Raw genomic sequence first — 144,179 nt, 5'->3', positions numbered from 1 at the left:
TAGACATGCCAATAAAAAATACTGACCGTGTGAAAGGGGCCCTTACTGGATAACTTTTCTCCAGGTTTTTGCTTCTAAGACCTAATGCACACGGCCTTATGTATTTTGCGGTCCGCAAACATGCCACATTTTCATAATAGAACTGCCTATTCTTTTCTGTAAAATGTAAAAGACTGGGGCATGTTCTATAATTAGCGGAACGGCCGCATGGATGCGAACAGCACACGGATGACATGCATGTGCTGGCTGCATTTTTTTGCGGCCCCATAGAAATGAATTGGTCAAAAAATGCCGATCTGACACAGATCCAATATATGGTAGTGTCCATGAGCCTTAGGGCTCACGCACATGACTGTTGCCTGTTTTGCGGTCCCCAAAAACGGATACCGACCGTTTGGATTCTGCATTTTACGGAACGGCGGGCCCCTAATAGCACAGTCCTATTCTTGTCCGTAAGAGGTGTTTGACACAAGCATATGCAGTCTGGAAATCCCGCTCCATGTGTGGGTGTAATCCTCTGTTCTGGACTTGCAGGAGCACCCAGCATTATAGTGGTTTATAATGCTGTGTCTCTCTGTACGATCTTTTTGCTACAGAATCATAGTGACAATGCAGTGGCCGGGTTTGGGATGGACCTATGACTACGCTGGTCCCCCAGCCACTCTACAGGTTTCACCACGTGTTTCTGCTCTAAAGAAGAGATGGTAAGGTGTGGTGCACCCCAATGGGAAATAAGTCCAGAGAGTCAGGGTCTGCAGTAAACCAGTGTGCCAGTCCAGTATCTCACGGACCGTGTTCCACGGGTGTCTGCATGAGGCTTTAGGCTTGAGCGAATCAAGCTTCAGATCATAGATCTGAAGTCGATTCGTTCAAAAACCTTGTTTTAAATGCTGATGTATTGGCTCAATGGAGGAAAACTTTGTCTCGTCCGAAACATTTTAAAATAGAAATCCAACATGGACTTTGGTATCGAGGTAACTGCCAGTACTGAATCCGACTTCACATTCTTATTTTAAAATGTTTTTTAAATAAGCAGATAGGAATACCGAAGTTATTTACCAAAGTCTTGCGCAACTTTGGACGAGGCAACGTTTCCCTCCACGGAGCCAATAAATTTTAATGCTGTACGGTAACAGCATTTCAAACAAAGTTTTTGAGCAAATCGAATTCAGATCTATGATTGTGGTAGAAAACAACGGTTGCATGACCGACAGCACAGAACCGAAAAAAAAAATGCCCACAAAAACCTTTGTGAACAGGAGCTTAGGCATCTGTAGATTTTTATGAGATGCAGTGTAGTCAGAAACATTGGGTGTAACCTACATATGTTGGATCTTGTCCCTCCCTTTGAATCTGCTGCTGACGTGATGATGACCTATCTTGATAAGTTCTCATTAACTTTTCTAGGATAACCCCTTTAACTGCTTCTGGGACACTCATAAAAATCCAGGCAGTCCTGATCTCTGCAAGGATAGTTCTAAATGTACTTGCAGAATGAGCAGCGGTAGGAGCAGGAAGCCTATTGTCAGTGACAGCTGGGCTCCCCATAGAGAAGAGAAGAATGTTTTTTTTTTTTGTTTTTTTTTTACTGTCCCAGCCTTCACCAAAACTACACACAGCACTTAAAAGGGTATTCTGGTAAAGTAACTTAATTTTTGAAAAACTGCATTAACACTGCACGCTGTGACCCAACAAGAACCCAAACCTATACAAAATAACCATTTCATGTGGACTCCTGCCAGAATATATTGTGAAAATGCTAATGACTGTTTCCATTATAGAAGTGGTCATTAGCATGCGGGAAGCACAGGAAGGCGAGGACAGCACATTGCTAGCTGTACTCACCTTCCCTGGTCTCCTTCTGGCCCCAAGCTGTGTCCTGACATGTACAGTGTCAGGACGTAGTGCTCGGAGATGCGCACTATGACCTGATGCTGTGCGCTGTCAGGTCACAGTACAGTGCGACGGGGAGAAGAACCGGGAGGGTAAGTGAATCTGCCAAGTGGCAGCGCCGTCTGGAGCTGGAGAGGTAAGTTTATTTATTTATTTTAAATGTCTGATCTGAGGGTCTGATGGGAGGCTGATCTGAGGGTGGGGCCTATTGGAGGTCTGATCTGAGGCTGGGGGTCTGATAGGGGTCTGATCTGAAGCTGAGGGGCCTATTGGGGGTCTGATCTGAGGCTGGGGGTTCTGATGGGGTCTGATATGAGGCTGGGGGGATCTGAACTGAGGCTGGGGGGGTCTGATGAGGGTCTGATCTAAAGATGAGGTGTCTGATGGGGGCTGACCTGAGGCTGATGTAGGCTGGGGGGTCTGATAGCAGGCTGATGGAGGTGGGGGCAGATCAGAGGCTGAGAAAGGGACAAAGGCAGGGACAGTGGCAGGGAGAGTGAAAGCTGGGTGAAACCCTCTGGGTTTAGGTTGGCTGCCATTAATGGCAAATAAAGAAAAAATATATAACATTCTCAACTTAAAAATTAGACTGCTATATGTGGTCAAAATGGCGCCTGTACTATTTGTAATATATAGTGCAGGCGCTATTTTGTTCTTCAAAAATACAGCACTCTAGATTTTTGTAATTGAAGCACAATTTCTGTAACTTACCCCTACGTCACTTATATGTTTGACCAAATATAGCAGTCAAATTTTAAGTTGAGAATCGTGTATGGCCCCCGAACGATGTTACAAATATCCAAATGGCCCTCTGCAGCAAAAAGGTTTTCCACCCCTGGTCTAACTCCTGTGTGAGCCTGCAACACACTGAGAGTATCATGGCGCCTGATCTTCCCTCACAAAACTTCAAAGACTACAATTCCCACAATCCCTAGCTTTTCTGCTGTGAGTGTTGATGTTTATTGATTGGCTGCCTGAGTGATATACAGTCCATCTGCAAGAAAATGTAGACTAGCACATCCATAGTGCATATCCATAAAGCTAGCATGCAGACAGCAACCAAAAACATATGGCAGCACACCATTACACATACAAACAACAGAACTAAGGATTAGGATTAATGTGGTACTATACCTACTATACATAAAAAAATTGAAGCTCTTTGCGCACATTTTTGATCAAACGAGTCTCAGGCCCATTTACCAGCGTCAAGGTGGCTTATGCATATGGGTACCTAACTCTAACAGAACTGCCTCTCCTGGGCCTAACCTAGGTCTACAATGTTCAGGTTGGTGTAGGAACCAGCTTGATTTATACTCTGCTCAATCTAAAGGAGGGAGCTACCCTCCAAACATACTGCAAGAAAATATATACAGTCACACCCCCTCTACTCAGTAATCACCGGCACACTAACACTCCCTTTGTTTCACGAGACATTTAGCTACAGAATTGATAGCAACACACTGAGCATGCTCGACCTAACAAAGGATCAGAAGTACAGGTCGATACCATGGTAATTTATGAGGAAACACAGTGGGTAGCAGAGGAAGAAAAATACTTGTATAACTGCTAAACGGAAATATGTGAAATTTACATTATATTAGGTAATTATTGATGATGAATTAGTCTAAAACATAAGTTATATTTATCAGAACCCTAATACCCCTTTAACCCCTTAGTGATAAAGCCAGATTTTGGAAATCTGACGTGTGACTTTAGCAGAGAATAACTTTGTAAAGATTTTGCACATCAAAGTAATTCTGACATTGTTTTCTCATCACATATTGTACTTTACTTAGGTGGTAACATTTTACCGATATATGCGTATCTTTATTAAAAAACTTAAAAATCTATGAAAATTAGTAAAAATCAACATATTTTCCTATTTTCAACTGCAATATTTTACATACATACATAAATACTATTCAATATTTTTATCAGAAATATATTTCCACATCTTTATTTTGACTGAACTTACCGGGAAAAAAAGGGTCAAAATGGGCAATTTGCCGTTTTGTCATTGCTTCTCTTACCCCAAAAAATTCAATAAAATGTGATCAAACTGTAACGCATACTCCAAAATGGTATCAATTAAAAGTACAGATTGTTTACATTTAGTTTTACACTATTTAGACATAAAGAACCTATACATATGGGGTATCGTAATACTACTGACCCAGAGAATGAAGGGCATCGGTCAGTTTTGCTGTAAAAAAAAAAAAAAAAAAAGTGGGAACAAAACCCGTAAAATGGTGGAGGGATTGCGTTTTTTTTTTCCAATTTCACCCCATTCGGAATTTTTTTTACCGCTTCCCACAACATTTTATGCCATAATTAATGGTGGCATTAGAAATTACAACTTGTCCTGCCAAAAATAAGCCCAGCTATGTGACCAGAAAAATAAAAAAGCTATGGCTCACAGAAAATAGGGAAGAAAAATGAAAATGCAAAAACGAAAAAACTTCCGGTAGATTGAGGTAGATTTTTATACTAGGCTCTGTTTTTTCGCTTCACCATGTAGGGTTGAAGTGCCTGGTGTGAGAGGTCTACACCTCCCATACATTTATTATAATCTGTCACACAGACTGGTTTGTGTTTGTCAGCAGTAGCCCCCCTCTCCCTAACTGCTACTGTGGTGTCTGCGTACTTGGTGGCCAACATGTAGACATCCTTCCTGCCCTTCCACTTCACTGCAAGCAGCTGGTCACTTGCAAGGGCGAAGGATGTTCCTCTCTCCAAACGCTTGGACACCAGCGGTTGTGGGTATCCCACTCTATTTTTACGGACTGTCCCACAAGCCCCTGTGTTTGCAGCATTGAGGGATTTAAAAAGGGTTATGCTGGTATAAAGATTATCGGTGTACATGTGGTACCCTTTGTGCAGGAATGGCACCAATATTTTCGGGGCAGCCTGGGGAGTTAAGTTGGGAGTCTCTGCCCTCATATACAGACAGACCGCAGGTGTAGCCGGTTGTGCTCTCGCACACCTTATATAATTTTACCCCATATCTGGCACGCTTGGAGGGAATAAACTGACGGAAGGAAAGGCAGCCTTTACAACTAAAAAGGGATTCATCGATGGATAGATTTTTATCAGGGGTATATCATTTTAAAAATAAATCCTTAAGGAGGGAAATAAGGGGTCTCAATTTATTTAGGCGGTCGTAGGCTGGGTCAGTTCTGGGGGGGGACTTGGGAATTATCTGAAAAATCCATAAACCGCATTTGGGCTTTACAGCGGTTTCGGGACATAACTGCTGCAAACACAGGGGTTGAGTGGACAGTACTCGCAGCCCAATAGGATCGGACAGATGGCTTTTTTTTACAATGCCCATGTCCAGGGTAAGCCCCCCAAAAAATTTAATTTCAGGGATACTTGTGGGGGTCCACCATCTTCTATAAACAGACATGGGCTTTTGTACAGCAAATTGTGTGGCCTACAGATTAGTCTGCTGCACAATTAATTCCAGGTCTTTATCGTCCACAAATAAATGAAAAAAAATCATAAGGGGTAAAATTGGTGATGTCCACATTAATTTGGGGAGTAAATAAAAATTGGGGTACTTGAGGGGAAAATGATGAAGCAGGAACCCACGTACTAGATGGGATGGGACTGCTGGGTGGTGAATGTGAACAGGTGGCGACTTCTACCACCATAGAGCTATGGGGTCTGGGGATGGAAGTGGAACTAGAGTCCCCGCTATCGGAAAACATTTCTGCCTCTGAAGCGGTGTCACATTCAGAGTTTTCAGATCATAGAAATTTATATGCCTGCTCTGCACTGTATAATCTTTGAGCTATTTTTTATTTATTTTTTTACTAAAAAGCTCAGAAAGAATAAATATTTATATTTATTCTTATTTGGTTATTTCTTTTTTAATTATAAGGAAAGGGAGGTGATTTAAACTAATTTTTTAAAATATATTTTCTGTGATGATTTTGTGGCTCATATATGAGCCTAGAAATTATGTTCTTAAATTTTTCATTCTATACTATTAGGGATTTTTTAAATGGGGTTTGGATTGGAAATTGTTCATTTCTTATCCTGGCCGGCCATCTGGTGACCAAAATAAGAATTGCAGCATGAACACTTTCAGCCTAGGCAGCGAGGCTGAAAGTGTTCAGCACAACTACCGATGCACCAATTGGGCACACATCGGTGATCTCACTTGGTCATGGCATCTAAAGCATTTGATTACTGCGATCAGCATTATTTCCAGTCACTAATTAGCCGCAGGTCTCTGCTGTTTGAAACAGCAGAGATCTGCAGGTGCCATATTTACACATCACTCCATCCCCTGCACATGTACGGTGCTGGTAGTGAAGGGGTTAAAACATTTGGGAGCCATATTGCCCAGATCGGGGCGCTGGGGCACCCGATCGGGGCATAATTCATTACTCTCTCTCCTCTCCTGAGGAGAGAGAACTACTATAAGGCCCCTTTTACACGGGTGAGTTTTCAGCGCCGGTGCAATGTTTGAGGTGAATGCATTGCACCCGCACTGCATCCGGACCCATTCATTTCTATGGGGCTGTGCACATGAGCGGTGATTTTCACGCATCAGCTCTATATTGTGCGTTTTTCACACAACCCTGGCCCCTTAGAAGTGAATGGGGCTGCGTGAAAATCGCAAGCATCCACAAGCAAGTGCGGATGCAGTGCGATTTTCACGCACGGTTGCTAGGAGTCAATCGGGATGGGGACCCGATCTTTATTATTTTCCCTTATAACATGGTTATAAGGGAAAATAAAAGCATTCTTAACCCTTTCATGATCAAAGGTCATTGATGCCCCAGTGTCCAGGTCAAAATTTACAAATCTGACATGCGTCACTTTAAGTAGTAATAGCTTTGGAACACTTTTACTTATCCAAGCCATTCTGAGATTGTTTTCTTGTGACACATTGTACTTCATAAATTTGAGTCAATATACATCACCTTTATTTATGAAAAAATCCCAAAATTACAAAAAAAATTAAAAATGTGCAATTTTCTAAATTTCAATTTCTCTGCTTCTAAAATAGAAAGTGATACCTCATAAAATATTTATTACATAACATTCCCCATATGTCTACTTTATGTTGGCATCATTTTGGAAATGTTATTTTATTTTTTTAGGACGTTACAAGGCTTAGAGGTTTAGAAGCAATTCTTAAAATTTTTAAGAAAATTTCCAAAACACACTTTTTAAGGATTAGTTCAGGTCTGAAGTCACTTTGTGGGGCTTACATAGTGGAAACCCCCCATAAATGACCCCATTGTAGAAACGACACCCCTCAAGTTACTTAAAACCAATTTTACAAACGTTATTAACCCTTTAGGTCTTCCACAAGAATTAAAGGAAAATGGAGAGGAAATTTCTAAATTTCACTTTTTTAGTAGATTTTCTATTTTATTACATTTTTTTCTTTAACACATTAAGGTTTAACAGCCAAACAAAACTCAATATTTATTATTCTGATTCTGCGGTTTACAGAAACACCCCACACATGGTCGTAAACTGATGTAAGGGCGCACGGCAGGGCGCAGAAGGAAAGGAACACCGTATGGTTTTTGGAAGGCAGATTTTGCTGGATTGGTTTTCTGAACGCCATATGTTTTTTATTTTCTACCGATCGTCTTGTGCAGGGGCTTGTTTTTTGCAGAAAAAGTTGAGGTTTTTATTGGTACCATTTTTGGGTACATAGGATTTTTTGATCATTCATTATTACACTTTATGGGCAAGGTGGCCAAAAAATTGGCAGTTTTGGAACAGTTTTTTTTTCTTTACAGCGTTCATCTGAGGGGTTAGGTCATGTGACAGTTTTATAGAGCAGATCGTTGCGGACGTTGCAATACCCAATATGTATACTTTTTCTTATTTATTTAAGTTTTACACAATAATAGCATTTCTGAAACCAAAGAAATGATGTTTTAGTGTCTCCATAGTCTGAGAGCCATAGCTTTTTTATTTTTTGGGCGATTGTCTTAAATATGGGTTAATTTTTTGCGGGATGAGGTAACGGTTTGATTGGTACTATTTTGGGGTATATACGCCTTTGGTGATCTCTTGGTGATGCACTTTTTGTGATGTAAGGTGACAAAAATGGCTTATTTTGTTACACTGTTTTTATTTTTTATTTTTTATGATGTTTATTGGACGGGGTTGATGATGTGATATATTTATAGAGATGGTCGTTACGGACGTGGTGACACCTAATATGTGTGGTTTTTGTTTGTTTGTTTTTTTGCTTTTTTTATAGGAAAAGGAAATTTATTTTTTACATTTTTATTTATTTATTTTTACTTTTATTATTTTCACTTTTATTTTTATCAGTTCCCTCTTGGATCTTGAAGATCCAGTGGGGCTGATGGTTGTACTATACTTTGCAATGCTGTAGGTGGCCTTTGCAAAGCGTCCGGTTGCCATGGCAACCATCAGGCGCTGCGATCGCAGCAGCCCTGATGGTTGAGAGAGGAACGGAGCCGCCGCCACCATCACACACAGAAGGGGGACCGCATCGGGGGCAGGGGGCAGCGCTGGAAACGGGGGAGGCAGCATTTTACACATTACAGATCGGGGCAGGAGGGGGCGGACCGCATCGGGGGCAGGATAAGAAGGACAAGAACAAGAAGGGGGCACAGATCGGGGGCTTCAAGAAGGGGGCACAGATCGGGGGCTTCAGGACACATTACCGATTTCAGGCTCTGATCTGCAGAGCGCAGATCAGAGCCTGAAACCGGCATTTTAACACTGCCGCTATCCGATTGGTTAGTCTGCACAGACTAACCAATCGGATCGATTGCCGGCAAGGGGCCACTCTGATTGGTCCCTTGCCGGCATTACTGCACTGTATGCTGTCCGTGACAGCATACAGGGCAGGGGCAGAAGCTTTAATCCAAGCGCTTTGCAATGCTTGGATTAAAGAGCTGCCAGAATGTTTATATACGTGGTAGCTGCACGGGGCATGTGCAGCTATCACGTATATATACAAATTGCAGTCGTGAAGGGGTTAATACAGAATGCTTAGTAAAATAGGGATGGAGGGGTTAAATTTTTTTTAAAAATAATTTAACTCACCTCATCCACTTGTTCGAGCTGCCCGGCTTCTCTTCTTTCTTCTTCTTTGATGAACTGGGAGAAAAGGACCTTTGGTGATGTCGCTGCGCACATCACATGGTCCATCACCATGGTGATGGATCATGTGATGGACCATGTGATGAGCGCAGTGACATCACCACAGGTCCGTTTCTTCACAGATCATCAAAGAAAAAGACAGAAGAGAATCCGGGCTGCGTGAACAAGTAGATGAAGTGTATTTTTTAACCCCTCAAGCAACGTTTTACTAAGCATTCTGTATTAAGAATGCTATTATTTTCCTTTATAACCATGTTATAAGGGAAAATAATACAATAAATTTACTTAAATCAATTTACTAACATCATCTTCTAGCAACCATGCGTGAAAATCGCATTGTATCCGCACTTGCTTGCGGATGCTATGCGATTTTCATGCAGCCCCATTCATTTCTATGGGGCCTGTGAAAAACGCTGAATATAGAACATGCTGCGCACAAATGATGTGTGAAAATCACTGCTTATCCGCACAGCCCCATTGAAGTGAATGGGTCCGTATTCAGTGCGGGTGCAATGTGTTCACCTCACGCATTGATCACACAGAGATCAGTAAAATAGAAATTACATAAAAATAAAGACCTATGTATTGCCGAAAAAAGGCACAAAAATAATTTACATAACCGAATGGCAAAAAAAAAGTTATGGCTTAAGGAGGTATCTTGTCTTTAGTTCATCTTTAGTTTTTGTAACTGATTTTCTTTGGCAGAGTGGCAGCACACAGACCTCAGATCAGCATACACGGGGAGATTTATCAAAACTGGTGGAAAGTAAAACTGGCTTAGTTTCCCATAGCAACTAATAAGATTTAAAGTATAACTGTCATATTTTTTATTTTTTTTTGTATTGGATTGTGGTGATTAATATCACCTTGGTGGCCCTATTTAAACTTTTCACTGTGTATTCAATTACCCCTTAATTCCACAGTTTTGTTCCCTGTACTGCCTATTTTTACCTGTGCTTAAAATCAGGTTGCTATGCAGGGTCCGTCTATCTGTTGAAGGATGGAGGACGCAGAAGCATGCAGCGTGTAAGGTCACATTACTGACAGCCAGGGACTGTAAGTAAATGATTAAAGCCAGGTCCCCCCCAGCAGCTGATAACAGTGCCTGGGCTGTGTGCACTTCTCCCTGTCCCTGCGCTTGGCAGACGCTCCCTCACTCAGCAGAGCTGGAGAAGTAGAGTCGAAGCAGCACACAACAGGGAAGGGAGATCTGCCGTCTGCTCAGTGTATAAATGAAAGCAACATGTGGTAAGAGGACCCCTTTGTGCTGCAGGAGATTAACCCTTTAGGGGGAAGGCTGTGGTTACTGACACTTTTGGGGGGCTATTGTTACTAGCTAGCCATCATTACTTTAAGAAATGAAGGTCAGTCAGTCCGAAAAATTGGGAAAACTTTGAAAGTGTCCCCAAGTGCAGTCACAAAAACCATCAAGCGCTACAAAGAAACTGGCTCACATGCGGACCGCCCCAGGAAGGGAAGACAAGAGTCACCTCTGCTGCGGAGGATAAGTTCATCCGAGTCACCAGCCTCAAAAATCGCAGGTTAACAGCAGCTCAGATTAGAGACCAGGTCAATGCCACACAGAGTTCTAGCAGCAGACACATCTCTAGAACAACTGTTAAGAGGAGACTGTGTGAATCAGGCCTTTATGGTAGAATATCTGCTAGGAAACCACTGCTAAGGACAGGCAACAAGCAGAAGAGACTTGTTTGGGCTAAAGAACACAAGGAATTGACATTAGACCAGTGGAAATCTGTGCTTTGGTCTGATGAGTCCAAATTTGAGATCTTTGGTTCCAACCACCATGTCTTTGTGCGACGCAGAAAAGGTGAACGGATGGACTCTACATGCCTGGTTCCCACCGTGAAGCATGGAGGAGGAGGTGTGATGGTGTGGGGGTGCTTTGCTGGTGACACTGTTGGGGATTTATTCAAAATTGAAGGCATACTGAACCAGCATGGCTACCACAGCATCTTTCAGCGGCATGTTATTCCCTCCGGTTTGCGTTTAGTTGGACCATCATTTATTTTTCAACAGGACAATGACCCCAAACACACCTCCAGGCTGTGTAAGGGCTATTTGACCATGAAGGAGAGTGATGGGGTGCTGCGCCAGATGACCTGGCCTCCACAGTCACCGGACCTGAACCCAATCGAGATGGTTTGGGGTGAGCTGGACCGCAGAGTGAAGGCAAAAGGGCCAACAAGTGCTAAGCATCTCTGGGAACTCCTTGGACTGTTGGAAGACCATTTCAGGTGACTACCTTTTGAAGCTCATCAAGAGAATGCCAAGAGTGTGCAAAGCAGTAATCTAAGCAAAAGGTGGCTACTTTGAAGAACCTAGAATATGACATATTTTCAGTTGTTTCACACTTTTTTGTTATGTATATAATTCCACATGTGTTAATTCATAGTTTTGATGCCTTCAGTGTGAATATACAATTTTCATAGTCATGAAAATAAAGAAAACTCTTTGAATGAGAAGGTGTGTCCAAACTTTTGGTCTGTACTGTATGAAAATTGAAATTAGGGTCTAAGTGTGACAGTTATCCTTTAACCTTTCAATTTCCAAAAGAGCTCTGAAAAATGAAAGGTGGAATCTGATTGGTTGCTATGGGTAACTAAGCCAGTTCTACTGTACACCAGTTTTGATAAATCTCCCCCACAGTGCCTAGTGATAGCTGGACTGGAATAGAGGGATCAATTACCAAGGCCAAATGTTCAATTAGGGACTACAGGCCTGTCCCTCAAGGTAGCAATACCATTCTGGATCAGAATATAAAATAGTTCAAGTTGTAGGAACTTATGAGGTACTCTTCAATACTAGTACTAGATGAGCAAAATTTGGAAAAGTCCAGCTGCGTATTTCTATACATGTTTTTTGTGTTTATTTTGTCTCTGTGGTTGAAGTATAGTAGATCCAGAAGGAAGTTTCTAGCCTTTGAACTGGTATGGTATGTCAATTACAGACTCTTATATTTTGGAATCCTTTTGATTTTGGTCGTGTTGTTCAATGAGGGGATGCAGCAATCCTTCTGCAGACAATAAGAACACCTGCAGCCTGCTTTTGATGTGGTCTGGGGATCTGTGGAGACCTTATTATCATGTGTCTCTAATAGTCCTTGCATGAGAGTTAATAGTAGGGAATACTTAAAATATTATACTAGTCCCTCTCTAGGGCAAAAAAAAAGAACTCAGCATAGCAGAAGAGTTTATTTTAAGTTGAAAGGGATCCTGCCTCCGCAACCCACCCAAAATAAAGGATTAAAAAATACTTTCCCAGACCGTGGAGATTAGCAAAATAGAGTCAGACCAGCAGAATGTTTTCTCAAGGTTCCAGAAAATCCTATCAGTGCCTGCCTAGTTTCGCTGTGGCAGATGTTGGTGCTGATGGCAATGAAAAGTGACTCAATGGCCAGTGGCGTGCCTAGGGTGTTTGGCACCCGGGGCTGGTCGTTTCTCTGGCACCCCCCACCAATACTTTAAAAAAATTGTAACCCCTTACAGTAGTATTGTCCTCATTGTACAACCTTCACAGTAGTTTTGTCTAGATATGTGCCCGCTCATGGTAGTTATGCCCATATTGTGACCCTTCAAGGTAGTTATACCCACATTGTGCCCCTTTAAAGTACTTATTCCTTCATTGTGCCCCTTCACAGTTGTAATGCCCTCTTTGTGCCTCCCTCACAGTAGTTTTGCTCTCTCTGTGCCTATTTCAAAGTTGTAATGCCCTATCTGTGCCCCCTTTACAGTTGTAATTCCCTCTCTGTGCCCCTTCAGAGTTGTTATGCCCTCACTGTGCCCCATAACAGTAATAATGCCCTCTGTTCCCCTTAATAATAATGCCCACTCAGTGCCCCATAGCAGTTATGACCACCAACTTTACAAGACTAATGCTCTCTGTGCCACCTTCACAGTAGTAATGCCATCTGTGCTCCCTTCATAGTAGTAACTAATGCCCATTGTGCACCTTCATAGTAGTAATGCCCATTGTGCCCCTTTCATAGTAATAATGCCCACTGTGCCTTCTTCACAGTAGTAATGCCTATTGTGCCCACTTATAGTTATATTGCCCATTGTATCCATTTATAGTAGTAATGCCCATTGTGCCTCCTCCATAGTAGTAATGCCCATTGTGCCCCCCTATAACTAGTAATGCCCTTTGTAGTAGTATTGCCCTCTGTGCCTCCTTTGTAGTATTAATGCTATCTGTGCCCCTTTGTTGTAGTAATACCCTCTGTGCCCCCTTTGTAGTAATTTTGCCCTCTGTGCCCCCTCCATGGTAAAAATACCCTCTGTGCCCCCACCATGGTAGAAATGCCCTCTGTTAAATAAAACAAAACAAAAAAAAACACAGTACCTACTCACCTTGTCCCGTTTTGTAGCTCACAGTCCTCTCTCCCTACAGACACAGATCGCTCTGCAGCACTGTGTGGGCGGAGCTTATGAAGATTTCCCGGCTTCAGGCACCGCCCACACAGGCAGGCAGCACGATCTGTGCCTGCAGGCTGAATGGTGGCGCGGGGAGAAGTCTTCCTGCTTTACTATTCAGTGCGGGAGAGACAGAGCTCAGGGAGCTGAGTGACAGGACCAATGTGTCCTGCAATGAACGCTTCCATCTATATTGATAGAAGCACTCATTGCTTCTAGGCTCTGGCACCCCCCGAGAGGCGGCACCTGGGGCGGAATGCCCCCTGCGGGGCACGCCACCGTCAATGACATTGGTTGCTGGTGCCTGCTGTATCCCCTTTTATTTACCAGAGGTAGCTGAAAGTAACACATCCAAGGCTCATTTATCCAGAGGAATATTTCTCCAAACTGGTATGAGGTAACGGCAGCAAGGCAGGTCCGAGTCTACATAGGAAACTGGGCAAGTTCGTATTACTGCTTCAGTTTTAGAAGTCCACGGAATTACTTTTTCCTAGACAATGGCAGATTAAGTAGACCATAGGCCCTAGTCTGTTCCCCAAACGGGGCTCTCCCTTCCCCACGACAACCCTGCTTCACCATGTCAAGACTTCTAGGCTGTGCTAGCAAGTTTAACCCCTTGACACCATGTGCCATTTGAAGCCACCCTGATGCACCCCTAGAGTAGAAACTACAAAAAGTGACCCCATTTTAGAAACTACGGGATAAGGTGGCAGTTTTGTTGATTCTATTTTAGGGTACATATGATTTTTGGTTGCTCTATATTACACTTTTTGTGAGGCAAAGTAACAAAAAAAATAGCTGTTTTGCCACCGTTTTTATTTTTTGTTATTTACAACTTTTATCTGACAGGTTAGATCATGTGATATTTTCATAGAGCAGGTTGTTACGGACGTGATGATACCAAATATGACAATTTTTTGGGGGTTGTTTGTTTCAGTTTTACATAATAAAGCATAAAAAAAAAAATATAGAGCAGGTTCTTACCGACGTGGCGATACCTAATATGTCAACATTTTTTTTATTTATGTAAGTTTTACACAATGATATCATTTTTAAAAAAAAAAATACAATAATCATGTGTTAGTGTCTCTATAGTCTGAGAGCCATTTTTTTTTTTTTTTTTGGGTGATTGTCTTAGGTGGCAGCAAATTTTTCGCAGGATGAGGTGACAGATTGGTACTATTTTGGGGGGCATATGCCTTTTTGATCACTTGGTGTTGCATTTTTAGTGATGTAAGGGGATAAAAATAGTTTTTTTTTAGCACAGTTTTTATTATAAATTTTTGACGGTGTTTAACTGAGGGGTTAGCTCATGTGATATTTTTATAGAGCTTTATTTATTTATGTTTTACACAATAATATCATTTTTGAAACAAAAAAAAATCATGTTTTAGTGTCTCCATATTCTTAGAGCCATAGTTTTATTCAGTTTTTGGGTGATTGTCTTAGGTAGGGTATCATTTTTTGTGGGATGAGGTGATGGTTAGATTGGTACTATTTTGGGGTGCATATGACTTTTTGATTGCTTGCTATTACACTTTTTGTGATGTAAGGTCAACAAAAAATGGCTTTTACACATTTTTTTTTTTTTTTACGGCGTTCTCCTGAGGGGTTAGATCATGTGGTATTTTTATAGAGCAGGTTGTTACGGACGCAGAAATACCTAATATGTATACTTTTTTTTATTTTCTTAAGATTTACACAATAACAGCATTTTTAGACCCAAAAAAATGATGTTTTAGTGTCTCCATATTCTGAGAGCCAGTTTTTTAAATTTTTTGGGCGATTGTCTTAAGTAGGGGCTCATTTTTTGCGGGATGATTGGTACTATTTTGGGGGGGTATACGCTTTTTTGATCGCTTGGTGTTGCACTTTTAGTGATGTAAGGTGACAAAAAAATGGTTTATTTAGCACAGTTTTTAATTATTATTTTTTTGACGGTGTTCACCTGAGGGGTTAGGTCATGTGATATTTTTATAGAGCTGGTTGATTCGGACGTGGTGATTCCTAATATGTCTACTTTTCTTTTTTCCCCAATTTTTTTTTATTCCCCTTTATTTTGGCAAAAGGACTATTTTTTCACCTTTTTTTCACTTTATTTTTTGTCTCACTCTGGGGCTTCATCTTTTGGGGTCTGATCCCCTTTATAATGTATGAAAACACTATTTCCCTCCCTCCGCCATAGAGTCCTATATAAATACCATCACACCATCTCTCCAACCCCCTCCAATATACAGTCCAATGGAAATAGCATCCCTCTCTATCTACAGCCCCCTCCGAAATACAGTCCTATGTAAATAACATCACACCAGCTGTCCTGCACCTTCCAACATACAGTCCCATGTAATAACATCACTCCCTCCCCAGCCACCTTGAACATACAGTCCCATGTAAATAACATCACCTCCTCAATATTCATTCCCATATAAATAACATCACTCCCTCCCACAGCTGCCTTCAACATGCAGTCCCATATAAATAACATTACCCCTTAACATACAGTCCCATGTAAATAACATCACCCTATCCCAGCCACTTCTAAATTTCAGTCCCATGTAAATAACATCACTCCACCTCACTGTCCCATGTAAAAAACTTTCCTCCCTTCAGCCCTAACATACAGTCCCAGTTAAATAACTACAACTCTCAACATCGCTCTCCCTCTTACCCTGAGTAATCTTCACCAATCCTCATGTAGCAGACCTCACCTCAGCCTCTTCCCGGTGCTTCCCTTCACTGCTGAGCCTCCTCTCCTGCACTGGTCACATGATGGTGACATCATTCCAGGTCCTTTTCAGCTACTGCATTTAGAACTGATCACATGAACTGTGAGGTTATCACAGGTCCTTCAGCTCTTGCAGTGCATTAGATTAAATTGTATTGCCGTCCTAGCAGGTAGGCAGGTAGGACATTCGGGCCTGGGACAAAACATCAGGGGCCCAGGCCCCGAATGTTTTGACCTAGCAACGCCCCTGGTTTCCATCATTTAGAAATCTATCTTGTCTTACAGAGCTATTTATTTTCCTTTCTTCCATGACCGTGAGAAGCAAGTTGCTAGAAATCCAGACCTGCTGATTTCTGGAAACCTTTATCTTGCGTATTGAAAGTTGCAATGCAATCACAATTACTTTACATTTTGTTGTTTTGTAGCAATCTTTGGCTGTGCAACTTGACATATGGTCAAGATGTGAAGTGTTTCTCTCCCACTGAATAACCATCACCATCAGATAGTATTGAGTTCCATGGGTACACATTACAGATGAGTAAACCTGGCAAGATTCAGTTTGTTTGAAGTTCGCCAATGTGTGTGAGAGAGAGCCTAGTACACAAATGTGTGTTTCTCAACAATATACAGTAGGCAAAATAAGTATTTGAGATACTGACAATTTAGCAAATTTTCCCACCTACAAATATTTGAGAGGTCTGTAATTTTTATCGAGGCACACTTTAACTGTGAGAGACAGAATCTAAAACAAAAAATCCAGAAAATCACATTGTATGATTTTTAAATTATAATTTGTATTCTTTTGCATGAAATAAGTATTTGATCACCTACCAACCAGCAAGAATTCTGGCTCTTACAGACCTATTAGTTTTTCTTTAAGAAGCCCTACTACTCTGCACTCATTACTTGTATTAATTGCACCTGTTTGAATTTGTTACCTGCATAAAAGACGGGTCCACACACTCAATCAATCACACTCCAACCTCTCCACCATGGCCAAGACCAAAAAATGGTAGACCTGCATAAAGCTGGGATTAGCTACAGGACAATAGGCAAGCAGCTTGGTGAAAAGGAGAAACTGATGATGCAATTATTAGAAAATAGAAGAAACAGAAGATGACTATCAATCTTCCTTGGTCTGGGGCTCCATGCAAGATCTCACCTCGTGGGGTAATAATGATTCTGAGAAAGGTCAGGAATCAGGCCAGAACTACGTGGCAAGACCTGGTCATTATCCTGAAGAGAGCGGGGACCACAGTCTGGATTAAAATCCTGAAGGGCATGCAAGATCCCCCTGCTCACGCCAGCAGATGTCCAGGCCCATTTGAAGTTTCCCCAGGAACCACCGGGACGATCCAGAGGAGACATGGGAGAAGGTTACATGGTCAGATGAGACCAAAATATAACTTTTTGGTATCAACTCCACTCGCCGTGTTTGAAGGAAGAGGAAGGATGAGTGCAATGTCTGCCAGGCGCTACCTGGGGTCCCTTTAAGATGTTATAAGAGTTTTTGTTATGACGCCAGTTGCATTTCAGCAATGAGGACACAATGCCCCCTTTTAGTAGATATGGTGGTTCCCAGGATAGGAATGCCAGAGTGGTATAAGGGTAGCCTATAATGTCCCTCTAGGTGTGGCGGTGCACGTGTCAGGGTGCTCCTACCTGGATACACTGGAACCCCAAGTGTGGTCGTCCGTTGCAGAAAAGGGGGTAGATGGATGGGAGGGATAATGAAATAAATTGAGTCCAGACCTTGTGATGAACTTGACAACAGCTTTACTTGAATAACCTTTCATCAGGCAACAATCTTCCAACTTTATCTTGGTCACCAGCAAGCTTTGGCATAAATTCTGGCAGGCAAACACACTCTGCTCTGCTACATCAGTTACTCTCTAGCTCTGCTGTGCTGTCAAGATTAAATAGGAACCTTTCCTTTGCTGTATGCTGTAACTTAACTTTGTCATCTGGTCTGTCTCTGTCTTGGTTTATCCAGGGGAGCTTCCTCTAACATAGAAGACGGCTACCACTAGGTTCCTGGCTGAGTAGGGTGTCTTGCAACGGTTCTCTCTCTCGCAGCAAGCCAAACCAAATAAGTACTCCTTAAGTACTACTTCACTGCACTAAGCGCTCAACACTCCATGACAACCTGTCCAAAGTCATCTATGAAAGCGTGGGGGTGTTATTTACTGTAATCCCTCCACATTCTTTTAAACACCTGCAAACAGAAGGTTGGCTTCATCCTGTTATCCCTTCCAAGCACCAAGGTCTATAAATAGCTTTATGCACGGTCACCTTGATGACTAAACTGGTAGCTAAACAGACATATCCATAAGGCCGGGCCACCAAACCTTAGGGCACACTAAACAAGGAGGAGGAGCCGGTTCTCTCTCCATACATATAATAGCAGCGGATTACCCTTGACGTTGTTAGACCTGCTTGTGACTTTTACCACTTGGTTCCCCCTGTGTAGCAACAGACTATTTAACACAAGATCACATAAGAACCATTAGTATTTTGCGTCGTCAGAGGCAGTCCATAATAAACAACAGCGATGTTAGATCTGCTTTTGACGTCTGCTGACATCTGCAGGGGCAGTCCATTATAACCCAGCAATATATAAGGTGCTGACTATCTGGTTAATAGTATTAAGTGCAAAGTCCATACAAAAACACATACAATATCACATTGCGGTACCTGACAAGGAATCCACACAATGGGCAATATACTTGAACGTTGCTGAAAATTCAAAAGGTTAGCGCAGAAGTAGTGCAAACATTTAATGCAAACTATAAGGCACATTGTTAAAGGGTAACTGTCATATTTTTTTTATTTGCTAGTTTATTAGAGCTAGGCATGTATACCTGAGTTAGTCTGTCAATGATTGTCAAAAGATCTGTAATTACCTTATAATAACAGCTTTTATTAATGTCCTCTGTCCCATTCCACTGCTCCCTTAAAAGACATTAGGTATCGCCGCATCCGTATCGACCGGCTCTATAAACATATCACATGACTTAACCCCTCAGATATACACCGTATAAAATATAAACTATGCTAAATAAAAAAAAATTGTCACATCACTAAAAGTACAACAGCAAGCGATCAAAAAGGTGTATGCCCACCAAAATGGTATCAATCTAACCATCACCTCATCCCGCAAAAAATTAGCCCCTACCTAAGACAAACGCCACAAAAAAAAAATATGTCTCAGAATATGGAGACACTAAAACATCATTTTTGTTTTGTTTTAAAAAAGCTGTTATTGTGTAAAACTTAAGTAAATTTTAAAAAAAGTATACATATTAGGTATCCCCTCAATAACCCCTCAGATGAGCACCATAGAAAAAAATAAAAAAACGATGTAAAAAAAGCTATTTTTTGTCACCTTATATTACAAAAAGTGTAATAGCAAGCGATCAAAAAGTCATAAGCACCCCAGAACAGTGCCAATCAAGCCGTCATCTCATCCCGCCAAAAAATCAGACCCTACCTAAAATCACCTTACATCACTAAAAGTACAACACCAAGCGATCAAAAAAGCGTATACCCCCCAAAATAGTACCAATCATCCCGCAAAAAATGAGCCCCTACTTAAGACAATCTCCCAAAAACTGAAAAATCTATGGCTCTCAGACTATGGAGACACTAAAACAAGATTTTTTTTGTTTCAAAAATGAAATCATTGTGTAAAACTTACATAAATAAATAAAAAGTATACATATTAGGTATCTCCGCGTCCGTGACAACCTGCTCTATAAAAATACCACATGATCTAACCTGTCTGATGACTGTTGTAAATAACAAAAAATAAAAACTGTGCCAAACAGCTATTTATTGTTACAAAAAGTATAATATAGAGCAACCAAAAATCATATGTACCCTAAACTATTACCAACAAAACTGCCACCCTATCTAGTAGTTTCTAAAATGGGGTCACTTTTTTGGAGTTTCTACTCTAGGAGTGCATTAGGGGGGATTCAAATGGAACATGGTGTCAAAAAACCAGTCCAGCAAAATCTGCCTTCCAAAAACCGTATGGCATTCCTTTCCTTCTGCGCCCTGCCGTGTGCCTGTACAGCAGTTTACGACCCCATATAGGGTGTTTCTGTAAACTACAGAATCAGAGCCATAAATATTGAGTTTTGTTTGGCTGTTAACCCTTGCTTTGTAACTGGAAAAAAAATATTAAAATGGAAAATCTGCCCAAAAAGTGAAATTTTGAAATTTTATCTCTATTTTCCATTAATTCTTGTGGAACACCTAACAAAGTTTGTAAAATCTGTTTTGAATACCTTGAGGGGCATAGTTTCTAGAATGGGGTCATTTTTGGGTGGTTTCTATTATGTAAGTCTCACAAAGTGATTTCAGACCTTAACTGGTACTTAAAAAGTGGGTTTTTGAAAATTTCAGAAAAATTTCAAGATTTGATCCTAAACTTCTAAGCCTTGTAACATGCCCAAAAAATAAAATGTAATTTCCAAAATGATCTAAACATGAAGTAGACATATGGGGAATGTAAAGTAATAACTATTTTTGTAGGTATTACTATGTATTATAGAAGATGAGAAATTGAAACTTCAAAATTTGCTAATTTTTCAAAATTTTTGGTAAATTTGTTTAGTTTTTTTTACAAATAAAAATTATTTTTTTTACTACATTTTACCAGTGTCATGAAGTACAATATGTGACGAAAAACTATCTCAGAATGGCCTGGATAAGTCAAAGCGTTTTAAAGTTATCACCACATAAAGTGACACTGGTCAGATTAGCAAAAAATTGCCTGGTCCTTAAGGTGAAAATGAGCCTGGTCCCTAAGGGGTAAAAATGTGCCTTATAGTTTGCATTAACCGTTTGCACTACTTCTGCACTAACCTACAGGTATATATCTCCCTTAATAAAATCGCATGAAAGGTCCTCTTTAAGTGCAAAAGAGTCTGTTGTAATCAATAGGAAATAAGATTATGTCAGTATTTTCAATCCATACGAGGCAATGTCTGTAAGCCACAGGAAACAATATCATTTGTAATCCACACGGGTATCAATGTAATATATAGCAGCAGAGGTTATGAGAACCTTTTAGCAAAGAGGCTCCTAAATAATATGAGAAGGGGGAAAAAAGGGATTTTGCAACTGGGAGATAAATTAAGATAGGGGGAATCCTAACTCACATGGCCATCCGGGCGAGGGCTAAAAACAGGGGCAACCTGAAACATAAAAACATATATAAAATGCCAACAGGCCCTCACTCTTCAGACACAGTCCACGGGGTGGCTCCCTAAAGTCAGTAGTCTTCTGTTAAAGACAAATCAAAGAAGAGCAGCTCTTTAGAGGAACAACCTCAGCTCCTCCTGGAGCTGCTGCTGAAGGTCATCAATAAACGATCCTGCCTCTGGTAGTCTAGGCGAGTTTGAGTGGTGGAGCACCACTGCCCTCCTGTGGTGGAACTGGGTATCACCAGGGTAGTGACACTTTTAACTTGGGCCACAACTTTCTGTTTTACCGGAACGGATGCTTCTGCCATTTCAAATGGATCCAAGATCTCTGGCTGTAGGGGTGCGGGTAGGTATGCTTCCGCTTGAGCTGGAGGATCCCTTTTTAGTAGTTGTGGCTAGGCTTTCCAAGGTAATTGGTAGGCCACAATGGTCGGGCTGTAGACTAAGGCTGTCTGGGCCATGCTTCCCATCTGCCGACAGATGGTTGGGGGCAGTCCCAGTATAAGGGGTTCCAGTCCTGGTTCTGGCTTCTTCTTCCACCTCCTGTAGGCGACCAATGTGGCCCCCGGGCACCTGGGTCCTCCTGCCAGTGCTCCGGTGTGGACACCGGGACCAGCGGTTTGGCCAACAAACTCACCCCCGTGGCAAAAGGGCCTTTAGGGGACCGCATAGGGGTGTACTCCACCTGCTCTCCCTTATATAGGTTGTGTCGGGGCTGTGGTAACATAGTGACATAGTATAGAATAGCGAAAAAAGATATTTGTCCATCCAGTTCGGCATGTTATCCTGCAAGTTGATCCAGAGGAAGGCAAAAAAAACAACAACTGTGAGGTAGAAGCCAATTTTCCCCACTTTAGGGGAATAAAAAATTCCTTCCCGACTCCAATCTGGTAATCAGAATAACTCCCTGAATCAACGACCCCTCTCTAGTAGCTATAGCCTGTAATATTATTACGCTCCAGAAATACATCCAGGCCCCTCTTGAATTCCTTTATTGTACTCACCATCACCACCTCCTCAGGCAGAGAGTTCCATAGTCTCACTGCTCTTAGCGTAAAGAATCCTTTTCTATGTGTGTGTACAAACCTTCTTTCCTCCAGATGCAGAGGGTGTCCCCTCGTCACAGTCACAGTCCTGGGGATAAATAGATGATGGGAGTGATCTCTGTACTGTTCCCTGATATATTTATACATAGTAATTAGATCTCCCCTCAGTCGTCTTTTTTTTTTCAAGTAAATAACCCTAATTTTGATAATCTTTCAGGGTACTGTAGTTGCCCCATTCCAGTTATTACTTTAGTTGCCCTCCTCTGAACCCTCTCCAGCTCTGCTATGTCTTCCTTGTTCACAGGAGCCCAGAACTGTACACAGTACTCCATGTGTGGTCTGACTAGTGATTTGTAAAGTGGTAGGACTGTGTTCTCATCACGGGAATCTATGCACCTTTTAATGCAATCCATCCATTATCTTATTGGCCTTGACACTGGTTTTTACAGTAGGTACAGCCTTTTCACTGACCGCCTGTTTACAAAAAGTTCAGTCTCCGACCGGTCATCTTGAGTAAACCCTGTACCTCTTTCCACGCTGAACCAAAGGAGGGTTCCGGTCCGCCTCTCCAGCAGCAGGTCGTGGGGCAGAGGACGATTCAGTATTCGGAGGACCCAATCCTCAATGGCCTTTTGGTATTCCCAGGCGTCAGTGGCGTGGGCCGTTACTCTCCAGGGCACCATGGGGTTGAAAGCGTCAAAGTGCTTGCTCTTACTGGGTTGTTCACTCTACCTGGGCGGCTTGCTCCTGCTGGGCGACGGAGTGGGATCTCGGTGCCGCCTCCACCGTGCCAGTTGGCGAGGGGAATGCGGGCCTCTCCGTCGCCGATCCATGGAATAGTTGAGAGAGCCGGATCTCCTCCACGACTTCCTTTAGTTCAGGGAGGTCATCCCCACACACCATGGCCCCCCAGTCAGGTTTCGGAAGGGCCTTCTGGCTTGGCTGCTCACTTTCCATCTTGTGTCTCTCTCTACTTTGGCTGAGATCATTGGAGAAGAAGGAGGGGCTTGAAGGAAGGAGCTTCTGCGTCCTCTGCGAACACTGTAGGATCGCTCCCTGTAGGCAGGGCTAGAGTTTCCTGCTTTAGAGAAGGGCGGTCCTGGATTTTCCCGCTCTGTTTGCTCAAGAAGAAGCTGCGCCATTACATGTAAAAATGGCGATTTAACCCCTGGGGTGCCAGAGTGCAGTATTTTGCGCCGGTCGCTCCGCAACAAACGCATTAAAGTCATTTTCAAAGGTGTTTTTGTCAATCCAGTAGGCTAGATAGTCTATAGGCACACAGATTTAGGGAATTCAGATCCTGTTCGTGACGCCAAATGTAATGTATGACAGGCGCTACTTGGGGTGCCTTTAAGATGTTATAAGAACTTTTGTTGTGACCCCAGTTGCATTTCAGCAATGAGGGCACAAGGCCCCCTTTTAGTAGATATGGTGGTTCCCAGGATAGGAATGCCAGAGTGGTATAAGGGTAGCCTATAATGTCCCTCTAGGTGTGGGTCCTTGTCACAGTGCTCCTACCTGGATACACTGGAACCTCAGGTGTGGTTGTCCATTACAGAAAGGGGAGTAATTGGATGGTGGGGAGGATGAAATACATTGAATCCAGACCTTGTGATGAACCTGACAACAGCTTTACTTGAATAAAGTTTCATCAGGCAACACTCTTCCAACTTTATCTTGGTCACCAGCAAGCTTTGGCATATATTCTGGCAAGCAAACACACTCAGATCTGCTACATCAGTTGCTCTCTAGCTCTGCTGTGCTGTCAGGATTAAATAGGAACTTTTCCTTTGCTGTATGCTGTAACTTAACTTTGTCATCTGGTCTGTCTCTGTCTTGCTTTATCTAGGGGAGCTTCCTCTCCCTGGCTCCTGAGGCTTGTAGCTTGGGCTTCCAGGTCCAACAGAGCCAATGGTGCTCTGCTGGCTTAGGCAGGGCTCGTCCAACAGAGACAAGCTCCCTGCAGCACAACCTCCCTTGGACAAGGGGTAGGCCAGACTGACCTTCACTAACTAAACTCCTCCCAAGAGGGGAAGAAGAGAATGGAAAGAAGGTTCCATCCTCTGTCCCCGTAGCTCTGCCATGCTTGCCGCCATCTGCTGGTGAACCAGGCACATTACATTAAACATAACAGTTGCATATACATATTTTGCAGGATTTGGAAATAAATGCATAAATAATGTTATGTAAACCGCATGAGATAGTGAAGAGGTGTAAGAGGTGGTAATACCACTCTGGGACATTACATGAGTTCAACCCCAAGAATACCATCTGAACTGTGAAGCATGGGGCTGGAAACATCATAATTTAGGGGTGGTTTTCTGCAAAGGGGACACAATGAATGCATTGTATTGAAGGGAGAATGGATGGGGCCATGTATCATGAGATTTTGGCCAACAACCTCCTTCCCTCAGTAAGAGCATTGTCACGCCCGTGTGTGGGAGGGAGACACCACACCGGAAGAAGAAGGAGAGGGAACAAGGAACAAGACCTGAAAGCTAGGGAATAAAGAAGGACACCTCCTAATCAAATCCCTAGTCACAGTCCTGACTGGCTATCAGTATGAACAGACCCCAAAGGTAGGTGAATTCATACTCAGGAGTACCTAGAGTCCTAATTCGTCCTATAAGACCCTGGCGATAGTGACAGGACTGAGACTACCTGTTCCTCCAGAAATGAAGGACGAACAGGAGTCTCCCTCAGGCCTACAACACGCTTGGTGTTGCAATTTTTGTGATGTAAGGTGACCAAAAATGGCTTTTTTGCACTGCTTTTATATATATATATTTTTTGCGGTGTTCACCTGAGGGGTTAGGTCATGTGAAATTTTTATAGTGCTGGTTGTTACAGAAATGCCGATACCTTTTTTTTTTACTTATTTCACTTTAACACAATAGCATTTTTGAAACCAAAATAATGATGTTTTAGTTTCTCCATATTCTGAGAGCTATATTTTTTAAAACTTTTGGGTGATTTTCTTATGTAGGGGCTAGTTTTTTGGAGGATGAGGTGACTTTTTGGGGTCATACACCTTTTTGATCGCTGGTGTTGCACTTTTTGTGATGTAAGGTGCCAAAAATAGCTTTTTTTGACAGTTTTGACACGGAGTGGATCATGTGATATATTTATAGAGCCGGTAGTTACAGACTTTCTTTTTTCTATTTTTTATTATAAAATCAGGGGAAAGGGGCACTTTTTAATTTTTTTCATTGAAACTTTTTTTTTTAAACCATTTTTTCTTTTTAAATACTTTATTTCTGTCCCACTATGGGACTTCAAGTTTTTTGGGTCAGATTCCCTGTGCAATGCATTACAATACATCTGTATTGTAATGCATTGCCTGTTAGTGTATTATACTGAGTAATACACTAACAGGTTGCCTGGGGCTGGATCTCCTCGGCTTCTGTAGAAGGCAGGTCCCGACACCTTGCAAGGCATTGGGAAGCCTCTGCAAGGCATTGAACTGTCTTCTCACCCATCAGGTCCCCGATGGGCTCCCTCACCCGCTGCACCCGCTGCATAAAAGGGGTTAATCTGCTGGAATTGGCTTTTACAACGATGCTGGCGGATACAGCAGGGGCACGGCGGATACAGCAGGGGCACGGCGGTGCGCGCCTCTGCAGAGATCACGCGCGCACCACTCCAGTGTCCGCCCAATCACCATGACTTAATAGTATATGAAAATGTGACAAGTCACCTGTACTATTACGTAATGTGTCGAGAAGGGGTTAAATTAGCACAATAGCAACACCTGGAGGTTAGAGGTGTGGCCAGTATCAGAAACAACATAGACGCCTATTAATCCAGAAGGAAACCTGTCAGATCAAAGCACGTGTTGCCAGTCTCACAGATTTTCTGCCACCCACTGTCGCGGGTATATCCTTGACAGTACCCCCCTTTTACGGGTGACCTCCAGGCATCCAGGACCGACCGTTTTATGGGTGAGACCTGTGAAAAGCTTTCACCAAACATCTGGCATTCACGTCAGATGCCGGTACCCACATCCTTTCCTCTGGTCCATAACCCTACCAGTGAACAAGATTCTGAAGAGATCTACGAAGGACTGTAGAATTAATAATCTTGGCAATCTGGAACCCCAAACTACCATCCACCATGACAGGAGCAGGTGGCAAGGAAGATGGCTCCAAGGGTTCCTCATATCTCTTCAACAAAGATTTATTAAAAACATTTTGTATTTTCAGAGAGCGAGGAAGTTCTAAATGAAAAGCTACAGGATTAATAATGGCACTGATCTTATATGGACCAATAAATCTTGGACCCAACTTCCAAGAAGGTACCTTCAACTTAATATTTTTTGTGGACAGCCACACAAAATCACCCACTCTTAGGTCCGGACCATTTATACATTTCCTTTCAGCCACACGTTTATACTTGTTGCCCATATTCATCAAGTTATTTTGAATTCTTCGCCATATGGATGATAATGACGACGAAAAACGTTCTTCCTCAGGGATACCAAAAGTATCTCGACCAGAAAATGTGCCAAACTGCAGGTGAAACCTATTGTCACGGCTTGAAAGCTGTTTGCCGTGACACTTTCGCCACGCATGCTGGTTGCCAGTGGCGTAGGGATCGCCATAGCAGCCATAGCAGTGGCTATGGGGCCCTACGCCACTGGGGGCCCGTCCGGGCCGCCTTCTGTTGATTATTATTTTTTGTTTTTTACACACACTACACACAGTGGCGTATCTACCGGCGCCCGGCAGCGTGTGTGACAGTTTATTTTCAAGTTAGTTAAATATCATGTTCAGGGCCCCTTCACAGCAGCGGCGAAGTCTCCTGATGTGTCTGGGTACCCACAACCTCCAATGTATCAGTGTATCAGAGGCAAAGCATTAACCCACACAGCCATAAAGGCTGCATTGTAACTGATTGAAAAAGTATGAGACTTCTACTGTTTTAGCTGGCTAAGTGTACATCTATACACATGACAGCTGCCCCCAACACACCCAGCACTGCTATATCTCTATATGACAGCTGCCCCAGCACACTCAGCTCTGCTATATCTCTATATATGATAGCTGCCCCAGCACACCCAGCTCTACTACATCTATACACATGATAGCTGCCCAAACACACCCAGCTCTGCTACATCTATACACATGACAGCTGCACCAGCACACTCAGCTCTACTATATCTCTATATATGACAGCTGCCCCAGCAAACCCAGCCCTACTACATCTATACACATGACAGCTGCCCAAACACAGCCAGCTCTGCTACATCTATAAACATGACAGCTGCCCCAGCACACTCAGCTCTACTATATCTCTATATATGACAGCATGACAGCTGCCCCAGCAAACCCAGCTCTACTACATCTATACACATGACAGCTGCCCAAACACAGCCAGCTCTGCTACATCTATACACATGACAGCTGCCCCAGCACACTCAGCCATGCTATATCTCTATATATATATATGTATAGCAATACTTAGAGATATATAGATGTAGCAAACCTGGGTGTACTGGGGCAGCTATCATATATAGAGATATAGCAGAGCTGAGTGCGCTGGGACAGCTGTCATATAGAGATATAGCAGTGCTGGGTGTGTTTGGGCAGCTGTCATGTGTATAGATGTAGTAGTGCTGGGTTTGCTGGGGCAGATGTCATATATAGAGATATAGCAGAGCTAAGTGTGCTGGGACAGCTGTCATATAGAGATATAGTAGTGCTGGGTGTGTTTGGGCAGCTCTCATGTGCATAGATGTAGCAGAGCTGGGTTTGCTGGGGCAGCTGTCATATATAGAGATATATTAGAGCTGAGTGTGCTGGGACAGCTGTCATATAGAGCTATAGCAGTACTGGTTGAGTTTGGGCAGCTGTCATGTGTATAGATGTAGCAGAGCTGGGTTTGCTGGGGCAGCTGTCATATATAGAGATATAGCAGAGCTGAGTGTGCTGGGACAGCTGTCATATAGAGATATAGCAGTGCTGGGTGTGTTTGGGCAGCTGTCATGTGTATAGATGTAGCAGAGCTGGGTTTTCTGGGGCAGCTGTCATATATAGAGATATAGCAGAGCTGAGTGTGTTGGTATCTGATACTGGCACATGGGGGGAGAGAGGCATTTGATACTGCCACTTTCTTGGGGGGGGGGGGGGAGATGGCACTATGATATACTGGGACATGGGGGGGAAGAGAGAGGCACTTGATACTGGCATGTGAGGGGGGGGTTGGCACTTGATACTGGGACATGGGTGGGTTTGGCACTATGATACTGTGATACTGGCATATGGGGGGGAGGAGAGAGGCACTTGATACTGGCATGTGGGGGGGGGGGGGGTTGGCACTTGATATTGGCACATGGGGGGGAGGAGAGAGGCACTTGATACTGGCACATGATGGGGGGCATCTATGGGGACACTTACTGGCACATTATTGGGGGGCATTATGGGGGACACTAGGCCGGCAGCCTATCAGAGGCCGGACACTGAGGGGCATCTACTGGGGCACTATATATGGGGCATTTTATACTGGTACATTATGGGGGGCACTAGGAGGGAGGGGGGGGGGGGAGAGGAGCACTATGGGGGCATTTACTGGGGGCACTATATAGGGGTATTTTATACTGGCACATTATGGGGGCACTATGGGGACATTAGCTGAACTGGGGGCATTAGAAGGGGGTATTTTTTGCACTGTCACATTCTAAGGAGAATTATTTCTACTGGGGGGGCATTATGGTGGGCTTTATTACTCCCCCATGGTATGACCCCCTAGTAGCAGCACAGCCTCTCCCTGCTATCCCTCTGCCCCTTCCCCAAATCCTTATTATGAAATCTTTCTCATTAGGGTAAAACACAACATCAGCTCCACGAGCCCCCCAAAGTGTTGAAGTGGCGTCCGAGATCCCCAAGGGCCAAGCCAAGTAACTGTAAGTTTTCATATGAAATATGTTTATGTTATACACATATAGCCTACACTGTGCCACACAATATACAGTATACTGCTACACTGTGCCAAAGGTGTGGGGTTTACACAGGAGGAGGGAGGTGCGAAGCGCACTGGGGGGGCCCTTACAAATATTTTCTGTGGGGCCCAGTCACTTCTAGTTACGCCCCTGCTGGTTGCCGATGGCAATGTGTTGCTGTTTTTTCATGTGTGTGCACCTTCCCTTCTAGTGAGCACGGGGTTAAGGTGTGTGATAGGTGGAGCTGGGTGTGGCCTCTTGGCTCTTATAGTCTTGGTGTTGAGAAGCTGAGGTCAGATTCACTTCAGCCTTTTTTGGGGGCTGGATGCAATGCTCCTTTCTGGGCATTTCCAGCTGTCCTGTCCTTGAGGGCCACCTTGTGGGACATTGAGGTCCTTGCCTATGTCTACCCTTCCCTATTGTTGTTATGTGTGGTGCTGCACTTATGGGTTGATGTTTGTCTAGTTGTTTGTTCCATGTGATGTTTGTCCATGCTGTGGATGATCCCACATGGTTGCTAGACATGTCCTGTTTGTTGTACCTCCGGAAGGGGGTCCTTGGGGTTCCCCAGAGGGGGAACTACAAGACAGCAAGCTGTGGATTTCGGTAAGTGATCTTGTCGTTCTGTTGTCTGTGGTCATCTGGCCACAGGACACTTACCTGCCGTTTTGTTGTTGCTTGCTGTCTCCTCCTTCTTACTAGGCATGTGGGAGACTCCGATTCATCTGTGTCGTGGATAAATCGGCCGTCTATTATTTCTGACTTCCATATTGCAGGGACCGATAGGGTCAGCAGGACCCAGGTTCCGGTGCATGAGCCCTCCTACCATCTGGGTTCGCTCATGCGGTTAGGAGGTCAGGGATAGGATGAGGGTGGTGATAGGAGGTGACCATCTACCTTATCCTGGCTTCCAGGCCTAGTAGCTTTCCTTAATTTCAGTCATTAGACAGTGGGGAGTTTCCCCTACTGCCCATCGTGACACCCATATGCCCCAAAAAAAGGAGACTTCCCAGTGGACTCCTGTCTATGATTATTTATGGCAAACTCTACCAGAGACAAAAACGAGGACCATTCCTCCTGGTTCTCAGAGACAAAACATCTTAAGCAAATCTCCAGACTCTGATTAGTGCTCTCCGTCTGTCCGTTCGACTGAGGATGAAAAGTGGAAGAAAAAAGACAGTTGTAACCCCAGCCGAGTACAGAACACCTTTCAGAAACTGGACACAAATTAGTGTCCCGATCCAGGACCCCGTAAGAGGGAATACCATGACGTTTCACAATGTTGTCAACATACACTTGAGCAAGTGTTTTAGCATTAGGTAGGCCAGGTAATGCAATAAAATGCACCATTTTACTAAAATGATCAACTACCACCAGAATAACTGTCTTTCCTGATGAATTACGCAGATCCGTGATAAAATCCATAAATAACTGGGTCCATGGTCTGCACAGGATGGGTAACGGAAGTAGAGATCTAGAAGGCCGAGTATGTGTCACCTAAGCACATGCACAGGTACAACAAGTGAATACATAGTCCTCAACATACTTACACAACCCCGGGCACCAGAATTTACGATATATGAGGTCGGCAGCGGATCTACTCCCAGGGTGTCCCGTAAGAACCGTACAGTGATGTTCCTCAAACACCTTGTGGCGCAATTCTGCTGGCACAAACAATTTCCCAGAGGGGCAAGGATCCGGTGCGTCTCCCTGAGCCTCTAATACCTTAACCTCTAGGTCAGGGTATAGAGCGAATATCACCATCTCTTCCGCCAGTATAGGACTCAGAAAACTATGTGACAAGGCATCTGCCTTGATGTTCTTAACCCCCGGACGATAAGTGACACTGGAATTCAATCTAGTAAAAAACAACGACCATCTAGCCTACCTCGGGTTCAATCGTTTAGCCGAATCTAAGTAGGCCAGATTTTTGTGATCAGTGAACACAGTGATTGGATGAATCGCCCCTTCCAACCAATGGCGCCATTCCTCAAAAGCCTACTTAATGGCCAGCAGCTCTCTATTACCCACATCGTAAATTCTCTCTGCGGCAGAGAGCTTTTTAGAGAAAAAGGCACATGGACGCCATTTACCTGGTGACGGGCACTGCGACAAAATTGCTCCTTCCCCCACCTCGGACGTGTCCACTTTCACAATGAAAGGATGTGAAACATCAGGCTGCACCAGTATAGGGGCAGAAGCGAAGCACTCCTTAACCGCAGAAAAGGCTCGCAATGCCGAATCAGACGACACTAAGACATCCGTCCCTTTCTTAGTCATGTCAATTAGGGGTTTTACCACTGTTTTATAGATCTGAATAAATGTTCAGTAATAGTTGGTGAACCCCAAAAACCGCATAAGAGCCTTTAGATTTTTGGGACGATCACAGTCCAATACCGCACAGACTTTCTCTGGATCCATTCAAAAAACCTGAAGGTGACAACAGGTATTTTTGTACAGCAAAAACACACTTCTCTAATTTTGCGTAAAACTTATTATCACTAAGGATCTGCAACACCTGTCTAACGTGATTCTGATGTGTCTCCATGTCGGGAGAATAAATTAGTATGTCATCTAAATATACAACTACAAACCTCCCCACCAGGTGATGAAAAATGTAATTCACAAAAAGCTAGAAAACCACAGGAGCATTGGTCAACCCAAAAGGCATGACCAGGCTCTCAAAGTGACCCTCTGGAGTATTATAAGCCGTCTTCTATTTATCCCCTTCCTTGATCCTGACTAGATTTTATGCCCTCCTTAAGTCCAACGTGGAGAACACTTTGGCACCAACAATCTTGTTAAACAAATCAGGAATCAAAGGAAGGGGGTAAGGATCATGGCCAGTAATCCGATTGAGTTCACGAAAATCCAGACATGGCCGAAGACCTCCATCTTTTTTTTTTTACAAAAAAGAACCCTGTTGCCACAGGAGACTTGGAAGGTCTTATGTGTCCCTTAGCCAAACTCTCAGCAATATATTCTCTCATGGATAGTCTTTCAGGTCTAGAAAGGTTATACATCCTAGACTTGGGTAACTTAGCCCCGGGAATAAGGCTGATAGGACAATCATACTCCCTATACAGAGGTAAATCCTGACATCCACTCTCAAAAAATGCATCTGCAAAATCATAAATAAAATAGGGTAATGTCTTAGTAGTTAAAACACAAAAGATGTATTCAGACAATTGTCTACACAATAATCACCCCAATCCCGAATCTGTTTAGCTTGCCAATCAATAGTTGGATTGTGCCTGCTTAACCACGGTAAACCCAGAACTACCGGAATGGGGAGACCCTTCAACATAAAGCACGAGATAAATTCCTGATGAAAGTCACCCATTCTTAATCTGATATTATACACAACTTGAGACAAACACTTCTGAGCTAAAGGTGCAGAATCAAAAGCAAAAATGGAAATGTTTTCTCTAATGCACTCGGTGACAAACCGTGCATACAAACAAACTGAGCATCAATCAGGTTCACCCCTGCCACCTCAATCCCTACAATCTTTGACTCTAGCGCCAGTCAAATCGGGTACTACCAGTCAAAGACAAATGCACATTCTCTGACACTCCTCTCACCCCTCCAAGAGTCAGCCTCCCAGATAACCCCTGACAAAACTGTCGTTCCACTCACTATCCGTAGCCCACTGCCTAAACTCCGAGCAATAAATTTCCACAGAACGATCTCCCTGACGAAGGCCACGCAGCTTGGTTTCGGCCAGGGAGGTCCAATCCGGGTCATGATAGATCAGACCCAAGGCTTTGAAAAATTCGTCCACCGACCAGAGAGGCTGCGTTACGGTCAGCATAGATAAAGCCCATGACTGCTCATCCCCCTTAAGCAAAGAAATCACCACACCGACTCTCTGTTCCTCATCACTAGTAATGAGCGGCAGGGATCATAATCAAATTCGTGATATTTCGCAAATATTTTAAATATTCGCAAATTCATATATTCAATATATTCGTCATTCTTTTTTTTACGTGAAAATTGGCAAGGTAATGATCGTGTAATATGCGAATATTGCGCGCTCAATACAGCGATGGGTCAAAAATCAATATATAGCACTATAGAATATAGTGCTATATATTAGTTTTTAGAATATTTGAATATTTAGAATAGTTCTAGAATATTCGAACATTCAAATATTTAGAATAATGCTATATATTTGTTTTTTTTTGAATATTCATAATTTTTATCCATCTGAAGTCATGATTCCTCCCTGCTTAAGTTGCTTGTGGGCCAATGACTCATTGGCCCACAAGCAAGAAGCAGGGAGGAATCGTATTCAGATGGAAAAAAAATTACGAATATTCGTCATTACGAATATATAGCACTATATTCTAAATATTTGCAAATTCTCAAAGTGCCGGTATTCGAGATTAAAATTTGCTATTCGAATATTCGCACTCAACACTACTCATCACCAGATAAGTGTGGACATAGCCTAAAATATAGTTTACACGCCTAAAATGAAATGATCACGTCCCCCAGAACATCTGTCTGGGAGAGCAACTTTAGGCTCCAGACAGGTCTGGTAACCACCACCACAAGGACCAACAGCCTGTGGTCTCTGGATCTGAGAGCTGGTCGTGCGGAGATCAGCTACTTCCAAAGATAGACTCTGTAGCTGTCCTGCAGCAATCGGGTCCATGACTGCACTTAAATTAACAAAAAAAATTACGGTTTGGTGGTTTAAAATGACACACTCATGTGTGGAAGGGAGACACCACATCGGAAGAAGAAGGAGAGGGAACAAGGAACAAGACCTGACAGCTAGGGAAAAAAGAAGGACACCTAATCAAATCCCTAGTCACAGTCCTGATTCGCTATCAGTATGAACAGACCCCAAAGGTAGGCGAGTCCATACGCAGGAGTACCTTGAGTCCTAACTCACCCTATAAGACTCTGGCGATAGTGACAGGACTGAGACTACCTGTTCCTCCAGAAAGAAAGGACGAACAGGAGTCTCCCTCAGGCCTACAACAAAGGGCAGGGGAAAAACAACACACAGATAAACTAAAACACAATGCAAAAGGGAAAGGAAAAACTTAACTTTTCAGTAGTTATGGCAGCAACAGGAACTCAGCCGAGAACCAAACACCAGCAGACCAAGGATACCACTGAAGCTATAAACCGCACAGCATTGTGGGAGAAGCAACTATAAATAAGGAAAGTTAAATGACCACAATAGCAACACCTGGAGGTTAGAGGTGTGGCCAGTATCAGAAACAACTCAGACGCCTATTGATCCACATGGAAACCTGTCAGATCAAAGCACATGTTGCCAGTCTCATAGATTTTCTGTCACCCACTATCGCGGGAACGTCTGTATGTCTCGTCCATGACAAGCATTGATGATGGGTCATTCCTGGATATTCCAGCAGGACAATGACCCAAAACACACAGCCAGGGCAACTAAGGAGTGGTTAAGTAAGAAGAATTTCAAGTTCCTGGTGTGGCCTAGCCAGTCTCCAGAACTAAGGCCAATCGAAAATATGTGGAGGTAGCTGAAACTCAATGTAGCCCAGTAACAGCCCTGAAACCTGAAAAATATTGAGAAGATCTGTATGGAGGAATAGGCCACAATCGCTGCTCCAGTATGCGCAAACTTTGTCAAAAACTGCAGGAAACATCTGACCTCTGTAATTGCACAAAGGTTTTTGTACCAAATATTAAGTTCAGTTTTTCTATTGTATCAAATACTTATTTCATGTAATATAAAGTAAATTAATTATTTAAAAATAATATAATGTGATTTTCTGGATTTTTTTGTTTAGATTCTCACACAGTTGAAGTGTACCTACAATAAAAATGACAGACCTCTCCATTCTTTGTAGATGGGAAAGCTTGCAACATCACCAGTGTATAAAATACTTATTTTCCACACTGTATATGTATTGTCTAAGAAGTACTCTTTCTCATTATGGAGCGTCCCTAGTATCCTGAGTACGTGTGCACAGTAGTGTAGGCCAGGCAATCTCCCTATGAGTTTCTGGGAAAAATATTCAAATTAGCTTTCCTAAACCTATCTGATGCCAGCAAACATGTTAGACATGATAACTGGCATATATTTTCCTCAGAAATCAAAAGGAGCGTTGTCTAGCCTACAATTGTCATCTCATATATTAACTGGTCTCCATAGTAGAAATAGTACCCACCGAGAGGTTCCCCTTAAAGGGGTTATCCTACCTCATCATGTCCTCTTTATTATGTGTATAACTATATTCTAATTAATGTTGTAATGTATTTCCATTTTCCATTATGTCTCTGTGACCCATTAGTTGTAATTTTCAAACCCTTTAGAGCCTACTTGTAGAGGCTGGCACATGTGCATTACCTCCTGGCCCCGGCCACCTTGTATCTATAAAAGCTTCCATACCCGGACGCAACTTCTTTCTCCAATAGAACAGCAACAGGGCATGCGTTACAGCCTTGGCGCTGTTCTATACAACTGTTACAACAGAGAAAAGAACAATCTGCTGAAGGTTCCCTATGCCAAGGTTGCTAATAATTATAATAGACTAGCAGCCTCGGGAGCTCGAGAGTGCACACGTTCTGCTTGCCTGGGCCATCACTCAAAGGAAGTGGCTCCGTCCCCACCAGCAAAGAAACGGTGCTCACAGACCTGCAGGGCAGAGATTAATTCACCTGAAGATATATAATCAGTATAGCAAAGTCAGACAACACTTTCAGTGATTCTATTTTGGAGAAACTTCAGATGAACCAGAGCTACCTCCAAATTAACATTTAACTGAAAGTGAAAGAAAATTACACCACACAAAAGCTTACATTTCTCTTAAATAAATATGCAGGCTAGTCCCTTTTTTCAGAAGAACAAGAGAACCAAAATGTCTCAAGAGAAATTGCTTTACTTGGTTGACAGGCCTTGTGGTGTACTCTTTGGGGTGCTCTTTATCATTAGGGAGACCAAAAACTATGCATGCGTATTGTATGCAAAACGACACTAGTCTTGGAAGAGCACATGCAAATTTAATATCTTAATTTGGCTGGCATAAGAAAAGATTCTTCTCTGTTTTGGAAGAAAAGTTAATTTGAATATCTTTTCCAGATATCCAAAAAGATGCAAATTTCAGTGGAGGCTGCACATGGCCAATACCCGTGTTTTGTGGACCTCAAAATGGATATGGTTGACAAGTACTACTGTGAGTATTTTCCAGCCGATCCTCAGCTCTTCTGTCGGTTCCCATCATAGTCAATAGTGACGGACGGAATTCCGGCAACACATGGCAGTGATGGATAAAGCAGGTTGTTCCCGACCAGAACAGCCTGCCGGATCTGCTTAAAAGCAGATGCGAAACAGGCATAATAATCAGGAAAGTGCTGCCAATAATGAATGGAACAGAATGAGGTATGACTGGGGTAGTAATTGTTCCTCCCACATTCACTTTGTGGTGCAAATAAGTGCCAATGGATGTGTTATCATTAGTGTTGAGCGAACCCGAACTGTAAAGTTCGGGTTCATACCGAACTGTAGGATTTTTGGACCCCGGACCCGAACCCGAACATTTCCGTAAAAGTTCGGGTTCGGTGTTCGGCAATTTATTGGCACTTTTTGAAAGGCTGCAGAACAGCCAATCAACAAGCGTTTGACTCTGTGCCCTTAGAAGCCATCACAGCCATGCCTACTAATGGCATGGCTGTGATTGGCCAGTGCAGCATGTGACCCAGCCTCTATATAAGCTGGAGTCACGTAGCGCTGCATGTCACTCTGCTGTGCTTAGTGTAGGGATAGGATGCTGCTGCTGTGAGGGAGAGAATAGGAAAGAAACTTTAATCAGAACTGCAATTGAACTCAGCGATCTACATAGATTTTGTTGTGTGGGTGCAGTGCACAATCTTTTTAACCTGCCCTGAGCCCAGTGACAGAAAAAAATAACTTTTATCCGTCTGCTAGTTAGGTGGACGGCAGCGGCCATTTTATGCAAGTTCAGTGCACCAGCACTGCATATGTGCTTTTGTGACATTGAAATCCAAACTTGAAATACTGCAATAATAATCTGGGTTAAAAAAACACCAATTTTTGGCAATATCCTACATCTGGTGCCTTTGCAGCATTAGTCAGTGTGCAATTTAAGCTAGAAATATAGCTAGAAATATGCATTTGTATGTGTGAAATTCAAGCTTTATATACTGCTGTCATATTCTGTTATTAAAAAAAAACACCCATTTTGGGCAAAATACTTAATATTGCAGCCTTTGCTGTATCTGTGATTATTAAAAACAAGCTTGAAATCCAAACTTGAAATACTGCAATAATAATCTGGGTTAAAAAAAACACCTATTTTTGGCAATAACCTCCATCTTGGGCCTTTGCCGCATTAGTCAGTGTACAATTTAAGCTAAAAATACAGCTATAATTTTCTGGGTTTTAAAAAAACACCCTTTTTGGGCAAAATACTCATTTTTACAGCCCTTACGGCATCTGTACGTGTGAAATTCAAGTTTTATATACTGCTGTCATATTCTGTTATTCAAAAAACACCAATTTTGGGCAAAATACTTAATTTGTGGCCTTGTCTGTATCTGTCAGTGTGAAATTCAAGCGTTATATACCGCTGTCATATTCTGTCATAAAAAAAACACTGTTTTTGGTCAAAGTACTTAATATTGCAGCCTTTGCTGATTCTGTTATTGTTAAAACAAGCTTTAAATACTTCAATAATTTCCTGGGTTTTAAAAAACACAAAATTTTGCCAATACCCTCCATCTTGGGCATCTGCCACATTAGTCAGTGCGCAATTTAAGATAGAAATACAGCTACAATTTTCTGTGTTTTAAAAAACACCCATTTAGGGAAAAATACTTAATGTGCAGCCTTGTCTGCATCTGTCAGTGTGAGATACACTCTTTAGATACTGCTGTGCTATTATGCTATTAAAAAAACACCCATTTTGGGCAAAATACTTAATTTGCGGCCTTGTCTGCATCTGTACGTGTGAAATTCAAGCGTTATATATTGCTGTCATATTCTGGTATTAAAAAGACACACATTTAGGGCAAAATTCCTAATTTTGCAGCCTTGTCTGCATCTGTATGTGTGAGATACACCCTTTAGATACTGTTTTCTATTTTGCTATTAAAAAAACACCCATTTAGGGCAAAAATCTTAATTTTGCAGCCTTTGCTGCATATGTCATTGTGAGATACACACTTTACATACTGCTGTACTATTCTGGTATTAAATAAACACCCAGTTTGGGCAAAAATCTTAATTTGCGGCCTTGTCTGCATCTGTACGTGTGAAATTCAAGCGTTATATACTGCTGTCATATTCTGGTATTAAAACACCCCTTTTGGGCAAGATCCTAAATTTGAGAAATATGATGAGAGCTTCAAATAAGGGAAGTGGCCCCGGTCGTGGTGTTGCTGGTGGAGCTCCTGTTGCAGGGAGATGACGTGGTCGAACTGTGCCAGCTACAAGCACAAGTGAAACACCTTTCTCAGGTGCGAGTAGGCGACAAAACCTTCAGCGGTATTTGGTCGGGCCTAATGCGGCTCTACGAATGGTGAGGCCAGAACAAGTACAGGCGATAGTAGATTGGGTTGCTGACAGTGCCTCCAGTTCCTTTACATTGTCTCCCACCCAGTCTTCTGCTGAAAGATCAGAGTTAGCACCTGCAGCCGATGTCCATCAGTCTTTCATCTCACCCCCTTGCAAATCAGCCAAGCAGTCTGAGCTCCAAGTCATGCAGCAGTCTATTCTGTTTTTTGATGACTCTGCTAGCAGGGTTTCCCAGGGCCATCCACCTAGCCCTGCCCAGAAGTGGAAGATATTGAGTGCACCAATGCCCAACCACTTATGTTTCAAGATGAGTACATGGGAGGACCACTGCAGCACATCTCGGATGATGACGAAACACAGGTGCCAACTGCTGTGGCTTTCGAAAGTGTCCAGACCAACAAGGAGGCCAGGGGTGAAGACTGGGTGGTAGATGATGTGGAGGACGATGAGGTCCTCGACTCCACATGGAATCAAGGTTATGCGAGTGACCTGTGTAGTTCGGAGGAAAAGGCTGTGGTCGCACAGAGCCACCAGCACAGCAGAAGAGGGAGCAGGGTGCAAAAGCGGAGTGGCCATCCCTAGTCAGTACGCCTGCTACTGCCCAATGCAGCAAGGGACTGAGCACACCAAAGCCAGCTCCAAGGAGTTCCCTGGCGTGGCAGTTCTTCAGACAATGTGCTGACGACAAGACACGAGTGGTTTGCACGCTGTGCAATCAGAGCCTGAAGCGAGGCATAAAAGTTCTCAACCTGAGCACAACCTGCATGACCAGGCATTTAAGTGCAAAATATGAGCTGCAGTGGAGTAGACACCTCAAAAACCAAGAAAGGTCTCTGGCTACTCCTGCTTCCTCTTATGCTGCAGTCTCGGCCTCTTCAGCCACCTCTGGAGTGACAGTGCCACCTACCACCCCGCAAACAGAGGATCTTCCAGAAACACCACCATCTGGGTCACCAAGCATCTCCACAATGTCCTACGGAAGCGTTCAGCTCTCCATCTACCAAACACTGGAGAGGAAGAGGAAGTACCCCCCTACCCACCCGCGAACCCTGACCCTGAATGCCAGCATTTCAAAATTACTGGCCTTTGAAATGCTGTCATTCCATCTGGTGGAGAAGGAGAGTTTTAAAAGCCTTATGGCGGTGGCTGTCCCACAGTACGTCGTGGTCAGCTGCCACTACTTTTCCAGGTGTGCCATCCCTTCCCTGCACAGCCAAGTGGGGGACAAAATCAGGTGTGCACTGCGCAACGCCATCTGTGGCAAGGTGCACCTCACTACGGATACGTGGACCAGTAAGCACGGTCAGGGACATTATACCTCCATAACAGCACACTGGGTAAATGCAGTGGTGGCTGGGCCTGAGGCGGATAGCAGTTTGACGCATGTCCTTCCACCACCGAGGATTGAAGGGCGCTTCAGTTTGCCTCCTGTTGCTTCCTCCTCCTCTACCGGCTCCTCATCCGGTCAGCGTAACACCTTCACCACCAACTTCAGCACAGCCAGACGTAAACGACTGCAGGCAGTTTTAAAACGTATCTGTTTGGGGGAAAAACCCCACATTGCGCAGGAGCTGTGGACGGGCCTTGAACAACAGACCGATGAGTGGTTGGTGCCAGTGAGTCTCAAGCCCGGCCTGGTGGTGTGTGATAATGGTCGAAAATCTCGTAGCAGCTCTGGGACTAGCCGGTTTGACACACATCCCTTGCCTGGCGCATGTGCTGAATTTGGTAGAGCAGAGATTCCTTAAAAATTACCCCGATATGGTCAGAGCTTCTGCATAAAGTGCGGGCCGTCTATGCGCGCTTTCAGCGTTCTCACCCTGCCTCTGCTCGCCTGTCAGCACTGCAGCGTAACTTCGGCCTTCCCGCTCACCGCCTCATATGCGACGTGCCTACAAGGTGGAACTCCACCTTGCACATGCTGGCCAGATTGTGCGAGCAGCAGCAGGCGATAGTGGAGTTTCAGCTGCAGCACACACGGGTGAGTCGCTCTGCGGAACAGCACCACTTCACCACCAATAAGTGGGTCTCCATGCGAGACCTGTGTTCCTTGTGGCGCTGTTTCGAGTACTCCACCAACATGGCCAGTGCCGATAACGCCGTTCTCAGAGTTACTATCCCACTTCTATGCCTCCTTGAAAAAAACACTGCTGGCGATGATGGAAGAGGATGTGGCACAGGAGGAGAAGGAGGAGGAAGAGGGATCATTTCATAGGGTTTCCGGCCAGTCATTCGCAAGTGGCTCCAAGGGTGGGTTCCTGCACCCACAAACGCCAGGTACACAATTGTCCAGCCAGGGCACAGTTCTGGAGGATGAGGAGGTGGAGGATGAGGAGGTAGAGATGGAGGAGGAGGAACAATGTTCACAGCAGGGTGGCACCCAGACCAGCTCATGGCCATCACTGGTACGTGGCTGGGGGGATTCAGAGGACACAGACGATACACCTCCCACAGCGGACAGCTTTTCGTTGCCTCTGGGCAGCCTGGCACACATGAGGGATTACATGCTGCAGTGTCTCTGCAATGACCGCCGAGTTACCCACATTCTAACTTGTGCTGATTACTGGAGAGTGATCGTAAGATGCGCGAGTACAAGCGCACGCTGGTAGACACGCTGCTGGTGGCATTCCCACCTGACAGCTGGGGCACAGTGGAAGCACAAGGCAAAGGCAGAGGAAGAGGTCGCCAACGCAGCTGGGGCATCGCCAGCACCTCAGAAGGCAGGGTTAGATGGCTGAAATGTGGAAAAGCTTTGTCAGCACGCCACAACAACCAGCACCACCAGCTGATATGGAACATCTTAGCACGAGGCAGCATTTCAGCAACATGGTGGAGCAGTATGTGTGCACACGCATACACGTATTGAATGATGGGTCTGCCCCCTTCAACTTCTGGGTCTCCAAATTGGGCACATGGCCTGAGCTTGCCCTTTACGCCTTGCCCTGCAGCCAGTGTATTTAGCATGGCAGGGGGCGTTATCACAGACAAGCGCAGCCACCTGTCCACAGCCAATGTGGACAAGCTCACATTCATTAAAATGAACCAGGCATGTATCCCACAGGACTTGTCCGTACCTTGTGCAGAATAAACATGTATACCGGCCTTAACCAGCCATTGTTATACTACAGCGCAATAGCTCATTCTTGTATTTTGGATATTTCACACTCTTTTGGAGTGTACCCTAATAAAAAAAAAAAAAAAATTAAAACCAAAAACCAGTGTTGGCTACCTCGTGCTCCTCCACTGCCGCTTCCACCTACACCGCTACGTCCACTGCCTCCTCAAATTCACTAATTTGTCTGTTAAATTTTCGGGTTAAATTCACCAATTTTTGGGTGTGATATACCACTGCTATACCTAGTAGACAGGTAAAAAAAAAAATCACTTTTTTGTCTATTACATTTTTGGGTAAAATTCAATAATTTTTGGGTGTCATATACCCATGCTCTACCTATTAGACAGGTAAAAGAAAAAAGAACTAATTTGTCTGTTACATTTTCTGGTTAAATTCACCAATTTTTGGCTGTGATATACGCCTGCTCTACCTAGTTGACAGCTTAATAAATTTCACACATTTTTCTGTTACATTTTCGGTGACATTTAACAGTTTTTGGCTGTGATAGACCCCTGCTCTACCTAGTAGACAGATTAATAAATTTCAAAAAAAAATTCTGTTACATTCTTGGGTGACATTTTACAATTTTTGCCGTGAATAAACCCTTGCTCTGCATAGGTGACAGGGACCAACATTTTTAAAAATAATCTGTTCCATTGGTGGCTGACATTAACCCATTTCTGGCGATGAAAAACCCCTGCTCTGCATAGGTGACAGGGACTTAAATTTCTCAAATTCGTCTTTAATTGGCCCTTTCATTCGATCCTACTGCTTTAATAACTTGGCCCACATTCCCGCTCCATCCCATTGCAGCCATTGACCTCCCTTGGATTAGGTCAATGGCTCCACGCTCCCTCTCCAGCGTGGAACCCTGATCCGCCGATAACCGTGATCAACATGGTAGGCTGAGAAAAGAACATCGAAAGTTGATAGAGAAGATATCCAAATAGATTGTGGACGTCACAGGGACGTGCGATCAGGCAGAAGTTATCTAGCGTCAACAAAGCGGCAGCAGGGCCTCTCCTGGCTAACGTTTCCAAATACTAAATACCCCAGTGACATTCCCTATAATTTTCTTATTAATCATTCCATTAACAGGGCATCTTAAGAGTCCTGTATTGTTATTTATCGTCACTACCTCCCTGAGTCCGGAGTGGGTAATTGCCTCCTTAACTTGGAAGTTTATACTTATATATTTTGTCCCACATTTTCGTTCAATTACATTTACTTTCATGCATTGACCTCCCTTGAATGTGTTATCACTTTCTCAGGCTCCCTCTCGGGCCTGGAACCCTGATTCCCTGCCACCCGTTATCACCATGGTAGGTGCATAAAAGAACATTGAAGGTTAATAGAGAAGATATCCAATTGGATCGTGGACATCACGGGGACGTGCGACATGGTGGAGCACTATGTGTGCATACGCCTACACGTACTGAATGATGGGTCTGCCCCCTTCAACTTCTGGGTCTCCAAATTGGGCATATGGCCTGAGCTTGCCCTTTACGCCTTGGAGGTGCTGGCCTGCCCTGCAGCCAGTGTATTGTCAGAACGTGTGTTTAGCACGACTGGAGGGGGTTATCACAGGTTATATTTCCCAATGTTTTGGGGTGTACCCTAATTAAAAAAAAATATAAATACATTTAAAACCAAAAAGCAGTGTAGGCTACCTCCTCCTCCTCAACTGCCGCTTCCACATACACCACCACATCTACCGCCTCCTCAACCTCCCACTCCATATGGACCTCGTCCTAGATCAAGATTATTATTTTTTATTTTTACGTATTTTATGTTATTTAAAGTCATTTCCCTATCCACATTTGTTTGCAGAGCATTTGCCATGCTCTTAACCACATTTTGCTGGCATCCCTCTAGCCCTTTCTATGACATTTTTGATGCCATTTTAGTGCTCAAAAGTTCGGGTCCCTATTGACTTCAATGGGGTTCGGTTTTGGGTCAAGTTCGGGTCCCGAACTCGAACTTTTTTGTGAAGTTCGGCCGAACCGTCGAACCTGAACATCCATGTGTCCGCTTAACTCTAGTTATCATCCATCGGTGCTCACACTGCCCAAACATCGGACAATGTAATACCAACCTATATCTGGGCATTCATCTGGTTACCATCTCTATGTAAACTGGGCACAAAGCCTGTTCATGTTGGCTATTGTCTGTGAGCTAATTCAATTATCCCACAGAAGACATCTGTCCAGGCTTGTTTAACATGAACCCAAAGCTCTCCACGTTCAGCCAACAGCTATCTATCCAGTCTCCCTTTTGTCTTCCCTATACATAGACATATTGGGCTTGGCTGAACGTGTCTGTGGGTAGGGTGGAGAAAGCCACTGCCAGACACTCATTGCAGCAGTTTATCTCCCAGGAGAACAAAAGGATGGGGCGAAAAGATTAATTTCACCCAATCCTTGTCGAGTTGGAAATATTATGTGTATGGCTATCATTAACTATATATCAATACTCATAACACTTATCAATATCTATTTTGATGTATAAATTAACACCTTGCACTTTTTTTGTTCTGCTGAATAGTTTTATGTGTGTCTTCTGCGGAACTTAAAATAAAATCTAGGAATTTGCACACAATTTTTGCATAAAAACTGTTTCATGCAAAGTGTCATGAATGAGGTAGTGCAGCAGCTGTTCAGGGTGTGCTTTATATATGTATATTACATTTGCAAGAAAAGGCCAGACATTACATGCCCACTGCTTTAGTGCTTTGTGACCACACGCTCTTGTAAATTTGGACATGTGTATTTTGTATGAACTTTGCATGCACTGATCTATTTTTGATATTGTATTTTTTGTGTAAGCCTCTGTGCTTACTTGTAAATTTAAATTTACAGACCCCTTCTGTATGTGCCAGTGCATTAATTCTAGATGTGCCGAGTAGGGATGAGCGAACTCGAACTGTATAGTTCGGGTTCGTACCGAATTTTGGGGTGTCCGTGACACGGACCCGAACCCGGACATTTTCGTAAAAGTCCGGGTTCGGGTACGGTGTTCGTCGCTTTCTTGGCGCTTTTGTGACGCTTTCTTGGCGCTTTTTGAAAGGCTGCAAAGCAGCCAATCAACAAGCGTCATACTACTTGCCCCAAGAGGCCGTCACAGCCATGCCTACTATTGGCATGGCTGTGATTGGCCAGAGCACCATGTGACCCAGCCTCTATTTAAGCTGGAGTCACATAGCGCCGCCCGTCACTCTGCTCTGATTAGCGTAGGGAGAGGTTGCGGCTCCGACAGTAGGGCGAGATTAGGCTGATTAACTCCTCCAAAGCACTTGATTAATTGATCGATCTGCAGCTGTGGATCATTGAGCTGCTGATACTCAATTGCTCACTGTTTTTAGGCTGCCCAGACCGTTTGTCAGTCACTTTTTCCTGGGGTGATCGGCGGCCATTTTGTGTCTTGTGCGGTGCTGCGACCAAGTGCATCCAAGCTGCGACCAAGTGCATTTAACCCTCAATGGTGTGGTTGTTTTTTGGCTAAAGCCTACATCAGGGTGAAGCTGTCACACCAAGTGCATTTAACCAGCAATAGTCTGTTTATTTTTTGGCCATATACTACATCAGGGGCAAGCTGCACCTGTCACCAAGTGCATTTAACCCTCAATGGTGTGGTTGTTTTTTGGCTAAAGCCTACATCAGGGTGAAGCTGTCACACCAAGTGCATTTAACCAGCAATAGTCTGTTTATTTTTTGGCCATATACTACATCAGGGGCAAGCTGCGCCCGTCACCAAGTGCATTTAACCAGCAATAGTCTGTTCATTTTTTGGCCATATACTACATCAGGGGCAAGCTGCGCCCGTCACCAAGTGCATTTAACCCTCAGTAGTGTGGTTGGTCAAGCTGTCACACCAAGTGCATTTAACCAGCAATAGTCTGTTCATTTTTTGGCCATATACTAAATCAGGGGCAAGCTGCGCCCGTCACCAAGTGCATTTAACCAGCAATAGTCTGTTCATTTTTTGGCCATATACTACATCAGGGGCAAGCTGCGCCCGTCACCAAGTGCATTTAACCCTCAGTAGTGTGGTTGGTCAAGCTGTGACACCAAGTGCATTTAACCAGCAATAGTCTGTTCATTTTTTGGCCATATACTACATCAGGGGCAAGCTGCGCCCGTCACCAAGTGCATTTAACCCTCAGTAGTGTGGTTGGTCAAGCTGTCACACCAAGTGCATTTAACCAGCAATAGTCTGTTCATTTTTTGGCCATATACTACATCAGGGGCAAGCTGCGCCTGTCACCAAGTGCATTTAACCCTCAATGGTGTGGTTGTTTTTTGGCTAAAGCCTACATCAGGGTGCAGCTGTCACACCAAGTGCATTTAACCAGCAATAGTCTGTTCATTTTTTGGCCATATACTAAATCAGGGGCAAGCTGCGCCCGTCACCAAGTGCATTTAACCAGCAATAGTCTGTTCATTTTTTGGCCATATACTACATCAGGGGCAAGCTGCGCCTGTCACCAAGTGCATTTAACCCTCAATGGTGTGGTTGTTTTTTGGCTAAAGCCTACATCAGGGTGAAGCTGTCACACCAAGTGCATTTAACCAGCAATTGTCTGTTCATTTTTTGGCCATATATATACTACATCAGGGGCAAGCTGCGCCCGTCACCAAGTGCATTTAACCCTCAGTAGTGTGGTTGGTCAAGCTGTCACACCAAGTGCATTTAACCAGCAATAGTGTGGTTATTTTTTGGCCATATCCCAGTCTAATTCTGTTAGTAAATCCATACCGGTCACCCAGCGCCTAAATACTAGGCCTCAAATTTATATCCCGCTAAATCTCTCGTTACCGCTGTCCTGTTGTGGATGGGAAAGTTATTTAGTGTCCGTCAAAGCACATTTTTTGTTCTGGGTTGAAATACAATTCCCAATTTAGCAATTTCATAATTTAGTGGTTTCTGCTATATCAGAGCTATTTGAAATCTATCCCTAAAAGGGTATATAATATTCAAGGTGCACATAGGGTCATTCAGAATAACTTCACACACACGCTACTGTGCATTTCCAAGTCTAATTCTGTCACTAAATCCATACCGGTCACCCAGCGCCTAAATACTAGGCCTCAAATTTATATCCCGCTAAATCTCTCGTTACCGCTGTACTGTTGTGGCTGGGAAAGTTATTTAGTGTCCGTCAAAGCACATTTTTTGTTCTGGGTTGAAATACAATTCCCAATTTAGCAATTTCATAATTTAGTGGTTTCTGCTAGTATCAGAGCTATTTGAAATCTATCCCTAAAAGGGTATATAATATTGAAGGTGCACATAGGGTCATTCAGAATAACTTCACACACACGCTTCTGTGCATTTCCAAGTCTAATTCTGTCACTAAATCCATACCGGTCACCCAGCGCCTAAATACTAGGCCTCAAATTTATATCCCGCTAAATCTCTCGTTACCGCTGTACTGTTGTGGCTGGGAAAGTTATTTAGTGTCCGTCAAAGCACATTTTTTGTTCTGGGTTGAAATACAATTCCCAATTTAGCAATTTCATAATTTAGTGGTTTCTGCTATATCAGAGCTATTTGAAATCTATCCCTAAAAGGGTATATAATATTCAAGGTGCACATAGGGTCATTCAGAATAACTTCACACACACGCTACTGTGCATTTCCAAGTCTAATTCTGTTAGTAAATCCATACCGGTCACCCAGCGCCTAAATACTAGGCCTCAAATTTATATCCCGCTAAATCTCTCGTTACCGCTGTACTGTTGTGGCTGGGAAAGTTATTTAGTGTCCGTCAAAGCACATTTTTTGTTCTGGGTTGAAATACAATTCCCAATTTAGCAATTTCATAATTTAGTGGTTTCTGCTATATCAGAGCTATTTGAAATCTATCCCTAAAAGGGTATATAATATTCAAGGTGCACATAGGGTCATTCAGAATAACTTCACACACACGCTACTGTGCATTTCCAAGTCTAATTCTGTTAGTAAATCCATACCGGTCACCCAGCGCCTAAATACTAGGCCTCAAATTTATATCCCGCTAAATCTCTCGTTACCGCTGTCCTGTTGTGGATGGGAAAGTTATTTAGTGTCCGTCAAAGCACATTTTTTGTTCTGGGTTGAAATACAATTCCCAATTTAGCAATTTCATAATTTAGTGGTTTCTGCTATATCAGAGCTATTTGAAATCTATCCCTAAAAGGGTATATAATATTCAAGGTGCACATAGGGTCATTCAGAATAACTTCACACACACGCTACTGTGCATTTCCAAGTCTAATTCTGTCACTAAATCCATACCGGTCACCCAGCGCCTAAATACTAGGCCTCAAATTTATATCCCGCTAAATCTCTCGTTACCGCTGTACTGTTGTGGCTGGGAAAGTTATTTAGTGTCCGTCAAAGCACATTTTTTGTTCTGGGTTGAAATACAATTCCCAATTTAGCAATTTCATAATTTAGTGGTTTCTGCTATATCAGAGCTATTTGAAATCTATCCCTAAAAGGGTATATAATATTCAAGGTGCACATAGGGTCATTCAGAATAACTTCACACACACGCTACTGTGCATTTCCAAGTCTAATTCTGTTAGTAAATCCATACCGGTCACCCAGCGCCTAAATACTAGGCCTCAAATTTATATCCCGCTAAATCTCTCGTTACCGCTGTCCTGTTGTGGATGGGAAAGTTATTTAGTGTCTGTCAAAGCACATTTTTTGTTCTGGGTTGAAATACAATTCCCAATTTAGCAATTTCATAATTTAGTGGTTTCTGCTATATCAGAGCTATTTGAAATCTATCCCTAAAAGGGTATATAATATTCAAGGTGCACATAGGGTCATTCAGAATAACTTCACACACACGCTACTGTGCATTTCCAAGTCTAATTCTGTCACTAAATCCATACCGGTCACCCAGCACCTAAATACTAGGCCTCAAATTTATATCCCGCTGAATTTGAATACAATACATTGGGCCAAATAATATTTTTGTTGTTGTGGTGAACCATAACAATGAGGAAAACATCTAGTAAGGGACGCGGATGTGGACATGGTCGTGGTGGTGTTAGTGGACCCTCTGGTGCTGGGAGAGGACGTGGCCGTTCTGCCACATCCACACGTCCTAGTGTACCAACTACCTCAGGTCCCAGTAGCCGCCAGAATTTACAGCGATATATGGTGGGGCCCAATGCCGTTCTAAGGATGGTAAGGCCTGAGCAGGTACAGGCATTAGTCAATTGGGTGGCCGACAGTGGATCCAGCACGTTCACATTATCTCCCACCCAGTCTTCTGCAGAAAGCGCACAGATGGCGCCTGAAAACCAACCCCATCAGTCTGTCACATCACCCCCATGCATACCAGGGAAACTGTCTCAGCCTCAAGTTATGCAGCAGTCTCTTATGCTGTTTGAAGACTCTGCTGGCAGGGTTTCCCAAGGGCATCCACCTAGCCCTTCCCCAGCGGTGAAAGACATAGAATGCACTGACGCACAACCACTTATGTTTCCTGATGATGAGGACATGGGAATACCACCTCAGCATGTCTCTGATGATGACGAAACACAGGTGCCAACTGCTGCGTCTTTCTGCAGTGTGCAGACTGAACAGGAGGTCAGGGATCAAGACTGGGTGGAAGACGATGCAGGGGACGATGAGGTCCTAGACCCCACATGGAATGAAGGTCGTGCCACTGACTTTCACAGTTCGGAGGAAGAGGCAGTGGTGAGACCGAGCCAACAGCGTAGCAAAAGAGGGAGCAGTGGGCAAAAGCAGAACACCTGCCGCCAAGAGACTCCGCCTGCTACTGACCGCCGTCATCTGGGACCGAGCACCCCAAAGGCAGCTTCAAGGAGTTCCCTGGCATGGCACTTCTTCAAACAATGTGCTGACGACAAGACCCGAGTGGTTTGCATGCTGTGCCATCAGAGCCTGAAGCGAGGCATTAACGTTCTGAACCTGAGCACAACCTGCATGACCAGGCACCTGCATGCAAAGCATGAACTGCAGTGGAGTAAACACCTTAAAACCAAGGAAGTCACTCAGGCTCCCCCTGCTACCTCTTCTGCTGCTGCCGCCTCGGCCTCTTCTGCTGCTGCCGCCTCGGCCTCTTCCTCCGCCTCTGGAGGAACGTTGGCACCTGCCGCCCAGCAAACAGGGGATGTACCACCAACACCACCACCACCTCCGTCACCAAGCGTCTCAACCATGTCACACGGCAGCGTTCAGCTCTCCATCTCACAAACATTTGAGAGAAAGCGTAAATTCCCACCTAGCCACCCTCGATCCCTGGCCCTGAATGCCAGCATTTCTAAACTACTGGCCTATGAAATGCTGTCATTTAGGCTGGTGGACACAGACAGCTTCAAACAGCTCATGTCGCTTGCTGTCCCACAGTATGTTGTTCCCAGCCGCCACTACTTCTCCAAGAGAGCCGTGCCTTCCCTGCACAACCAAGTATCCGATAAAATCAAGTGTGCACTGCGCAACGCCATCTGTAGCAAGGTCCACCTAACCACAGATACGTGGACCAGTAAGCACGGCCAGGGACGCTATATCTCCCTAACTGCACACTGGGTAAATGTAGTGGCAGCTGTGCCCCAGGCGGAGAGCTGTTTGGCGCACGTCCTTCCGCCGCCAAGGATCGCAGGGCAACATTCTTTGCCTCCTGTTGCCACCTCCTCCTTCTCGGCTTCCTCCTCCTCTTCTTCCACCTGCTCATCCAGTCAGCCACACACCTTCACCACCAACTTCAGCACAGCCCGGGGTAAACGTCAGCAGGCCATTCTGAAACTCATATGTTTGGGGGACAGGCCCCACACCGCACAGGAGTTGTGGCGGGGTATAGAACAACAGACCGACGAGTGGTTGCTGCCGGTGAGCCTCAAGCCCGGCCTGGTGGTGCGTGATAATGGGAGAAATCTCGTTGCAGCTCTGGGACTAGCCAATTTGACGCACATCCCTTGCTTGGCGCATGTGCTGAATTTGGTGGTGCAGAAGTTCATTCACAACTACCCCGACATGTCAGAGCTGCTGCATAAAGTGCGGGCCGTCTGTTCGCGCTTCCGGCGTTCACATCCTGCTGCTGCTCGCCTGTCTGCGCTACAGCGTAACTTCGGCCTTCCCGCTCACCGCCTCATATGCGACGTGCCCACCAGGTGGAACTCCACCTTGCACATGCTGGACAGACTGTGCGAGCAGCAGCAGGCCATAGTGGAGTTTCAGCTGCAGCACGCACGGGTCAGTCGCACTACAGAACAGCACCACTTCACCACCAATGACTGGGCCTCCATGCGAGACCTGTGTGCCCTGTTGCGCTGTTTCGAGTACTCCACCAACATGGCTAGTGGCGATGACGCCATTATCAGCGTTACAATACCACTTCTATGTCTCCTTGAGAAAACACTTAGGGCGATGATGGAAGAGGAGGTGGCCCAGGAGGAGGAGGAGGAGGAGGAGGAAGAGGGGTCATTTTTAGCACTTTCAGGCCAGTCTCTTCGAAGTGACTCAGAGGGAGGTTTTTGGCAACAGCAGAGGCCAGGTACAAATGTGGCCAGCCAGGGCCCACTACTGGAGGACGAGGAGGACGAGGATGAGGAGGAGGTGGAGGAGGATGAGGATGAAGCATGGTCACAGCGGGGTGGCACCCAACGCAGCTCGGGTCCATCACTGGTGCGTGGCTGAGGGGAAAGGCAGGACAATGACGATACGCCTCCCACAGAGGACAGCTTGTCCTTACCCCTGGGCAGCCTGGCACACATGAGCGACTACATGCTGCAGTGCCTGCGCAACGACAGCAGAGTTGCCCACATTTTAACCTGTGCGGACTACTGGGTTGCCACCCTGCTGGATCCACGCTACAAAGACAATGTGCCCACCTTACTTCCTGCACTGGAGCGTGATAGGAAGATGCGCGAGTACAAGCGCACGTTGGTAGACGCGCTACTGAGAGCATTCCCAAATGTCACAGGGGAACAAGTGGAAGCCCAAGGCCAAGGCAGAGGAGGAGCAAGAGGTCGCCAAGGCAGCTGTGTCACGGCCAGCTCCTCTGAGGGCAGGGTTAGCATGGCAGAGATGTGGAAAACTTTTGTCAACACGCCACAGCTAACTGCACCACCACCTGATACGCAACGTGTTAGCAGGAGGCAACATTTCACTAACATGGTGGAACAGTACATGTGCACACCCCTCCACGTACTGACTGATGGTTCGGCCCCATTCAACTTCTGGGTCTCTAAATTGTCCACGTGGCCAGAGCTAGCCTTTTATGCCTTGGAGGTGCTGGCCTGCCCGGCGGCCAGCGTTTTGTCTGAACGTGTATTCAGCACGGCGCGTCATTACAGACAAACGCAGCCGCCTGTCTACAGCCAATGTGGACAAGCTGACGTTCATAAAAATGAACCAGGCATGGATCCCACAGGATCTGTCCGTCCCTTGTCCAGATTAGACATTAACTACCTCCCCTTAACCATATATTATTGGACTCCAGGGCACTTCCTCATTCAATCCTATTTTTATTTTCATTTTACCATTATATTGCGAGGCTACCCAAAGTTGAATGAACCTCTCCTCTGTCTGGGTGCCGGGGCCTAAATATATGCCAATGGACTGTTCCAATGTTGGGTGACGTGAAGCCTGATTCTCTGCTATGACATGCAGACTGATTCTCTGCTGACATGAAGCCAGATCCTCTGTTACGGGACCTCTCTCCTCTGCCTGGGTGCTGGGCCCAAATTTATGACAATGGACTGTTGCAGTGGTGGGTGACGTGAAGCCTGATTCTCTGCTATGACATGAAGACTGATTCTCTGCTGACATGAAGCCAGATTGTCTGTTACGGGACCTCTCTCCTCTGCCTGGGTGCTGGGCCTAAATATATGCCAATGGACTGTTGCAGTGGTGGGTGACGTGAAGCCTGATTCTCTGCTATGACATACAGACTGATTCTCTGCTGAAATGAAGCCAGATTGTCTGTTACGGGACCTCTCTCCTCTGCCTGGGTGCTGGGCCTAAATATATGCCAATGGACTGTTGCAGTGGTGGCTGACGTGAAGCCTCATTCTCTGCTATGACATGCAGACTAATTCTCTGCTGACATGAAGCCAGATCCTCTGTTACGGGACCTCTCTCCTCTGCCTGTGTGCTGGGCCTAAATATATGCCAATGGACTGTTGCACTGGTGGCTGACGTGAAGCCTGATTCTCTGCTATGATATGAAGACTGATTCTCTGCTGACATGAAGCCAGATTGTCTGTTACGGGACCTCTCTCCTCTGCCTGGGTGCTGGGCCTAAATATATGCCAATGGACTGTTGCAGTGGTGGCTGACGTGAAGCCTCATTCTCTGCTATGACATGCAGACTAATTCTCTGCTGACATGAAGCCAGATTGTCTGTTACGGGACCTCTCTCCTCTGCCTGGGTGCTGGGCCTAAATTTATGACAATGGACTGTTGCAGTGGTGGGTGACGTGAAGCCTGATTCTCTGCTATGACATGAAGACTGATTCTCTGCTGACATGAAGCCAGATTGTCTGTTACGGGACCTCTCTCCTCTGCCTGGGTGCTGGGCCTAAATTTATGAAAATGGACTCTTACAGTGGTGGGTGACGTGAAGCCTGATTCTCTGCTATGACATGAAGACTGATTCTCTGCTGACATGAAGCCAGATTGTCTGTTACGGGACCTCTCTCCTCTGCCTGGGTGCTGGGCCTAAATTTATGACAATGGACTGTTGCAGTGGTGGCTGACGTGAAGCCTGATTCTCTGCTATGACATGCAGACTAATTCTCTGCTGACATGAAGCCAGATCCTCTGTTACGGGACCTCTCTCCTCTGCCTGGGTGCTGGGCCTAAATATATGCCAATGGACTGTTGCACTGGTGGCTGACGTGAAGCCTGATTCTCTGCTATGATATGAAGACTGATTCTCTGCTGACATGAAGCCAGATTGTCTGTTACGGGACCTCTCTCCTCTGCCTGGGTGCTGGGCCTAGATTTATGACAATGGACTGTTGCAGTGGTGGCTGACGTGAAGCCTGATTCTCTGCTATGACATGCAGACTGATTCTCTGCTGACATGAAGCCAGATCCTCTGTTACGGGACCTCTCTCCTCTGCCTGGGTGCTGGGCCTAAATTTATGAAAATGGACTGTTGCAGTGGTGGGTGACGTGAAGCCTGATTCTCTGCTATGATATGAAGACTGATTCTCTGCTGACATGAAGCCAGATTCTCTGTTACGGGACCTCTCTCCTCTGCCTGGGTGCCGGGGCCTAAATATCTGAGAATGGACTGTTCCAGTGGTGGGTGACGGGAAGCCAGATTCTCTGCTATGGGACCTCTCTCCTATTGATTTTGGTTAATTTTTATTTATTTAATTTTTATTTTAATTCATTTCCCTATCCACATTTGTTTGCAGGGGATTTACCTACATGTTGCTGCCTTTTGCAGCCCTCTAGCCCTTTCCTGGGCTGTTTTACAGCCGTTTTAGTGCCGAAAAGTTCGGGTCCCCATTGACTTCAATGAGGTTCGGGTTCGGGACGAAGTTCGGATCGGGTTCGGATCCCGAACCCGAACATTTCCGGGAAGTTCGGCCGAACTTCTGGAACCCGAACATCCAGGTGTTCGCTCAACTCTAGTGCCGAGGTCAGCACTGATGTCTGTGGAGGGAGTGAGCCGCCATTCAGTCCCAGCTCTGCTGTGACGGGGACCTGATGGCTGGGAAGGCAGCCCAATTAGGAAGGCTATAAGTGTATTACACTGGTAATACACTTAAAGCCAATGCATTGTAATACAGATATATGTAATGCATTGTACAACAGGGGATCAGACCCCCAAAAGTTGAAGTCCCAAAGTGGGACAAAAAAATAAAGTAAAAGATAAAAAGTAAAAAAATTAAGGTTTTACACGATAATTATTTTTTTCAAGTAAAAAAAAGCGTCCTTTTCCCAAAAGTAATTAAAAAAATGGTGAAAAATAGGAAAAAAAAAGAAAAGTAGACATTAGGTATCTCCGCATCCGTATCGACCGGCTCTATAAAAATATCACATGATCCACCCCATCAGGTGAATGCCGTAAAAAAATAAATGTGTGCCAAAACAGCTATTTTCTGGTCACCTTGCCTCACAAAAAGTGTAACACCAAGTGATCAAAAAGTCTAATGTCCCCTAAAATGGTACCAATCAAACCGTCATCTCATCCCGCAAAAATGGACAAAAAATAATAAAATATATTGCTCTCAGAAAATGGCAACACAAAAAACAATATTTTATTCTGTTCAAAAAGACTTTCACTGTGTAAAACTTGACAAAAATAAAAATAATAGACATATTGGGTATCGCCGCATCCGTAACAACCTGCTATATAAAAATATCACATGAGATGCCCCCTCAGGTGAATGCTGTAATTTTTTTATTTATAAAACTATGCCAAAACAGGCATTTTTGGTCACCTTTCCTGTGTACATAAAAAGTGTAATGCCAAGCGATAAAAACGTCTTATGTACCCCAAAATGGTACCAATGAAAACATCACCTCATCTAGTCATCTAGCAAAAAATGAACTCCAACATTGGACAATCACTCCAAAAGTAAAAACCAATTGCACCCGTAAGCTAATCCATCAAAATCTGCTTCAAAAGCCATATGGCGCTCCTTCCGTTTTGAATCATGCGATGTGCCCACCATATGGGGTGTTGCCGTATTCAGGATAAAATGGATAACAAATTATGGGGTCCTGTCGACAGGACTTTGTTTTCGTCCTGCATAACGGAAACCAGACTGATCCGTTATGCTTACCCATAGACTTTTATTAGGACAGAGCAAAACGGAATGCCTCTTAAAGGCTTCCGTTTTGCATTCCATCTGGGCATTCCATTATATATCGTTATAAACTGAACCTATAATGGAATAGCATAACGCTAGCGTGAACCCACCATTTTAGGAATTTAAGGTTTTATTTTTGCTGACATATTATATTCTTTCTCTTCATGGAGAACCCCTTTAGGGCTCAATCACACTGCCGTGTTTGGCCATTCCGTGCATTGGGGGCTGCAATTTGCAGTCCCCAAAGCATGGTCACCATCTGTGCGGCTATCACAACGGATCCAGACCCATTCAACTTCAATGGGTCCGTGATCTATCCACACCTCAGAGGCACTGAGAGAAACCCCACGAAAGCACTCTGTAGTGCTTCTGTGGGGTTTTGTGCCTCCGTTCCGCACCACATCTTACAGATTGCGGACCCAATCAATTGATATTGCAGAACCGCTGTTTTAATGAGCTCCAAAGGAGTAAAAAGATCATTCTAGATAATCTGACTCACTATGCTAGAGTATATTCACACGACAAAAAAAAAAGCGCATAAACTGTCAGTTTTTCATGGCCATTGTATATTAGTGTTTGCATCCGTTTTCTGGCCATATATCTGTTTTTATTGGCCATTATATACCTTGCAGTGCCCTCAGGATACATAAAGAATATCCTCCATAGTGCCCCTAGTATAAATAATGGCACTCTTAGTGCCCTCCAGTATAAGTTATAGCCTCCTTTGTGCCCCCGGTATATGTAATTGCCCCCAGTGTCCTCAATATATATAATTTAGCTAAAAATGATAGTGCTGAACTCCCTGCCACCCCCCTCAACCCCCCGGTAGTGCCAACAATAAAAAAAAATATATATAATCACCTCATCCACGCGAGGGAACACTTGCTCCACGCTGGAGGCAACAGGACTAGTGATGAGCAGCATAGGCAATATTTGTTTTCACAATATTTCACAAATTTTGGGCCTAATATTTGCCATAAATTTGCAGATTGTAGAATTTGTGATCTCCAGTAATTATGCGCGTATTGCATGCACAATACAGGCATGGATCACTTTTGCTAAATTTTTCAAGCTGTTGGAAGTTTCCTGAGACTGGAGAAAATGGTTGGCAGCAACTTTTGTGACTGTGAGGAAGAACTCGTGATAACTGTAAGTAATTTTACATTACAGCACTGTCTGTGAGTAGAGAAGTGGCCCCGTTCTGGCAGAGGTCCAGCACTGGAATCAACTGCCCTACCACAACCACAGCTGCCGGCACACCCACGGCTGCTCATGATCAGCCAAAAATGTATTTACAGCCCACTAACTATTTGTATTATAGATATATGAGCTAACTATCTAATGTAATTGAGGAGAAACAGACCCAAGAACGAGTCAAAAGAACCACCCTATAAATGCACATCCAAAAGTAGTCATGGATAAAAAATATATATAAAGTTTATTAAATCGCACCAAAAGACAAACACATAAAAAAATGGTATACAATTTTTTAATGTGTTTGTCTTTTGGTGCGATTTAATAAACTTTATATATATTTTTTATCCATGACTACTTTTGGATGTGCATTTATAGGGTGGTTATTTTGACTCGTTCTTGGGTCTGTTTCTCCTTGATTATTTTAACCACCCACTTTGCACTCCTTGGATTATTTGTACCTATCGGGGTGCCCCCTCCTTTCGTTTTTCATATCTAATGTAATTCAATAAGGATCCAGATGACTCAGCAAAGCACGGAGCACAGCAATGGCACTGCCCTCTCTCTCAGAACTGAAAAAAAACCAGCAGAAATTTGCTGCTGGGGAGTTTCCTATATAGTAAGGGGTAGGCAACTTTCCAATAGGTTGCTAGGGATTTTGCTAAGCTCAGACAAAGATATTGCAGCCTTCTCATTGGCCCACAAGCAAGAAGCAGTGAGGATAGTGATGCAAAAAAATCTAGAATATTCGTGATTACGAAGATATAGCACTAGATTCTAGATCTTTGCGTATTCTTGAAGTGCCGATATTTGCGATAAAAATTCGCTATTAGAATATTTGCGATTAACACTAACCAGGACCTGATGCTCCCAGTGTCCCAGTGATAATCATTAGATGGGTGCACTCCTGTCTAAATAGATGCTAAAAACTACCACATTGATTTAAAAAGTGGTCCGTCTGGCCGTGAAAGAGGACAAAAATAGGACATGTCCTATTTTTTGATGGCTGCTATTCACTGGCCATGTGAATAGCCCCACAGAATTTAATTGGTTCTGAAAATGGACATAAGACTGTTGTGTGAATGAGCCCTTATATCTAGTGCAGGGCCTGAGAGGCTGGTGCATGATAGAGGGATTTAAAGAGCACCAAAGAGACAATACCAGTCATGCACCACTGCTTGAGGCCTGCACTAGGCTAACCACAGTGACAGTTTTCCTGGATTACTGTCACGACCATGGTCATGGTCGTGACTCCTGGACCCGCATGCAATTGCCTGTGGTTTGGTTTATTGTCAACCACATGGTGAGGGCGTCTGGTATGTTGCCTCACATGTGGTTGCTGCTGGCAACATGTTTGTACTTGGCAGTAGAGCAGCCTGAGCTGTAGCTGGGCAGCTTGCTGTCAAGTGCATGCGGTTATTCCTGGCAACCTCTGCTTGTATGTATGCACTTTGTATGTCTGGTGTGCACGAGGTTTATGTAGGTGTGCACTGTGACACTTCCCTTCACTTGTGGCTGCCCGTGGCAACGTGTTGTATTGTGTACATGTGGTGGCAGTATCTCGGCCTTCTGGCTGACTCCAACGACATGGTTCCCACGCATGTCATTGCCTGCGGTAACAGCTGCAGTGTAATTGTACACTTCCCCTTTTAGTGACACTTACCTGGTTTGGTGATGGAAGGGTTAACTCCTTTCCCAGTGTGTGTGTGTGTGTGTGTGTGGCCGCTTGGGCTATTTAGCTTCCTGCTGGATGGCAAAAGCTGGAGGGGTACTCCAGGCATGTTGCTGGAGTCGTTCTCCTGGTATCCTGTTACCATCCTTCCAGTAAGGGCCACCCTTCCGGTCATAAAACCGAATCCCTGATGTTAAGTTGATGTCTTATGCTTTTGACTAAATTTCAGCTATGGATGTCCTGGTTCCTGTGTGTTCTTATATGTGTCCTGTCTTCTTAATGTTTGTGTGGACAGCGTATCTGAGCACGGGTTCCAGTCAGCAAGGCTGTGGCAGGTTAGTGTGGAACTGTTTGGTTCACCTGTCATATTCATAGGTCTGTTTATGTTCCCCTTCTTCTTGCTGCTTGGCCAGTGAGACTCCTGTTCCTCCGTGCCTAGGAGGAATAGGTTGTCTTGCCCTGCTCCTAGTTCAGGGCCACCCTGAGGGCTTGTAGGGACTATTAGGTTCCAGAGTATGAACCCTCCTACCATCAGCGTCGGCTCATACGGCTAGGAGACAGGGTCAGTGTTAGGGATGCAATAGGAGCTGACCTGCTCCCTAATTCTGTCGTCCTGGCCGAGTAGCGACCGGACATCTTCTGACATTGCACGGCTGAGGGTTTCCCCCATCCTCAGCCGTGACAATTACTTCTTTAAATTTCCCATAACAGGTCCCCCATAACAATGTCAGCCACTTGGTGCTCCCTCATAATAACACCATCCGTACATTGCCCTCTCAAAATAGTGCAAGCCACTAAATGCACCATTAGCACTTCCCATTCTGTGCACTGCTTTTCTCCTTTGACATGGGGAAATACATGTGAGCAGTCAACAGAGGGCTCTTATATATATTTTCCAAGAGCTGCAAACATGTCTACAATGATGAAAGACAGAAGAGAGCTGCCATTTAATGACTGCAGTATCATTCTCCATAAGCCATGTCTTCCTGAGTTATAAGGACATGGATGCCAGTCTGTGCCCTGATGGTTGGCTACTGTACAAGGAGGAGGACATCACTTGGTGCAACCACGACCACAATTGTCAAAATTCATATCTCTATAAAATAATGTGTTTCGGGGTATAGATACTTCTATTTCAAATCTGTACGAGGAGGTCAGTGGTCTCGTGTAGGCGCCAACAGGATCCAAACAGTGTGCTTTTTGAGCACATAATTTGGATCACGAGACCACTGACCTCCTCTTACAGACTGAACAGCGTTGTTTTGTAAAGGTATTTATAAAAAAAGTTTCTGTTTTGACAGTTGTGGCCATGGTTATGCCAAGTGATGTCCACACACAGGTAGACAAGAAGTTGTTCTGCCCACTGTTCTTGTCCTTGCTGTTCTCATCCAGAGGTTTGGCCCCCTAATACAGAGAGGAGGACCCTTATGACATCAGTGGCACCGACCACTCTTTATTGAACACTTTCCATTAGTGTTGTGCCTAATCTAGCACAACACAAAAAGGTGAGCACAATTACTTTATTTAAAATATTTTGTGCCTGAATTTACCCTATGAGTGCCTTCCATTATCTATTCCGCCGTTTGGTGCAGCCTATCATTGCAGGATATATGCCCTTCATTGGCCACAGGTTATGCACCCCTGCAGGTTGTGCACCCCTGAATTAACAGCATTTATGTCTTGTCAATATGCTATATTTTCATTTTTAAAGATATTCATTCAGTCAATACACTATTGGCTCCTGAAACACATCTGCAAAACTGAGCTGACACTTCATCTACTAAAGTATGAATTTAATAGTTTTTTCCTCCTTATGGTAATGCTATTAGGAAAGTACTACATAAATATATGTCTACCCTACCTTTTCTTCTTCTCCAATTCTGAAAAAAATACTAACAATTTCATGATTCTCTTATTTCTTATCCATGGATCCATGGTTGAACTGGAAGGGAACCAATATCTCTCTGAACATATCCCCACTCTCTAATTTTCAACTTACTTTTCCAAAAACCAATAGTGAATTTTGAAAATCGTAACCCTGGAATATCAGCATGAATATGAAAGTTAAATGTTCAATTGACATGTCATTTTGTGTTGTGGTTAATTTATAGATACAGCTTGTATATAACGTGCTTATAGATTTATATTTGAAACATATTTTTCTAGCTAAGACGCATTAGTATGATGACCTCAGTACTTTCTGTCCTTCACATCTGCTGCATGGTTTGGAAAGATGTGTGAAATGAATAGCCACAATGTATTTTCCTCCTAACATTGCCAGAACTCCCACAGAGCAGCAGATATTCCCAGTTTAGTTTAGACAGAATTATCTGCTTCATAACTTTACTGATGAGTATACTATGTTTCATTCCTATAGATCAATGTAATTCGTGATTGTGATTTTTAGCTTCAAAATGTGGTGATGAGCTATTAGGGGTTTACAAAATTCACTTTCCAAAGATGTTACAGGTTTTTACAGCTACACATGTAGTAATAGGCCAAAGCCTTGGTTTTGAGCAATCTTCGTTACACTACTCTAGCTGACTTTTACTTAAACATCCACGCATGGGGTGCAATACTTCTTGTAAAGCAATGCAACCAATAGGGTGAACCCTAGATGGCAGGCTAAGTTCTGCACCTTTTGCACCTTTTTTTTGAACAGGTGGTAAGTCCACACTTTCACTGTGGTGCATGGGCAATATACTCACACAGGTGGCCAAACTGTCCAGGCAACAGAAGAATACTCCTAAACACAAAGAAATGCAGACTTAGTGGTCCTCTTATAACAGCAATTCTCCAATGACTATAACTCTACATTCCCTCTTTCATCTGGCCTGCTTCTCCAGTAGATAAGTCTTTTTCAGCCTTGCCCTGGCTGATACCTAGATACAGGGCAGGCTGAACTGTCAGATTTCACATTTTGCATCTGTTCTCACTGTCTCAGCAGTGACACAGGGATTGGGAACTTAAAGCCTAGAAAAAATGAAAAAGTGGGTCCATGTTGTCGGTGGGTCGAAATTGATAGAAGGTGGGGCAACATAAGTAGGCGGGTCCAGCAGAAAATACCAAGATAGAACTAAATACTGCAGAGCTGCACAAAATATTGCTGCCCCCGCCCCTGTATTCAACAGTATCGATGTCCTGAGGATGGTGATATGGTGGAATTCAGAAGGGTACCTATGGCCACCAGCAAGGTGTATAAGTACCAGATGATTCTAGCATGAATTAATGCTGAGAGTATCAGATCGTTGTGTACTTTGTCGGCAGCTGTGAGGAAGGAGACCCCCGAGGCATAAGCCCATCATGAAATTTTTCTGTAGGGTCTATAGCCAGTCTGCCCCTGTGTCTCAGACTAGAAAGACTGATCTCGAGAATGTTCCTCCTCTCTATATAGAGAGGATAAGTCCAGCTCCATCTAGTGTTGGCTGTCAATATGGCCTATAAATACTTTACACAGAAATACTTAAATCTTTTATCGTATAAATCTTTTATAGTAATCTTACCAGTAGTAATATTAGGATTATAATTGACCCTGCCCACAATGTACACAACACAAGATGCAAAATTATCCCTGCTAAATAGGAAGTATCAGAAAAATGTCCATCAATTTTAACCAGGGGAAATGAAGGAACATATATTAATAGCAATTAATGAGAAAATGTGAGATTCTAATGTATTTTAGGAATATTATTAATATTATTAATTACATTTAAAATGCTATTTTAGACAATGTTTCTTAAAATGTAATGAATTTCAATTCCCATTTTCTTATAACTGATATTTTCCATTCTGATTTAAAGATCTGGTGATCTGCAAGCCGCATGTTATGGTACAAAAGGTGCTGAGCAGATTGACATATAATTTTGTGGGAAAAGGTTCAGTATAACTTGTGTTTTAATAATTTAAATACCTGCTTTTTCTATGCTTTAGAGTCCAGTGCATGGTCCGAGTGATTGATAGCTTTCTCCATATCAGTATGCGTACAGAGATAGCTATCACTCACCAATTCGGATCGCCTACTAGACTCATAAGCATAGAAAAAGCAGAGATTTAAATTAATAAAATGCATTAAAATACAAGTTATTTTCCTACAACACCCCATATCAACCTAATCTAGTTCTTTTCACTCTATACTGTGCTTCCTGAAGACAAGACTGTATCTACAACTTGACAGGTTCCCCTTAAATTCTTCCTTGTGAATAATGTACACAGAGTGCACATTATTCTGACTGCACTTTTGAAGGACAATTTGGTAAAGAAGGGGTTGCTGAGAGTATTTACCAATTGTCTTGCATCTGGATCGAATTATCTAAGGAGTATGGAGCTTTGCTGTGTCAGAAATCCCTCCTACAATGAGAAGTAGCCAGGCATTCCAGAGTTGTGAGCTGGAAGCAGTGCAGGAGAACTCAACAGTGCCCAAAGTCTTTTCACAATCCGTAAGAGAAAGTCTGCTGGAATAAGAATCCTTTACACATCAACCAACAAGGAAGCCAAAGATGGCTGGAATTGTGGCCTATGTCCTTCTTTCTTTTGTCGCTGTAGTTAACTCCCAAGTTCAGACTGCATTTATGGAGTACATACAAACAAGGATGGGGGTTTTGGAGGTAAGTAAGATGAGACCAGACCCATTAAAATATTATTTCATGGTTACCTCAGAGTAGATGTAAATTCTATGACAATTACTACTGTATATGTAGCCTAAATGACGTTAGTATCTGTACTGCAGTAGAATGGAAGCTTTCTATATCTCATTTTTCCAAAGATTTGTTCAGTTTAGCTTTTATGAAGTTTCTGAATCACTTGTACTTTATTTGGTGCAGAGTAGTGATCTACAACCTTAGCAAAACTATAACTCCCAACATGCCTTTACAATCGAATGCTTGAAGTTGTATTTTTGCAACAGCTGGAGAATCACAGGTTGGAGACCACTGGTCTAGATAAAGGGGGCCTCTTGTAATCCAAAAACAAATAAAAAAATGAAAATAAATGATCTTTCTCCTGATTATGTGAATGGTTGATCCAGCAGATGCCCTCTGAGCAAAAATACTCAATAAGATGAGACAGGAAAAATAATATACTAACATATGGGACATATGGATCACATCTTAGGGCATGTCAGAACTGTCAAAACACATATAGTAAAGTTACTAATGACCCACTGTGAAGGAGTCTTCACACTTGTGACTTTAATACAATTCTCAAGAAAGGAGGTAGAAGGAAGGCTGCGATAAGACACCACACATAGCAAGGATGTATATATATGTCCTCCAAACAACATCGTCACATCGTACACTCCTCTTCTGTACACACCTCTAACTTATGCAAATCTCTACACATGCTTTGCTTCTTCTTTAAACAGACAAACATGCAGCTTGCTGAGGCATATACAGTAACACATGTGTAAATCCTCCACTGGGGCCAAACTATCCACTTTTTTTGGTTTCTTCTGTTAGAAAAGTAAAAATCATGCAAAAATAAATATGTGCACTTAAGGAAGGATACACTATGTTGCATATTTAAATTTATATTTGAATGCAAAATTAAATTGATCACTTATTAATTACCGTATAAACTATTCTTGAGAACTTCAAATGTAGAAATGAGTATAAGTATAAAACATTGACCATGCCTCTAGTTTAACAAACAGGATCTGATAAGTTTATGAGTTCCATCAAGAATATCATTATAGCGGGAGGAACCACAATAACCCACATTACACCCTTTACATGGTATTGTACATATATTCCTTTAAGAAAATATTTACTGCTGTTCTTGTGCCGTTATGCAATGTTTTACTGTATGAATTTGTATCCCACACAGACCACGCACCACTGTACGTGGCTGTACTGTTATACCCTACTAGAGTAGTTGGCACCAGGAATATGGTCTCTCGGATACCAGCTTGCAGGAGGAAGAGATGTCAGTCAGTGGGGCTGTTCAAGGGCGGATTGGCCATAGACCTTACAGGGAAATTTCCTGGTGGACCGATGCCCAGGGGGCCGCCTGAGCCCTCATTACGGCCGGCCAGTGGATGTTTTTGGGGATGTATTTTGTGCTGCTGGCAGTATTTTGTGATGGACTCTGGAATTTGGCTCTGTTGGGGTGGTATAATGTGCCACAATATAGTATTGCTGGCCCTGTTTTCCATCAATTTGGACCCAACTACAAAACGGGGGCCACTTTTAGTATTTTTTCCAGGGCCACTTTAAGTTCCCAGTCCGGCCTTGGGCTGTTGTACTAAGAGCTCTGTGCTGATGTGATGACAGTGTGCCACTACATTAGGAATTAGGGATAGAGGCAGATCTATAAGAGATATTTTTTAAGGCCAAGCTAGTGAGTGTGTGTGAGTTGAGCGCTTTGACATGTCAAAGTGTCCTTCTCTGAAAGTAATCAAACAGTAAGACTGAATCCAGCTGCTGAGGAGCAAGAAGGTGGGCTGAGAAATGGTTGGGGGTGACTGGAAGCCTGAGGAAATCTTTGAGCACTTCAAGTCTGGATTAGCTATCATTGGGACTAGGGTTGAGCGAATCGAAGTATCCAAAGTGGACTTTGATATGAATTTCAGGGAAAATTCGACTTTCTTCGTGGCAACTAATTAATTTTCCATGATATGGAGGGGGAAAAAACTCACCTCATCTATTTGAGTGCGAAGAGGCCACCACGGCTATCTTTATTGAACATCCCGCAGGAAATCTTGTGTGCGGTGACGTATGACGTCACCACACCAGTCAACGTGATGACATCATCAGGCACCACAAGAGATTTCATGTGGGATCTTCAATCAAGATTTCCGCTGCGGGTTCTGTGCTCAAATGGATAAGGATATATTTTTTTGTTTTTTACTGATTAGCCCCTGAAAGCCCTCATTTTGCATCTCAGATGTCGCGATCAGCGATGAACGTGGCATCTGAGAGGTTTAATGGCAGGGGACGGCGCAATCACCGTTCCCTGTCATTGTGCCCGCTAATTACAAAGAAATGCGCTTCATGACGAAGTAATTCATCACAAAGTGAATTTCTTTGTGAAATTTGGGGAAGCAGCCAAATCAAAGTTTTTATAACTTCGCTCAACTCTAATTGGGACCAACTGATTCTGTGAAATCATGGGATAGCACAAGAAGGCTTGAAGATGTCGCTTAGAGAAGCCAGAAAGCTTGTGAGTCTGAGAGAGGCTGTTGAATATGTGAGCCAAAGTGGAGTGTCCCAAAAAATATATCAGCCTAGAGTCAGAGAAAGTGTGTAATGTGGACTGGCTGCCAAAAGGACCAAAGAAAAGCCTGTAAAAAATGCTCAGAAAGTGTGTATGGGCAATGATTAAAGGACACCAGTGATGAGTTTGCAAGTGGTTAAATGGTAGTAGGCCAGTTATTTGTCAGATAATCGTCCTCCTTCCATACACTTATAGTGCTAAAGTGTTGGGCAGCTTACATTTTTGTACATGTAGTGGCTGGGTTTGGGATGGCCCCAATGCTACGCTGGGTCCCCCGGACACCGTTGAGGTGTCACCTCGTGTTACTGCTTTATGGAAGGGATGGTAGGGTGTGGTGCACCCCAATAGAAAATAAATCCATAGAGCTAGGCTCTGCAGTTAACCAGTGTGCTTCTTTATTGGAGGAATTCAGGCCTAAAACAATACAGGCAAGGGATAAGGGGTGACTTGTCCAGCCTCCTCCCTGGCAGAAGAAGGGTTTGATGCTGAGGAAAGGCCTGAGCTAGCTGTCCCCCTCTCTCTCTCTCTCTCTCTCTCTCTCTCTCTCTCTCCCTCTCTCTCTCTCAGAAGGCTGGTACCCTGGCCAAAGGCTGGAGGCCCACAGTATGTAGCTCAGTAGTCCGGGTGGCAACTTAGTCGAAGGGATGGTGACCTATGGTCTGTGGCTCAGTGTCCCCATCTCAGCGTCTTCTTCTGGTCAAGACTCATGCAGACTGGCAGAGTCTCCCCCTCCAAGGACTGGTTCCTAACTACAGAACACTAGGGCCTGTGACTGCTCTCCTTATATACAATTTCTACATAGACTTGAACCTTCTAGTGGGAGGGGTGGAGTGGAGAAACTGTGCACAAACAATTACAAAGTTACCACCCCTGTCTGTCATATACTTACATTAGAGCTTCAATGATACTCAATGCCAATAACACAGCAGTTTTTCCAGACAAAAACAAGTTTTCAGATATAACAACAGAGCTAAATGAGACTTTCAAATGGTCAGTCTGTCTGGTTTTGGTGATAAACAACCTTTGTCTTTTTCCTTCCAGAACATGCTCTTCTTTAAACCCTGTGGCAGCTGAGGAAAATTACCAGCTTCTCATTCAAAGTCCCAAAAGTCTCTCAGTATTCATTAATCCTTTCCAAAAATACAGTGCAAATGAACAGGATTTATATCACAGCATATAAAATGCAGTTACATGATAATAAACAGTACAAATCAATCCTTTCAAGTGAAATAAAGTAAGAGGTTTATAACTTTGCATAGGGGAAACAGGCAAATCTCCACAAATGTCTAAACTTCAAAGTACCCCTGCACGAGGGTGCTACATACATACACAGCAATGGATGGTCAGGAAGTAATTCCATGAAAAATAACAAAAATTGCAAAGACGCATGGGGACGCTAGGCAACGGCAAACAAGTGGCTGTTGCACCTCCATGAGAAATGATTAGCTGGGTTGGGTTTAGGCAGGGGTAGCATCCCAAAGACCAAATGCCGCAGTGTGGGTTTTTGAAAAAGCCAGAAGGCATTTTGGGTGCAACCTGTCCCTATACTAGATGAGTTATCTTGTTCACGGTCCTTTAGGCCCCTATAGATGACTACTATATCCAACCTAAAATTGATTCTCCTTTGTTACTAATTAATTGGTATGCTACTATTAATAGGCCACTGACCTCTAATAGATACCATATGAATTAAATTGAAATTAGCATTAGTTAAAACTTAGTTGTGGGTAACCTCCCAATAACCCTCTTAAAGCATTCTTGGAAGCAGACTACAATTATTCCCCCACTCGTTAGATTACAAGACTTTAACGACTTTTTCACCATTAGTGTATTTAGTAAATTACAGTTTACAGGTAAAGGTTGATCATTCAAGTTTGCCAGTTTGTTCATTATATTTATACAAGATTTAGAGATGTGTAAATGTAATTTTTAAGACAACATACAGTTTTTTATGATGCACTGTAGGTACTATTTGCATTGACCAGTATGTAGCTTGTAAGGTATTAAGGGGCACATTTATTTCCTAAAATTGGGACCAAATTCCACTTTGGTTGTATTGTTTACCTGCTCACAGTTGACATTGCAGCAGTGAGCAGATGGAATTACAAGTGTATAGGATCGAGCCGTCCCATTGAAATGAATGTGATGGCTTCTTGTAATTACACCTGCTCACCGCTGCAATGTTGACAGCAAGGAGGTAAACAACATTGGAAAGAAATTTCTCAAATAGTTGTCAAATAGGTTTAACCAATCTAAAGATAACTCTAAGAAAAAATAAGTCAGGCTCAGGCCCCAAGCCATGGTGAAGTTCTGTATTTGTTTGAATCTGTAATACGGCTCCCTTTTTTGTACATGGGGAATCTTCTGTGCTGGGGAATGTCTCCGTTTTCATACAGAGGTATGTTGGATTCCAACAAACTGGATGTAAGCCATTTGTACAGACAGACCATTACTCATTACTAGTGTTGGGCGAGCATGCTCCGCCCCGCACGTTTGTTGGCTGCTACGCAGCCAATAAACGTGCAGGTAAGTACTGCCATTTTACTGTAATGCTGTAGCCCTGTTGGCTGTTGGCATTACAGTGATTGGATGGCCGGAACGCATCATCGGGTGCTATATAGCACCCGATGACATGTGTTCGGCTCAGTATTCAGGGAGAACTTGAGAGCAAAAGGGAGAGATAGTGTAGGGATAGTTTTTATACCTGTTATAGACCCAAAAGTCCTGTTAAGGATTATTGTGTGTGGCAGAAATATATATTTTTTAGCACAACCAGCTCTAAATTGCTAAAACTTGTTAGAGACCCAAAAGTCCTTTTAAGGACTATTGTGTGTGGCAGAAATATAGATTTTTAGTGCAACCTGCACTAAATTGCTAAAACTTGCTAGAGACCCAAAAGTCCTTTTAAGGACTATAGTTGTATTTGGCAGCAATCGTTAATTTCTAACGATAATTTGTTTTCCCTTAGTCCTAACAGCAGCACAGATGGGGTTAACTGCCCCTGTGGACTGGTAGGACCGGCGGAATTTTAATGAGCCCAAGAACCAATAAACGATCTTCAGCTCCCTGAAAGGGAGGAGATCACCCCCCAGCCCACCGTGTCTTTAACAAGTATGATGTAAGTTAGGGAGGGATATTTGTGTGCTGCTGTTAGGACTAAGGGAAAACAAATTATCGTTAGAAATTAACGATTCCCTTACGTCCTACCAGCAGCACAGATGGGGAGATAGCAAGATAAAACCCCTAGGGAGGGTCCTCATGCCTGGCAGAAGTAAGAACTGTCTGCCCGAAAGCCGAAAACTCTGCCATCCTAGCATCTATCCTATAATGGGAGATGAAGGTTGACTCAGAGCTCCAGGAGGCCGCCTTACAGATCAACTCTAAGGGGAGAAGGCTTCTTTCCGCAACCGAGGTGGAGACCGCCCTAGTAGAATGGGCTCTCACAAACTCGGGAGGATCTAAGGTTTGGGAGACAAAAGCTTCCTTAATGGCCTCCTTGATCCAGCGACTAATGGTGGCTTTAGACGCTTTACGGCCTTTAGACTTACCGGCAAACAGGATAAGGAGATTCTCATCTATCCTGAACTCTCTGGATCTATCCACATAGATCTGGAGGCATCTAGAAATATCCAGCGGATCTCTAGCTGGAGTATCAGAGGAGGAGGCTGTAAACAAAACTGGTAAGGAGATTACCTGGTTGATATTTTGAAAAGTAGGCACCTTAGGTCTGAAGTATGGTAAAAACTTCAGGAGTACTCTGTCCTGTAGGAAGATGATGTATGGATGAATTGCAGAGAAAGCCTGCAATTCAGAGACTCTTTTGGCTGAGGCTATAGCCAGAAGAAAAACCATCTTTAAAGTTAAATATTTGAAATCAACCTCCTCCAAAGGCTCGAAGGGGGGAGATGCTAGACCCCTGAACACTACTGAAAGATCCCACTGGGGAATGGGTTTCAGTATAGTAGGCTTTAGTCTTTCCGCTCCCTTCAGGAAGCGTTTGATGAGTGGGTCCCGAGAGTATGGCCTGTTGAGACAGGCCGAGATGGCACACATTTGTACCTTCAAGGTAGCTGGAGATAGGCCTCTATCTAATCCGTCCTGAAGGAAATGTAGTATCGCAGGAAGGGGCGGATCTGCAGACGCCACCTGTTTGGAATCACACCATGCCACGAAGATTCTCATGATCCTGGAGTAGGCCTTGTTTGTAGACTCTGCTCGGGAATGCGACAAAGTTCTCAGGACCGACTCGGAAAGCCCTTCTATGTTGGGAAGGGGCTGATCAACCTCCAGGCTGTCAGGTTGAACCTGTGCAGATCTGGGCAGAGGTGAGTGTCCCACGACACCAGGGTCTGCTCCGGGGGGAGTCTCCAGTATTGTCCCCGACTCATCTGAATGAGCTGGGTAAACCAGGATCTTTTGGGCCAAAACGGTATGATGGCTATTACCGAGGCCTGATCCTGACGGATTTTCATCAATACCCTCGGTATCATGGAAAAAGGAGGGAAGATGTAAGCCAGCCTGAACCTCCACGGTATCGACAGAGCATCTATCGCCAGGGGGTTGTCTTCCCGGTACAGGGAACAGAACCTCAGCACCTTGGCGTTGAACCTGGTTGCCATGAGGTCCACCTCTGGCATACCCCAACTGTGAACTAGCTGCCTGAAGACCTCCGGATGCAGAGACCACTCCATGGTCGGTAATCCTCGACTTAAGCGGTCTGCTATCATATTGAGGGAACCTCGGATATGAACGGCAGATAGATGGGAAAGGTTCAGCTCTGCCCACCGAAGGATCACCCCGATCTCTGATAGAAGGGGTAATGACCTTGTGCCTCCCTGCTTGTTTATATAGAGAACCGCAGTCATATTGTCTGACTGGACTTTCACCGCTTTGCCCCGAATCTGAGGGGCGAAGTGAAGGAGGGCTAGCCGGATAGCTCGAATCTCGCGAAGATTGGAGGAAAGATGCCGCTCCAGGGGGGACCAAGATCCCTGTACTTGGGATCCGTCCAGGTGAGCGCCCCAGCCTACGAGGGACGCGTCTGTAGTCAATATGACCCAAACTGGTTGGGTCATAGACTTCCCTGCTGGCAGTCGAAACCACCATCTGAGGGAATTCCGGGTCTGACCGGACAGGGAGCACAGGGAATCTAGCCCCGCAGGGCTGCCGTTCCATAAATGTAAGACCTCCGACTGAAGAGGACGGAGGTGCCATAGCGCCCAAGGGACTGCGTCCGCAGCCGCTGACATGAGCCCCACCATCTTCATGAGAGTCCGAATAGAGACTCGACGAGGGACATGAAGGACCTTTGCCAGGTCCTGAATCCGCGCTTTCCTTTCTTGAGTCAACCGGAGGGACATCTCCACAGAGTCGACCACGAATCCTAAATATTGGATTGAAGATGATGGGCTCACATTCGACTTCTGCCAGTTGATGATCCAGCCTAGGCGGAGAAGAAAGGAGATTGCGATCTGAAGATGGTGGGTAAGGATCGGAACTGAAGAGGCTATGAAAAGCCAATCGTCCAGATAAGGAATGATAGTCAGCCCTTGGAGTCTCAATGCTGCCACCACCGATACCACCACCTTGGTGAAGATAAGGGGGGCAGAAGAGATTCCGAAGGGGAGCGCGGTGAACTGAAAGTGCCTGCGAACCCCTGAAATCTGGACCGCGATCCTGAGAAATTTCCGGAAGGCGGAATGGATCGGAATGTGAAGATAAGCATCTTTGAGGTCCAGAGTAGCCATGACATCCCCGAGGTTGAGGATATGGGTGACTGACCTTATGGTTTCCATGCGAAACCTTGTTTTCCTTATAAATCGATTGAGAAATCTCAAATCGATGATAATCCGGAGGTCTCCCGTCTTCTTGGGAACCAGGAACACTGGTGAATAAATGCCTAGGCCTCTCTCCCCTGCCGGCACCTCCTCTAGGGCTCCCTTGGAGATATAGTCCTGGATGTAAGATTCCAGGACCATTTGTTTGGCCGGCCCGAAGTTTCGTGTAGCGACGAATCTTTCTGGGGGGAGAGAGAGAAAGTCTACCCGGTACCCGACGGAGACTAAGTTCAGAACCCAAGGGTCTGCGATCAACTGACTCCAGGAGTCTTTGAAATGGGAGAGACGGCCCCCCACGGGCGTTTGGGGGAGTGGTGTGGGAAAGTCTAGAGGAGACACTGCAGGGACAGCAGGGCTTATCCAAGAGCCTCGACGAGGCCCATAGTCAGGAGGGTTTTGCCTCCTTAGCGGGTTTACGGGAGCGCCTCGAATACTTACGAGACGGTCCCCCCCAATCTCTGCGCCTAGATTGCTGCCCCGGGCGTCCTTCGCGCTTTTTTCCCTGCCTGGGGCGTCCCCGAAAGGGCTGCTGGGGGAGGCTCTTCCCCTTTTTGTCGGAGAGCCCCTCCATGATTTTATCCAATTCGGACCCAAACAGCCTGTCTGGTTCGAAGGGGAGCCCACAAAGATTAAACTTGGACGCGTTGTCCGCGACCCAAGGTTTCAGCCAGAGTGGTCTGCGGGCAGCCGAAACTAAGGCCATGGTTTTGGCGGCCAGCTTCAACTGCATCTGGGTGGAGTCGACTAAGAAATCCATAGCCAGGTTGGCTGACTTGAAAGCTGCTAAGATGTCATCCCTGGATACGCTCTGGTCCACATCTGTCTGGATCTGATTGAGCCTAGAGCGTAGATAGGTGGCCACTTCAGTGGCCGCAATTGAAGTTGATGCGGAGGCAGCGGCCGCCGCATAACTCCTTCTGAGGGTGCACTCTGCCCTCCGATCTAGAGGGTCCTGCAGGCTAGACCCATCATCTGCAGGGACTAGAGTGCGTCGGGACAACTTGGCTATCGCCATGTCCACCTTGGGAATGGAACCCCACGATTCCACCAAGGGTTTAGCCATCGGGTACATGAGCTTGAACTTTCTAGTGAGAACTGGGCCTTTCTCAGGCTTTCGCCATTCTGTGCGCATCACAGAAAGAAGGGTCTCATCCGCTCTGAAGACACGCTGTGTCCGTACGGCGGGATCGGAGGACTCCCCAATGTCAACATCATGGTCCCCCGACCTGATGGACTTAAGTAACTTCTGCGTCTTTTCTGGAGGGAAAAAGCAAGAAGTGATCTCTTCTTCCTCAGAAGAAGACCCCACCGAACAGGGGGTGGGTCTTTCGGGTGGTGCGACTGAAGCGGCCACATCCATGGGAGTCTGAGAGGGTCCTGGTAACCTCTCATTCAATAAGCGCACCACTCCCTTAATGGAATCATCCACATATGTCTTCGTCCACTGAAATATCTCCTGCATCGTGGGATCCGTGGACGCCGTGCGACAACTCTCACACCTAGAATAGGGACAGCCGTCGTCTAAGGGCGTGTTACAATCAAAGCACGCCAAATGCTTCCTCTTGGTCCCGGATTTTCGCTGATCCGGATCCTTGGGGGAAGCCATAGTCTGTAATTGGAAACAAAAAAGACAGGTCATAACACCAACAAAAAAATTGGAGGTGGAGAAACGAGACCTTAAGGGGGCCCACCAGCACTAGAGAAATATAGAGCTGCAGAAGGAACACACAAACCCACGGTCAAGTAATATATAAGGATATTACAAGGCACAGGGAACTCTGGAGCTAGCTTGTCAAAGCAATGCAACCAGAGCACTGAATGACAGGCTCTGGGCGCTTAAAAGGAAGAAGCCCCGCCCCCTGGGCGGGTCCCAAATCGTAAATATCCTAAGATATAAGAGGGCTAACAAAACCAGCTCAGCATGCTCTGGAAAGCTGCCCCGGGTCATCCTGGATCACAGGATATCTATCGGTAAATAATTCTTTAAAAAAAGGTGAGGATAGGACCTCAGCCGCGCTGCGGAAAAAACCGGAAGTGACGTAGTGCAGCTAGTGCGCGTCACTTCCGGAAGATGGCGGCGCCCATAGCGCCACGCGTGTGTGGCGATGGGGGAACGGGAGACCAGGAGAAAACTGAAAAGAAGAGGGGAGGGGGACACCCCGCTCCCCGAGGTCCCCAGGTATAGCAAATCGCCGCGATCCGCCTGAAAATAAAGGCAAAAGAGAGAGCCATGTAAAAAACCGGGGTGATCCTTTACATTAGAAAGAAAAAAAGGATCCCCTAACTCTCAGCTCCAAAGGGGAGCGATACGCCAGTCCAACCTGTCCAAAGGACAGAAAAAAACACGGTGGGCTGGGGGGTGATCTCCTCCCTTTCAGGGAGCTGAAGATCGTTTATTGGTTCTTGGGCTCATTAAAATTCCGCCGGTCCTACCAGTCCACAGGGGCAGTTAACCCCATCTGTGCTGCTGGTAGGACGTAAGGGAATATATATTTTTTGCGCAACCTGCACTAAATAGCTTGCAATTGTTTGGCCACTGCAGACAGCAACATTATCTGCGCTACATCTCCTGTATAATGTTTGCGTATCTGAAATATCAGTGACATTCAGTGTAATTTTTTTACGCCGCTGGTGACAGCGACATTATGTGCGCTACATTTCCTCTGTAACAAGTGCGCAACCTAAAAATATCTGTGACATCCAGTGTACTTTTTCTGTAGACAGTGTCCGCTGCGGACAGTTAAATCACCTGCGCTACATCTCCTGTATAATGTTTGCGTATCCAAAATATCAGTGACATTCAGTCTAATTTTTTAGCTGCTGGTGGCAGCGATGTTACCTGCGCTACATCTCCTGTATAACGTTTGGCCACCCTAAATATTAGTGACATTCATTCATTTTTTATTAGGCGGTGGTGATAGTGACATTACTTGTGCTATACCTCCTGTTTAACGTCTGCGCATCCTACATGTCAGTGACATTCATTCAGTGTAATTTTTGATTATGCGGTGGTGACAGTGACATTACTTGCGCTATTCCTCCTGTTTAAAGTGTGCACATCCTGTAAATATCTGTGACATTCTGTGTACTTTATTTGCGTACACTTACAAAACCTGCGCTACTGTACGTGTGACAAACTTGCAAGCATATATACAATTTAATATGCGCAAGGCGAGCAGTAAGGGACAGGGAAGTGGCCGTGCTGCTGATGATGCACGCAGAGGCCGTGGCCCTGGGCACAAGAAACACACTCATCCACAATACCTAGCTTCATGTCCCAGTTTGCAGGGTGGCACAGGACACCACTCTCAAAGTCAGACCAGTGCGACCAGGTGGTCGGTTGGATTGCAGCAGATAATGCTTCCAGTCGGTTAAGCATCACACTGTCTTCCACAAAGTCCAGTCTCAGTAGCCAAGAGTCTGGTCAACAGAATCCTCATCCTGATACTCCTTCCACCCACTATAGAGAGTCTTGGCAAACAAGTGATCCCACACTCGGATATTCCGAGGAGCTGTTTTCATCCCATTCCTTAATTCGGGCCTCTCGCCAAGTCCGCTTGAAGAGGGACATGAGGAGATCTTGTGCCCTGATTCCCAAACTCTGGAGCATCCACAGTCAGAAGAAGAGGACGGTGAGGAACGGCAATTAGTGTTTCACGAGGTGGATAATGATAATGAGACACAGTTGCCAATAAGTCAACCGCAATTAGTGTCTCAAGAGGTTAATAATGAGGATGAGACACAGTTGTCAATAACTGAGGTTGTTGTTAGGTCAACAAGTCAGGAGGATGACCAGAGTGAGGAAGTGGAAGAGGAGGTGCTAGACAATGAAGTCACTGACCCAACCTGGGAAGGTGGCAAGCCGAGCGAGGACAGCAGTACAGAGGAGGAGGAATCCACAGCACCGCAACAGACTGGAACAGGCAGTGGGGTGGCAAAAGGGAGAAGGCGGGCCACACCAAGCAGGCCTTGCAGCAATCTCCCTTGCAAAGGGGTAGGTATTCCACAGTCTGGCGCTATTTTGAGGAAAGTGCGGACGATAAAAAAATTGTCATTTGAAACCTGTGCAGTACCAAAATGAGCAGGGGCTTGAACACTATCAACCTCACCACCACCAGCATGATCCGCCACATGGCATCAAAGCACCCTAATAGGTGGGCCGAACGCCTGGGTCCACAACCAGTGTCTGCGGGTCACACCACTGCCTCCTCCTCCCCTGTGTTACGTGCTGGCCAATCCCCTGTCCAAGATGCAGGCCTCCCACCATGCACCTGGACCTTTGCAAGCACCATCAACTGTGCAGCGTACAGATGTCTATACCCCAGGCCTTTGAATGAAAGCCAAATACCCAGCCACCCACCCACCGACCATAGTACTTATTGCACACGTTTCCAAATTGCTGGCCCTGGAAATGTTGTCATTTAGGCTTGTAGATACTGAGGCTTTCCACAGCCTGATGGCGGCGGCTGTCCAGCGGTTCTCTGTCCCCAGCCGCCAATATTTTTCACGGTGTGAAGTCCCAGCCTTACACCAGCATGTGTCCCGTAACATCACCTATGCCCTGACCAATGCAGTTAGTAGGAAGGCTCACTTAACGACTGACACGTGGACAAATGCTTTTGGCCAGGGATGCTACATTTCTCTGACAGCACACTGGGTGAATGTTGTGGAGGTCGGTAGTGAGTCGTACCCTGGGATGGCACAGGTGCTACCAATGCCAAGGATTGTGGGCCTTACTTCCATCAGGGTTTCCGCCGCCATGTATGTTAGTGCACATCCAAAAATCGCAAGCGAATAAATGCCCGGTATAGTTGCTGTCCTAAAGTATAAACCCAAAACTAGCACTGCCATGGGGAAGCAGCAACAGACTGTGCGTAAACTGATCTGCTTAGGTGACAAACAGCACACTGCCGCAGAGCTGTGGCAGGGGATATGGGACCAGACTGAGCTGTGGCTCTTGCCACTCAACTTACAACCAGGCATGGTTGTGTCTGATAATGGCCGTAACTTGGTAACGGCTTTGGAGCTCGGCAAGCTCACACACATACCATGACTGGCCCACGTGTTCAACCTAGTGGTTCAGCGGTTTTTCGAAACCTACCCCAATTTGCCTGAGCTACTGGTGAAGGTGTGCCGCGTGTGTGCCCATTTCCGCAAGTCATTGACAGCTTCCGCCGGTCTGGCAACGCTGCAGCAGCGCTTGCAATTGCTCACCGACTGTTGTGCGATGTGAGCACGCGCTGGAACTCCACGTTCCACATGTTGGCCAGGCTTTGTGAGCAGCAGAGGGCAGTAGTGGAATACCAGCTGCAACATTGTCGTCGCCTTTCCAGTCAGCTTCCGCTCTTCACAAGCGACGAGTGGGCATTGATGTCTGACCTCTGTGGTTTTATGCAATTTTGAGGAATCAACACAGATGGTGAGCGTCGATAATGCTATTGTCAGCATAACCATCCCACTTCTGTATCTACTCAAATGCTCGCTGCTCACAATTAAGGCAGACGCTTTGCATGTGGAAGAGGTGGAAATGGGGGAAGACAGTACACCGTGTGATAGCTAGACCACCCTCAGTTCGTCTTCTCAGTGCAAATTGGATGATGATGAGGAGGAGCAGGAGACGGTTGCCTCCGCTACAGAGGGTAGTACCCATGGAACTTTTATTCCATCTGTTCAGCGTGGATGGGTAGAAGAGGAGGAAGAGGATGAAGAGATTGAGAGTCACCCTTTTAAGGAGGACAGCAAAGCCTTTTCTGTTGGGACTCTGGCACACATGGCTGACTTTATGTTAGGCTGCCTTTCCCGTGACCCTCGCGTTGTACGCATTTTGGCCAACACCGATTACTGGTTGTTCACCCTTCTCGACCCCTGCTACAAAGAGAACTTCTCATCTCTCATTCCTGTGGTGGAGAGGATGAGCAAAATGGTGCAATACCAGAAGGTCCTTGTGGAAAAATTGCTCCAAAAATTTCCAGCTGACAAGGCTGGCTGCAGAGTATGTCGTTCTTTGGCCAATCGAGGAGGGGAGACGAGGGGAACACACAGCAATTCCAACAGAGGCAGGGCAACACTCTCCAAGGCCTGGGACAGTTTTATGACACCCTGCCAGCACCCTGAACCTGATGCACCGCCTAGTGTCACAAGGAGGGAAAATTTTTGGAAGATGGTGAAGGAGTACGTAGCAGACCGTTTCAGTGTCCTCAGTGATCCCTGTGTGCCTTATAACTATTGGGTGTCCAAGCTGGACACGTGGCACAAACTGAAGCTTTGCGCCTTGGAGGTGCTGGCCTGCCCCACCGCTAGCATTTTGTCAGAGAGTGTATTTAGTGCTGCAGGGGGCATAATAACTGATAAGTGCATTCGCCTGTCAACTGAAAATGCTGACCGGTTGACTCTTATAAAAATGAACAAGGCCTGGATTGCCCCTGACTTCTCTACTCCACCAGAGGAAAGCGGCTGAACATAAAAGCACTCTAAATTTGGATTTTATGGTGTATTGAATACACTGTATTCCCATGCACCCCTTCCACCACTAAAAAGGTATATGGTCCAATCTCCCTTTTCTCCTCCTCCTCCTCCTCCTCCTCCTCCATCATATCCAACATGCTTATTAGGCTGCCCTCGCTCCTAATGTTTTAGAGGGTCAGCTTAGCAGCGGGCCCTCACCCATAATGTTTTAGAGGGTCAGCTCAGCAGCAGACCCTCACCCCTAAATTTTTACATGGCCAGCTCGGCAGCAGGCCCTCACCCCTAATGTTTTAGATGGTCAGCTCAGCAGCAGACCCTTACCCCTAATGTTTTAGATGGTCAGATCAGCAGCATGCCCTCGCCCCTAATGTTTTAGTGTCACCAGCAGGTGCTTGCTCCTAATGTTTTTGAGGGTCACCAGCATGCCATCAATCATAATTTTTCAAGGGTGTGTATGATGCCCTCCTTTATGTGTAATAAAGCATGTATTGGAGTGCCGGTTCCTTGTAATTTTTGGCAGCCCTTTCTCTTAGTGCATAGGCTTTATCAGTGTAGGAGTCCCACTCCCTGAACAATTGTACCACAATGTGAATGAGGCCCTCCTATATGCGATATACAGGTTGTATCGGAGTGCCTCTTCCTTGTAATTTTTGGCAGCACTTGCACTTTATATACAAGTAAATATACTGGAAAGAATGTTTCCTAACAATTTTTCCTCTAAAATTGATTTTATCTTCGGTTTGGTGCATATTATTGTAAGTCTGTAAAAGTGGCGTACTACTAGGACAACATCGTTCCCAGCAGCGACCTGGGAGTCCAAGATGCATCCAGATGTGCTTCCAATGCTGTTCCCGAACCATTTCAGTGGTGTTTCCATCTATTTCTGACCTTTTACCGTGAAGGTGCATGCTCTTCAGAGCAGGGGGTGCCTGGTGTAATGCTCGGGTTCTCCCGTTGACTTCCATTGTGCTTGGGTGCACTTTGGTGCTCGACCAACACTACTCATTACATGTCTGTATATATGGCACTCATTGAAGCCTGTGCGGCTTTGTACTGGAGAATCATATGGCCCCCATTCACTGCTGTAAAGCCTCTGTGCACATGGTTCTGCCAGAAGCATGAAGCCTTTTTGGAGGGAGAAAGAAACGCAGTTAAGGGCTCATTTACACGACCATAGTGTTTAGTGGTCCGCAAATTGTATACCGGCCCGTGCACATGGCTGCCACTATCATAGAAAATGCCTATTTTTTTCCGCATCTTTTGCGGCCCCATTGAAATGAATGGCTCTGCACCAATTCCACAAAATTGCGGAATGGATGCAGACTTATTCATACGGTCATGTGAATGAGACCTAACATTGATCAACAGATAGAGGCTTATATGTTTTTGTATTTATTTGTGCTATAAATAAAAAAATAATCTTACATTTTTAAGCTAATTCAGAATGTATACAGTATTTCTGTTAATGGGAATCTGTCATCACCTTTATGCTGCCTTTTCTGCCAGCATCATATAGCAGAGGATGCTTTGCATGTCTTATGTCATAGTTTTTGTGCAATTTAGGGTGTGTTCACACTAACGTTAGGGATTCTGTTATGGCTTTCCGTTATAACATGGTTATAACGGAAAATAACGGAATCCATAGGATGGAATGCAAAACGGAAACCTTTAAGAGGCATTCAGTTTTGCTCCATCCTAATAGAAGTCTATGGGAAAACGTGACAGAACTGTCTGGGTCTCGTTATGCAAGACGGAAAACAAAGTCCTGTCGACAGGACTTTGTTTTCCGTCTTGCATAACGGGACCCAGACGGATCCGTTATGCTTTCCTATAGATTTCTATTAGGATGGAGAGCAAACGGAATGCCTTTTAAAGGCTTCTGTTTTGCATTCCATCATAATGCAAGTCTATAGGCAGCAAAACGGATCCGTCCTTCCATCTTATGGATTCTGTTATTTTCCGTTATAACCATGTTATAACGGAAAGCCATAACGGACTCCATAAAGCTAGTGTGAACCTATCCTTATACTTTATTAGTTGCGGTTTATCTCTGAGGAAGTAGTCCTCTTAACACTCTGCATGAGGTCAAGATTATTTTGTGTTCATGAGCTTCAGTCACTGATTGACAGATTTCTCCCTGTGAACAGTTATAGGGAGAAAACTGTCAACCAGCAGCGTTGGGGTCTGAGCCCCACAGCTTTTAGATACTGAAGAGGTCACTGCAACTAATAACGTGTAAATTGCACAAACACTACACAGTATGCAGGCATATTAGAAACAATGCTAAAATCAGGATGTCTGCCCCTATCTTATGCTGTCCTGAGAGAGGGCAGCTATGATAAACGAAGTGACAGGTTCCCTTTAAGAGTTACTTATGAGCCGTGCTTTTGAGCATTCCATGCTGCATGCTGAGCACGTGACCTTTCTTTCCCCTTTTTTGCCCTTTAATTATTTTCAAAGAGCAAATCTGTGTGCAGCAACATCAAAGATCAGTATGTTCAGCTAAAAAAAACTTCTCAAAAAGTTAATGTCTACACAGCAGTGGTCCATCTTCAGAGAACAAAATCCTACAAGTGAGGTTTCTGAAAGATCTCTTATTTCTATAATTACATGCACATAATAATTTAAAAGAGCTCTATTTTTATAATTCATCTTGAAGCATAGAACTGTAATATGCAACTATATGAGAGCTCTCCAAATAACAGTAGTATTTAAGCTATAACAATAGATCAATAGATTTATGTTATGTTGACATCTACAAACCTTCACAGAACTTTGCACTCGTCTTCTACTCAGGAACATAAATCCCACCACAACACAGTTTACATAACCAGGATGCACAACCTACTGCCAACACCCAACACTCTCACACAGATCTATCAAAACACCTCTCCAGCAGTGAAGAAAAACATATGAAAAATATTTAGGTTTCAGTAGAGTTGCTCAAGATCAAGAAAAAATATCTGGGGGATGGGAGAAATGAAGGGGGAATTCTATAATACACATCTGAGTCACATTATTATGACCTCCAGCTAATATCCAGAGTCACCGCCTTATGTAGCACTTACAGCAGATAGACTGGCTGGGAGTGACTTAATAAGGTCCTGGAAGGTTGTCACAGGTATCTGGAGCCATGCATCCCAGAACTTCAGGAAGGTGCGTGGGTGAGAATCCATAGAGCAAACATGATGATTGAGGTGGTCCCACAGATGCTCAATTGGGTTCAAGTCTGGGGAATTAGGAGACCAGTAGTACTTGGAAGTTTCTTCATGCTCTTCCAACCAATGTTGGACATTTCTAGCCTGTAACAGTGTCTTGCTCCCATTGCTCCCAGACGACAATCAGCATCTGCAAGGAAGGATTCATACCCAAATTACCTTCCATATGTATGCGTGGGACCAGAGAATGCCACAAAATCATTCAGACCAAAATGTTGCCACCACCAGGTTGTGTTCTTCGAGCAATGGTTGCTGGGGGTTTGTTCTCTGATGTTTCTTGCCTGGCACACCAAGGTCTATCCGTTCAATGAAGCAAAAAACTCATGGGAGAAGGCAACCCTTTGCCAATTAGAGCGGGTCCAATGCCTTTTCTGCTGATGCAACTTCATTTGCAGAAGTGCAATGACCATCCATCTGCTTTGGAGCCCCATACGCAGTACATCTGCTAGCCCCCTAGTTCATTTTGGCACAGAGCTGCTTCACTATAGCATGTCGGTCTGCCCTATGCACCTTCAAAGCTGACATTCACTTCTCACATCAATGGCATGTGGTGCTCCGCAGTTTGCATGTTGCTTATTTACAATGGTGCCATTTGTCCACTGATGATACACTTTTCCCACAGCAGCATGGGAACAGTTCACAAACTGCGCAGTTTCACAAATACTGCCACCCTTGGCCCGAAAGCCAATAATTATTTTTGCAACTCTGATAAATCTCTCCATTTACCCATGACAGAAAAGAGGTAACTGTGTGCCGACAGCCTGTCACACACTTAATATACCCACCAAGCCAGCTAACTACATGTCGCTTCCTTCATGAGCTACACGCTGCCGACGTTGAAAGTAAGAAGTGATCATAATAATGTGACGACTGTGTAAAAGAAGCAATACTTACCTGTTAAATCCCCCACTGATGTCATATCAGCACATGTGGACAGCTAGAGATGACCTTGCGGTTCGCCCGGTGGTCATTTCGCGGAGAACTTTGCACGTTCGCGATTCGCCGAACATGCGAACATATGGCGATATTCGCTTTTGCCATATTCTTTTGCATTGCACTGAACTTTGATCCATGATACATCCATCAGGTGGGACGGGACAGCCAATTGAGACGTTTCAGCACATGGACACACCCCCAACCCTATAACAGAACCCGACCTGGCAGCCATTTTACATTATGTGCTTTGCCAGTGTAGGGAGAGGTTGCATTTTGGAGCAGGGACAGGCTGTTAGGAACTTAGGGACACCAAATGCTAGCTAATAGGGCCACAAAAGTCCTTTTAAGGACTGGTGATGTTGTGCTATCGATAGGTGCGATATACAGAGGGGTCTGATATACTTATAATATATTTTCTAACATAGAAAATATATTATAGTGCATTTGCATGCTTCCAGAAAACACTGATTGAGGGCTGCGATCTTTCAGCTTCCACAAAATAGTGGTAGAGGTTTTACATATACCTGCATTGACAAAATTACTGCTTGAGGGTGATATACCAGCTTCAACTAACAACTGATTGAGGCCTTCCATACATCAGCTTCCACAAAATAGTGGTAGAGGTTTTCCATATACCTGCATCCAAAAAATTACTGCTTGAAGGTGATATACCAGCTTCAACTAACAACTGATTGAGGCCTTCCATACATCAGCTTCCACAAAATAGTGATAGTGGTTTTTCACATACCTGTGTCCACAAAATTACTGCTTGAGGGTGATATACCAGCTTTAACTAACAACTGATTGAGTCCTGCCATATATCAGCTTCCACAAAATAATGGTAGAGGTTTTTCACATACCTGTGTCCACAAAATTACTGCTTGAGGGTGATATACCAGCTTCAACTAACAACTGATTGAGTCCTGCCATATATCAGCTTCCACAAAATAGTGGTAGAGGTTTTCCATATACGTGCGTCCACAAAATACAGATTGCTGGTTTTGATATACCTGCTTCAACTAACAACTGATTGAGTCCTGCCTTATATCAGCTTCCACAAAATAGTGGTAGAGGTTTTCCATATATGTGCGTCCACAAAATACAGATTGCTGGTTTTGATATACCTGCTTCAACTAACAACTGATTGAGGCCTTCAATATATCAGCTTCCACAAAATAGTGGTAGAGGTTTTCTATATACCTGCGTCCACAAAATTACTGCTTGAGGGTGATATACCAGCTTCAACTAACAACTGATTGAGTCCTGCCATATATCAGCTTCCACAAAATAGTGGTAGAGGTTTTCCATATATCTGCGTCCACAAAATGACTGCTTGAGGGCGATATACCAGCTTCAACTAACAACTGATTGAGTCCTGCCATATATCAGCTTCCACAAAATATTGGCAGAGGTTTTCTATATACCTGCATCCACAAAATACAGATTGCGGGTTTTGCTATACCTGCTTCAACTAACAACTGATCAAGGCCTGCCATATATCAGCTTCCACAAATACTGCTCTTCTCAAAGGGTTCATTTTGAAAATGACAGGCAGAGGAAGAGGCAGGCCCTTCCGCAGGGGTGGTAGAGGTCACGCAGGTGCACCAGGCCGGAGCCTAAGTGGGAAGTTGGAGAATGTGTGTACGATTATGTCAAAGGACGCACCACAGTTGGTTGAGTGGCTCACTCAGCCTTCCGCTTCTGAACCCTCCTCATCCTCTGTATCTGCACCCCCCTCACTCTCTGCTGTGTGCACCCCCAAAGACATCACCACAACCACAATAGCCCCTCCACTCTAGTCAGAGGAATTTTTTTCCCTATCCATTCCCAGACCTTACCGATGAGCAGCCATTCTTGGCATCGGATGAGGAAGAGGAGGTAGCAACGACTGCCACCCAGCGGTCTGACAACAGTACTGAGATCAGCCCAAGAAGGGTGGTCCCCGCTGTTGCTGTCTACTCCGAGATCTCTAATGTCAGCGGTGGTGAAGGTGACGATCATGACGTCTCGATGGACGTCACGTGGGTGCCCACCATCGAGGAAGAGGAGGGGAGTTCAGAGGGAGAGACGGAGCAGCAGATAGGGAGGGGAAGGAGGAGAAGCAGGCAGAACTCGCAGTGCACAGGAGGCAAAAAGCAGACTGCAAATGTATCTGGAGCGAGCCATCCATCATGCACGGTCACATCTTGCGCTCCCAGGACGCTGGCACATGGCTCCGCAGTGTGGGCTTTTTTTAACGTGTCAGCTGCTGACAATAGTGTTGCCATCTGCAGCCTGTGCTGTCAACGCATAAGTCGCGGTAAGCCTAACACTCACCTTGGGATGACCGCCTTAGGGCTCTTTCACACCTGCGTTCTTTTCTTCCGGCATAGAGTTCCGTCGTCGGGGCTCTATGCCGGAAGAACCCTCATCAGTTTTATCCTAATGCATTCTGAATGGAGTGAAATCCGTTCAGGATGCATCAGGATGTCTTCAGTTCCGGAACGTAACGTTTTTTGGCCGGAGAAAATACCGCAGCATGCTGCGCTTTTTGCTCCGGCCAAAAATCCTGAAGACTTGCCGCAAGGCCGGATCCGGAATTAATGCCCATTGAAAGGCATTGATCCGGATCCGGCCTTAAGCTAAACGTCGTTTCAGCGCATTGCCGGATCCGACGTTTAGCTTTTTCTGAATGGTTACCATGGCTGCCGGGACGCTAAAGTCCTGGCAGCCATGGTAAAGTGTAGCGGGGAGCGGGGGAGCAGCATACTTACCGTCCGTGCGGCTCCCGGGGCGCTCCAGAGTGACGTCAGGACGCCCCACGCGCATGGATGACGTGATCGCATGGCACGTCATCCATGCGCATGGGGCGCTCTGACGTCACTCTGGAGCGCCCCGGGAGCCGCGCGGACTGTAAGTATACCGCTCCCCCGCTCCTACTATGGCAACCAGGACTTAAATAGCGTCCTGGGTGCCATAGTAACACTGAACACATTTTGAAGACGGATCCGTCTTCAAATGCTTTCAGTACACTTGCGTTTTTCCGCATCCGGCGTGTAATTCCGGCAAGTGGAGTACACGCCGGATCCGGACAACTCAAGTGTGAAAGAGGCCTTAAGAAGGCACCTGGCCTCCCATCACCGAGCCCAGTGGGAGCAATGCCGTCAGAACCCACAAAACCAAACGGTGCTTCATATCCTGTCTCTCCTCCTCTCTCCTCCCATTTGTCCTCCACTCCACCTTCCACCGTGCCATTGTCGCATTCATCTGGCACAAGGCATGCTTCCACATCCAAATGTTTGAGCGTAAAAAAATGATGATGCCGGATAATCCTCTTGCCCAACAGCTGACTGCTGGCTTGTCGAACCTGCTAGCCCGCCAACTACTGCCATATAAATTGGTGGACTCAGAGGCCTTTAGAAAATTTGTGGCCATTGTCACACTGCAATGGAAGGTCCCTGGAAGGAAATATTTCTCCCAGAAGATCATCCCTGAACTATATGGCCACGTTCAGCGGCAAGTTAATATATCTCTGGCACTTAGTGTTGGTGCAAAGATACATATGACCACAGACACGTGGTCTAGCAAACATGGGCAGGGACGGTACATAAATTTTTACTTCTGACAGCCATCAAGCATGTAACCCGTTGCATCCGTGTGGATTTAGTGTTTCCGCCACACAGGGCCGGATTAACGTAGGGGCTGATGGAGCTGCAGCTCCAGGCCCCTACCATAAAATAGGCCCATCCGTGCCAGGCAAAAGGCCGTCGGGAGCGGCCTTTTGCCGATTTGTACACAGCGCATCGCATCCGCATGGTGCAGGAGGGATAATCGCGGGCGCACTGAGTTCATATCCGGCGGGCCGCGTCATTACAGGAACAGCACCAGCTGCTCTCACGTCCTGCCACTGCCACCGGATATACGTCACAGCCGGATAGCCGGAGGCCGGACGTCAGAGCAGCTGGTGCGATTCCTATAAATAATGCCCGCCAGATATGAACTCAGTAGTGTGCCCGCGATTATTCCTCCTGCACCACAGTTTCGACCAGGCCAGCACAGGACGGCGACGGCCCACAGGCGCTGGGTCACAGGCAGCCCACACCACATGGAGAGTCGGAGACAGCAGGCAGCAGCAGGAGCTTCTGGAGGCAGGCTGCAGCCGGTATGAGATGCCCTCCCTTCCAACTAGATGAGTGTATCAGGGCAATCATAGTGCTGTTATGATTTATGGACACAGCTCTCAGCAGGCTCAGAAACAGCCTGTGGACTGTGACTCTCAAGAAGCACAGCCAGATAGAAGGCTGGCTAAGCATGCTGAGAGCTGTGTCCATAAATCATAACAGCACTATGAAAATTACTTACTGGCTTAGGCTACTTTCACACTAGCGTTCATAGGTCCGTTCGTGAGCTCCGTTTGAAGGAGCTCACGAGCGGACCTGAACGCCTCCGTCCAGCCCTGATGCAGTCTGAATGGAGCGGATCCGCTCAGACTGCATCAGTCTGGCGGCATTCAGCCTCCGCTCCGCTCGCCTCCGCACGGCCAGACGGACAGCTGAACGCTGCTTGCAGCGTTCGGGTGTCCGCCTGGCCGTGCGGAGGCGAGCGGATCCGTTCAGACTTACAATGTAAGTCAATGGGAACGGATCCGCTCAGGCTACTTTCACACTTAGAATTTTTTCTAAGTTATTAATGCAGACGGATCCGTACTGAACGGAGCCTCCGTCTGCATTAATATGATCGGATCCGTTCAGAACGGATCCGATCGAACGCTAGTGTGAAAGTAGCCTAAGGCTACTTTCACACTAGCGTTCGGTTCAGAGCGGATCCGTTCTGAACGGATCCGCTCATATAATGCAAACGGTGGCTCCGTTCAGAACGGATCCGTCAAAAAAATGTCTGTGAAATTAGCCTGAGCGGATCCGTCCAGACTTTTACATTGAAAGTCAATGGGGAACGGATCCGTTTGAAGATTGAGCCATATTGTGTCATCTTCAAACGGATCCGTCCCCATTGACTTACATTGTAAGTCTGGACGGATCCGCTTGCCTCCGCACGGCCAGGCGACACCCGAACGCTGCAAGCAGCGTTCAGGTGTCCGCCTGCTGAGCGGAGGACAAACAGTGCCAGACTGATGCATTCTGAGCGGATCTGCGTCCACTCAGAATGCATTAGGGCTGGACGGAAGCGTTCGGGTCCGCTTGTGAGCCCCTTCAAAAGGAGCTCACAAGCGGACACCCGAACGCTAGTGTGAAAGTAGCCTAAGTCATTGGGGACGGATCCGTTTGAAGATGACACAATATGGCTCAATCTTCAAACGGATCTGTCCCCCATTGACTTTCAATGTAAAAGTCTGGACGGATCCGTTCAGGCTAATTTCACAGACATTTTTTTTTTACAATATAATGCAGACGGATCCGTTCTGAACGGAGCCACCGTCTGCATTATATGAGCGGATCCGTTCAGAACGGATCCGCTCTGAACGCTAGTGTGAAAGTAGCCTTACATTGTAAGTCTGGACGGATCCGCTTGCCTCCGCACGGCCAGGCGGACACCCGAACGTTGCAAGCAGCGTTCAGGTGTCCATCTGCTGAGCGGAGGCTGAGCGCTGCCAGATTGATGCATTCTGAGCGGATCCGCGTCCACTCAGAATGCATTAAGGCTGGACGGAAGCGTTCAGGGCCGCTTGTGAGAACCTTCAAACGGAGCTCACAAGCGGACACCCGAACGCTAGTGTGAAAGTAGCCTAAGCATGCTGAGACTGAGCTCAGTCTAAATAACAACACATAAAGAAATTACTGTTTCTAGCTGCTAGTCCACAGTCCACAGCAGCTAGAAACAGTAATTTCTTTAAAGGGATTCTGTCACCAGGTTTCACCCCTCAGCTAAAAATATGCTGATGTTCAGGGCGTCTTCATGATTCCTAATGTGGGCTTATAAATGTAATCTGTGGGCTTATTTAGCTAAAAAAACTGCTTTTACTAACCTGTCAGTCAAACAAATAAGGTGCCCAAGGGGATGTTAATGGATGCAAGGTGCAGTCTGCACCCGCCGCCATTCGTGCCCAGCGCCGCCTTTCCGGACTTCTGCGCCGCCTCCTAATCCTCTGTGCCGCCTCTCGCCCTCCCTCCCCCTTCTTCTGCTGTAAGATTTTGCGCACAGGGCTCTGCCTGATGCGCCGTGCGGACTTCTCCATTTGGCTTCTTACAGCGAAGTGCTCATGCGCCGGCACTTCGCTCAACCCCTGTATGCGCGAGATCTTACAGCAGGAGGGGGAGGGCGGGAGGCGGTGCAGAAGTCTGGAAAGGCGGCGCTGGGCACGAACGGCGGCGGGTGCAGACGGCACCTTGCATCCATTAACATCCCCTCGGGCACCTTATTTGTTTGACTGACAGGTTAGTAAAAGCTGTTTTTTAGCTAAATAAGCCCACAGATGACATTTATAAGCCCACATTAGGAATCGTGAAGACGCCCTGAACATCAGCATATTTTTAGCTGACAGGGGTGAAACCTGGTGACGGTATCCCTTTAATGTGTTATGTTATTTAGACACAGCTCTCAGCCTTCTATCTGACTGGCTAAGCATGCTGAGTGCTGTGTCCATAAATCAGAACACAGCTCTATGAAAATTACTGTTTCTAGCTGCTGTTGTCCACAGTCCACAGCAGCTAGAAAACAGTAATCTTCATGTTAAATGATCACTATAGTGTCAGGAAAACAAAGCGGTTTTCCTGACACTATAGTGCCCTGAGGGTGCCCCCACCCTCAGGGTCCCCCTCCATGTTGCCAAGATAGACGCCAAATGAAAGGGTAGTTGCAGGTACAAAATACTTTAATGGTATCGATAAAATATATATATGTAATTAAGACACTGAGTGCAGTTGGCTTTTATTTGGAGATTCAGTATATGCTGTGTGTGTATATATATATATATATATATATCTATCTCTGCGCAACAATGGGCGTTCGCTTGTCTCTGTATGCGCGATTGTAAACGCCGGTACAGTCGCGCATACAGAGCGCTCCTTTCAGAATGCTCAGGTGTGAACCCAGGGTTAGGGTTTTGGAAAAGCACTACCTACATGAAAGTTGTAGACGTATGAATTAATTGGCAGCTATATGGTGGGAGAATTTGTTATATTGCTATGTGTGAAAATGTTGCTTTTTTTTTTTTATGAATGGAGGTTTACAACCCTGAAAAGTAAGGAGATTTTGTCATATGAAGTGCACCCACACATACAAGTTCAGATATAGGGCTTGCCCATTTCAGTTTTTACACATTAAAAGTTGCCAAATTGGCCAACTGGGTCTTTGTTGTCTTTCAGACTGTATGGCAGCCCAGGAATGAGAATACCCCCCCGATGGCATACCATTTGCATAATTAGACAACCTAGGGTATTCAAAATTGAGTTTGTCCAGTCTATTTTAGTAGCCAGTTAGTCACAAACCCTTGCTAAAATTAGTGTTCATGATTTTTGGTTGCATTTTTCACACACAAACTGCCCTTTCACCAATGATGTAATATTCATTCTACATTTTACTGCTCTAGAACACTTCTATTTGGGTTGAGCAATGCCATGTACAGGTTTTATAGGGTTTTGAAAACCTTTGGGCCTCTTTCACACGGGCGTCATATTTTTGGCCCGGATAAGAGGCGGGTGCATTGCTGGAAAATGCGTGATTTTTCTGCGCGTGTGCAAAACATTGTAATGCGTTTTGCACTCGCGTGAGAAAAATCACGCATGTTTGGTACCCACCGCGCATGTTTGGCATCCTTTAGCCCACAGCTCATCATTCAAGAAGTAAAGAGATCGGGAACTACGCGATCAAGAGGAGAAGGTGAGTTAACTTTTTTTATTTTATTTTTAACCCCTCCAGTCCTATTGTACTATGCATTCTGTATTCAGAATGCTGTTATTTTCCCTTATAACCATGTTAAAAGGGAAAATAATACAGTGAAAAGACTGTCATCTAGCAACCATGTGTGAAAATCGCACCGCATCCACACTTGCTTGCGGATGCTATGTGATTTTCACGCACCCCATTCACTTCTATGGGGCCTGCGTTGCGTGAAAATGCACACAATATAGAGCATGCTGCGATTTTCACTCAACGCACAAGTGATGCGTGAAAATCACAGCTCATGTGAACAGCCCCATAGAAATGAATGGGTCAGGATTCAGTGCGGGTGCAATGCGTTCAACTCGCTCATCGCACCCACACGGAATACTCGCCCGTGTGAAAGGGGCCTTGGAGTTATGCTGTCCCAGACACTGTGACTGGATCATTGTATAATGATGGGAGTCATACCGTACCACAGTCGGGGTGCCTGGATGGATCGTACCACAGTCAGGGTGCCTGGATGGATCGTACCTCAGTCGGGGTGCCTGGGTGGATCGTACCTCAGTCGGGGTGCCTGGGTGGATCGTACCTCAGTCGGGGTGCCTGGGTGGATCGTACCTCAGTCGGGGTGCCTGGGTGGATCGTACCTCAGTCGGGGTGCCTGGGTGGATCGTACCTCAGTCGGGGTGCCTGGGTGGATCGTACCTCAGTCGGGGTGCCTGGGTGGATCGTACCTCAGTCGGGGTGCCTGGGTGGATCGTACCTCAGTCGGGATGCCTGGGTGGATCGTACCTCAGTCGGGGTGCCTGGGTGGATCGTACCTCAGTCGGGGTGCCTGGGTGGATCGTACCTCAGTCGGGGTGCCTGGGTGGATCGTACCTCAGTCGGGGTGCCTGGGTGGATCGTACCTCAGTCGGGGTGCCTGGGTGGATCGTACCTCAGTCGGGGTGCCTGGGTGGATCGTACCTCAGTCGGGGTGCCTGGGTGGATCGTACCTCAGTCGGGGTGCCTGGGTGGATCGTACCACAGTCGGGGTGCCTGGATGGATCGTACCACAGTCGGGGTGCCTGGATGGATCGTACCACAGTCGGGGTGCCTGGATGGATCGTACCACAGTCGGGGTGCCTGGATGGATCGTACCACAGTCGGGGTGCCTGGATGGATCGTACCACAGTCAGGGTGCCTGGATGGATCGTACCACAGTCGGGTGCCTGGATGGATCGTACCACAGTCGGGGTGCCTGGATGGCACCAAGGATGAAAAAACAACGTAGTGGTTGGGAGAAGCTGAAAGCTAGAAAAGAGGAAGAAAAACAAATGCAAAAAATCTTGTCTAAAACTAAAAAAATTACAGATTTTTGTGGAAAAAGAACATCTGGAACAAGCAGTGTAACTGATATACATGCTTCCGCTTCAAGTTCAACCAGTACAATTGCGGTCAGTACATCTAGTGCAACAAGTGGATCCACTGAGTTGGACTATGAAAATATAACAAAACGGCAAGAAGAAATATATTCTAATGACATTGGAGATTGGAATATTTGTGATGCCTTGAGAGAATATTTCTGTGAAAATGGGGTTACCAACTGTCAACATATGGACAGTGATTTTCGTGCCTCAGAAAAGATATGTCCAGGTGAAACTTTTACAAGGCACTGTACAAAATCTTTGTTTTTCAGAGAACAGTTGAATGGCGAAAAAGTTAAGCGTGACTGGCTGTGTTATTCTCCGAAAACTGGCAAGGTTTTTTGTGCTCTTTGCAAACTCTTTTCGAAAGATGAAACAACACATTTGACTTCAACTGGTTATTCAGATTGGCGACATGCCACAAGAGATTTAAGCAGGCATGAAAATAGTGCTTCTCATGGAAAAGCAATTGAAGCCCTTATCAGGAGAAAAACTTCTGGACAACGCATAGACAAAGATCTTGTCAACCAGTTTGAGAATCAGAAAAAATATTGGCACAAATTACTTTGCCGTATCCTGAGCGTTATAAAGCTCCTTTCATCACGAGGTCTGTCTTTTCGAGGAAGTAATGAAGTTATTGGCTCAGTACACAACGGGAATTATTTGGGCTGTCTTGAGCTGTTAGCGGAATATGATCCATTCCTTTCTGAACATATTCAAAAGCATGGCAACAAGGGAAGAGGTCACATAGTTTATTGAGTTGATTGGTCAGCAATTGCTACAGCAGATTGTAAATGAAATGAAACAAGCCAAATATTATTCAATTTCTGTTGATTCCACCCCTGACATTGCACATTCTGATCAACTGACCATTATATTTCGATATGTACTTGCCAGTGGTCCAGTGGAGCGTTTTACTAAATTTATCCCAATATCTGGACATACTGGTATGGAACTAGCAAACACGGTTCTTCAATTTCTGGAAGAAAAGGGTATTTCCATCAAAGACTGCAGGGGCCAGTCATATGATAATGCATCGAATATGAGTGGCAAATATAATGGTATGCAGGCCTTAATTCGGGAAAAAAATCCACTGGCTGAGTACATTCCTTGTTGTGCACATTCACTAAACCTTGTAGGACAAAATGCAGTAAACAGCTGTCCAGTTGCAGTTTCATTCTTTAATTTTGTTCAGCAATTATATTGTTTTTTTTCTGCATCAACTCATCGGTGGAATCTTCTAACAAACCGTTTCAAAACATGTGGTATACCAACATTAAAAAGGTTAGCTGATACGCGTTGGTCTGCTCATCATGATGCTGTGAATGCCTTACAAAAAGGGTATACTACTATCAAAGAGAACACAAAGGGAGAGGTCTGTTTACAAGCAAAGGGCCTAAGCAGTGTTATGGATCAGCTGGAAACGGGAATAATGATTGAAATATGGTCTGTAATTTTACCCAGGTTTCACAGAACCAGTCAGAGTCTCCAAGATGGAAAATTAGACTTACATACAGCAACAGGCATGCTGAGCTCTCTGAAGGATTTTGTTCAGTCTCTGCGTTCTAAATTCTCTGAATTTGAACAGCAGGGCAAAGATATTACCTGCTGTGATGAGTACCAGCTACAACGTGGGAGGAAAATTAAAAGAAATAAGAAGTGGGACTATGGTGATGCAGAAGATGCTGGTGCTGATATGACACCATCTGAAAAGTTTAAAGTGAGCACCTTTTATCTTATTATTGACCAACTGACAGAATCACTGAGGCACAGACAAGCGGCATACAGCGTCATTCAGGAAAGATTTGGCTTGCTGTTAGAAATGTGCACTCTAGCAACAGATGGTCTATGCTCCAAAGCCAGAACACTGGTGACTAGAGTTGAGCGAACACCTGGATGTTCGGGTTCGAGAAGTTCGGCCGAACATCCCGGAAATGTTCGGGTTCGGGATCCGAACCCGATCCGAACTTCGTCCCGAACCCGAACCCCATTGAAGTCAATGGGGACCCGAACTTTTCGGCACTAAAAAGGCTGTAAAACAGCCCAGGAAAGAGCTAGAGGGCTGCAAAAGGCAGCAACATGTAGGTAAATCCCCTGCAAACAAATGTGGATAGGGAAATAAATTAAATTAAAAATTAAATAAATAAAAATTAACCAAAATCAATTGGAGAGAGGTTCCATAGCAGAGAATCTGGCTTCCCGTCACCCACCACTGGAACAGTCCATTCTCAGATATTTAGGCCCCGGCACCCAGGCAGAGGAGAGAGGTCCCGTAACAGAGAATCTGTCTTCATGTCAGCAGAGAATTAGTCTGCATGTCATAGCAGAGAATGAGGCTTCACGTCAGCCACCACTGCAACAGTCCATTGGCATATATTTAGGCCCAGCACCCAGGCAGAGGAGGGAGGTCCCGTAACAGAGAATCTGTCTTCATGTCAGCAGAGAATTAGTCTGCATGTCATAGCAGAGAATGAGGCTTCACGTCAGCCACCACTGCAACAGTCCATTGGCATATATTTAGGCCCAGCACACACACAGGCAGAGGAGAGAGGTCCCGTAACAGAGAATCTGGCTTCATGTCAGCAGAGAATCAGTCTGCATGTCATAGCAGAGAATGAGGCTTCACGTCAGCCACCACTGCAACAGTCCATTGGCATATATTTAGGCCCAGCACACACACAGGCAGAGGAGAGAGGTCCCGTAACAGAGGATCTGGCTTCATGTCAGCAGAGAATCAGTCTGCATGTCATAGCAGAGAATCAGGCTTCACGTCAGCCACCACTGCAACAGTCCATTGTCATAAATTTAGGCCCAGCACCCAGGCAGAGGAGAGAGGTCCCGTAACAGACAATCTGGCTTCATGTCAGCAGAGAATTAGTCTGCATGTCATAGCAGAGAATGAGGCTTCACGTCAGCCACCACTGCAACAGTCCATTGGCATATATTTAGGCCTAGCACACAGGCAGAGGAGAGAGGTCCCGTAACAGACAATCTGGCTTCATGTCAGCAGAGAATCAGTCTGCATGTTATAGCAGAGAATGAGGCTTCACGTCACCCACCACTGCAACAGTCCATTGGCATATATTTAGGCCTAGCACACAGGCAGAGCAGAGAGGTCCCGTAACAGACAATCTGGCTTCATGACAGCAGAGAATCAGTCTGCATGTCATAGCAGAGAATGAGGCTTCACGTCACCCACCACTGCAACAGTCCATTGGCATATATTTAGGCCTAGCACACAGGCAGAGCAGAGAGGTCCCGTAACAGACAATCTGGCTTCATGACAGCAGAGAATCAGTCTGCATGTCATAGCAGAGAATGAGGCTTCACGTCACCCACCACTGCAACAGTCCATTGGCATATATTTAGGCCTAGCACACAGGCAGAGCAGAGAGGTCCCGTAACAGACGATCTGGCTTCATGTCAGCAGAGAATCAGTCTGCATGTCATAGCAGAGAATGAGGCTTCACGTCAGCCACCACTGCAACAGTCCATTGGCATATATTTAGGCCCAGCACCCAGGCAGAGGAGGGAGGTCCCGTAACAGAGAATCTGTCTTCATGTCAGCAGAGAATTAGTCTGCATGTCATAGCAGAGAATGAGGCTTCACGTCAGCCACCACTGCAACAGTCCATTGGCATATATTTAGGCCCAGCACACACACAGGCAGAGGAGAGAGGTCCCGTAACAGAGAATCTGTCTTCATGTCAGCAGAGAATTAGTCTGCATGTCATAGCAGAGAATCAGGCTTCACGTCACCCACCACTGCAACAGTCCATTGGCATATATTTAGGCCCAGCACCCAGGCAGAGGAGGGAGGTCCCGTAACAGAGAATCTGTCTTCATGTCAGCAGAGAATTAGTCTGCATGTCATAGCAGAGAATGAGGCTTCACGTCAGCCACCACTGCAACAGTCCATTGGCATATATTTAGGCCCAGCACACACACAGGCAGAGGAGAGAGGTCCCGTAACAGAGAATCTGTCTTCATGTCAGCAGAGAATTAGTCTGCATGTCATAGCAGAGAATGAGGCTTCACGTCAGCCACCACTGCAACAGTCCATTGGCATATATTTAGGCCCAGCACACACACAGGCAGAGGAGAGAGGTCCCGTAACAGACAATCTGGCTTCATGTCAGCAGAGAATTAGTCTGCATGTCATAGCAGAGAATGAGGCTTCACGTCACCCACCACTGCAACAGTCCATTGGCATATATTTAGGCCCAGCACCCAGGCAGAGGAGGGAGGTCCCGTAACAGAGAATCTGTCTTCATGTCAGCAGAGAATTAGTCTGCATGTCATAGCAGAGAATGAGGCTTCACGTCAGCCACCACTGCAACAGTCCATTGGCATATATTTAGGCCCAGCACACACACAGGCAGAGGAGAGAGGTCCCGTAACAGAGGATCTGGCTTCATGTCAGCAGAGAATCAGTCTGCATGTCATAGCAGAGAATCAGGCTTCACGTCAGCCACCACTGCAACAGTCCATTGGCATATATTTAGGCCTAGCACACAGGCAGAGGAGAGAGGTCCCGTAACAGACAATCTGGCTTCATGTCAGCAGAGAATCAGTCTCCATGTCATAGCAGAGAATGAGGCTTCACGTCAGCCACCACTGCAACAGTCCATTGTCATAAATTTAGGCCCAGCACCCAGGCAGAGGAGAGAGGTCCCGTAACAGACAATCTGGCTTCATGTCAGCAGAGAATTAGTCTGCATGTCATAGCAGAGAATCAGGCTTCATGTCAGCCACCACTGCAACAGTCCATTGGCATATATTTAGGCCTAGCACACAGGCAGAGGAGAGGTTCATTCAACTTTGGGTAGCCTCGCAATATAATGGTAAAATGAAAATAAAAATAGGATTGAATGAGGAAGTGCCCTGGAGTCCAATAATATATGGTTATGGGGAGGTAGTTAATGTCTAATCTGGACAAGGGACGGACAGGTCCTGTGGGATCCATGCCTGGTTCATTTTTATGAACGTCAGCTTGTCCACATTGGCTGTAGACAGGCGGCTGCGTTTGTCTGTAATGACGCCCCCTGCCGTGCTGAATACACGTTCAGACAAAACGCTGGCTGCCGGGCAGGCCAGCACCTCCAAGGCATAAAAGGCTAGCTCTGGCCACGTGGACAATTTAGAGACCCAGAAGTTGAATGGGGCCGAACCATCAGTCAGTACGTGGAGGGGTGTGCACACGTACTGTTCCACCATGTTAGTGAAATGTTGCCTCCTGCTAACACGTTGCGTATCAGGTGGTGGTGCAGTTAGCTGTGGCGTGTTGACAAAAGTTTTCCACATCTCTGCCATGCTAACCCTGCCCTCAGAGGAGCTGGCCGTGACACAGCTGCCTTGGCGACCTCTTGCTCCTCCTCTGCCTTGGCCTTGGGCTTCCACTTGTTCCCCTGTGACATTTGGGAATGCTCTCAGTAGCGCGTCTACCAACGTGCGCTTGTACTCGCGCATCTTCCTATCACGCTCCAGTGCAGGAAGTAAGGTGGGCACATTGTCTTTGTAGCGTGGATCCAGCAGGGTGGCAACCCAGTAGTCCGCACAGGTTAAAATGTGGGCAACTCTGCTGTCGTTGCGCAGGCACTGCAGCATGTAGTCGCTCATGTGTGCCAGGCTGCCCAGGGGTAAGGACAAGCTGTCCTCTGTGGGAGGCGTATCGTCATCGTCCTGCCTTTCCCCCCAGCCACGCACCAGTGATGGACCCGAGCTGCGTTGGGTGCCACCCCGCTGTGACCATGCTTCATCCTCATCCTCCTCCACCTCCTCCTCATCCTCGTCCTCCTCGTCCTCCAGTAGTGGGCCCTGGCTGGCCACATTTGTACCTGGCCTCTGCTGTTGCCAAAAACCTCCCTCTGAGTCACTTCGAAGAGACTGGCCTGAAAGTGCTAAAAATGACCCCTCTTCCTCCTCCTCCTCCTCCTCCTGGGCCACCTCCTCTTCCATCATCGCCCTAAGTGTTTTCTCAAGGAGACATAGAAGTGGTATTGTAACGCTGATAACGGTGTCATCGCCACTGGCCATGTTGGTGGAGTACTCGAAACAGCGCAACAGGGCACACAGGTCTCGCATGGAGGCCCAGTCATTGGTGGTGAAGTGGTGCTGTTCTGTAGTGCGACTGACCCGTGCGTGCTGCAGCTGAAACTCCACTATGGCCTGCTGCTGCTCGCACAGTCTGTCCAGCATGTGCAAGGTGGAGTTCCACCTGGTGGGCACGTCGCATATGAGGCGGTGAGCGGGAAGGCCGAAGTTACGCTGTAGCGCAGACAGGCGAGCAGCAGCAGGATGTGAACGCCGGAAGCGCGAACAGACGGCCCGCACTTTATGCAGCAGCTCTGACATGTCGGGGTAGTTGTGAATGAACTTCTGCACCACCAAATTCAGCACATGCGCCAAGCAAGGGATGTGCGTCAAATTGGCTAGTCCCAGAGCTGCAACGAGATTTCGCCCATTATCACACACCACCAGGCCGGGCTTGAGGCTCACCGGCAGCAACCACTCGTCGGTCTGTTGTTCTATACCCCGCCACAACTCCTGTGCGGTGTGGGGCCTGTCCCCCAAACATATGAGTTTCAGAATGGCCTGCTGACGTTTACCCCGGGCTGTGCTGAAGTTGGTGGTGAAGGTGTGTGGCTGACTGGATGAGCAGGTGGAAGAAGAGGAGGAGGAAGCCGAGAAGGAGGAGGTGGCAACAGGAGGCAAAGAATGTTGCCCTGCGATCCTTGGCGGCGGAAGGACGTGCGCCAAACAGCTCTCCGCCTGGGGCCCAGCTGCCACTACATTTACCCAGTGTGCAGTTAGGGAGATATAGCGTCCCTGGCCGTGCTTACTGGTCCACGTATCTGTGGTTAGGTGGACCTTGCCACAGATGGCGTTGCGCAGTGCACACTTGATTTTATCGGATACTTGGTTGTGCAGGGAAGGCACGGCTCTCTTGGAGAAGTAGTGCCGGCTGGGAACAACATACTGTGGGACAGCAAGCGACATGAGCTGTTTGAAGCTGTCTGTGTCCACCAGCCTAAATGACAGCATTTCATAGGCCAGTAGTTTAGAAATGCTGGCATTCAGGGCCAGGGATCGAGGGTGGCTAGGTGGGAATTTACGCTTTCTATCAAATGTTTGTGAGATGGAGAGCTGAACGCTGGCGTGTGACATGGTTGAGACGCTTGGTGACGGAGGTGGTGGTGGTGGTGTTGGTGGTACATCCCCTGTTTGCTGGGCGGCAGGTGCCAACGTTCCTCCAGAGGCGGAGGAAGAGGCCGAGGCGGCAGCAGCAGAATAGGCCGAGGCGGCAGCAGCAGAAGAGGTAGCAGGGGGAGCCTGAGTGACTTCCTTGGTTTTAAGGTGTTTACTCCACTGCAGTTCATGCTTTGCATGCAGGTGCCTGGTCATGCAGGTTGTGCTCAGGTTCAGAACGTTAATGCCTCGCTTCAGGCTCTGATGGCACAGCGTGCAAACCACTCGGGTCTTGTCGTCAGCACATTGTTTGAAGAAGTGCCATGCCAGGGAACTCCTTGAAGCTGCCTTTGGGGTGCTCGGTCCCAGATGGCGGCGGTCAGTAGCAGGCGGAGTCTCTTGGCGGCGGGTGTTCTGCTTTTGCCCACTGCTCCCTCTTTTGCTACGCTGTTGGCTCGGTCTCACCACTGCCTCTTCCTCCGAACTGTGAAAGTCAGTGGCACGACCTTCATTCCATGTGGGGTCTAGGACCTCATCGTCCCCTGCATCGTCTTCCACCCAGTCTTGATCCCTGACCTCCTGTTCAGTCTGCACACTGCAGAAAGACGCAGCAGTTGGCACCTGTGTTTCGTCATCATCAGAGACATGCTGAGGTGGTATTCCCATGTCCTCATCATCAGGAAACATAAGTGGTTGTGCGTCAGTGCATTCTATGTCTTTCACCGCTGGGGAAGGGCTAGGTGGATGCCCTTGGGAAACCCTGCCAGCGGAGTCTTCAAACAGCATAAGAGACTGCTGCATAACTTGAGGCTGAGACAGTTTCCCTGGTATGCATGGGGGTGATGTGACAGACTGATGGGGTTGGTTTTCAGGCGCCATCTGTGCGCTTTCTGCAGAAGACTGGGTGGGAGATAATGTGAACGTGCTGGATCCACTGTCGGCCACCCAATTGACTAATGCCTGTACCTGCTCAGGCCTTACCATCCTTAGAACGGCATTGGGCCCCACCATATATCGCTGTAAATTCTGGCGGCTACTGGGACCTGAGGTAGTTGGTACACTAGGACGTGTGGATGTGGCAGAACGGCCACGTCCTCTCCCAGCACCAGAGGGTCCACTAACACCACCACGACCATGTCCACGTCCGCGTCCCTTACTAGATGTTTTTCTCATTGTTATGGTTCACCACAACAACAAATATATTATTTGGCCCAATGTATTGTATTCAAATTCAGCGGGATATAAATTTGAGGCCTAGTATTTAGGCGCTGGGTGACCGGTATGGATTTAGTGACAGAATTAGACTTGGAAATGCACAGAAGCGTGTGTGTGAAGTTATTCTGAATGACCCTATGTGCACCTTCAATATGATCTACCCTTTTAGGGATAGATTTCAAATAGCTCTGATATAGCAGAAACGACTAAATTATGAAATTGCTAAATTGGGAATTGTATTTCAACCCAGAACAAAAAATGTGCTTTGACGGACACTAAATAACTTTCCCAGCCACAACAGGACAGCGGTAACGAGAGATTTAGCGGGATATAAATTTGAGGCCTAGTATTTAGGCGCTGGGTGACAGGTATGGGTTTAGTGACAGAATTAGATTTGGAAATGCACAGTAGCGGGTGTGTGAAGTTATTCTGAATGACCCTATGTGCACCTTGAATATTATATACCCTTTTAGGGATAGATTTCAAATAGCTCTGATATAGCAGAAACCACTAAATTATGAAATTGCTAAATTGGGAATTGTATTTCAACCCAGAACAAGAAATGTGCTTGAACGGACACTAAATAACTCGCCCAGCTACAGCACTAGGGACAGATTTAGCTGGATATAAATTTGAGGCCTAGTATTTAGGCGCTGGGTGACCGGTATGGATTTAGTGACAGAATTAGACTTGGAAATGCACAGAAGCGTGTGTGTGAAGTTATTCTGAATGACCCTATGTGCACCTTGAATATTATATACCCTTTTAGGGATAGATTTCAAATAGCTCTGATATAGCAGAAACCACTAAATTATGAAATTGCTAAATTGGGAATTGTATTTCAACCCAGAACAAGAAATGTGATTGAACGGACACTAAATAACTCGCCCAGCTACAGCACTAAGGACAGATTTAGCGGGATATAAATTTGAGGCCTAGTATTTAGGCGCTGGGTGACAGGTATGGGTTTAGTGCCAGAATTAGACTTGGAAATACACAGTAGCGGGTGTGTGTGAAGTTATTCTGAATGACCCAATGTGCACCTTGAATATTATATACCCTTTTAGGGATAGATTTCAAATAGCTCTGATATAGCAGAAACCACTAAATTATGAAATTGCTAAATTGGGAATTGTATTTCAACCCAGAACAAGAAATGTGCTTGAACGGACACTAAATAACTCGCCCAGCTACAGCACTAAGGACAGATTTAGCGGGATATAAATTTGAGGCCTAGTATTTAGGCGCTGGGTGACAGGTATGGGTTTAGTGCCAGAATTAGACTTGGAAATACACAGTAGCGGGTGTGTGTGAAGTTATTCTGAATGACCCAATGTGCACCTTGAATATTATATACCCTTTTAGGGATAGATTTCAAATAGCTCTGATATAGCAGAAACCACTAAATTATGAAATTGCTAAATTGGGAATTGTATTTCAACCCAGAACAAGAAATGTGCTTGAACGGACACTAAATAACTCGCCCAGCTACAGCACTAAGGACAGATTTAGCGGGATATAAATTTGAGACCTAGTATTTAGGCGCTGGGTGACAGGTATGGGTTTAGTGCCAGAATTAGACTTGGAAATACACAGTAGCGGGTGTGTGTGAAGTTATTCTGAATGACCCAATGTGCACCTTGAATATTATATACCCTTTTAGGGATAGATTTCAAATAGCTCTGATATAGCAGAAACCACTAAATTATGAAATTGCTAAATTGGGAATTGTATTTCAACCCAGAACAAGAAATGTGCTTGAACGGACACTAAATAACTCGCCCAGCTACAGCACTAGGGACAGATTTAGCTGGATATAAATTTGAGGCCTAGTATTTAGGCGCTGGGTGACCGGTATGGATTTAGTGACAGAATTAGACTTGGAAATGCACAGAAGCGTGTGTGTGAAGTTATTCTGAATGACCCTATGTGCACCTTGAATATTATATACCCTTTTAGGGATAGATTTCAAATAGCTCTGATATAGCAGAAACCACTAAATTATGAAATTGCTAAATTGGGAATTGTATTTCAACCCAGAACAAGAAATGTGCTTGAACGGACACTAAATAACTCGCCCAGCTACAGCACTAAGGACAGATTTAGCGGGATATAAATTTGAGGCCTAGTATTTAGGCGCTGGGTGACAGGTATGGGTTTAGTGCCAGAATTAGACTTGGAAATACACAGTAGCGGGTGTGTGTGAAGTTATTCTGAATGACCCAATGTGCACCTTGAATATTATATACCCTTTTAGGGATAGATTTCAAATAGCTCTGATATAGCAGAAACCACTAAATTATGAAATTGCTAAATTGGGAATTGTATTTCAACCCAGAACAAGAAATGTGCTTGAACGGACACTAAATAACTCGCCCAGCTACAGCACTAAGGACAGATTTAGCGGGATATAAATTTGAGACCTAGTATTTAGGCGCTGGGTGACAGGTATGGGTTTAGTGCCAGAATTAGACTTGGAAATACACAGTAGCGGGTGTGTGTGAAGTTATTCTGAATGACCCAATGTGCACCTTGAATATTATATACCCTTTTAGGGATAGATTTCAAATAGCTCTGATATAGCAGAAACCACTAAATTATGAAATTGCTAAATTGGGAATTGTATTTCAACCCAGAACAAGAAATGTGCTTGAACGGACACTAAATAACTCGCCCAGCTACAGCACTAGGGACAGATTTAGCTGGATATAAATTTGAGGCCTAGTATTTAGGCGCTGGGTGACCGGTATGGATTTAGTGACAGAATTAGACTTGGAAATGCACAGAAGCGTGTGTGTGAAGTTATTCTGAATGACCCTATGTGCACCTTGAATATTATATACCCTTTTAGGGATAGATTTCAAATAGCTCTGATATAGCAGAAACCACTAAATTATGAAATTGCTAAATTGGGAATTGTATTTCAACCCAGAACAAGAAATGTGCTTGAACGGACACTAAATAACTCGCCCAGCTACAGCACTAAGGACAGATTTAGCAGGATATAAATTTGAGGCCTAGTATTTAGGCGCTGGGTGACAGGTATGGGTTTAGTGCCAGAATTAGACTTGGAAATACACAGTAGCGGGTGTGTGTGAAGTTATTCTGAATGACCCAATGTGCACCTTGAATATTATATACCCTTTTAGGGATAGATTTCAAATAGCTCTGATATAGCAGAAACCACTAAATTATGAAATTGCTAAATTGGGAATTGTATTTCAACCCAGAACAAGAAATGTGCTTGAACGGACACTAAATAACTCGCCCAGCTACAGCACTAAGGACAGATTTAGCGGGATATAAATTTGAGACCTAGTATTTAGGCGCTGGGTGACAGGTATGGGTTTAGTGCCAGAATTAGACTTGGAAATACACAGTAGCGGGTGTGTGTGAAGTTATTCTGAATGACCCAATGTGCACCTTGAATATTATATACCCTTTTAGGGATAGATTTCAAATAGCTCTGATATAGCAGAAACCACTAAATTATGAAATTGCTAAATTGGGAATTGTATTTCAACCCAGAACAAGAAATGTGCTTGAACGGACACTAAATAACTCGCCCAGCTACAGCACTAAGGACAGATTTAGCGGGATATAAATTTGAGGCCTAGTATTTAGGCGCTGGGTGACAGGTATGGGTTTAGTGCCAGAATTAGACTTGGAAATACACAGTAGCGGGTGTGTGTGAAGTTATTCTGAATGACCCAATGTGCACCTTGAATATTATATACCCTTTTAGGGATAGATTTCAAATAGCTCTGATATAGCAGAAACCACTAAATTATGAAATTGCTAAATTGGGAATTGTATTTCAACCCAGAACAAGAAATGTGCTTGAACGGACACTAAATAACTCGCCCAGCTACAGCACTAAGGACAGATTTAGCGGGATATAAATTTGAGGCCTAGTATTTAGGCGCTGGGTGACAGGTATGGGTTTAGTGCCAGAATTAGACTTGGAAATACACAGTAGCGGGTGTGTGTGAAGTTATTCTGAATGACCCAATGTGCACCTTGAATATTATATACCCTTTTAGGGATAGATTTCAAATAGCTCTGATATAGCAGAAACCACTAAATTATGAAATTGCTAAATTGGGAATTGTATTTCAACCCAGAACAAGAAATGTGCTTGAACGGACACTAAATAACTCGCCCAGCTACAGCACTAAGGACAGATTTAGCGGGATATAAATTTGAGGCCTAGTATTTAGGCGCTGGGTGACAGGTATGGGTTTAGTGCCAGAATTAGACTTGGAAATACACAGTAGCGGGTGTGTGTGAAGTTATTCTGAATGACCCAATGTGCACCTTGAATATTATATACCCTTTTAGGGATAGATTTCAAATAGCTCTGATATAGCAGAAACCACTAAATTATGAAATTGCTAAATTGGGAATTGTATTTCAACCCAGAACAAGAAATGTGCTTGAACGGACACTAAATAACTCGCCCAGCTACAGCACTAAGGACAGATTTAGCGGGATATAAATTTGAGGCCTAGTATTTAGGCGCTGGGTGACAGGTATGGGTTTAGTGCCAGAATTAGACTTGGAAATACACAGTAGCGGGTGTGTGTGAAGTTATTCTGAATGACCCAATGTGCACCTTGAATATTATATACCCTTTTAGGGATAGATTTCAAATAGCTCTGATATAGCAGAAACCACTAAATTATGAAATTGCTAAATTGGGAATTGTATTTCAACCCAGAACAAGAAATGTGCTTGAACGGACACTAAATAACTCGCCCAGCTACAGCACTAAGGACAGATTTAGCGGGATATAAATTTGAGGCCTAGTATTTAGGCGCTGGGTGACAGGTATGGGTTTAGTGCCAGAATTAGACTTGGAAATACACAGTAGCGGGTGTGTGTGAAGTTATTCTGAATGACCCAATGTGCACCTTGAATATTATATACCCTTTTAGGGATAGATTTCAAATAGCTCTGATATAGCAGAAACCACTAAATTATGAAATTGCTAAATTGGGAATTGTATTTCAACCCAGAACAAGAAATGTGCTTGAACGGACACTAAATAACTCGCCCAGCTACAGCACTAAGGACAGATTTAGCGGGATATAAATTTGAGGCCTAGTATTTAGGCGCTGGGTGACAGGTATGGGTTTAGTGCCAGAATTAGACTTGGAAATACACAGTAGCGGGTGTGTGTGAAGTTATTCTGAATGACCCAATGTGCACCTTGAATATTATATACCCTTTTAGGGAAAGATTTCAAATAGCTCTGATATAGCAGAAACCACTAAATTATGAAATTGCTAAATTGGGAATTGTATTTCAACCCAGAACAAGAAATGTGCTTGAACGGACACTAAATAACTCGCCCAGCTACAGCACTAGGGACAGATTTAGCTGGATATAAATTTGAGGCCTAGTATTTAGGCGCTGCGTGACAGGTATGGGTTTAGTGACAGAATTAGACTTGGAAATACACAGTAGCGGGTGTGTGTGAAGTTATTCTGAATGACCCAATGTGCACCTTGAATATTATATACCCTTTTAGGGATAGATTTCAAATAGCTCTGATATAGCAGAAACCACAAAATTATGAAATTGCTAAATTGGGAATTGTATTTCAACCCAGAACAAGAAATGTGCTTGAACGGACACTAAATAACTCGCCCAGCTACAGCACTAGGGACAGATTTAGCTGGATATAAATTTGAGGCCTAGTATTTAGGCGCTGGGTGACCGGTATGGATTTAGTGACAGAATTAGACTGGGATATGGCCAAAAAATAAACAGACTATTGCTGGTTAAATGCACTTGGTGTGACAGCTTCACCCTGATGTAGGCTTTAGCCAAAAAACAACCACACCATTGAGGGTTAAATGCACTTGGTGACAGGCGCAGCTTGCCCCTGATTTAGTATATGGCCAAAAAATGAACAGACTATTGCTGGTTAAATGCACTTGGTGTGACAGCTTCACCCTGATGTAGGCTTTAGCCAAAAAACAACCACACCATTGAGGGTTAAATGCACTTGGTGACAGGCGCAGCTTGCCCCTGATTTTGTATATGGCCAAAAAATGAACAGACTATTGCTGGTTAAATGCACTTGGTGTGACAGCTTCACCCTGATGTAGGCTTTAGCCAAAAAACAACCACACCATTGAGGGTTAAATGCACTTGGTCGCAGCTTGTGCTGGCGCACCACAAGACACAAAATGGCCGCCGATCACCCCAGAAAAATGTGACTGACAAACGGTCTGGGCAGCCTAAAAACAGTGAGCAATTGAGGATCAGCAGCTCAATGATCCACAGCTGCAGATCGATCAGTTAATCAAGTCCTTTGGAGGAGTTAATCTGCCTAATCTCGCCCTACTGTCGCAGCCGCAACCTCTCCCTACGCTAATCAGAGCAGAGTGACGGGCGGCGCTATGTGACTCCAGCTTAAATAGAGGCTGGGTCACATGGTGCTCTGGCCAATCACAGCCATGCCAATAGTAGGCATGGCTGTGATGGCCTCTTGGGGCAAGTAGTATGACGCTTGTTGATTGGCTGCTTTGCAGCCTTTCAAAAAGCGCCAAGAAAGCGTCACAAAAGCGCGAAGAAAGCGACGAACACCGAACCCGAACCCGGACTTTTACGAAAATGTCCGGGTTCGGGTCCGTGTCACGGACACCCCAAAATTCGGTACGAACCCGAACTATACAGTTCGAGTTCGCTCATCCCTACTGGTGACACAATATCCTGAAGATCTTGACCCCTTGTTTGCAGATGAAATTGTACAGTTTGCCTCTCTTTTCAAAATTTACCAGTCTTCCTCTGCGAAAAAAGGCATTAATGAAAGTCAAGAACTACAAATGTACAAGTTTCTGGTCACACAATCCCTAGTCGGTGCATTTCCAAACACACATGTGACCCTCCGCATGTATTTGTGTTTAATGGTCAGCAACTGCAGTGGTGAGCGTTAGTTTTCAACATTAAAACGTGTGAAAAATGAACTGAGATCTTCAATGGGTCAGGAGCGTTTAAATGCACTCTCTCTGTTATGCATTGAAAATAGGTTTCTGAATGAGCTGAATCTTGATACTACAATTGAAGAATTTGCAAGCAAGAAGGCAAGAAAAGCAAATGTGTAGTTTAATTATAATCTGGCTGTTTGATTCGTTTTAGGTTAAAATGGAGTTTAGGATTGAGTAAATAACCCTGTTTTTGTGTTTGTTACTCTCTGCACTGTTATCATACAATTATATTTAATTTGTTTATATGGTTTACGTTCTATTTATAAAAAATGGTTGTTTTGAATGTTGTATTTATTATGGCTTTAACTGGTTTCCTACTGTTTACAAAAAAAAAGAAACCTTTTAGATCCGTTTCTATTATGGCACTTTAATTTCATTTGTCTTAATTTCATTTGTCTTAATACAAATGCTTTGCGTTTTGATTTCATATATTATGTATATATTTCCATAAAAAGGCCCAGCAAAATCCTCAGCACCAGGCCCATGATGCTCTTAATCCGGCCCTGCCGCCACAGATTGCATGCAGGCCTGCTTGCTTCTTTTTCTCCTCCTCCTACTCCATCCTCCGTCTCCTCCTCGGCTGACTCCTCCTTTTCAACTGCTACCACCTCTTCCGCTGCACCCCCCAAGCTCTCCAGAACCTATTCGACGTGCCAGGTGAGACGTTGCCATGCTGTGCTGCGGCTGTTGTGCCTGAAAGCCAAGAGCCACACCGGTTCTGCACTGCTTTCAGCTCTGCGGTCAGAGGCCGATCAGTGGCTAACCTCGTTCAATTTGACAGTTGGTAAAGTGGGCAAAATGACACACGTGCTGCGCATGGCACACGTCCTGAACTTAGTCATGCAGCGATTCATTGCCAAATATCCCGGAGTCCAGGACGTCTTGCGGCAGGCCAGGAAAATCTCTGTCCATTTTAGAAGATCTTACACGCCCATGTTTCGGCTTGTTGACATTCAGCTGCGACACCACTTGCCCGTCAGACGTCTGATTTGGGACTGCCCGACGCGCTGGAACTCCACCTTGTATATGCTTGATAGGCTTCTCCAGCAAAAACGTGCCATTAACGACTACCTGTACGAATTCTGCGGCAGAACAGGTTCTGGGGATCTAGGTTTTTTGCACCACGCCAGTGGCTGCTCATGCGCGATGCATGCAGACTTCTGCGGACATTTGATGAGATCACCAAACTGGTCAGTCGCAGCCAGGGCACCATCAGTGACATCGCACCTTACGCTTCCTTTATGGAGCGTGCATTGCGTCGTGTAATTGATCAAGCCGTCGAGGAGCAGGAAGATGAAGACGTCGCAATGCTGAATGAATTCCCAGGGGGTGCTACTCCACCTGAGACAAGTCAGCAGGAATCTGAAGAGGAGTCAGAGGAGGATAGTGCCTGGGGGGAGGAGGAGCAATAAGAGCAGGCTTTAAACTTTTCTGGGATCCCTGGTGTTGTCCGTAGGGGGAGGAGCCCGAGGACGACATTTAGTGCGAATGGGGGGCCTTCATGCTCCAGTGTTGAAGGGGGACCCCCGTATAAAAATTATGTAGGCGCCAAACTAGCCTTGAGTAATTTCCAGCAGGCTTTGCCTCTCTGGAATAGGTGGTAATAAGTTGGGGGTGTGTACCTGCACATACTCTATTCAATCAGTGCTGTCATTTTCACCTCCAACTTGTTACCACCCCTCTGTACCCTTACTGCAGACTGCTAGTAATTAATTCATAACTTCTAGTAGAAATAATAAAGGAATGGCACAACATAAAGGGTCTCCAGAATTGTTATTACATGGGGAATGTAAGCTCCTCACCTGTCTCACACTCCGGTGTGACCAAAAAGGGTCATCGTGGAGGTGCGGGACAGGTTACGCGTGTCTCCACTGATACACCAGCTCCGACCCCTTTGCGAACCGACGCGGGGACGCATTCGCATGTGCGCCGGAGGGGAAGACCGAATGGGTTTCTGGGACAGCTTGGCCGGGCTAGTGGCACTACTCTGCGGCCGAGCTTGTCTCCGGTGCCTATTGCGGATTCCATTCCGGTGTCCATGTCGACGCGCTCGTGTACTCTCGCAGAGCCTGTCGTGCGTTCGCGTGTACGCTCAAAGACGGGTTTGAAAGGGGATAAGCGGTCGCGCGTACACGCTTCTTATGCGCTTCGCCGACCGGCGATGGAAATAGCATCTGGCCACAAGTTCAAAGTATATTAGGGGGCCGGCATTGATCGAATTGACAAATGACCGACCAAAGCCTTGGTCAGGTTTTCCATTCCAGAAGCTGAGAGAAGTGTCTGTTTGAGGTAAGGGAATTGCCTTTTCTGGGGTATATTATCTCAGAAAGGGGATTGGCTATGGATCCATCCAAACTTTCTGCTGTCTTGGATTGGCCTCGGCCTAAGGATCTGAAGGGACTACAGCGTTTCTTAGGCTTTGCCAACTTCTACTGCAAGCTTATTAAGAATTTTTCTGCGATAGTGGTACCTCTCACAAACCTCACTAAGAAGGCCGCTAATCCTTCAGGGTGGATGAGAGAGACAGACAGAGCCTTTGAAACACTAAAGCAGGCCTTTTGCACTGCGCCAATCCTTACTCATCCAGACACTTCCCTGCCTTTTGTCCTCGAGGTCGACGCCTCCAAGGTTGGTATTGGGGCAGTTCTTTCACAGTATTCTGGGGTCCCTGAGAGGTTACATCCCTGTGCCTTCTTCTCTCGGAAGCTCTCTCCAGCCGAATGTAATTATGACATGGACAATAGAGAGCTTCTGGGAGTAAAATTGGCTTTTCAAGAGTGGAGGCATTGTCTAGAGGGTGCGGAACATCCCATTACGGTTTACACTGACCACAAAAATTTTTAGTATCTAGAGACTGCCAAGAGACTCAACTCCTGACAAGCTCGGTGGGCATTGTTTTTCACCCGCTCCAATTTTCACCTCACGTATAAGCCAGGTTCTAAAAATGTGAAGGCAGATGCTCTGTCCCGCTGCTTTCCTGAGGCTGCTTCCATTCTGAGCTCTGAGCCAGAGACTATTCTTCCAACTAAATGGACCGCAGAGTTAATGGAGAATTTGTCCTCTCTTCTCAAGCCTCTACAGGCAGAGAGTCCGTCTAACAAGCCCAAGGGGCGATGGTTTGTACCGGTTTACCTTCGGTAAAGGTTATCCAACAGCTTCACGACTCCAAGTCTGCAGGGCATCTGGGTGTTAAGAAAACACTTGCCCTTGTTAAACGCCACGTTTGGTGGCCCAGTATGTCAGTGGATGTTAAAGCCTACGTCCAGGCATGTAGTGTGTGTGCTAGATGTAAACCATTTGAGTCCACCCCTTCTGGTTCTTTTCTCCCACTGCCCATTCCTCAGGTTCCATGGACTCACATCTCCATGGACTTCATCACAGATTTGCCAAGGTCCTCTGGAAGTACGGTAATCTGGGTAGTGGTGGACCGTTTTAGTAAAATGGCCCCTTTTATCCCACTTCCTGGATTGCCTTCGGCCAGAGAATTGGCAGATCTGTTTTTGAACCATGTTTTTCGATTACATGGAGCGCCGGATGATAGTGTTTCAGATAGAGGTGTTCAATTCATCTCTCGGTTCTGGCGTTCTTTCTGCTCCTGGTTGGGTATAAGTTTGTCTTTCTCGTCAGACAAGACGAGTCAGATGGAAAGGACTAACCAGACCCTGGAGCAATATCTCCGGTGCTTCACGGAGGTGGCTTATAACAACTCTTAGCATGTTTCCACTAAGATGTCTCCATTCAGGTGCGTGGGGGGCAGGGATCCAAGGCTCTCTTCTCTCACCGGGCCCTCAACTGACTCACCGGTGGTGGATCGATGGTTCAAGGATAGACGCCCCCAAGGATCGTCGGTTCAGCGGAATCTCCGCAGTGCGGTGGAGCAACAGAAGAAATTTGCTGATCGTCATCGCACTGTAGAGCAAAAGTTTAAGGTGGGAGATCAGGTGTGGGTCTCCACCCGGAACATTCTGCTGCGTCAGCAATCTTCTAAGTTGGGTCCTCGATTTATTGGTCCATACCCGGTGACGCAGAAGATCAACCGAGTTATGTACATTTCATGTATAACTTCTCAAATTGGACTCCGCCCCCTTTATTCAGACTCCACCCCCATTAGAAGTCCAAGGGGTGCCAGAGTTCGAGGTGAGCAGAATTTTGGACTCTCGTTTTGTCCAGAGGTCTCTCCAATACATAGTAGACGGGAAGGGCTTTGGTCCAGAGGAGAGATGTTGGGTACCTGCTCGTCCGGTGCATGCGGATGAGTTGATGGCAGCTTTCCACTGGGATAATCCGCGGAAAGCTTGCTTGCAGTCTTCTGAGCTGCCTCCTCGAGGGGGGGGGAAGTTATGTAAGATCCTCAACAGTCTCGCACTCCGGTGTGACCAAAAAGGGTCATCGTAGAGGTGTGGGACAGATTATGTGTGTCTCCACTGATACACCAGCTCCGACCCCTTTGCAAACCGACGCGGGGACGCATTCGCATGTGCGCCAGAGGGGAAGACCGCATGGGTTTCAGGGATAGCTTGGCCGGGCTAGTGGCACTACTCTGTGGCCGAGCTTGTCTCCGGTGCCTATTGCAGATTCCATTCCAGTGTCCATGTCGATGCACTCGCGCACTCTCGCAGAGCCTGTCATGCGTCCGCGTGTATGCCCGAAGACGGGTTTGAAAGGGATACGCGGTCGCGCGTACGCGCTTCTTATGCATTTCACGACCGGCGATGGGAATAGCATCTGGACACAAGTTCAAAGTAGATTAGGGGGCCGGAATTGGTCTAATTGACTAATGACCGACCAAAGCCTTGTACACAGGTGTAGGGCAGGATCATGACCTATGGGGAGTGGACACTTGTCGCCCTGGGATTTGTTAGCAGGCACATAAAAGGTGGCCTCCCAAGTCGGTCAATGCCCACTGTTATCTTTCCTCATCCAGGTGCAGGTCAGTACTGCTTGCTGCTGACTGAAGTTTGCTTGGACTTCGTCCATTCCAGTGGGACCCAGGACCCGGGATTTTCCGTGTCGCATCCGTTCACTTGGCAAGTTACACAAGGACTTATGCACGGATCGGGACTACTCCTGGTTTCCCTTTGTTTTGTTTGCCTGATATTCACTCCAGTGAACTGGTCTGTTTTGTTGGTGCCTTGCATTACAGGGAATGCATGAAGCTTTTAAAACAGACATGTCAGGAGTGGTGAAAGCTCCACTTTACTACATGCTCATATCACAGGTATTTTGTGGCTACATCTCTATTTTTCCAGTTAAACTGTGGAATCTCCCAGTAAATGTGTTTACAGAGTATACAGGTCCTTCTCAAAAAATTAGCATATTGTGATAAAGTTCATTATTTTCTGTAATGTACTGATAAACATTAGACTTTCATATATTTTAGATTTATTACACACCAACTGAAGTAGTTCAAGCCTTTTATTGTTTCAATATTGATGTTTTTGGCATACAGCTCATGAAAACCCAAAATTCCTATCTCAAAAAATTAGCATATCATGAAAAGGTTCTCTAAGCGAGCTATTAACCTAATCATCTGAATCAACTAATTAACTCTAAACACCTGCAAAAGATTCCTGAGGCTTTTAAAAACTCCCAGCCTGGTTCATTACTCAAAACCGCAATCATGGGTAAGACTGCTGACCTGACTGCTGTCCAGAAGGCCATCATTGACACCCTCAAGCAAGAGGGTAAGACACAGAAAGAAATTTCTGAACGAATAGGCTGTTCCCAGAGTGCTGTATCAAGGCACCTCAGTGGGAAGTCTGTGGGAAGGAAAAAGTGTGGCAGAAAACGCTGCACAACGAGAAGAGGTGACCGGACCCTGAGGAAGATTGTGGAGAAGGACCGATTCCAGACCTTGGGGGACCTGCAGAAGCAGTGGACTGAGTCTGAAGTAGAAACATCCAGAGCCACCGTGTACAGGAAATGGGCTACAGGTGCCGCATTCCCCAGGTCAAGCCACTTTTGAACTAGAAACAGCGGCAGAAGGGCCTGACCTGGGCTACAGAGAAGCAGCACTGGACTGTTGCATGTCATTCGGAAATCAAGGTGCCAGAGTCTGGAGGACGACTGGGGAGAGGGAAATGCCAAAATGCCTGAAGTCCAGTGTCAAGCACCCACAGTCAGTGATGGTCTGGGGTGCCATGTCAGCTGCTGGTGTTGGTCCACTGTGTTTTATCAAGGGCAGGGACAATGCAGCTAGCTATCAGGAGATTTTGGAGCACTTCATGCTTCCATCTGCTGAAAAGCTTTATGGAGATGAAGATTTCATTTTTCAGCACGACCTGGCACCTGCTCACAGTGCCAAAACCACTGGTAAATGGTTTACTGACCATGGTATTACTGTGCTCAATTGGCCTGCCAACTCTCCTGACCTGAACCCCATAAAGAATCTGTGGGATATTGGGAAGAGAAAGTTGAGAGACGCAAGACCCAACACTCTGGATGAGCTTAAGGCCGCTATCGAAGCATCCTGGGCCTCCATAACACCTTAGCAGTGCAACAGGCTGATTCCCTGCATGCCACGCCGCATTGAAGCAGTCATTTCTGCAAAAGGATTCCCGACCAAGTATTGAGTGCATAACTGAACATAATTATTTGAAGGTTGACTTTTTTTGTATTAAAAACACTTTTCTTTTATTGGTCGGATGAAATATGCTAATTTTTTTAGATAGGAAATTTGGGTTTTCATGAGCTGTATGCCAAAATCATCAATATTAAAACAATAAAAGGCTTGAACTACTTCAGTTGGTGTGTAATGAATCTAAAATATATGAAAGTCTAATGTTTATCAGTACATTACAGAAAATAATGAACTTTATCACAATATGCTAATTTTTTGAGAAGGACCTGTACAGAGCAGATAATTTCTTGCACAGTCAGGAGAATGTGAATGACTAACCTATTCTTCTAGTCAGTCAAAAGCAACACTAAAATAGATTATTATTCTACTTTAGGGCACCTGCACACGGGTGCGGGTGAATGTGTAGAAGATCTGCACAAATTTCTATGCAGATTTCTGTGCATTCCTGCACCCAAATCACACCAAAAAACGCAATTTCTAACTGCGGTGTTTGGTGTGGATTTGGTGCGGTTTTGCCATAGATCTCACCTAGAAAAGGGTGAAATCCGCAGTTAAAATCCCAAACATAATTGACATGCTACATATTTGGAAACCCGAATGGCAGGTCAATTTCTGCACAAAAAAGTAAGCAAAGTGTACATGAGATTTTTTAATCTACGCTGCGGTTTTTCTACAATGTCGTACATAGTATTATATTGTTTGATATTGTAATTTTATGCGTTTGTATTATATTATATGGCCATTGTTACCAGTAGGGAATGGATGGCAAGGATTAATTAGAAAGGAATAGATGGCAAGGCTTAATCAGGAACAGGGCTAATCACCCTGTTCCTCCCCTCTTGGTAGGAGTGGGTTGGTCTCAATAACAGTCAGGAGGAAGGGGGTTCCGTTTCAAGACAAAGTGTGGAGAGGAAACACAATCCAGAGCTCCTACTCCTGTTATAAATTCTCCAGATTAATTCATTATTCTGCCTCAAGTGAAGACTTGAAAAGTTCAACAGCAGAATAAACTGCTATAACCAGCATCTACAGACACTTCTGTATGGTGAGGGACTATAGCTAAGACACTCTTCACCGAGAACATTACTAGGCCAGTACTACCTAAGTGCTAAATTGCAGCAATCCAACCTACCTCCATAATCCTTACTGGTTCCTGAAAGGTTTGCACTAGAAACCCGCTGCTATTGAATGTATTTTTAAGTTCTACTTTGCCTGAGGGAATACACCGTGACACGTAATCAGAGCCACCACCACTCCCATTCTCTGGGGCTGCACCTTCAGTGCAGTTTTATTTCCCTACAACATAGTAGTAACCTTCACTACACAGTGGGCCTTGGAAGCCATCAGCGGACAGGAGCATTGAAAAGTGCGGGCAGCAGAGTGAGAGAAAGGTGGAGACTGACAGCACTGAGCTGCTCCACATAGAATGTCCTGACGCTGAGCATTAAGACCTGCTGGGAGCAGGTGGCTGGGACACTTTACAATTTTAAAATTTTAAAACCGTGCTACAATTTGACATTGGTGCCAAAGTGGCTGAATTTGAGACCTAGTAAAGTGGCCCATTGGGAATCTACAAAAAGTGCAGATTCCCAGTCAGTGGTGTGCCTAGGGTGTTTGGTACCCGGGGCGGGTCCTTTCTCTGGGCCCCCCCCCCCCCCAATACTTTACCACATACCTCTTACATCCAGGGACATCTCCTGTCAAATATACCTTCTCTTTCCTCTTCTCCTCAGTTTGACCCAGACCACCATGGCAAATTCTTTCAGCCACATCTCGTCTCTATAGAGTTTGTAATACAGACATGCTAGATTTCTCAGTTTTTCCATCAACCTCCCCATCCTAGTGTCCCCACAGTGTCATCCTGCTGCCACCTCCAATACTGTGCCCGTTGTGTCCCCCAATGCCCCAGGTACTATACTGACGAAAAAATAGTGAGTGACCCCACTAGACATAATTGGGATCATTTATCAAACTGGTGTAAAGTAGAACTGGATTTCCCAAAGAGCTGTCAAATATGAAAGGTGGAATCTGATTGGCTGCTATGGGCAACTTAGCCAGTTCTACTTTACACCAGTTTGATAACTTACCCCAAATGTCACTATAGTGTCCACAGCAGTTATAATGTCCCCTAGAGTGCCCCCTGTAATAATAACACCCTATATTGTGCTCCAGGTAATAATCCCTGTATAGTGTCCCCAGAAATAATAGAACTACAGTGCCTCCCCAATAGCAATGCCCCCCATGCTGCCCCCACATAGTAATTTCCCCCACACTGCCCCCATAGTAATTTTCCGCCCCACACTGCCCCCATACAGTAACTGCCCCCACACAGAAATTTCCCCCACACTGCCCCACATAGTAATTCCCCCCACACTGCCCCCATAAAGTAGTTTAACCCACACTGCCCCATAGAGTAATTTCCCCCACACTGCCCCATAGAGTAATTTCCCCCACACTGCCCCATAGAGTAATTTCCCCCACACTGCCCCCCCACAGTAATTTCCCCCACACTGCCACCACACAATAGTTCCCCCACACTGCCCCCACACAGTAATTTCTCCCACACTGCCCCCACACAGTAATTTCTCCCACACTGCCACCACACAGTAATTTCCCCACACTGCCCCCATACAGTAGTTTCCCCTACACTGCAACCACACAGTAGTTTCCCCCACACAGCAATTTCCCCCACACTGCCCCCACACAGTAGTGTCCCCCACACTGCCCCCACACAGTAGTTTCCCCCACACAGTAGTTTCCCCCACATTGCCCCACACAGTAGTTTCCCCCACATTGCCCCCACACAGTAGTTTCCCCCACATTGCCCCCACACAGTAGTTTCTCCCACATTGCCCCCTCACAGTAATTTCCCCACACTGCCCCTACACAGTAGTTTCCCCCACAGTAATTTCCCCCACACAGTAGCTTCCCACCATATAGTAGTTTCCCCCACACTGCTCCCCACACAGTAGTTTCCCCCCCACCATAGTTTCCCCCACACTGCCCCCACACAGTAGTTTCCCCCACACAGTAGTTTCCCCCACACTGTCCCCACACAGTAGTTTCCCCCACACTGTCCCCACACAGTAGTTTCCCCCACACTGCCCCATACAGTAATTTCCCCTACACTGCAACCACACAGTAGTTTCCCCCACACAGCAATTTACCCCACACTGCCCCATACAGTAGTGTCCCCCACACTGCCCTTACATAGTAGTTTCCCCCACACTGCCCCCACACAGTAGTTTCCCCCACATTCCCCCACACAGTAATTTCCCCTCACTGCCCCACACAGTAGTTACCCCCACACTGCCCCCACAGTAATTTCCCCCACACAGTAGTTTCCTCCACACTGCCCCTACACAGTAATTTCCCCCACACTGCCCCTACATAGTAGTTTCCGCCACACTGCCCCCACAGTAATTTCCCCCCCACATAGTAATTTCCCCACACTGCTCCCCACACAGTAGTTTCCCCCCACACAGTAGTTTCCCCCCACACAGTAGTTTCCCCCACACTGCCTCCACACAGTAGTTTCCCCCCACACTGCCCCCACACAGCAGTTGTCTCCACACAGTAGTTTCCTTCACACTGTCCCCACACACAGTAGTTTCCCCCCCACTGCCCCCCACAGTAATTTCCCCCACACTGCCGCATATAGTAATTTGCCCTACACAGTAGTTTCCCCCACATTGCCCCATATAGTAATTTGCCCCCACATAGTAATTTCTCCCATAAGGATTTGCCCCCACATAGTAATCCCTCTCATAATAATTTGCCCCCACATAGCAATTGCTCCCATAATAATTTGCCCCACACAGTATCCCACCATAATATTTTCCCCCCACATGTCCTCCTGTGCGTCCCCCCATGTCCCCCTTAGTTGGCACATAAAAATAAATAAAAAAATAAACGCTAAATACTCACCTGCGCTTACTTTCAGAGGAAGGTGTGCACACGTAAGTGTGCTGTTGCGTCCCGGCACAGACACGCGCAATGACGTCATCACGCACGCCTGCGCAGGGATTTCACTACCGCATAGGTCTTACTAGGCCTGAAGCCTATGGCGGTGATCTGCGGCGGGGCAGGCAACTATGCTCTCTGGTGCCCCGCTGCAGTATGTGGGCGTCAGCGCTCCACCTCGTTTCCATCTGTATTGATGGAAGTGCTCATTGCTTCTGGCACCCCTCTGAGAGCCGACACCTGGGGCGGACCGCCCCCCTCTCTAGGCACGCCACTGTTCCCAGTCCAGGCCTGGTCCATAGGTTACTATGGTCCATGCGGTTGCTGTAAAACATGTGCTGTTAACAGCAGCTCAGGCAAGATGTCGGCCTCCATAATAGAATGAATAAATCTACAATCAGAAAATAATAAGATATTAGAAAAAAAGAATACCCTTGTTCAAAATGTCAACCATGCTGTTACTGGTTACATACCATTGTATTTCCTTCTTCTTTACACTTATGTATAGCTCTAAATTATACCTTGAATATCTGTAGGAAAGAATTTCTCAATGGCATGATCAAAGCAGTCGCTATAGCTCAGAACTTCGTGACTTCAAGAATCAGGTCCTAAAGATGCTGGAGAACATAGAGAAGGAGCGGGAAACAGTAAGGAATGAGATGGAGAATACAAATATTCGGCTTGATCGGCTTGAAAGAGAGGTGGACTACATGGAGACTCAGAACCCAGCACCACCTTGTGTAGACATAGATGAAAAATTGACAGAGCTTCATCTTCAGAAAAAGAAAAAGAAGGAAAAATATGCAAAGTTATCAGGTAGGTTTTCCTTGTATAGTTTAACTTAGAATCATGGCCTTACAAATACAGCAACTGCAATAGTTAGGGTACTTTCACACTAGCGTTTTTCTTTTCCGGCATTGAGTTCCGTCCTAGGGGCTCTATACTGGAAAATAACTGATCAGGTATATCCCCGTGCATTCTGAATGGAGAGTAATCCGTTCACAATGCATCAGGATGTCTTCAGTTCAGTCTTTTTGCCCGTTCAGGACGGAGATAATACCGCAGCATGCTACGGTTTTATCTCCGGCCAAAAATCCGGAACACTTGCCTGAATGCCAGATCCGGCATTTTTTTCCATTAGTGTATTAGTGCCGGCATTCAAAATACCACAATGCCGGATCCGTCCTTCCGGTCTGCGCAGACCGGAAAAAATGTGAAAAAAATAAATGCAGGATCTGTTTTTCCAGATGACACCGGAAAGACGGATACGGCATTTCAATGCATTTGTGAGATGGATCAGGATGCTGATCAGTCTTACAAATGCCATCAGTTGGCATCACTGCCCCCACACAGTAGTTTCCTCCACACTGCCCCCACAGTAATTTCCCCCACACAGTAGTTTCCCCCACACTGCCCCCACACAGTAGTTTCCCCCACACTGCCCCCACACAGTAGTTTCCCCCACACAGTAATTTCCCCACACTGCCCCCACACAGTAGTTTCCCCCACACTGCCCCCACACAGTAGTTTCCCCCCACTCTGCCTCCACACAGTTGTTTCCCCCCACACTGCCTCCACACAGTAGTTTCCCCCCACACTGCCTCCACACAGTAGTTTCCCCCCACACTGCCTCCACACAGTAGTTTCCCCCACACTGCCTCCACACAGTAGTTTCCCCCCACACTGCCCCCACACAGTAGTTTCCCCCCACACAATAGTTTCCCCCACACTGCCCCCACACAGTAGTTTCCCCCACACTGCCCCCACACAGTAGTTTCCCCCCACTCTGCCTCCACACAGTAGTTTCCCCCCACACTGCCTCCACACAGTAGTTTCCCCCCACACTGCCTCCACACAGTAGTTTCCCCCCACACTGCCTCCACACAGTAGTTTCCCCCCACACTGCCTCCACACAGTAGTTTCCCCCCACACTGCCCCCACACAGTAGTTTCCCCCCACACAATAGTTTCCCCCACACTGCCCCCACACAGTAGTTTCCCCCCACACTGCCCCCACACAGTAGTTTCCCCCAACACTGCCCCCACACAGTAGTTTCCCCCCACACAGTAGTTTCCCCCCACACTGCCCCCACACAGTAGTTTCCCCCCACACAGCAGTTTCTCCCTACACTGTCTCCACACAGTAGTTTCCCCCACACTGCCCCCACACAGTAGTTTCCCCCACACTGCCCCCACACAGTAGTTTCCCCCACATAGTAATTTCCCCACACTGCCTCCACACAGTAGTTTCCCCCCACACTGCCTCCACACAGTAGTTTCCCCCCCACACTGCCTCCACACAGTAGTTTCCCCCCACACTGCCTCCACACAGTAGTTTCCCCCCACACTGCCTCCACACACTGCCTCCACACAGTAGTTTCCCCCCACACTGCCCCCACACAGTAGTTTCCCCCACACAGTAGTTTCCCCCCACACTGCCCCCACACAGTAGTTTCCCCCCACACTGCCTCCACACAGTAGTTTCCCCCCACACTGCCCCCACACAGTAGTTTCCCCCCACACTGCCCCCACACAGTAGTTTCCCCCACACTGTCTCCACACAAATTAATGCATTTCCGTATGTGTTCCGTTTTCTTTGCGGACCCATTGACTTGAATGGAGCCACGGAACGTGATTTGCGGCCAAATATAGGACATGTTCTATCTTTCAACGGAACGGAAAAAAACGGAAATACGGAAACGGAATGCATTACGGAACACATTCCGTTTTTAATGCGGAACCATTGAAATTAATGGTTCCATATACAAACCGTGTACGGAACACAAAAAAACGGCCCGTACACTCGCAAAAAAAAAAACGATCGTGTGAACTAGGCCTTATTCACACAGTCACTGTTGGAATGATAAGGTATAATGGAAAGATTTGCACCTGTTCTTTGTTTTTGACCAGGCCTGGTTTTGGCTCATAATCACAACTAGGCCTAATCAATGGGTCTGTCGGTGGAGAATACAGACAGCACATGTGATTCACTGATATCTGAATAAGGCCACTGTCACATTTGCGGAAGGGTCATCCGGCCGCCAGTTCTGGCAGAGAATGCGGGGAATCTGCTGGACACAAAACGCAGCATGCAGTAGTTTCTGTCTGGCCAATTCTCTGCATTTTTCCAGATTGCGGCTGAATCTCCACTGAACCTATTTTTGATTTACCTTCAGGTGTGAATGTGCTTCTATCCTAGGAGTAGCATTCATGTACACTTTTGCCCCACCTGCTAATAGCTGATTTTGATTAAGTGGTACAAATAGGTGTGTGTGCTCCTCTTCTCCTCAGTTGCTGATGCACATGGAGGTGACTAGGAGCAACACACTATATGTGCAGCGTCTGCGCTCCTGAACATAGATGCCCAATGGCATAGGTAGGTTTAGAGTAGGTCCTGCCACACTGAGACCGCCATGGCGGTGGGTAGATGGGCACAGATGTGTTTTTAACAAAATATATTGGCTAAGAGTCTCAGATTTTATTATTAGAGTGAGGGCTTAGTCCATATATTGTGTTTGCATCTATTGTTTTAGTGCCTTATTTTCTGTGATTTTATAAATGTAGCCATGTACCTGTAGCAGGGGTAACACACACACTCTTAACTCATCGCGCTATCTTGAAACAAAAGCCATTGAAAAGCAATTGCTTAAAGCATTTAGTTGCATTTATTTTAGATAACATGTCTCATAAAGCGTGTGTGTTAACCCTGCTACATCCGTACATCCGCATATTTACTATCAGGTTGTCTTTTTTTCCATGATTTTTAAAAAAAAATTCTCCACCGAACCCCATTATAGTTAATGGGACCGGTGGGCATTCCAGTTGCATCTGGCAATACTGAGTCCGGAGAACTCTGCTGGATTTCTATCGCAAAACCGGAAGCGTAGCCTAAACAGAATTAAGGTATAATGGCAAGATTTGCACCTGTTCTGTGTTTTTGACCCATACCTGGCTTTGGCTCACAATTACTAATAGAAATCTCTGATCAAACACTGACTGTATGAACAAGACCTAATCCAGTGATTCCTAATCTGACCCTCAAACATAATCTCCTCAATTTACTTCATGCACTGTTCCTCAGATACTTAAAGGGTTTACCCAAGATGTGCCACGATCCCATGTGGTGGCCACTTCGGGGATCACGTTCTGTACATTGGGCACATGATCCTAGCCTGGGATTAGAACTCACAGACATGTACGGCAGGTTCAAACTCTAGACTAGGTTCCCAATGTACAGCACGTGGTCCTGGAAGTGGCCATGGGATCGGGGCGCATCTCTAATAAACCCTCTGAACAACCTTGCTTTATTTTTTAGAGTAAATCTTCCATTTAATCAAACAGTTTTGTATTCTACCAGTAACATGGAAGGAAATGTTACTATACTTATAGTAATATACCTGGCCATAGTGAAAATTTAATTGTGTGGTTATGACAAAAATTGATTGTGGCAATTCAGTTTTTCTGAAAAAACAGAACAGAATAAGGCAATTTTTTCGACATCTACATTTTTTCTGCCCTTCCAAGAGATCCATAAGACCAACTTTGCTAGTAAAACCCCTCAATGACACTCAATATGGCAAATACAACTACTCAAGATCAGTGATGGTCAGTTCGCAGTGTTCGCCAGCGAACTCATGCGGGCTGCCATCTTTAGTAAGGTAGACTCACCCGTCCGGCGATGCACAGGTAAGCCCTTGCCTGTGCTGGGAGCCGGTCTGAAATCAAATGCAGTCACCGAGAGCAGGCAGTACCGAGAACAGCCTGATGAAGGCCCCCGGCGGCTGTTTTCGGAACTGCCTGCTCCCGGTGACTGCATTTGATTTCAGACCGGCTCCCGGCACAGGCAAGGGCTTACCTGTGCATCGCCGGACGGATGAGTCTACCTTACTAAAGATGGCAGCCCGCATGTGTTCGCTGGCGAACACTGCGAACTGGCCATCACTGCTCAAGATTACTTATACATATATTATCATATGCAAATGACTGTGCATGTACTTTAAGTTCAAAGGGGTTAGTGGAACCTACCTCTCATGTTATAATAGGTTGTCCCAAGGATGAGATTACTGAAAATGTGGAACCAGATGTGATGCTGAGTCCTCCTGTCAACCGGAAGTCATGTAAGTGGGTTCCATTAACCCCACCTCGCTTTTTTTTATTTATTTTTATTTCCTTTTCTATCCTTAAATCAAACTGTGTCACATTTCAGAGGAAAAAGAATAGTTCAAAATTGGTTTTATATAAATAAAGTGCAATTCCTGTATAATACACGTCAATGGAAAATTCCCATAGACACGTCTGTAAATAATATTTATATAAATTAGATGTTGTGAAGCTGACAATCATAGACATCTCCTCCTGGTGAACTGAGGTTCTCCGGCAGCTAAGGTTTGTTTGAGAATGAATAATGCTCCACCAACTACAAAATATAAGAATTTCTTGACCTGTATTATTGCACTTGGTCTGTGCTCATGTGCTTCTTCCTCACCATTGTAATGATTACTGCTTGTTGTCAGTGAATAAGCACATGCTTGGTTACATCCAGATGCTGTAAACCCAGGAATCCAAGCTGCTGTGCTCACAGTGGACTGTCATGACTGTGTCCAATTCAAGAGGGCCCCTGTGCAGAGACAGTATACCCTTTCTCTCCAGGAGTTCATCATAGAGCACCCCCCATGACGACATGACAGTCCTCCAGGATAGCTTAGTTCCTGACAGGCAATCAGATCTGTAGGTTATGGGCCTCCTTACCTACTAGGCACTTATGCAACGGATTCCTGATGTACATTGGTTGGTTTCCTGGATTATGTTTTTTTAAAGGTTGTATATTTTGAGGTGTAGCCACATTTCTCACAAAACTCCAGCGTTTTTGCAATAAAATCTTGACAAAACTGGACCCTGTGGACACAGAACTATGCACTAAGAACTATGGGGAGACTTTTCACACTGGTGTAAAGTAGAACTGGATTAGTTGCCCATAGCAACCAATTATATTCCTCCTTTCATTTTCCAAAAGAGCTGTCAAAAATGAAAGGTGGAATCTGATTAGTTGCTATGGGCAACTAAGTCACTTCTACTTTACACCAGTTTGAAAAATGACCCCATATGAATGTAAACAACAAATGTGCCATTCACTGACAACAAAAAGAGATCTTGAAGTTGAGACACACAGTATATTTATTAGACAGTTACTACAATTTATTTGCAAAAGACTGGTAAATTCCTATAAGTATGCCACAAGTGCCTGGAAACTCCTTAGGGAGACTTATCAAAAGTAGTGACGAAGCCTCTTCAGGTGAAACGTATGTCGAGGTGCAGCTTTTGGTCACACGCTCTGGGTCCAGCATATCATGGGTAATACATGTTTTGTTGTTTTGCTCAGTTAGTTGTTACATTTCCTTTTATATTTCTATTACCACCTGCACTTGGCACACTTGCCTCTGTCTGTATTGTACAGTTCAATGGCTATGTGCATACCTTATGCGGCCATCCCAGGTCTTTGGGTGGGCTAGTTTGCCTTGTGCTATTTGTACATGGAGGCAAATGACCCACTCTTCCTCCCTCATATTGTGATTAAGCTAAATAAAAACACTGACAACTTTTTCTTAATGGAATAGAAATGGCCGAAGTGCTTTATTAAGGGTAACCAAGATTAAAACCAATAAATAATTTAATAAATTAATTAATAATCAAAACCATAACCATAACAATAAATACCAATTAAAAACCATCCATATAGACCAAGATCCACTCAGCATCAGCTGAGCGATACAGCCCCTCTAATAAAGCACAGCGACAGATAGCACAAAATTAAAGGGGTGGGAGGGCGGGCGCTGTCCAGATCCGCGGCGACTGCCCTGAGGTAGCGGCGAACCTGGGGATATAAAGGGTACAAATTTCCCGCCTTGCAGGCAGGGGCAAATCACAGAGCTGGGATTCTCCCCCAGCAACAGGGCAGCAACCAATTAGAAGCTCCTCTCCAGTTGCCATACAGAATTTACAATATCAACAAAACCAGCTCCAACTGAATTCTTCTTCTTTGAGGTAAATTACCTGTAAAATAAGAGCGGGAAAAGCAAGGGGGGCAGAAAACATATACTGCATAGTAACTGACCTAAAATATGGGGGTCATTGCCCCCATGAGTCCCCCAAGCTAATCGCTCTGGTGGGCCCTCACATGGAGGCAAATGACCCACTCTTCCTCCCTCATATTGTGATTAAGCTAAATAAAAACACTGACAACTTTTTCTTAATGGAATAGAAATGGCCGAAGTGCTTTATTAAGGGTAACCAAGATTAAAACCAATAAATAATTTAATAAATTAATTAATAATCAAAACCATAACCATAACAATAAATACCAATTAAAAACCATCCATATAGACCAAGATCCACTCAGCATCAGCTGAGCGATACAGCCCCACAAGCCAAGCCTAGCATAGGCGAGGCCCCCCAAAGCACCGCAGCCATTTCTCTATTATATTTTGAAGACCTAAATTAAAAACATCAATCCCAACATCAGAAAGATGGACATTGTCCGATCTGTAGAGCCCAGGCACGAAGCCCTCCAGATCTATATGTCTATAACTAAACCCACCCACCAAAGGAAGAAATTTCGCTAACGCCCTATTCACCCGTTTGCGTATTTTCTCAAGAAAAATACCTTCCTTACCTGACCATATGAGACGAGGGACTATTTCAGAAAAAACCAGAGTAGTAAAAGGGAGCATACATTGCAACAACGACAAATCCCTCTTCATAACCCATAACAATTCACACGTTTTCAGTCTCCCTATGTCATTACCACCCAGGTGAAGCACAAGAAGATTGGGAACCGGCCATTTCAATAAAAGTTTACGAATTTCTGACAGTACACGCTTCCAACCCAACCCTCTAACACCCCACCAAAAAACATGCAGGTCAGCTGAATCAAACGATAGGTTCTCAGAATATATTCTCTTCTCCGCTCGCTTCTGAGCCCAAAAAATAAAGGAGTGGCCCACAATCCAGACCACAATATGACTACCTGCAAAAACAGAAAAACATTCAGACTGATAAAATTAAATCTGGCCTAACATATAACTTAACCCGATGAGAGTCCCAACGCCCAATTCTCCTGACAATTGACTCATCCAACCCTGCCCGTGCCGCCTCAGTAGCGGCACCAATTCTAAAGGAGTGAGAAGATATCTTACAAGACCCAAGATTCAAAAAAGACAGACATTTTTTCAATACAGAACTAAATTGGAATTTAGTGAGCGGAGAACAATCTCTATGAACTAAAAATGGGCCGCTCAGCGCCGGGCGAACCTCCAGCCAAGACCTTACTACACTAACTGGACATAATTCCGAACCTTCCCAAACATTCAATTTAATTAATCTACCTCTCCCGTATTGATCAGTCTTTGACCTTCTAAGAAAAATTTCCACTACATCACCTTTTAAAGATACATCAGAAAAATCCAAACCAGAACACACTCTACGACTGGCCGCAACTAACTCGCTAATTCTTAAAGCTGCAAAGAATGCTAACACGAAAGCAGTACGGAAAAGCAAAGACTCAAAAGTATCAAAACAAACTTTAGGCAGTGTGTTACATAGCGATCCCAATAAAGGAATAGAAATTGGCCTCCTACTATCTATGTTCGGCAGGCCTCTCCTATAACCCTTAAGCATCTGCTTAACTTGAAAATGAGATGACAATGGCTGGTTACCATATAATTTTTGAAAAAAGGAAACCCCTGATACCATCCTAGCGATCGATGAAGGGGACAAGTTCTTTTTAAATAAACTAGCAACAAAAAGCAACCCATAACTCAACTCATTAACATTAACACTACCTGTAACTGAATTAACAAAATTCAACCAATCCTGCCATGCAGCAGCATATGCTGCCCATGTTCTTGGGGCCAGAGAGTGCTTAATAGAATCACAAATTAGTCCCATATCAAATCCCAAAGATGACGAGGGCACGGATTCCCTTCCATCTCCGCTTCCGGCGCTACTTCCCGGAACTTCAAAAACTGAAAACGAGATAATGCATCAGCTACAACATTTGACGAACCTACTATATATTTAGCTTTAATCCATATATTATACTGCATACAAAAAAGAACCAAATGCCTCAATAGTTTAACTACTACATCGGATTTTGAAGAAAGAGTATTGATGGCAAAACAAACCCCTTTATTATCTGAATGTAACAATATCCTTTTATTCCTATAATCACGACCCCATAACACAATTGCAACAATTACTGGAAAAAGTTCCAATAAAACGACATTTTTTGTGAAACCATTGCACACCCATGATGACGGCCACTTTTCCGCTGACCACTTTCCACTCCAAAATGCCCCATAGCCACAGCTTCCAGCTGCGTCTGTAAACAGGCCCAAGGCATCCGATTCCAAAAAATCTTCCTGCCAACAGCTAGAGCCATTGAAGTCCTGCAAAAATTCCAGCCAGACAGACATATCTTCTTTCAGACATCTTGTCAATCTAATATGAGAATTTGGAGACACTAAACCCCTAGTGGAAAAATAAAGACGCCTACAAAAAACCCTCCCTATAGGAATAACTCTACTAGCAAAATTCAAATATCCTAATAAAGACTGCATTTCCCTCAAACTACACTTCCTCTTACCTAACAAAGAAATTAACAAAGACCTGATTTTAACTATCTTCTCTACTGGCAGCCTAAACACCATATTCTCAGCATCAATGACAATCCCTAAAAATTCTAAACATAAAGAAGGAAGAACTGTTTTTTCTGCTGCTACAGGAATACCAAAGCAAGAACAAATGTCAAAAAATCTGACTAACAATTCAGAACATAGATTAGAATCAGGAAATCCAATAAACAAGAAGTCATCTAAATAATGTAAAACACCCCCCCTTTTAATATCAAACTCAACAACCCACTGAATGAACGATGAAAAGGCTTCAAAATAATAACAAGACAGAGAAAAACCCATTGGGAGACATTTATCAAAATAAAAATAACCATCAAAATGAAAACCTAAGGAATTAAAACCTGAAGGCAAAACTGGCAATAAACGGAAAGCTGACTTAATGTCCGCCTTTGCTAACAATGCTCCCTTACCAAAAGACCGCAACAGCGCCAACGCATTATCAAAAGAGGCATAGACAACTGAGGCTTTTGACTTATCCACCATGTCATTTAAAGAGCTTTTTTCAGGATACGACAGGTGATGGATAATTCTAAAATCCCCAGGCTCTTTCTTTGGCACAACGCCCAAAGGAGAAAGCCTAAAGTTCTCAAAAGGAGGTTCTAAAAAGGGGCCAGCAATTCTATCCAAATCAAGCTCTTTCTGCAACTTATTCCTAACTACCTCTTTATGTAAGGAAACTGATTTCAGATTTTCAACCCAGCAGCAACCAACACCCAGAAACTGTGGCACCTCAAAGCCATACTGAAACCCTTTAAAAAGCATCTCAGCTTTCTGACGATCTGGATAATGGACGAGCCATGGTTGCATTTCTGCTAACCTCACAGGACTCAATGCTTTTAGAAACGAGCTCCCTGGTATTTGGTTGCTGCTGGCCAGATAGGGAGTTCCTTTTGAAACAGCGAGACATGGGATGGGTACCTCCACAAAAGGAACACTCATGCTTAAAACGACAGTTACTAGCCCATTTACAAGTGGCCTCGTTAAAGGCAAAACACACCCCTTTTCTCATAGTGGTTTGTGAAGGATTAGATGACCTAACTGGAACCGATTTCTGGGGTAACATCAAATTCACCCATAGACCAATATCCTTCACCCCCCACTTAAGAGACGGGTGTACCGCTAGCTTCTGACGGAATGTCTCGTCATACTGAAACCAAGCCATCCCGCCAAAATTTCGGTATGCTTCTATAATTATATCCAGATGCTGAAAAAGTCCTGAACAAAGCTCAGGATGCTTTTCACCCAGTACTGCGGAATAAATACAAAAGGCTTGCAGCCAGTTATTAAAAGACCTGGGAAGAAAACGCTTTCTTTCTTCCTCCACTCTATCTTCCTTCTTAACAACCTGATCTTTTGAAGACGGTAATAATGACATTAACTCTACATATTCCATTCTCCAAATTCGCTCTTTGATAATATTACTTAAATGAAAACCAAGCGGTGAAACCTCACAAGCTAAAGCTTCCTTAAAACAAATTTCCTTCACACCAGTACCTTTTTCAACATTAGGTAACCCACTGCCACTCTCAATACTAGGCAGACTGACCTGATCAGACTTAGAGCTCCAGACATCTGAAGCTGAATTAACCTTTCGCCTGCCAGTAGTTTCCACTAGCAGCTTAACCAGACCAGCTACCAACGCTGAGTCAGACACAGACAAAACATTGAGAATCTCACCAACAGGGTGTCCCTCCTGGGCTGGTCCAGAGGCTGCAGCTGACTGTAGAGAAGATTTACTTGAGGGGCCTGGAGCCAGCTCAACCACATGAGGTGGGAGCCTCTCAACAGGTAGCCCTAAATCCTCCTGCTGAAAACCTTGTGAAGCGCAAGCCTGCGCTGATACTCCTTCACTGGCAGCTTGCTGATGACGTCTCACCGGCACCGCTGCATGTTGATGACGTGGCTCTGGAATCGTCGCTTGCCGATGACGCTGCCCCCTGCTGGTACTGGGACCTGCTGTACAGAGCGGAACGCCGCTCTGTCCTCTTGACTCGACGCTCCTGGAGGACCTTCGGCTCTGGCCGGAGGCCACAGTCTCTGCTCTGCTGCTGCGCCGGCGTCCAGCCTTCGGAGGGGGAGGAGTATAAGCGCTCCTGGTTTTACGAGCTCTTTTGCGAGGCAGCGCAGACAACTCCTCCCCCTGACACTGGTCAGCAGATGGCTCCTCTGTACACAGCTCCGGGATGGCTCCTCCGTCTTCCGGCTCCCTCCTTTCTTCAGCCGACATCAGGAGCGGCGGCGACGGCGACCTCTGAGGCGATGGCGGCGGTAGGCGAGACGGCGGCATCATCAGGCAGGTTCTCAGCCATTCTTCTCCGCCGGCAGACTCCGCTCTCCCGATCAGCTGGCGCAGTAAATCCTCCATCCTGGTGCGCTGTCCAGATCCGCGGCGACTGCCCTGAGGTAGCGGCGAACCTGGGGATATAAAGGGTACAAATTTCCCGCCTTGCAGGCAGGGGCAAATCACAGAGCTGGGATTCTCCCCCAGCAACAGGGCAGCAACCAATTAGAAGCTCCTCTCCAGTTGCCATACAGAATTTACAATATCAACAAAACCAGCTCCAACTGAATTCTTCTTCTTTGAGGTAAATTACCTGTAAAATAAGAGCGGGAAAAGCAAGGGGGGCAGAAAACATATACTGCATAGTAACTGACCTAAAATATGGGGGTCATTGCCCCCATGAGTCCCCCAAGCTAATCGCTCTGGTGGGCCCTCACATTTTATTTATTTATCTTTCTGTGCATGCAACATACATACCAGTACATGTTACTTTGAGTGAACCTACAGTTCTCACAATTTTCATGCTGATGTATACCTAGGGCTGTGACATCTTTTTCCCTGCCAGTTGGGTGTTTGGGAGAGAGGTTGTATCTGACCTCCTTACATGAGGTCTCCCCCCCCCCATCCTGTACACTTGTGCCTTATGTTTCATATATTGTTTGTTATGTGATCATGTCTTAATAAATTACACTTTTCTTTGGGGTTATTGGTTTGGGTTTTGGGTTGGCTAAGCAAAAGTGTTATGCCAGCCAATGAGATTCCAGCTTTTCTTTCTCAGAGGGTCATTGGTAAATGAAGGCAACTAAATGGTTGGTCACTATGGCAAGCTCCTACACTAATTCTGATAAATCTTCCCTCTAATTGTCTTCAACTCATATCCCTAGAAAGGCATTGCAGGCTTAGACTGCATGTCTTTACACCTTATTAAAGGGGTACACCGATTGGGAGAGTGTTAGCCTATCAGTATCATCTAAATGGTGAGGGTCTAAATTCTAGGACCCCCACTGACCCTGAAAATAAAGCCTAAACCAGTGCTTTTCCCCCTTCACAGTTTTTCTATGCACTGTGGTGCTCCCATGCACACATTCATTTTTAGAATCGGTAGTATGTCATAACATTGAATATTGGGGGTTCTCCAGAATTTACATATTGATGACCTATCCTCAGGATTGGTCATCAATATGAGATTTGGTAGGGTTTTGACTCTCAGCACCCCAACCGATCAGCTGTTTGAGGAGGCCACAGCGCTTCTGTGACTGCCTCGGCTTCCTTGCAGCCTACCATCCACATTGTATAGTGGCTGTTCTTGGTATCACAGTCGAGTCCCATTCACTTGAATGAGATGTAACAGGCTGGTTTTAAATCTGTAAGAAAACAGATGGGCGCACCATAGGGTAATTCTGTGGGTGTACAGTGGTAAACAGAGAGAATTGGCAAGCTCACCTTGTATGGTTGTGCAGATGTAGGCACAACACTATTGTAGGTATTTTCAAACAAGCCTGGACATCTGGATATGGCGGTCTGCGGCCTCGGGACCACGAGGGATCTTCAAAAGGAGAAGCCTGGAGCCCCCAAGAAGATAGTAGTGCAAGAAAACAAGACACGTCCCACGGCGCGAATTACCGTCAACCAGTCATCAGGGTCAAGAAGGAATCTTTTATTGCAGAGATACAAGTATCGCTGCAATAAAATATTCCTTCTTGACCCTGGTGACTGGTTGACGGTAATTCGCGCCGTGGGACGTGTCTTGTTTTCATTCACTTGAATGAGGCTGAGTAGGCCATGTCACTGATGAATGTGACATCACTGGTCTAGGAAGCTCTCCATGAGATCCATTGCCTCTTTGTACAGCTGATCGGCAGGGTCCCAGGAGTCAGACCCTTGTCAATCTCATATTGATGATCTATCCTGAGGTTGGATCATCAATATGTAAATCCGAGGGAACCCCTTTAATATCTGTATGTACTCACACCGCCTAGAATGGAGATGTGAGATGTTAGATGGGGACCCATTCTAAAGATTGGAGCAGGCCCCAGGAGTGGAACCCACACCTATCATACATTTATGGCATATCACATGTCCAGATTTAAAGAGGTTTTCCGAGATTTTAATACTGATGATCTTTCCTCTGGATAGGTCATCAGTATCTGATCAGTGAGGGTCTGACACCCGGGACCCACAGTGTTCTCACTGCTTTCCCTAGGCCGAGTAACAACACATTCATTGGTCACGTGGCCTAGCTCAGCTCTTGGGGAGAACAGAGAAGGCTGTGGCACTCACAGAGCCCTCCGATCAGGTACTGAGGATCCATAGGTCATCAGTATAAAAATCTCAGAAAACCCTTCTTAAGTCTCAGTAATATAAAAGTAGTAACAACATTTGGCATTTTATCACTAAAATGTATGTATTCTTTGGTTATAGTGCATCTGTCATAAAAAATAATCAAGTCTGCATTTAGATTTCACTAAAATATGCAACCATTTTTCTGGTCTAGTGTAGAAATATACATCTCCATGGTTACAGAGTACAAACAAACCCTGTGTGTAGTCTTATCCGGCAGTCACTCTTTAAGAATGGTATCTTTACGTCTTTCTTTGATTTAAATTTATAATTGTCTCTTGAATTCCTCTACTTATGTAGATTGCAGTGACACTATTTCTCAAGTCAATGCCATGAAAATCCTGAAACGCTTTGGGAGCAATGCTGGCCTTTGGACAAAGGACCCAATCGTAAATTCTGAAAAAGTCTATGTCTTTGACGGATCTGGCAATGATACAGTGTTTGTGTTCTCTCGTATGAAGGAGTTCACTCTTTCATCTTTAACACGCAAAGTGCCTCGAATCAAACTTCCTTATCCATGGATTGGCACTGGACATATCGTTTATGGAGGCAATTTGTATTATATACGGCAAGATGAGGAATTTCAGGTTATAAAATTCAACTTGACGACCAAAACAGTAGTTGACAGTGCTGTTCTGCCCATTGAAGACCAAGTTCCCGTGTATGGGCTGTCCAAATTCAACTACATAGACATAGCAGCGGATGAAGAAGGTCTCTGGGTCATCTATGCCACCAGGGACAATGAAAAGCACATCTGCTTAGCCAAACTAGATCCAGCCAACCTTGGAATTGAGCAGATGTGGGATACTCCTTGCCCTATTGAGAATGCAGAAAGTGCTTTTGTGGTGTGTGGCACTCTGTACGTGGTATATAACACCAAGCTCCCAAGTCGCTCTCGTATCCAGTGTATCTTTGATGTCAGTGGCACCATAACCAGTGAACATGTCCCTATTGTTTATTTCCCAAAACGATATGGATCTCACTCCAGCATGAAGTACAACCCCAGGGAAAAGCAGATCTATGCTTGGGATGATGGATATCAGATCTTATACAAACTCACCATGAAGCCTAAGGATGAACTGTATTAGAGATGATGGTGATTGTATAATTTTATGTATCTTTTGTCATTTTAAATGGTCATACACATAATACTCCACATATGGCATCAGAACATCTAACTGAGGAAATATTGAACTTCTATTTCTGTTTCCCTGCTTATTTTTTTTATTGTTTCTGTTCATACATGCTGAATGAAAGTCATTCTTCACCCAGCGATGTGACCCATTTGCCTCTCCCAGTGTAATAACAGTATATATTCATCCAAAAATGATTTTCTAGCATAATAATGGTAATCCAGTGTTGATGTGTAGACGTTGAGTGTTTTCTTCCTGTTAATGAATAATGACTTCCACTCTCCCTACAGTATCCAGTGTCGGACTGAATTTTCTGGGGTCCAACAGAGAAAATAATTCTGGAGGCCCTCCCTCTGCTAGACCTTAGCGGCCCTGCTTTATAAGGGGCCTTGTTTTATAAAGGGCCCATTATTGTGTCACAGCTTGGGCCCCCCCAGAGGATCCTCTGGTACTCTGGTGGGCCAGTCCCACCCTGCAGTATCCTATCCGTACAATGCCCTAATTTATTGAGATATCTTTATAGTGTTTAAAGCTCAGTTTCCTGATACAGAGTTCAAAATCCCCATTTGGCTACCCGCAGCCACCACTAGAGGCAGTATAGGAGCTTACTACATACTGGAATGCCTTGAATGCACTAACAAATCAGTAAACAGCAATCTCCTAAGGTTCCTCTAGGCATGGCTATGGGGTGTGAAAATATTATCATTTACAATGCATCTCTATACATGCTTATATCAAGATACTAAGAAATTAATCACAGACTTTGGGACCTAAAAATGACACCATGCTAAAAAGTAACTCATTTAGGAAAACTGTCTAAGGCTGGGTTGACATCACGCTTTTTTTCTCCCTACATTTGATGTATATATTGGGAAAAAAGGATGCAAAAGCATAGTGGAATCCAATTTTCGGTTAGAGGGGTATTCCCATCTTGGACATTGGGGTCATATCATGGCCTCCTCCATTCTTTTTTTTATGGGACTTCCTAAAATAGCCGAGCGTCACGTTTAGCTACAGATGTAGCAGGGTTAACACACAAACTCTTAAGTGTTTGCTTAACGCATTTAGTTTAGATAACACATCTCATAAAGCATGTGTGTTAACTCTACATCCGTATTTTCGGAAGTTCCATTGAAATGAATCGGAAGCGCACCATGCAAACGCGGCCACCTCTCCATTCACTTCTATGGTGCTTACAGAAATAGCTGAGCCAGCGCTATTTTGACAATCCCACAGAAATGGGTGGAGGGTAGCTGCGCATTTTTGGTGCACCCTCTGGCATTTTGGAGGCTCTGTTTTAGGTATTGGTGTGGGTCCTAGATGTGGGACCCACACCTATCAAACTAAACATTGGGGGCATATCCTAGGTCCAAGATGGGCCAACCCCTTTAATGTATACATATTTTTTTTTTCAATGGAACTCTGTGGTGACGGATGCCACTGTAAGACAAAAACGTGAGAAGAGAAAAAACTGTCCTTCTTAAAAGGCATCTGTACCTATGAAACTGGCTCATCTGTTACATGTGCGCTTGGCAGCTGAAGGCATCTGTGTTGGTCCCATGTTCATATGTGAGAAAAAAGAATTTTTAATATGTGCATTACATATCCATTATACCTAAAGACTCTCTGCTGTGCCCTCTCCACTGTGACAGAGCCAGGCAGTGCAAATGTCCTCATGCTTGTCCCTGTCAATCAAAGTGGAGAGGGCACTGCAGTTGCAGAGAGAGCAGAGCCCCTAGGTGTAACTGCAACGCCCTTTAATAGCAGCCAATCACAGGGCAGCTTTGATTTTTCTCTTTACTTCTCAATACTTTATAGTATATGAAAGGGGTTCCACACTTTTTTCTTCCTTTAGATAGATCACCAGCCTCTGATTGGCCTGAGTTTGACACCTGGGAACCCGGCAGATCTGCTGCTTGAGAAGGCAGCGGCGCTTGCAATGTTTCCCGCAGGCCAGTGATGTCCCAATTATTTCATTGATCTGGGCGCCGCTCAGCCCCATTCACTTCAATGAGGCTGAGCCATGCCCAGGCCAGGGAAATATCATGACGTCACTGGCCTGCAAGAAACAGCAAGAAGGCTGAGTGCTACTGCAAGCGCTGCTGGCTTCTCAAACAGCAGATTGGCAGGAGTCCTGGGTGTTGGAACCCCGATGATCAGATGCCGATGATCCACCCAAAGGATAGATCATCAGTAAAAAAAAAGTGTAGAACGCCTTTAAATTTAATACAACTTTTTGATGCTAATAAATCTTCACTTTATTGCCATAAACAAATTACAGGCAGATGTGACGTGTTTCGGCTAAACAGCTTTTTTTATCCGAAATGCGTCACATCTGCCTGTAATTTGTTTATGGCGATAAAGTAATGATTTATTAGCATCAAAAAGTGAGTGCTGATCCCTTTCTTCTACTTCAGGGATGCTCAAACTGTGGCCCTCCAGCTGCTGTAAAACTACAACTCCCACCATGCCCTTTTGTAGGCTGATAGCTGTAGGCTGTCGGGCAATGATAAGAGTTGTAGTTTTGCAACAGCTGGAGGGCCGCAGGTTGAGCATGCCTGTTCTACTTGGATGTATGGGCCCTGGATATGAGCACCACCTACCTCTAGAGGGCAGACTGATTATTTCTACACAGTAATTGGAAGAAAGCTGTCATTTATCGGTGGGAGTGCGAGGGTGGGCTTATTCCCAGGCTCATGAATACTAGGACTTTATCCTCATAGTGTGATGCCATTGCTGCAGCTGGTAAATGGTAAAGTTCTCAGACGCTACATTATATACACACATAACAGAGAGCGCTGGAATCAGCCCGACTGCCCCCACCGTACGTTATTATTAGGGTGGGGGGCAGGATAAAGGCGGTGACTGATTCTCTGTAAATCTCAGGCCTACTATAAAATTATCTAATTTTGTAAATACAGTACAATATTAAAACCATCCTTTGATGACTAAAGGAGCTACATCACTACTAATTTTACAGCAGATTCTAACAATCACAAAAATATGCATTGTTTCGTAATACATAAGATTATAGCAGGTCGCAAGGCATTATCTAGTCAGATTTAGGACATACGTAGAATGTGCTGTGCTATTGACGGCAGATTGACAGAATAGTCCGTGAAACAACAACCTGCAATACCAGTAAAGTGTACTATATCTATATCTGTAGGAATGGCGTTCATGAGGAGACATGAAATACAGAGAGTAGGTGGGGATGTGGCTGATGAGCAGCAGCACTTGTATGCAGTCTCCATTACCACAGTCTGCCCTGTCTAAATTTCACGTCTCCTCGTGACCTCCATTCCTACAGAGATTCAGCTAAAGATTTTATCAGCTGGATTCAGGATCATAATCCCTGACAAGCAGAGCTGAGAGGAGGATGCGGCAACTCTTTAGCTCAGTGTTGTGAAGCAACTTGTCCTGCTGTGTGATTAGTACAGGTTTTGTGTGTACTCTAATTTTCTAAATTCCAGGAGAACCCCTTTAAAAACTCCTGAGGATCTCCCTATAATTATTATATGTTGTGTGTAATATCACATGGATTGGGCAAATAGTCATATGATTTGAGTGACTGTCAAAGTTAACTTTTGAAAACCTTACATTGCTCTTTAAGTAGGGAGTCTGAATTCACATGTTCCAGATGTATGTCTGATGTTTCATGACCTTACTGCAGGTAGTAAATAATACAGACATGTGACACATCTGGAATATGGATGTGTGAATCCGGCCTAATAAAGAGATTGATATTCACCACAGCTAGACAATAGTCCATAGGCGATTAATTATCACTGAGCAGAAGAAGCCTACTATTAAAAATGTAACTTTTAATGCTTATAATAAAAATAATGTGGTCCCACCAAACAAACAAAACATTGAATATATAGATAATGATAGTGACAAGATTGTTTTCTACATTTAAGGGCGCATGCACACAAACGTATTTTCTTTCCGTCTCTGTTTCTTTTTTTGGGTGATCCGTTTTTTGCGGACCACAAAATACATACAGTAGTGTGTATGAGCCCTAACTCAGACGGACATGAAAAAATGCAAAGGCACATTTGTGAGATTATTCAGCTGTCATTGATGTAATCACTCACGGTTTGTTGTATAGACCCGTAGGTGGAGATGGTCACTCATGAAGTGCTTTATCAGTCTTTTCCTCCTTGCAATTTTAGCATCTTCATTAAGGCAGCATTTGTTGAAGATAAAGCTGCTGTTGGGCATATAAAGTATGCATGGGACTCTCACTCTAATGTACTATTAGTCCCTGCCTAAAACCAGAGTAATTGCCCGAAAGTGGCGGCCCCACTTATCGGTGGCTTGCCTTGCAATAAATGTCCCTCCCAGCAAACAAAGATGTCCCAAGTGGCGTCCCGATGGGTTTCCCCTATCGAAGTTATGGTAGGTTCATTAGGGCATTCATCTATTCAGAGCACAATGGCTCCCCAAGATGTAGCCAGTAGATACTTGCGGCCGCTAGTATCTACTGGCTACATCTTGGGGAGCCAAGATACATCCACTAAGAGAGCTGGAATCTTTTTCCTTTATCAAATGTGTAGCCATGCTTGTGACATTTCAGGAGCTTGAGAAAGGGAAAAAGCCACCAAAACGCTGCACCCTCAGTCTCTTCATGCTGTGTTTTCCCTAAGTTTTGGACTATTATCTGGTGAATATCACTCTTTTATGTGGATTACCAGATCTTTTTACAGAAAATAAGAAAGAAAATAATAAAAAGAAAAAAACAACTTCATGTCCTGGGACTTTTCATTTACAGGATGTCTAGAGAGCTGACAGCTCCTCTTTAGGCTAGTGTCAGACACAGCTTTTTGTGGCAGTTTTTGATTCCGTTTTTTGAGCCAAACCCAAAAGTGAATCCAGCAGGAAGAAGTCCTCTATATTTTTTATTCCCATCCAACACATTTCGGGCTTTGGCTCAAAAAACTCACACAAACACTGCATAATTTTGTGTGCGACATCACTAGCCTCTCTGGTGACCGGGTCTAAGGGAACGCGCATAGGCTGGCAATTTTTCCTATAGTGTGCAAGGACAACCACCACTGCTGAATTTCAGGGTAGTCGTAACCCCTGGAAATGAGCAATGTTCAGGATGGCCCACGCAAAAGATGCTGAAAGTGGTCCATGTTCACGTCTATGCATCTTTGGGCACGTCAGATCTTCAACGGTGATGCTGTGGATAGTGTTTGTGATGTTTTCCTTGAGTTCATCCAGGGGAAGTAGATTGTTACTGTACACTTTCAGTTTTAAATTTCCCCACAGATAAAAATCACATGTGGACAAGTCTGGGGAACGTGGTGGCCATAACCCCTTGCTCGCAGTTCGCTCCTCCAACAGTTCATAAACCCGTGCCAATGAGTTCCGTGAGGTGTGGCATGTTGCCCCATCTTGTTAGAAAAAGCAGGACATTTTTTCTTCTGGCGTTAGTTGGTTGTAAAACTGTTCAAAGATGTTCAGGTAAATTGCAATATTAACAGCTGATTGGGAGAAAATTTGGCTCACTATTCGTGTTCCTGACACTGCACACCAAAAAACAATTTTCTGGCCATAAAGTGTTGTTTCGTGAGTCAAATGGGGATTTTCAGCAGACCAGTACCTTGTATTTTGGGAATTTCTGTGACCTGATAAATGAAACCAAGCTTTGTCCATCATGAAGTACAGAAATGGTTCCAAATGTCTGTTAGCAATCATAGTGAGCAGCCAAGTCCAGTAATTTACGCCTTTAGCTTTGTCAGACCCTTTCAGTTCCTGCACATGTTATTCAGTACGGTTTCAGGTTCAGAGATTTCAGCACTCGTTAACACGCCGTTTGTGATACACCAACTTGCTGAGACAGTCTTCGAGTAGATTTTTGGGGTCTACTTGCAATCCACTCTTAAATTTCATGCACATCTTCAGCCATCCTGATCACTGGAGGCCTCGGTTTCTTCATGTTTGCAATAGAGCCAGTTTGATGCAATTTCCGAACCAGACTTTGTATACAACGTGTCGCTGGTGGTTTTGTTACTGGGTACCTGTCGGCAAAGGTCTCTTGCGTATTCGATCTACTTCGCACATAGCCTTCCACAATCACTAGTCGCTGTTCCAGGGAGAACTCCATCTTTCTGATACAATGGGCCACTTTTATCAAACTGAATAATAAATAAATCTTAGTTGCCCATAGCAACCAATCAGAGCTCAGCTGTCAGTTGCTACAGGGCCCTGAAAAAATGAAATCTGACCTCTGATTGGTTACTATCGACAACTAAGACAAATTTACTATTAGGCAGTTTGATTCAGAGATATTGGAGGCGAGTTACTTTTTCATGGGCCACCCGGTATAATGTGATGAAAAAATTAATGACGCCAGCAAAGGAGGCAATATGGACACTCACAATGCATTAGTAAGTGTCTTGCATTAATTGCTGACGTAGGAAAAGCCCTTTAAGTATGGCAATCTTACATTTCATTTTCAGTGTCTAAGAATTATTCTATTTATATTAATATGCATAAATGGTAGAGAACTTTACAACTATATTGCATTTTTTTTAAAATCTTGTACTAACTCTAAACCATAGCCTGTATCGTAACCTAGGTCTGTATTCACAGTTGTGCATGATTCAGAGCTCAAATCTCCCAGCTTCCCTGCTTGTTCAGTGTCTGCACGGTAATATGATATAAGAATTACTAATATCCTCACAATATTGACTGTTTCCAGTAGTACCTGCAGAACTATGAATATGGCTCTGGATCATGTATGTCATGATAATGTATGTATGACATTGGTGAATTTGATATAATGCATCTTGTATGCTCCTCTTCTATATCAGCATCCTCATACGCACTGATGCTGAATCACTTTCTGCTGCCATCGTTCCTAATTGTAGGTTTGTTTGTATTGTGACCTATAAAAGCTGTGAAGCGCCAGTTCATGTGATGTGTGAAAGAAGTCATGCTGCTAAATAAAAACTTTGCAGTTCAGTCCTCTGTATGTGTTTATAGCTCGAGTGTAAAAAATCATTCAAATATACAATGTGTTCAAAACCAAGTATTAATTCTGCACCTCTCTGGTTTGCTTTTATTGAGCTATTAATAAACAGATTCAATGCTATATGATTATTTTAAGTATGGCTGTGCTCTTATTGTGTCAGTGGAATATTGTATTCTTACACCACCAATAGAAACAGCAGTACTCCTCCATTAAAGGGGCTGTGCCAAGTTTTAAAGTTATCCCCTATTCACAGGATGGGGATGACTGATCGGCGTGGGTTGTGATCCACACCGCTCCCATCTACAGGAATCCACTTTCCCTATCTTGATCAAGTGGCAGGTTGAGCGTGCCCCTGCTACTCAATTAATTTTCCATGGGACTGCCAGAAGTAGCCGAGCGTTGTGTTTGTCTACCTGCATCTGCAACTTCTGTAGTTCTGCATGTAGATTAGCTCCATTTAATGGTACTGATCAGTGTGCAACAAATCTACCAAGGTTTACATGTAAAGCAATGAGATGCGAGGAAATACATGCTGAAATCCATGTGTAAATACCACCATGTAAACAGACCCTTATGCACTCATTGGCACACAAAAAACACACCCAAATAGAGATGTCAGATTGCTGCAAACTTGGCATGCAGTTATCTCTCAGGCATATATGTAAATGATTACACGTGTGGTCTGATTAGACACTGGGTCTTGCCACAAAAGCATGTAAAAGTACTTGCCCCCGCCCTATATAAAGGCTCTCAGATTCTACCTTTGGGTAGTGTACCTCTTGGAGAGAGATCTTTGATTGCTGGACATGCTTCTACAATGCACAAAGACATTTTGCCCAGTTTACAGACTTTGAGAGGCAGTACATCATTAGACTGAGAGAAGGAGGATGTCATTTTTCGACAAATTGGCTGCCATCTAGAACTTTATGACCTAGCTGTTCAGAAGTATTTGGAGCAGTGGTTATGTGAGGGCATGCACACATGGCAGACAGTCTCCGGACAGCCGAGAGAGACTACCACTAGAGTGGGTCATTCAATCCATCAACAATCACAAGCAGCTCCCAGTTTTGTTGTCCACCATCCAGACACAGGTGGCACTTTCATTATATACCCCTGTATCTACCAAGACTATATCCAGGTGCTTAACAGAAAGAAATTTAGTGTCACTGTGCCCATTACGTGTCCTGCCACTGACAGCCAGCCCCTGTTGCCTTTGTTTGTTGTGTCTTTAACGAGAAACCTGGACTGCTATGAACTGGAACCATATCATTTTTAGCAACAAATCCAGGTTCTGTTTGGGATCTGACAATGGTCAGATTCGAGTATGGAAGCCTCATGGTGAGCACTTCCATCCTGCCTTTGCTATGGAGAGACACTGTCCTAACTGCTGGTGTAATGGTCTGGGAACCCATTGCATAGGACAGTTGGTCACCCCTGGAAGTAGCATAATGGACAAAAACAACTCAGTGATATGTGTAGGACATCCTGCAGCCACATATGTTGCTTCTCATGGCTGATCTTCCAACTGGCATTTTCCAGCAGGATAAGGTCCAGGTCCAGCTGCAACATCTATGGGCAAATGTGCCGCAGAATACCATACAAAACCTGTATGCCTCAATGCCCAACCATATATCATCTTGTTATCATTTACATATATCATCATTACATTCACACATAGAAAGTTTCATTTGATTCCAACGACCCCTTCTTGGTACCTTATTTTTTTGTGAAACATCTGCTGAGGCACATAATCCATGATTCTATCATTGAGGCTTCTGAATGGGATCTTCACTGTTCTGACTTCATACACGTTCACACAGTGTGCAGTCTGATATTCAGCATAAACCATTCCTGTCTTTCAAATAAGAGGACTGTTCTTAGTAGTCTAACAGTGCGTGTGAGTGAGAGATTGTACAAGTGTGCGGCAAAACTACAAGAATACAAATAACATGTAGAAGTATAAAGCATAGGATAGCATGTACTATAACATTACATTAACACTGAAGCACATGGTAAAATGGCTGCCTATACATAGGATTGTATACCTATCTAAGGCTAGTTTCACACTAGCGGCAAGGAACTCCGGCAGGCTCGACTATATGTCGTAGTTTTATTCCGGCCGCCTCTTGGCATGCGCTGCAGTCGGGACTCCGGCCTGCCCCCATTATAGTCAATAGGGCCGGAACCACCCACAATGCAGCAGTCTTTGTAACAAGAAAAACAATGTGTATTACAACTTAACACCGCTAGATGTTGCTATAACCACACTAATCACTACAGAAATACCAAAACTGAGGCAGACATGTTCTGTAATGATTCAGAACATTAACAGAACATGGGCAGAACATTGACATTATTGAGGTTCGGTCATGCTGTTTATATAGATTTGTTCTCTCCCTGAGGAGGAAAAAGGCATTGTACTTGTTCAACACTTTAATTTCTAAGCTTTATAAAACAATTCAAACAGATGCATTGTTACTGAATAAAAAAATAATAATATTGTGCACAATAGACCAGACATGTTCAACTTCTGATTTGTCATTTGTTTATTGAGCATTTTATACATATAGCCATACATTGGTGACCAATTGATAGATGCTAAGGTGAATACCTTAAAGGGGTTGTCCCTGTTCTCCTACTGATCAGCTGTTTCAGACTAGCTTCAACACTGCAAGAGGATTCTGGAATCACACAGCTTTGTGCAGTAGACGGAACTTTTAACTGCGACAATGTTCCCTTTCGGTTCAATAGGGTCAGCGCTGCAGTTACAAGCTCCGTCTTCTACATAATAGATGGAGCTGTGTAGTTTCAGTGCCAGCTTCTGGTGCAGGTGCTACGCTTAAACAGCTGAAGCATGGGGTGATCTGACACCCTATCCTGAGGATAGGCCATCAATATAAATATCCTGGAATACTTCTAAAGCACCATGATCTTAGACATAGCCAATAATATTTCACTAGTAATAAAGAGTTAACGTGTTAACTACATGTTTGCGAGTAATCTGACAATATTAGCAATATTCATCATATAATCATATAAATATTGGTGCAAGCTACATCTAGCCATACCAAGCTCTGTATATACTAAAAAGCACACAGTGAAAAATCGAAGAACATCACAGATACCAAGAACATAAAGGATACATAGCAAATGGAGACATGTACAAAAGGCATTGTATGCTGCTAAATTGTACATCTCAAGCATTTTTAAAGTGGAGACTATTAAAAAATTATACATATTGTTAAAAACTTTAATGCACATTAATGGGCAAACTGGGTTGGGTGATCTTTCCTACTACTCATTAACACTCAGTGGAAATGTGTGAACCAAAAACAGTATTTCTGTGGACTAGAGAAATGAGTGAATTTCTTGAAATTTGTTTCATGTCCCCTTCAGCGAAAAAAATTGATTTGCGTCGGAATCAATTCTACATGAATCAAATATGCTCCAACTGGCCTGAAAATTGGTATATGACACTCTGCGGTCTACTGAGACTAAAATTTTTATATCTTTTCAATGACAGCGATATCGTCAGAGTGACACTGACACACTGTACATAGCTATAGGCCAGGGCTGGTCAACCTGCGGCTCTCCAGCTGTTGTACAACTACAACTCCCACCATGCCCTGCTGTAGGCTGATAGCTGTAGGCAGACTGGGAATGCTGGGAGTTGTAGTTTTGCAACAGCTGGAGAGCCAGGTTGGCCATCCCTGCTATAGGCAAACTCATGGTTGACGGTGTTAACAAACAGCCCGTTCAAAAACACACCACACCGTCACATGTGTTATTTTTTCTATATTAGAAACCTTCTAAAACTGTCCCTTATTGGGGCACATGGTGTTATGAGAAAACAGTGGCTTATTGGAAGACCAAGCTCCCAAAAATGATGCCTTAACAGAGGCAGATCCCTGCACCTGATTATACACACACATTTTAATGTCAGAAGAAAGTGTGGCCTGTTATGAACAAGCCTGGCAACATTTGCCCTTTTATTTTGGAGTAGCAGCAGCACAGTGTGGATGTAGAAAGGGAAAAACATGCAACAGACAAGGCATTAGATGTATATGCGGCTCTGTTGGAGTAGTAGTAGTAGTAGTGGTGGCTGTATAGTGGTAATGGTAGTGGCACAGTAGGGGGATTAGCAGCATTAAGTAGCAGCAGCTGCAGCAGTAGCCATACAGCACAAAACATGATGGTAGGCAGACATCAGCAGTAGCATGATGATGGCAGAAGCAGCCACACTATATAGAACA

At 44.9% G+C, this 144,179-nt stretch overlaps 1 protein-coding gene across 2 annotated transcripts; it reads left to right on the top strand.

Annotated features, from left to right (window-relative positions):
• The first annotated feature begins 63,033 nt into the window (after positions 1–63,033).
• OLFML3 (olfactomedin like 3) lies at positions 63,034–133,805 on the top strand. Of its 2 annotated transcripts, XM_044283462.1 has the most exons (4): positions 63,034–63,270; positions 118,036–118,315; positions 122,541–122,615; positions 132,109–133,805. In XM_044283462.1, exons 1-4 carry the CDS (start codon positions 63,163–63,165, stop codon positions 132,894–132,896), a joined length of 1,251 nt encoding a protein of 416 aa, XP_044139397.1. In that variant the 5' UTR covers positions 63,034–63,162; the 3' UTR covers positions 132,897–133,805. The 2 variants fall into 2 exon arrangements, with proteins under 2 accessions (XP_044139397.1, XP_044139398.1); XM_044283463.1 differs by lacking the exon at positions 122,541–122,615.
• The last annotated feature ends 10,374 nt before the right edge of the window (positions 133,806–144,179 follow it).

Source organism: Bufo gargarizans, chromosome 3 (genome assembly GCF_014858855.1).
Source record: "Bufo gargarizans isolate SCDJY-AF-19 chromosome 3, ASM1485885v1, whole genome shotgun sequence".
In the NCBI taxonomy this organism is placed as follows: Eukaryota; Metazoa; Chordata; class Amphibia; order Anura; family Bufonidae; genus Bufo; species Bufo gargarizans.
Note: the sequence above shows the minus strand (reverse complement) of the source record. Positions and strands in the feature narration are given on the sequence as shown.

Coding starts and splice junctions, on each gene's coding strand:
- OLFML3 (XM_044283462.1), top strand. CDS start 63,163: ATGGCTGGAATTGTGGCCTATGTCCTTCTTTCTTTTGTCGCTGTAGTT. Junction 118,316..122,540: donor AAAATATGCAAAGTTATCAG/GTAGGTTTTCCT, acceptor ATGTTATAATAG/GTTGTCCCAAGGATGAGATT. Junction 122,616..132,108: donor TCCTGTCAACCGGAAGTCAT/GTAAGTGGGTTC, acceptor CTACTTATGTAG/ATTGCAGTGACACTATTTCT.